The sequence below is a fragment of the Leucoraja erinacea genome, chromosome 1 (genome assembly GCF_028641065.1).
Source record: "Leucoraja erinacea ecotype New England chromosome 1, Leri_hhj_1, whole genome shotgun sequence".
Taxonomy (NCBI): domain Eukaryota; kingdom Metazoa; phylum Chordata; class Chondrichthyes; order Rajiformes; family Rajidae; genus Leucoraja; species Leucoraja erinaceus.
The window spans coordinates 142,646,687-142,768,582 of NC_073377.1; the positions used below are offsets into that span (position 1 = coordinate 142,646,687).

Consider the following 121,896-nt stretch of genomic DNA (forward strand, 5'->3'; position numbering starts at 1 on the left):
GGAAAGAAGTCCTCAGTCTTTGGCCGATGACCCCTTCTTATGTCTCCAGTATTTTTCTTCACCACCCCTTGAACTACGCCCTTCTGGTCTTTCACTCTCTCTTGGCCGTATAATTTCCAAATGATGATATGACATCAACTGCCTTGGCTTCTCCATTGCCCTCACCCACTCCAAGCACAACCCCTCTGAAATGCAGCTCTCTACTCACTTCGCAATAATCCCTACCTTGTCATCAAACCTGCGGACAAAGGCATAGCCATTGTGGAATGGCAGACTCAAATCCACCTTGCAGAGGCCATTTTAGAGGTTCTCAGACACCTTCTCATTCCTCCCCGTGGGCCAACACTCCACCCATGAACACCAGGCTACTGTCTCCTGCATTATTACAGCAGATTTCCACAGCCTCCACGATGCTAGACCAATGTACCCCCACAGCAGCCAGGCACAGTCGCCACACTCTCAGATTCAGGCCCACACAATCCACTGTACCATCCATGCTCACAGAATTAAAAATGCAGGCTTGTGCAGATCTCCAATTTCATTCAAGACAAAGCAACTTTTGAGTTCTAAGATTTTCTTTGGAACCTGTTCAATACACGCAATAAAACATTAGACAGCTGGTGATCAATTGTATACAAATGTAAGTAAATAAGGAACATACCAACACCTATGACACTACCAACGCGGCCCCAACCCCACAATGCTTACCTCTATCTCTTACCCAAGGCATAGCAACAGAATACAAACAGGACTGCCCTGGTAGACTCATCGTTTCAGGCCTGTCAATCTTTCCTGAAAATTAGCATATTCTAAATCTCTTCCAGTGCTTCTTTATTATTTTGTGTAGAACACAGATTAAAATAATGCAGACCACCCAGTATGATCTCATCTAAATTTAAAATAATTCATATGATTTTTAATTCTGTTCTTTTGGAAATTAATTCCGATGTTCCATTTATTTACTACACCTGAGTCACTACTTTCAGTGTGGGTAGAAACAGCAGATGCTGGTTTAAACCAAAAATAGACAAAAAATGCTGCAGTAACACTAGTCTGAAGAAGACAAATCTGGAAAGAAGGGTCTCGACCCGAAACATCACGGATTCCTTCTCTCCAGTTGCAGTCTGTCCCGCTGATGGTATGCAGCCCTGTGTGGTATGGCTGCCCAGCCTGCAGCTGCTCGTTTTTCACTCTTTTTAAATTTTTAGTGAGTTTGTGTTTTGTTTTTAGAGCTCTAGTCTTTTTTATATGGGGGGGGGGGTGGGGGGAAGGGGAAGGGGGAAATTACTTTTTAGGGTCCCTACCTGGTCGGAGAGGCAGCTTTTCTCCGGGCTGCACTTTCGACCCGTCCTCGCGGCCTACCAGAGGACCTGGAGCGGCGACCCAGTACTTTGGCTTCGGCGGCGGCGGCACAGCGCTGGAGCGCTATTGCGGAGCGGGCAATGCCTTGCCCGGATCGCCGCGCTGGAGCTCCGGTGAGCTGAAGACCGCCGATGAAACATCGCGGAGCTGCGGGACTGTGGAGCGGTCAGCTGCAGGTGGAGGCGCTGAACTTAAACATCAGGAGCCTGGGATCTCTTGCCGAGATCGCCAGTGGTGGAGTTCCATCCAACGCGGCCTTGTTGGCTTCGGAAGCCGCGGTCTCCGGTAAGGGAAGCGGCCGTTCCAGGGTTCCCATGCCGCTGAGAGGATTCTCCTGACGCCAGAGCACCATCACCAGGCGAGAACGGCCTGGAACATCGGGCCTCCATAAAGGCGACTGTGGAGGCCTCAATAAGCCCGACTATGGGTGGACATGAGATGGGGACTGGACATTGTGCCTTCCCCCACAGTGGGAACCATTGTGGGAGGATGTTTTTTTATGTTTAAATCTCTTATTAATGTTATGTCTGTATTCTTTCTTTATGTGCTGCATTGGCAAGAAGCATTTCACTACACCTAGGTGTATGTGACCAATAAAATAACCTTTGAACTGATCATTTTGTGTCTAACACTACTTTTAGTGATTTCTGAACTCTAATCTATTCCATTTAGACTCTTATTTCTGACCAAAATATAAAACCTCATTCTGATCCTCAGTAACTAAAACTACTTGCTGAGATATTGCTAAATAATAAAATGCAGTGCTTTTAAAAGATAGTGTCATTTCAGGCAAAGTAACCTCGTCTCCGATACTTCGATCCATAAAACGAATAAAATAAAATAATCAACTTTCTTCCAGTTTAAAGCAAAGAAACATGTATTTACCAAGCACATTAGAAACATTTCAAAAGGTTTTGAGTTATGAATTTGTTTTTAACGTGCTGTCGGGTAATAAATAAACAGAAACAAGAAGATGGGCAAGAATATATACCACCAAATATATATCAGTCAGAGTTTACACAGAAAAGCTGGAGAAACTCAGCGGGTGCAGCAGCATCTATGGAGCGAAGGAAATAGGCAACGTTTCGGGCCGAAACCCTTCTTCAGACTGATCAGGGGTGGGGGTGGGTGGGGACAAGAAAGGGAAAAGGAGGAGTAGCCGGAAGGCTGGAGGGTGGGAGGAGACAGCAGGGGAGCTGAGGAAGGGGAGGAGACAGCAAGGACTAACAGAATTGGGAGAAGTCGATGTTCATGCCCCCGGGGTGCAGACTCCCCAAACGGAATATGAGGTGCTGTTCCTCCAATTTCCGGTGCTGCTCGCTGTGGCCATGGAGGAGACCCAGGACAGAGAGGTCAGAGGCGGAGTGGGAGGGGGAGTTGAAGTGCTGAGCCACCGGGAGGTCAGCTAGGTTATTGCGGACCGAGCGGAGGTGTTCGGCGAAACGATCGCCCAACCTCCGCTTGGTCTCACCGATATAGATCTGCTGACATCTAGAGCAGCGGACGCAATAGATGAGGTTGGAAGAGATGCAGGTAAAGATAATGCAGGTAATGCAGAGATTGCGTCCGCTGCTCTAGATGTCAGCAGATCTATATCGGTGAGACCAAGCGGAGGTTGGGCGATCGTTTCGTCGAACACCTCCGCTCGGTCCGCAATAACCTAGCTGACCTCCCGGTGGCTCAGCACTTCAACTCCCCCTCCCACTCCGTCTGCGACCTCTCTGTCCTGGGTCTCTTCCATGGCCACAGCGAGCAGCACCGGAAATTGGAGGAACAGCACCTCATATTCCGTTTGGGGAGTCTGCACCCCGGGGGCATGAACATCGACTTCTCCCAATTCTGTTAGTCCTTGCTGTCTCCTCCCCTTCCTCAGCTCCCCTGCTGTCTCCTCCCACCCTCCAGCCTTCCGGCTACTCCTCCTTTTCCCTTTCTTGTCCCCACCCACCCCCACCCCTGATCAGTCTGAAGAAGGGTTTCGGCCCGAAACGTTGCCTATTTCCTTCGCTCCATAGATGCTGCTGCACCCGCTGAGTTTCTCCAGCTTTTCTGTGTAACCTTCGATTCTCCAGCATCTGCAGTTCCCTCTTTAACACTATATCAGTCAGAGTATTGAGCATAGAAGTTGGGAGGTCATGTTGCAGTTATACAAGGTGTCGGTGAGGGTGAGGTCGCATTTAGAGTATTGTGTTCAGTTCTGAGCATCAGGTTATACGAAAGATGTTGTCAAGTTGGAAAGGGTGTAGAAGAGATTTAAGAGGATGTTGCCAGGACTTGAGGCCCTGAGCTATAGGGAGAAGTTGAGCAGGCTAGGACTATGTTCCTTGGAGCGCAGGAGGATGAGTGGTGATCTTATAGAGGTGTACAAAATCATGAAAGGAATGGATTGAGTAGATGCACAAAGTCATTTGCCCGGAGTAGGGGACTCGAGAACCAGAGGACATAAGTTTAAGGTGAGGGGGGAAAGGTTTAATAGGAACCTGAAGGGTAATATTTTCACACAGTTTGCTTTAGCAGTAGTAAGTCCTGAAGCATCATTTCAAAACCTAACAAGTTTGTATTTATTAAGCTGGACACCAGTAAAACAATTGATTGAAATTTCCAATTTCTTTCTTTGGCAGGTGAAGAAACTACAGAAAACTGCCAGCAAAAGAAGACAAAAGTCACCAAGCCCATGGAGAAAGTAGAGCCATCTGATTCCTGTGCACCCTCAGGCAGTTGACCAAGAAAAAGGATTCCATTATCCATATTAGCCATTCGGAAAGTATTTCTCCAGGGCAGCTGAAGCTAACCCACTTGAAAAAGTGATGGTGCTTTTGTGCCAATGTTGTGAATAATAGCTGCGTGGAAAATCAACCGAGCCTTCAATAGTTAATAGACACAAAAATCTGGAGTAACTCAGTGGGACAGGCAGCATCTCTGGAGAGAAGGGTTGAGAAGGGTTCAACAGCCTGAAGAAGTGTTGAGACCTGAAATGTCATCCATTCCTTCTCTCTAGAAATGCTGCCTGCTGAGTTACTCCAGCTTTTTTGTGTCCATCTTCGGTTCAAACCGACATTTGCACTTCTTTCCTACACAGTTAACGATGTATAGGCCTTATCAATTTTGAATTCCTGCACCAATATCTTATATTTATAAAAATATAGAAGGAATGGACAGCTTTATTTAAAATAGGAAATATAACAGATTCAGATTGTGCAAATAAGACTGTACACTTATTAAATTAACTTTTCAACGTGATTGAACCCATTTATGTTAAATCCGTCATCACCTTTTCCGGTGAACTGTCTGATCCTTCGGATATAATGCTGAAGTCTTTGAGTCGGATATTTCTGCATACATCAGATAACTGATTATGGAACCATCAACGGGTCATTTTTCTGAAATGCCAACGACACTAGATATCAATGTAATCTGACACAGAAAATGTCCTTGTCTTTGGATAGAATTGCACCAGTTGCCCAAAGATAATCAGAACATAAAACTATCAAGCATCAAAGAAGAAAACCTGGAAGTATTTCCTATTCTCTGGATTTCTGGATATGGTAGGTAGTGTGTAACATGATGCCTGTACATGCATCCACTGAAGGACATTGATAACAGAAAAAGGACTTTTTGGAAAATGCTGAAGCAGCAAAATTTGGATTCGAGTTGTGAAGACTTTGGGTCTAAAGGGAACCTGCAAAAGTCATCTGATGCATTATTGCACATCTATGATACGAATTGCACAGGATATCATATTGATCAGAGCGAAGATATACACAAATTGCTGGAGTAACTCAGCGGGACAGGCAGCATCTCCGGAGAGAAGAAATGGGTGACGTTTCGGGTCGAGACCCTTCTTCAGACATTGTTCTTCAGATTTTGATTCTTCAGATATTGATTAGAGCAATGGCAAACATGCAGCCAATGGACACTGGAAGTCAAAAGACAGATTTTAATACCAATCAGCAAGCAATAGTGAACTGACAGCAACACCACCATTTTGGATCCTGACATTCCACTTAATGCCATCTCTTAATCAGACATGGCAGCATGTCGAACCCGCTCATTAGTACTATTGAAATGAATCATGTTTGTCTCTGTTTGATTGTTTTCTGGCCGCTACTGGGGTTCTACAAATGTGTTCTGTTTTTAATTTATTAAAAAGTATGGATTGTAGCATTGTAAGGGCCGAGAGATTGTGCCTTCTGCCTCCTGAACTTGGGGAAGGAACATTGTGATATCTCGTTGCCTCACTAAAGATGTCTTCATTAATTTGTTACCTGATGCAGTCATAAGCTGGCTTTCAGGAAGGCTGGTAATATACATCACCGTCTGTACCTCTCATCTCCCTTTCCCCTGACGCTCCTCTGTAGAAGGATCTTGACCCGAAACATCATCCATTCCTTCTCTCCAGAGATGCTGCCAGAGTTGTTGACCCAAAACGTCATCCATTCCTTGTCTATCTTGTCTCTAAATGGTGGTAGCTTCTCACAACCTTGAGCCTGCTACTGAGGTGAAGGTGCCATTAAACAGTGTACTTACCCTGGCTGTGTTGTATCAGTTAGTATTCACCTTGGTGTTGGAAGGTGCTTACATCAAAAGCATGGGCTCAACTTGGTCCCTTCATCATAATTCCCCTCACCTGTTTTCATGGCTATTCAAGTTTTTCTCATTGTTCTTGAAGTAATTATTCAAAAAACATTTCTGAACTGTTCCCCAAGTATGAATGAAAAACACAATAGACAATATAGACAATAGGTGCAGGAGTAGGCCATTCGGCCCTTCGAGCCAGCACCGCCATTCAATGTGATCATGGTTGATCATCCCTAATCAGTACCTCCGTTCCTGCCTTCTCCCCATATCCCCTGATTCTGCTATCTTTAAGAGCCCTATCTAACTCTCTCTTGAAAGTATACAGAGAACCGGCCTCCACCGCCCTCCGAGGCGGAGAATTCCACAGACTCACAACTCTCTGTGAGGAAAAAGTGTTTACTCGACTCTGTTCTAAATGGCCGACCCTTATTCTTAAACTGTGGCCCCTTATTCTTAAACTGTGGTTCTGAACTCCCCCAACATCGGGAACATGTTTCCTGTCTCTAGCGTGTCCAAACCTTTAATAATATATGTTTAAATAAGATCCCCTCTCATCCTTCTAAACTCCAGAGTGTACAAGCCCAGCCGCTCCATTCTCTCAGTATATGACAGTCACGCCCTCTGGCGAATTAACCTTGTAAACCTTTGCTGCACTCCCTCAATAGCAATAATGTTCTTCCTCAAATTAGCGGACCAAAACTGCATACAATACTCCAGGTGTGGTCTCACCAGGGCCCTATACAAATGCAGAAGGACCTCTTTGCTCCTATACTCAACTCCTCTTGTTATGAAGGCCAACATGCCGTTTGCTTTCTTCACTGCCTGCTGTACCTGCATGCTTACTTTCATTGACTGATGAACAAGGACCCCAGATCCCGCTGTACTTCCCCTTTTCCCAACTTCAGGCACTTGCTCAATAATGTGAATCACATTTCCACCAAAGAGTTATTATATTATTCAAATTCTCGTATAGCACTTACATTTCTTGTCTGATACTTGCTCTAATTGTGATTTTTGCCACGGTTCTCAGGCACTTGACATCAGAGCAAATTGCCATGTCAGTAAAACTCTAATAATGTTACCTGATTGCTCAGATATCCCAGAGATTTGGCATTTGGTTCACTTGGTGCTGATTACTGTGCATGCTTAGGGTCATGTCCAGGTAACACTCCAAGGAGGGTCATGGTTCCTGTATTCCCTTTAACACACTGGAGCTTCAGGTTCCATGAGCCCACTAATTCGCCAGGGCCCACATCCTTTGCTTCCTTTAACATACCGGGATCTGCTCCAGCACTCTATCGAACACTCACCCCGATTCCCATGCTACTTTTAGAGTCACTGCAATCCTGGACCCTTTGAATTCCCCATGCTTCCCCTTTAATGTCACTGCGGCTACATTTCCCATGCTTGCTTTATTTATTATTAAACTCACCTGGTCCTGCACTCCTGTTAAACGTGTAGGAAGAAATGCTGGTTTACACCGAAGATAGACACAATATGCTGTAGTAACTCAGTAGGACAGGTAGCATCTCTGCAAAAGGGACATCAGTCTGAAGAAGGGTCTTAACCCAAAACGTCACCCATTCCTTCTCTCCAGAGATGCTGCCTGTCCCGCTGAGATACTCCAGCATTTTATGTCTATCCCTAATTTCCCTCGTTAGCCATGGTTGGGCCGCCTTCCCTGTTTTATTTTGATGCCAGACAGAGATGAACAATTGTTGTAATTCATCCATGCGATCTTTAAATCTTTGCCATTGCTTATCCACCTTTCAGTTTAATTTGTCAGTCTATCCTAGCCAATTCCCATCTCATATCATCAAAGTTACCTTTCTTTACGTTCAGGACCCTAGTCCCTGAATTAACCGTGTCACTCCCCATCTTAATGCAGAATTCCACCATATTATGGTCACTGTTGCACAATAAGATCGTTAACTAATCCTTCCTCATTACACAATGCCCAATCTAGGATGACCTGCCCTCTAGGCGGCTCCTCTACATATTGGCTTAGAAACCCATCCCGTAGACATTCCAGAAAATCCTCCTCCTCAGTGTCGTTACCAATTTGGTTGGTATATCTATCTATATATAGATTAAAGTCACCCATGCTAACCGCTGTACCTTTGCTACATGCATCCCTAATTTCCTGCTTGATGCTATCCCCAACCTCCCTACTGCTGTTTGGTGGTATGTGCACAACTCCAACAAGTGTTTTCTGCCATTGGCTATTTCACTGTTCTACCCAGAAACATTTTACAGATTCCAAGCTAATGTCTCTCCTTACTATTGTATTAATCTCCTCTTTAACCAGCAATGCCACCCACTTCCTCTTCCTTTCTGTCTTCCTTCCTGAATTTGGAATAACCCTGCATATTGAGCTCTCAGCCTTGGTCACCCTGGAGCCAGACCTCCTTAATCCAAACTATATAATATCCGTTAACAACTAACTGCGCATTCAATTCATCCACCTTATTATGAATGCTCCTCGCATTAAGGCACAAAGCTTTCAGGTTTGTTTTTCTTTTCGCCCTTCCACCTTTTTTCCCTTCTCCCATTAACCTCTGACACCTGTACTAATCAAGAATCTATCTATCTCTGCCTTAAAAATGTCCACTGACTTGGCCTCTCCAGCCCTCTGTGGCAAAGAATTCCACAGATTCACCACCCTCTGACAAAATACTGTATGTTTCAATGAGGTCCTCACTCATCTCTTTCCTATAAGAAAGTCCTTTAATTGTGAGACTATGAGCTCTAATCCTACAGTCTCCCACTAGTGCCCAGAATTATCCTCTCCACATCCACTCTGGGTAAAACTTTTTGGGTATCCTGCCCCAGCACTCCCAAGTCCCTTTGCACCACCGATTTCTGGATTCTCTCCCCATTTAGAAAACAGTCTCCGGCTTTATTCCTACTACTAAAATGCTTGCCTCCACATTTTGCTACACTATATTCCATCTGCCACTTCTCTGCCCGCTCTCCCAAACTGTCCAAGTCCTTCTGCAGTCCCTGCTTTCTCTACACTACCTGCCCCTCCGCCTATTTTCGTATCATCCGCAAACTTTGCCACACAGCCTTCAATCCCCTCATCCAAATCATTAATATACAACGTGAAAATTTGCGGAACTCTGCTAGTCACTGGCAACCAACCAGATAAAGCCCCTTTTATTGCCATTGTTTGTCTTCTGCCATCCAGCCAACCTGCTATCCATGCTCACATCCGCCTTTTGATAAAGTGGGCTCTCATCTTCCTATGCAGCCTAACATGTGGCACTTTATCAAAGGCTTTCAGAAAATCTAAGTAAACAACATCTACTGACTCTCCTTTGACTGTCCTGCTATTTACTTTGGTGCTGCATTGGTGTCCTGGATCACCAACTACCTGACTGTACGACCACAATATGTCAGGCTACAGAACTGTGTCTCAGATATGGTAGTGAGCAACACAGGGCCCCCACAGGGGACAGTCCTCTCTCCCTTCCTGTTCACCTTGGACTTCAGATATAACTCGGACTCCCGCCACTTGCAGAAGTTTACAGATGACTCTGCAATTGGGGCTGTATCAGTGAGGGGAGGGAAGCTGAATACAGAGGTGTAGTCAACAACTTTGTTGAGTGGTGTGGGCTGAATCACCTGTAGCTCAACACCGACAAGACTAAGGAGTTGGTGGTGGACTTTAGGAGGAGAGGAACACCCCTGTCCCCTGTTTCCATCAATGGTGTGGATGTGCAGTTTATCAGGGAGTACAAATAGCTTGTAGTGTACCTGGACAGTAAACTGGACTGGTCCAGGAATGCTGAGGCCCTGTAGAAGAAGGGACAGAGTCGGCTGTACTTTTTGAGAAGACTCCGTTCCTTCAAAGTCTGCAGCAAGGTGCTGCAAATCTTCTACCAAACGGTGGTAGCCAGTGCCATCTTCTCCGCTGCCGTGTGCTGGGGCAGCAGAGCGAAGGCCGCAGACGCCAACAGGATCAACAAACTCCTCAATAAGGCTGGCTCTGTTCTGGGGGCGGAGTTGGATTCATGGGGGGTGGGCTCGGAGGGGAGGATGCTCCTCAAACTGCCATGCGGACTTTGTCCTATTTTATCGTGAACTTCTAAGTACACCGTAATCTCATCCTTTATAATGGACTTACCACCCATCAAAGTCAGACTAACCGGCCTATAGTTCCCACTATTCTGCCTTGCTCTTTTTTTGTGCAGCCGGGTAATATTGGCAATTTTCCAATCATCTGGGACCACTCCTGACTCTAGTGATTCCTGAAATATTACTATCAATGCCACCACAATCTCTAAAGCCACCTCTTTCAGAACCCTAGGGTGCAGTCCATCCGGCCAAGGTGACTTATCCACCTTCAACCCTTGCAGCTTCCTAAGCACCTTCAATATCAATATCAATCAATATCAGTTTTATTCATCACTTGCACATAAAGTGGAAGTGAAATGAAACTGCTAGCAGTGGTCCAATGAAAAAAGAACACAAACATCCACCATAGCATTCATCACTGTGGTGGAAGGCACAAACTTTGGCCAGTCCTCCTCCATTTTCCCCCGTGGTCGGGACCTCAACCCTCCGCAGTCGCCGCTGTGGGCGTCCAGATGTTCAGACAAGGTAAAGTCCAGGTAAGTCCTGAATCGTTGCTTCCCCACCAGAGACCGCGGCTTCAGGTTGGTGTAGGCTGCAGGCCGGCGGTCGAAGATTTAAAGTTCCTGCCGCGCCGCAGCCAGAAGCACCGCAGACCGCAGGGCCGGTGGCCAGAGCTCCTCTCCAGGGGTTCCCGGCGAGGGACCCCGCTCCTGATGGTAAGTCCACGCCGCACCCGTGGGCCGTCGGTCGGAGCTTCTTCTCCTCCCGGGTCCCCAACGAGGGATCCCAGGCTGCGGACGCCGCGCCAACTGGAGCTCTGCAGACCGTGGCTTCAGGCTGCCGTGGGCTATCAAACGGAGCGTCCCCTCCGGCGACCCCCGGCAAGGGCTCGCCCTCCTGCGATGAGAGTCCACACTGCGCACGCTGCTGAAGCCCTGGGCACGTCTCCGCGAAAGGCCGCCCAATCCTCGATGTTAGGCCACGGGGGAGGTGACATGGAAAAAGTCGCCTCTCCGTGCAGGAGGCGACCAAAGCGGTTTCCCCCTTATCCCCCCCCCACACCACCCCCCACACAAAGAAACATTGAAAACATACATTAAAACACACAACAAAAAAAGTTGGAAAAACCAACGTGCTGCAGGCAGGGCTGCCGGCTTGCAGCGCTCCCATCGACCTTCCCCTTAGTAATAGCCACTCCACTAACTTCCACCCCATGACTCTCGTGAATTTCAGGCACGTTGCTGGTGTCTTCCACTGTGAAGACTGATGCAAAAAAGGTTATTCAACTCTTGTTATTTCTTTATTCCCCATTATCACATCTCCAGCATGATTCTCCAACGGTTCAACTCCAGCATTCTGTGTCTATCTTAATTTCATTTGAAAATTCATTATGCTAATGCACTATGTTGCATACAAAAAAGCAAATAAAATGTGTGTTGGAGTATTAACTGGAGTAACATCCAGTAATTTGGAAAATCTGCTCCTTTAACATCAGCAGATGAATGGAGTTTTCTGTATTTGGTTTTGTTGTCAACTATCAAACTGCAATGGCTGGCCCTGATCACCTGGTGACTCTGCAGAGCAAGTTTTACTGAAACGTACTGTTACCTTGTGTCCTTGATAGGGCAGTCATTTCCTGACTGCAAACCTTATAATTAATTATCATGAATTGGGGCGGCATGGTGGCGCAGCGGTAGATTTGCTGCCTTACGGCGCTTGCAGCGTTGGAGACTGCGGGTGCATTCTACACCAAACAGAGTTTGTACGTTCTCGCCAAGACCGCATGAGTTTCCTCCGAGATCTTCAGTTTCCTCCCACACTCCAAAGACGTACAGGTTTGTAGGTAAATTGGCTTGGGTATCAATGTAAAATTGTCCCTAGTGTGTGTAGGATGGTACTAGTGTGGGGATCGCTGTCAGTGCAAACTCGTTTGGCTGAAGCGCCTGTTTCCACGCTGTATCTCTAAACAACACAAAAAAATGAACAGAAACTGCTGGAAAAGATCAGCAGTTTGAGCAGCATCTGTGGAAAGAGAAACAGTCAGCTTTCGAGTCTTTGACTCTTCTTACCAGCATTTGTTTGTTTTTGTTTCAAATACCCAGCATCTGTAGTTTATTTCATTTCCGGTTTAATTTTTAGTTTTAGCTTTGATCAAAAGCATAAATTATAAATTGATATCGCAGATTTGGGTTGCTGTCTGATTTTCCTATCAATTAAAACATAATAGTAGCAGTCTATGGCCGCAATGTAACCCTATGCACTGAGTCTGTGAGTTATCCCAAGTCAAGGCCATAAAGACACAAGAAAATCAGAGCAGTAGGCCACACAGCCTGTCAAACCTGCCTTGCTTTTCAATATGATGATGGCCTCAACTCCTCTTCTGTGTCACTAAAGGGCCTGTCCACTTGCCGATTTTTTTCGGCGACTGCCGGCGTCATATCAGTGTCGCCAAAAGATTTTGAACATTTCAAAATACAGCGGCGACAAAAAAAATGTTGCGACACTTGAAAAAACACATCGCGTCAATACGTCATCACGGCGCGTCACCGCCGCATCACGCCACAAATTGTTCGGTGACCTGATACGTCAGTCAATGATGCCGGCAGTGGGACAAGCCCTTTACCCATAATCTTTAATTCCGTGGATAGACACAAAAAGCTGGGGTAACTCAGTGGAACACGCAGCATCTCTGGAGAGAAGGAATGGGTAACGTTTCGGATTGAGATCCTTCTATTCCTTCTCTCCATAGATGCCTGTCCCACTGAGTTACTTCAGTTTTTTATATCTATCCGGTTTAAACCAGCATCTGCAGTTCCTTTAATTCCTTGATCTTTCAATGACATTTGTTTCCACCTTAGATATATATATAACGATCTGGCTTCCAGCACCCTCAGTAGCAGAGAGCTCCATAAATTCACAATCCTATGAAAGAGAGAAAATTTCTGCAGAACTCAGTTTTAAATGGTTTAAAAAAAAGAGCCAGACTCATCAGGACAATAAGATAGATAGATAGATAGATAGATAGATAGATAGATAGATAGATAGATAGATAGATAGATAGATAGATAGATAGATAGATAGATAGATAGATAGATAGATAGATAGATACACACTAGGGACAATTTTACATTGATACCCAAGCCAATTTACCTACAAACCTGTACGTCTTTGGAGTGTGGGAGGAAACGATAGATAGATAGATAGATAGATAGATAGATAGATAGATAGATAGATAGATAGATAGATAGATAGATAGATAGATAGATAGATAGATAGATAGGTAGATAGATAGATAGATAGATGCTTTATTAATCCCTTCAGGGAAATTCAGATGTCCAGTAGCCAACACAGTCAGAACATAAATCAAACAATACATAAAATACAGACAATACATAAAAGCAATAAATACTTAATAAGAACCCAATAAATAACTATTAACACCTGCAACAGTTTACAAAACATAAGTGCGTTTAAGATTGGATTTTAATTATTAATTTAAAAGACTGCAAACAGCACAAAACGATTATGTGGCCTGAATTTCTGAACTAAAAACAGGTTGAGAATTTTCAATTATTTTCAAATGTCACGAATTGAAGGATGACATCTCTGTTGTGTTCATGTTGTGACTTCAGTTTTTTTCTAAAGGGTGCACTTTTCCAGTATCTACTTTAGAAAATAAGATTAACAAGTATTAACTTCTCAGAAATGCTTTCAACAATGAAATTGTGGAGGTAGGTTAATGGGCAAATCCATTGATTGAGATACCAAGCAATCAATTTAGTGGAAGCGAGGTGAACTTCCATTTCTGGTAAGGTTTCATGCATGTTTGCCAATACTGGGAAGAGAACCTCTGGCAACACCATCCTTCGTTAGATTGCATACATCATGTTTACTTATTGCCACATTATGCATTTCCACAATGATAATATATGGTGCAGCGGTAGAGTTGCTACCTTACAGCGCTTACAGCGCCAGGGACCCGGATTCGATTCCGACCACGGGTGCTGTCTGTACGGAGTTTGTACGTTCTCCCCGTGGCCACATGAGTTTTCTCCGAGATCTTCGGTTTCCTCCCACACTCCAACGATGCACAGGTTTGGAGGTTAATTGGCTTGGTATAAGTGTAAATTCCCCCTAGAGTGTGTAGGATAGTATTAATGTGCGAGGATCGTTGGTCGCTGCAGACTCGGTGGGTTAAAGGGCCTGTTTCTGCACTGTATCTCTAAACTAAACTAATATAAAGTAGGTTAGGTATAATACAATCAGAAGAAGGACCCAAAACGTCATCCATTCCATCTCTCCAGAGATGCTGCCTGCTCTGCTGACTTACTCCAGAATGTTGTATCTGTCTAAGGTATATTACAGGTCAGATTTGAGCATGTGTACATTATTCTGTAATTTTAGTGATACAGCTGTGAAACAGACCCGCCAATTCCATGCTGACCATCAATAACCTGTCACACGTTCCATATTGTCCCACTTTCTCCTCCACTTCCTACACTTTAGGGGCAATTTTACAGAGGCCAACTAATCCACAAAACATGCATGTCCTTGTGATGCGAGAGGTCAGAAATGAACCCGGGTCTGTGCGCCTTGGGGCTGGGGCTTCACCAGCCTCAGCAATGGGGGCAGATGCCTGAAAGAATTCAGAGTGCAATTAATTCTCACAGATGATTTTTATTACAAAAGAGACTGCCTTTTCTGTGGAGGCAGTTGCTGCAATGAGTGAATGCCTACTTAGCCAGTTAATGGTGAGTTTAATTTTAATTACAAACTAATTGTCAGGTAATGCACATTTGGAGCCTGGGCGTATTACCATTATCAGGTAATGAACCTATTCTCAACAACAAATGTGCATTTGAAATCTGCTTCACAAGGCCTCAAAGTTCTCCATGCAATCTTGAATATCCCTCGACTGTGTAACATTTGCAGCATTTTAAGATTAGTAAGATTTTCTCATCTTAACTTACATTTGATTAGGGACGGCATGGTGGCACAGCGGTAGAGTTGCTGTCTTACAGTGCCGGGGACTACGGGTGTTGTCAGTACGGAGTTTGCACATTCTCCCTGTGGCCGCGTGGGTTTTCTCCAGGTGCTCTGGTTTCTTCCCACACTCCAAAGATGTACAGGTTTGTCGGTTAATTGACTTTGGTAAAATTGTAAATTGACACATAGTGTGTAGAATCGCATTGGTGTACTGTACGGGATGATTGCTGGTCAGCACGGACTCGTTGGGCCGAAGGGCCTGTTTCCACACTGTATCTCTGTAGTCTAAAGTAAAGACTATTTGGTAAACTGGTTAACATCGGATATCCTTGTGGCTAAATACTTCACTATTACCAGAATTATTCAGCTTTATGTTCGATATTGCTTTAAAAAAAAATGTTTTGTTGGATTAACAGATCTCAGCTGGAGCAGCAGGTGGACAGCTCTGCTGTGTGGAACAATAAAACTCTAGATGCCCATTCACTGCTACTACAAAGTGGCGGGAAGTAGGCCGTGGGTGAGAACGGGCTTGGCCATGACTTTTTCACAGTCAAGTGATTGCTGACAATTGCTGCTTCATGCAAGAAAAACAGCCATTTCAGTGAGGAACTGGAAGTTAGCCGAGACCCTTAGAAATGTGCCCTAATAAATGTATTGAACTGATTAACAGACTTATTAGTAAGTGCCTGCACCTTCATGCGAGGGGTTCAGCATAAATCTATTTGATTAACCTAGTTGATTCTTAATGTTTATGACCATAAATCTAGAATGCTCAGTCAGCAAGTCATCCGACTGGTGCGGCACAACAGAGCCCTTTGTTTCCAGTGGGGGAATTGCCAGTATTTGGGGTCAGATGTCAGGGGTAGACCCGTGAATCACTGAGTAAGGTCCTGCTGAACATGGCTGCACACAAGAGTGCAGGAGGGGTGGAATGTATCCTGAATAAGGATTGTGTTATAGTTATTTAAAAATGTACCGTCTCAGATAATTTGGTAATTTTGTATTATGGTGGTGGGTGCATTAACAGAATTTTCATTCGTAAATATTATTTTGTCTCGTAATTGAATCAATTATTTTTTATTTAAAAAAAGAGTTCAGGAGTAAAACTAACAGCCAAGAGTTTTTCACTAGGATCGCGGAAAAAGTGAACGCACTGTTAGGAAGTATAAGTGTCATCACTCTGCTAATGCAGAAATGGTGGAGGCAATTTCATCAATCAGATCAGTTTAGTTTAATTTAGTTTCGAGATACAGTGCGGAAACAGGCCCTTCAGCCCACCGAGTCCATGCTGACCAGCGATCGCCGCACACTAACACTATCCTACACACACTAGGGACAATTTATACTTACACCAAACCAGTTAACCTACAAACCTGTACGTCTTTGGAGTGTGGGAGGAAAGCGAAGATCTCGGAGAAAACCCACACAGTCACGGGGAGAACGTGCAAACCCCGTACAGACAGCGCCTGTAGTCAGGATCGAACCCGGGGTCTCTGGCACAATCTATAGTACAATCAATATAGGGGACATTCAAAAAATGTGATCCCCATTTTATAAATATGAATTTCAACATAAAGCCCTAAAGTATTTTGTACAGATTTTGTTCTTCCTCAAGTTTGGGAGCAATTATTTATATTAGATGAGTCCTGACCCAAAATGCCACCTATCAATGTTCTCCAGCAATGCTGCTTGACACATTGAGTTACTCCAGCACTCTGTATCTTATTTTGTAAACCAGCAACTTGTATTTGTATTAGTTGTTTGTTCATCAGCTTATTTTACATTAAGGATGAGATAGGGATTTTTGTTTTGGGCTTTAGCCAAATTGAATGGGATGATAACAATTTAGCAGCTGTTACACAGCTCTCCTGATTTCCAGCTTGGTTGGGTTCAATTGAATAAAATAGCAGCAATCTCACACGTCCTTCAATGTGGAAATTTTCTCAGTCATATAAGGCAACAAAGAGAAGTTGAGTGAGAAAGGCTATATTCATAATTTTAATATAAAATTAACAGATTATTTAAATGAATTCTACAAGATGTGTTCACAATATGATTTAATCGCAGGCAATTGTAAGGAGTTCATTAAAAGCCAACTAAATAAGATTAAGTCTATCTACTTCTTCCTGAATTCATTTAATACTGTTAATATTCATTTAATACTGTTAATATTGATTTAATATTAAGTCTTGAGAGAGGTTATTAATTAATGTGCACACTTCCAGAGAACTTGCATTTTAGATCTGTGTCTGCTGCGGAGCATGGAACTTAATAGACAATAGACAATAGGTACAGGAGTAGGCCATTCGGCCCTTCGAACCAGCACCACCATTCACTGTGATCATGGCTGATTATCCACAATCAGTACCCCGTTCCTGCCTTCTCACCAGATCCGCTGACTCCGCCATCTTTAAAAGCGCTATCTAACTCTCTCTTGAAAGTATCCAGAGAATTGGCCTCCACCGCCGAGAATTCCACAGACTCACAACCCTCTGTGTGAAAAAAGTGTTTCCTAAAGTAGGTGTGAGCCACTAGGCCCCTCACCACTGCCCCATGTCATATGTCTTCTACTGCCCAGCTCCATGTTGCAAGGAAATATATTGGAGACTCAAATTGGTCTAAAAACTAGTCTAGTCTTGATGGCCCCCATCTTTGCTGAAAGGAAACGTTTGAAACAGGAGTCTTCCAAAAAAAACAACAATATCTTACAGGGCAGAATTTAAGAATTTCCTCTTATGATCTGAAAATGGATGCTAGTAAAATTGTTACATGGTCATATTTAGTTTTAAAGGCCAAAAATCCTGCAACATGCTGTAAAATTCTATCCAGATTTCATAAAGCAAACACGTTTTCCAGTTACATTTCCAGTTAACTGAAGAAAACAATTTAAGAGTGAAAATCTTGCAAAGTGTAAAGAGACAACTCCATTTTAAAGTGACACAATTATTTAGCTCAAAACAACAGCGCTGTTAACTAAAGCAATGCAACATTTTTTGACATTAAAGATACAGTCCAAGCTTTTGTGGAAATGAGTTGAACAAGTCAAATTCTGTCCTTCTTTTAGTTCCTCTTGTCTGTGTAACTTATTTGCAAATGCACTTCCCTTACACAACCTTGGCTCTTGAAAATGTTCAAGAAAGGGATGATACTCTTTAGATAAACATTGTTGAGTAAACATTCTTGTGCCTGTCAGTGAAGAATGATGTATCGAAGATGCTGGAGTAACTCAGCGGGATAGGCATCATCTCTGGAGAAAAGGAATGGGTGACGTTTCAGGTCGAGATCCTTCATCAGACTCATGAAGGGTCTTGACCCCTTAACGTGTTCTTGAAACACCTTTTCCTGTGTTGACAAACTGCCTGGATTTTGCTCTTTCCCTGAACATCACCTGTTGGAGGAGATGATGTTCCATCTCGCTGCTGCTCCCCACCAGCCCCCTCCCTTCTGTGTCTGGGTGCACATCTTCCCCCCCCCCCCCCCCCAGTCCATCGAGCTTGTTTCCTGCAGAGTATTCTCCCAGCTGAACCAGGCTATTCACCCAAAATATCGTTGGAGGGAAGAGAGGTAAAGGGAGATGATGAGAGAGACTGCGGGATCTTGGCGCAGTGCCAAAGCACGGGGCAGTCCCAAGCAATGGGCACTCTTACTATGCTGGTCAGCAGGCATCCCCGAACTGCAGGCTAAGCCAAAGCACCAGGCCACCCGTCCACCAGCGCTAAGCAGGGTATCTGCGTTCTTCCATTTATATCAACTCAGCGAGATAGAGTGGAAAATAAATCATATGGTTTGCTTGTCCTCATCAGATTGAGCATTGTGCATAAGAGTCAGGAAGTCAAATGTGTAGGAAGGAACTGCAGATGCTGGTTTAAACCGGAGATAGGCACAAAATGCTGGAGTAACTCAGCGGGACAGGCAGCATCTCTGGGGAGAAGTAATGGGTGACGTTTTGGGTCAAGGCACTTCTTCAGGTCTGAAGAAGGGTCTCCACCAGAAACGTCACCCATTCCTTCCCTCCAGAGACGCTGCCTGTCCCGCTGACTTACTCCAGCATTTTGTGCCACTCTTCAGGAAGTCATACTGCAGCTTAATAGGAATTTGGTTACGTCACACTTGGAGTACTGTGTGCAATTGTGGTCGCCCCCTTAAAAGAAGGATGCGGAAACGTTTGGAGAGGTTGCAGAAGAGGTTTACCTGAATGCTGGCTGGATTTTACTTCGGAGTCACGTGAGGGACTCCATGAAGAAGCCTGCTACTGCGCATGCGTGCCATATCGCATACACGCATTGAACGAGTCAGACGTGGGAGAGGACGTCTCCCTAGAGAGAAATGCAAAGAAGCAGGTAAGAGACTGCAAAAAAAATTTCCACTTACCTTGCAGGTAGGAAATACAAGAAGCTGCAGGAGCTGGAGAGGAGACTGCAGAAATATTGCAGCCAGCGGCTAGCAGCAGCCGTTAGTGCGAATCCTCTGGAGGGGATTCCCAAACGGCTATTTTTAGCACAGAACAGCTGTGCCCGACGTCGCTCCCCGCACCGGCAAGATTGACTGCTGCCGGGCGGGAAACAAAGCTACACGGCCCGGGGAGTTTCTAGACCAAGTCGGGTCTATTTTTTAGATGCAGTCGTTAGGGGCTCCGCAGCTGATTGAAGCAGCTGCACCACCCGGGAGAGAGAGAGAGCCGACATCGGGGACAGCAGCCCATGGACCTGCGCTACGGGGTCCGTGGGGCTGCGGGAGGAAGGACGTTCCTCCGAAAACGGCAGGCTGAAAACCAGTACAGGTAAGAACAAATTTCCCTTACCTTTGTTGGTGCTTTTTTCCAGACGTGCCTGCTGTATTCTGAAGAGACTGGTGTGTTGCTGAACAGCAGGGAGCCAGCTAAGGACGTCAGGACACAGCCACAGGTCGTTACTGGTGTGTTGCTGAACAGCAGGCAACCAGCTACTGATGTCAGTATAGAGCTGAAGGGCTGCCAACACAGAGTTTGCTGTTGTTTAATGACCAGCAGCAGGCAGCAATAAATGTCGGCACCAGCATCTCCCAGATGGGAGCGAGTGCCAAACTTCACCCTAAATGGGTAGAGGTGCCCGTGAGTACCAGGACCATGGGGAACGGTCCAGTGCCCGTAGGCATGGGGACGGGCTGTGGGATATACCGCGTGCGACTAGTGCCCGAGAGCACCAAGGTCGGCAGGAGCGGTCCCATATATCAAGCACCCGCGACGACTAGTGCCCGAGAGCATGTAAGTCGGCTGGAGCGGTTTGCTGGAGTAAATTTCTCCATAGTGGTAGGCTCCGGGATTGGAGGATAGCCACAGTGGGCAAATAATATAAGTCCCACAGCAGTTTCCCATATGGGCTGCATGAAATGTCGGACGCCTCTGAGGAGGGTATGGAAGGTCTGACGGGGTAAAGCCTGAGCAGGTGATGGAGCCACTGTCCCCTATTGAAGGGGGGGAAAACGACCTGCCGAACATGATGAGCAGTACTGCCAGCAGAACTCTCGGAGAATGATTTCGAGAAGGATGGCTGTGAGTATTGAAGGACTGTGAGTCCACCCATTAACTTCAAGCTAATAGTTTGCTGAAGTGTTGGCAAGGGTTCTATACCCCGGAATATTGTGGTGCTCTCAATGTAGCCATTGTTACAGGTGCATTTGCAGACGTGTTGGGAAGGCTGTAATACTCTGAAAGGTCTCATGGCGGGCATACAGCTTTGGCCCGCTTGTTTTTTAAAAAAGGTGTACAAAATTAGTGACCTTAAGGATGCCGTTAGCACTATTTTTGAAATGTGTAGTTGAAGGGCCATTCAGCCAGCTCTAGACCCTAGTTCGCTATACTATGTGAGCAAAGGGCTATAGACCCCGTTATTTGGGGGGGGGGGGGGAGACCTGTCTAAACAGGTAAAGAATTGGCGTGGTGGCTTGACTTTGGGGCTGATTAAAGCATCCAAAGGTTTTCTGGGGAAGACATTAACCTTATGTGCATCCTAAGAGAGGTAGTGTGTTTTTTGTAATTATACTACAAAGAATTGGGCAGAGGTACCCAGCAGCAGCGTCCTGTTTAGGGTTTGGCCGGGACGACCACTGTGGAGATGCAAAGTAACATTAACCTTTAGGCTCTCCACAACCGCATATGAAACCAAGGAAAATAACTTGGTTACCACCAATAACCATGGAGGTAGGTGAATTTGGGGCTCCAGTATTAATAGGGAGCACGGAAGTTGGGGGGGATATTGCAACTTCATGTTGATGCTTAGTGTAATATATCTATGGACAGATATATCCTTAGCAGTTTTAAGGGATATCTGATAGAGTTCTACACGAACAAAACCCTCCAGTACATAACCGGATAGATATACATGCTGGTATGAAATAAACTAAACCTGAACACCAGGATTTGTCTCAAACATCTTTATTAGAAATAAGAAAGATGGGGGATGCCGTATTGTTATGGATTATCAATACTTCACAATGTTGTGCAATATATTCATTTTAAAAATGGATATGTTTAGCAGTGCTAAGATTTAGTGTGCAGCAGGCTAGTCTATGGGAAGTATTAATTTAAGATCCTTGCTATTCAATATCAAACTGGGGGAAAATTTTAAACCAGTGTTGGGACTGCTGCAACACCAAAATCATAGAATTATGGTATAGTTGGATGATATCCTTATTGTGGGAATAATTTAGGAATTGGCATGTTAGGCAGTGGTTGCCACTAATCAATTGTTTGTGCAGCTGGGATGCATTGTCCATCCACTTAAGTCAAAATTGACACCATTAACACATTTAATATGTTAATGACTTACTAATATGGAAAGCCACAGAGGCAACCCGGCTGTGCTATTACAAACAGATGCCAGTGCAATTGGTGATGGTACAACTGATACCATCTCGAGCTATGGGGGAGATGGAATATATAAGAAGCTAACCTACATAACACTAAGGGTTAGAAATGTTAAGTGCATTTCATGGGCTAAAATCTTATTGCTCAGGAATGAAACTGCAGCATGGTAGATGGTAGATAGATAATACCTCGGTGATGGCATATATAAGTCATATGGGTGGAAAGATATCACCAGCTTGTGATGAATTGGCAAATTAAACTTGGGAATGGTGTGTCCAAAGGAATATTTGGTTATTGGCTACGTATCTACCAGGGATACTAATTCAGTGGCAGACACCAGGCCACGAAAAATTATTGGAAGTACTAAATGGGTGTTGGATAGATGGTATTTGCTAAAATCAGTAAAGTAGGTAAGGCCGGATATTAGAATTGCATCCGGGGTTAAATCACCAGTTACCGAGGTATGTATCATTGATACCAGATCCTGAGGCAGAAGCTACAGATGCTGTTTCACTGCACTAGGGGAGGGTTTTTTCATTTATGTATTACCTCCTTGTCTATTTATAAATTTGGGGTACGAAGGGACATTCAACAGGAATCGGCATTGGGGATGTCTTAGTACCTGATTGGCTTACCCAACTATGGTTTTCCGGGGTACAGGACATGGTGCTGGAACTATGTATAACGGTAGATGTAGTCCTAAGTTGCTGGTGCATCCAGTAACTGAGGATAGCTATCCATGTCATAGAAAATATTGATTTAGTAGGTTGTAGACTCTAAAACACCGCTATGGGACATGGGGCTATCAAAAGAACTGTGGACATGATCACAGCAGCACGAAGAAGGTCTTCTCTATAACAGTATTTAGGTCATATTAAAATGGACTAATTACTGCCATGATAACTTTCTGGACCACAGAAATAAGGATGTTCCGGGGGTGCTACAGTTGCTTACCAGCCTGCAATATGGAGGACTGTGTTTCAGCACTGTGAATAGTGCCGAAAGTGCATTGTCAAGTTATTAATGGCAAGAAACAGTAAGATAACTATATTTGGAATGTAAGTGTGGCTTTGATCTTGCTAAGGAATTAGTCGCCGGCTACAGCATTAAATCTGGATAACTAACTAGAAATGGTAATGCTGATAGCGCTAGTCACAGTGCATAAGCTCCAGTTATTGCTAAAAGTAAGACTGGATGGCTTCACTATTGCGGCACGAAGATTGAGGTTTGTGATCCAGGACCGTATTATTAAACAAAATAGGCCAGGATTAGCGGGGCAGGTCATAGAATTGATGGCCTACCCGGAGGACAATGCCTCTGTATAGTAAAGTACGGTTTTGTTATACAGTAAGAAAAAAGGCTATCAGAGGCAAGGAATTGGCGTTTAATCAGCTATAAGATACTGTACCATAGAGTGTAACTCAGACCATTTCGCGGTGGCTGAAATATGGGATATGATAGGCGGGAGTGGACAATAACATATTTAATTCTCACCCCACCAGGGCTGCAGCTACATCTGCAGCAAAACGCCTTGATGTATCCATGGACCAAATCCTCAGGATTGCAGGATGGTTGTCGGAGAAAACGTTTCAGAAATGTTAACAAACCAGTTAGCAGTATGGGAACGTTTTTTCGGGGAACAATTTTAAGTTCTGTATGATAATTTATCCCTGAAGAATACAGGGTTATGAATTGAATTAATTCAATATTATTTATCATTTCCATTAAATAATTGGTATGAATATTTTGAATATAATTAACAATTTCTCTCTAACTACCAAGGCAGTTGTGAAGCATGGACTCGTTTCCACGGCATGAGGTCACAGAGCTTTGAAATCTTCATGGAGTCCCTCACGTGACTCCGAAGTAAAATAGTAAGATTAAACGAGAACTTACCAGTTTGAAGTTTGATCTGTATTTTATGAGGAGGAACGTTGAGGGAATACATGCCCTCCGCTCCCACCCTCATAGGGTCATATCTTAAGCTGGTATCTCTTTGATAATCTTGCTATTTTAGGTCAATATAGGGTATCTGTGACCTCACACCGCTGCTTTGAAGGATGACACGCATGCGCAGTAGCGGGCTTCTTCATGTATTCCCTCAACGTTCCTCCTCATAAAATACAGATCAAACTTCAAACTGGTAAGTTCTCGTTTAATCTTACTATTAGATGGTATTAGCTTTTAGTTGTAAGCTATATAGTTGGGCAAACTTGGATGCATTAGCTTGAAGGGAGACATGAGGAAAGTATATAAAATTATGAGATGCACAGATTTGGTTGACAGTTAGAACCTTATTTCCAGGGTGGAAATGTCAAAGGCAATAGGGCATAGGTTTAAGTAGTGGAGCAAGGTTTAAAGGAGCTGTTTACAGGAGATTTTCTTAAACGCAGAGAGTGGTGGTTGTCTGGGGTGGGAATAGAGGCAGCAATGATAGTGGCATTGAATAGGTTTTTACACAAGCACATGAAAATTCAGGGAATAGGGGGATATGGATCACGTGCAGGAAGAGGAAATGAGTTGAACTTGGCTTCATGTTCAGTGTGGATATTGTGAGCTGAGAGGCCTTTTGCTGTGTTGTTCTCTTTTCTCTATGTTTCACAAGTGTTAACGTGTTATTGATAGGGGACGATCAGCCATGATCACAATGAATGGCGGTGCTGGCTCGAAGGGCCGAATGGCCTCCTCATGTACCTATTTTCCATGTTTCTAGGAGCTAAATGACATTTTAAATTTTTGAATAAAATTCGGGGATGACCCCATCAAAGGAAGACACCAAATCCCAGATACGTAACCGAGTTCACGGTTCAGTTCAGGTGAAGGCAAGCGCAGAAGAAACACATAGCTGAGCACCACTGCAAGGTTGGCTAGCGGTGAAAGAGATGTCTTGCCCTGTCTGACAATAGACAGTGTGTGGAGCACTGTGTTACATCTCAGCAAGCTTCCGCTGCACACATGCTCCTGTGGTTTTAAGGACAAAACTGAAGATAAATGACTGGAATGCTGGTTAAATGATCAGGAATAGGTCTGGTTATTGACGTTACAGTGGGTGATAAAATCTTGTCCAAGGAGGGAACTGCAAATGTTGGTTTACTCCGGAAAATAGACAAAAAATGCTGGAGTAACTCAACGGGACAGGCAGCATCTCTGGAGAGAAGGAATGTGGTGACGTTTTGGGTCAGTAGAAGGGTCTCAACCCAAAATGTCACCCAAAGATGCTGCTTGTCCCGCTGAGTTACTCCAGCTTTTTGTGTCTATCTTCGATGAACACCTTGAATCCACGAGTGTAAAGGGAAAAACTAGATGCCCAGACAGAGTCATTGTAGAACCGAACACAGTTGATGAGTGATCTGGTAACTGCACTGGCTACCCATCAGCAGAACCTTAAAACGCTCTTTCTGAAATGCACTTACTGTGTTCACTAGATGATGTACATTGGGATGAAGGTAACCTGTATTTTTTCCCTGACCCACCTGCAGTATTTTCTAGACTCCACCAAACCACATTAATGCGTGTCCTGAATTCGCCTGACGAGGTGGGAGCACACAATGCTACCTGCATCCATTTCTCTTTCTGCTCCCACACTGAAACCTCTGGACTTCCCAAGGATATATCTCCTCCCTATTTCCCATAGATATATCATTCCGTGACAAACATCATCTGAAAATGCTGCCTCATTTCTCACACACCCAGAAAGCACACCAACGCCTCTACTTCCTTAGACGTCTTAGGAAGTTCGGCATGTTCTCTACAACTCTCACCAACTTCTACAGATGCACCATAGAAAGCATTTTATCAGGATGCATCACAGCTTGGTTTGGGAACAGCTCCATCCAAGACCGCAAGAAATTGCAGAGAATTGTGGACGCAGTCCAGACCATCACACAAACCAACCTCCCTTCTATTGACTCCATTTATACCTCACGCTGCCTCGGCAAGGCCAGCAGCACAATCAATGGAGAGCCGCACCCTGGCCACTCCCTCTTCTTCCCTCTCCCATCAGGCAAAGGGTACAGAAGTGTGACAAAGCACACCTCCAGATTCAGGGACAGTTTCTTCCCAGCTGTTATCAGGCAACTGAACCATCCTACCACAACCAGAGAGCAGTGCTGAACTACTATCTACCTCATTGGAGACCCTCAAACTATCTTTGATCTGACTTTACTGGCTTTATCTTGCACTAAACATTATTCACGTTTTTCCTTTTATCATATATCTGTACACTGTGAATGGCTCGATTGTCATTGTGTATTGTCTTTCCGCTGACTGGTTAGCACGCAACAAAAGCTTTTCACTGTACCTCGGTACACGTGACAATAAACTCAACTCAACATGTATGTGGATGACATCACCAACTCTCTCCATCCTTCATCAGTCTTTACACTCACAGAGTGTCTTCTGACATCCAGTACTGCATAAGGTGGCATTTCCCCCAATTAAACATTAGGAAGCTCAAAGGATTCATGTGTAAGAAGGAACTGAGATGCTGGTTTAAACCGAAGATGGACACAAAAAGCTGGTGTAACTCAGCGGGACAGACAGCATCTCTGGTGACAAGGAATAGGTGATGTTTCGGGTCATGACCCTTCTTCAGACTGGATTCATGTTCGATATCCAGTACAAGCTCATCCCCCCTGCCCTACAAATCAAACTCTCTTCCTTTTGAGACCACAACAGCCTATTTGCAACCTCGGCATCATATTTAGTTTCCAGATCGAATATTTGTTTATTTCACCTTCACCTGGAGTATTGTGTACAGTTTTGGGCTCCTAATCTGTGGAAGGACATTCTTGCCATAGAGGGAGTACAGAGAAGGTTCACCAGACTGATTCCTGGGATGGCAGGACTTTCATATGAAGAAAGACTGGATAGACTCGGCTTGTACTCGCTAGGATTTAGAAGATTAAGGGGGGATCTTATAGAAACTTACAAAATTCTTAAGGGGTTGGACAGGCTAGATGCAGGAAGATTGTTCCCGATGTTGGGGAAGTTCAGAACAAGGGGTCACAGTTTAAAGATATGGGGGAAGTCTTTTAGGACCAAGACGAGAAAAAAAAATTCACACAAGAGAGTGGTGAATCTCTGGAATTCTCTGCCACAGAAGGTAGTTGAGGCCAGTTCATTGGCTATATTTAAGAGGGAGTTAGATGTGGCCCTTGTGGCTAAAGGGATCAGGGGGTATGGAGAGAAGGCAGGTACAGGATACTGAGTTGGATGATCAGCCATGATCATATTGAATTGCAGTGCAGGCTCGAAGGGCCGAATAGCCTACTCCTGCACGTATTTTCTATGTTTCTATGTTTTTATAACATTGTTCGGCCTCTTCCACATTGTTGAAACCATTATCCATTTGTTATGTGTAAGAAGGAACTGCAGTTGCCGGTTTAAACTGAAGATAGGCACAAAAAGCTGGAGTGACTTGGCGGAACAGGCAGCATCTTTGGAGAGAAGGGTCTCGACCCAAAACATCACCCATTCCTTCTCACCAGAGATGCTGCCGGTCCCGCTGAGTTACTCTAGCATTTTGTGTCTATCTTCGGTCTATCCATCTTTATGCTTCCCCATTCTAGTGTACTTCAAGCTGGCATCCTCAGTTCTGCACATGAGGTCACCTAAAACACTTGCTTGTGGCATCGAGAGCCATCATCCCTGTGCTTACTAACTTACAAGGGCCCTCAGTTACCAGTATCTCATGTGGAAGATGTGCATTGCAAATTTCAATTCCCTCCCTATGACTTTGTATTTCCCTGGCTCTCGAACTTTTTCCAACTCTTCAGCAACCTGAGATATTGTTGTGGCTCCAGTTCTGGCTTCTTGATCTGTATTACTTTGGGGAAAAAAACAGACCTGTACATAGAAACATAGAAATAGAAAATAGGTGCAGGAGGAGGCCATTCGGCCCTTCAAGTCAGCACCGCCATTCATTTTTATTATGGCTGATCATCCACAATCAGTAACCCGTGCCTGCAGTCTCCCCATTATCTCCTGATTCCGCTAGCCCCTAGAGTTAATCAATTAACACACAGTTATGGAGTGATCATACTTTTTAGTCGTAATGAAGCAGTAGTCAGATTTAAAAGAAGGAAACATAAGCATGAATCAGTGCTCAGTGCTTTTCAAATGTAAAGGTGACAAGCTATTATGATTAAAATGCTTTGCTATTTATCTCTGTGAAGTCAGTGATAAGGTCAGGGGCTCAGACCACAAACATACAATAACTTTGTTAATGGAATGTGGTTTTAGAATTTTCTCAGTTGAGAGTACACTGCAGTTTTAGATGCTTTCAGATGTGTTTCAGATTGATTCCACATTGATCTCTAATTTTCACACCTTACCCTTCCATATCTCTCCCCTGACTCTCAGTCTGAAGGGTCTCGACCCGAAACGTCATCCATTCCTTCTCTCCAGAGATGCTGCCTGTCCCGCTAAGTTACTCCAGCATTTTGTTATTCCTACCTCAGATTTGAAGGATGTTCCTTCAGGAAGGAGATGAGCAGGAATTTCTTTAGTCAGAGGGTGGAATTCATTGCCACAGAAGACTGTGGAGGCCTAGTCAATGGATATTTCTAAGGCAGAGATATTGTAGATAGATTCTTGATTAGTACGGGTGACAGGGGTTATGGGGAGAAGGCAAGAGAATGGGGTTAGGAGGGAGAGATAGATCAGCCATGATTGAATGGCAGAGTGAAGGACCGAATTGGTCCAATTCTGCACCGAGAACTTATGATGGTAATGGAAGGAGCAGAGACCTGACTCCTTGCCTGGGTGATTTTGCACCTTCACTGCATCTTGCTGTCCCTCTGTACGTTTCAGGCAGGTTCTGCATCCTGTGTTGCACCCTCAGTGTGGCCCATCAAGTGCTAGGCTTCTGGCAAAGGGAGTCTGGAACCTGGTCTCCAGTCGCCAGTGGTAGACACAAAATGCTGGAGTAACTCAGCGGGCCAGGCAGCATCTCTGGAGAGAAGGAATGGGTGACTTTTCGGGTCGAGACCCTTCTTCTGTTTAAACCAGCACCTGCAGTTCCTTCCTACACACTCCTGTACCCAGAGTCAGGTGGCAGGCATTCACCCTTGTGAGAGTGGTCTGATGGCTGGGAGAGGCCAAGCCACAGGCAATGGATGGAGGGAGGTGGGGGGTCTGATGGAGCAGGCGAGGACATATTTGAGACCAGGGCAATCCCACAGTCCTGTACCCTGACCTCCCCATATACAATGCAGCCACTCAACCACCCTGCACCACTCTGCCAGATAAGTAGACTAGCCAATCTTGCATCTACCATGAATGGCAGTAGACTTGATGGGCCGAATGGACTAATGCTCCTCCTATATGATACGTCAGCCCATGTAGAATCAAGGATAGCAGATTATGCAAGAACAGCGGACAGACGGTAAGGGGATGGGGAACGGAAACGCACATGTATATCTTCTCTCCCTCTTCCCGTACAACAGAAGCCAAAAGTAACTGGACAATCTGGGTAAAACGGAACAGGTGGGAATCCTATTCTCAGAACAGCGGATCTGATTTTCTTGTTTACATTGACAGAACCGTTGAATGAATGAAAATCCAAATTGCTATTGAATTCAGAGTCCCTAACTGAAGAAGAAGTTTGGCACGGATGAGAATGTCATTGGCCTTTTGTGTTACTTCCTTTAGAATTGCAAGGGAAGGGAATCTAACAAAGAGGTACGAACTGCTGTTGGAAGGCATGGACTGGAAAAGTGCCCAGGCTGTGGCACAAAGGAGCAGATCGCAAAAGTATTTCATCTTGTTTGAAAATGATTTGTATTTGTGTTTTGTATTTGCTTTGTGGTGCTTCTGTGGAAAATCTGTGTTTATGCGATTGCAACTACAAACTGCATGAAGTTGTACCTACATAATATCTTTAAGACAGGAAACATGCCGGAATGCTTTATAGAGAATCATTTGGGGTGCTTTTGCTGCAAGACCTGGATGGATCCGGAATAGTGTTTGAAAGCTTGGTCAAAGACTCGGGCAGTGGTAAAAGAAAGGAAAAGACGGGCATTTACTGAGCACTTAACATGACCAAGACCTCCCAAAGCCAGTGAAGTACTTTGTAGTTACTGTTGTATAGGCAGGCAGCTGCTAATTTGCATGCAGTACGGACTCATAAATAGCAAGGTGATAATGGCCAGATCATCTGTGTTTCATTGTGTGAGCTGACTGGGATATTGGCCAGGATATATCAAACTTTAATATATATAAAACTTAAAGGCAGTGAAGCAGGTATAGAACGAGAAAAAAATACTGATAGGTGATGCAGGAGAAAGCAACAAGGTCAACGATAGGAACCTGGAAGGAGATACAATTGTCAAATGTGAAGGTGACAGTGTTATGCAAAGATCTTATAGCAGAGCTTCGCTATAAGATCTTTGGTGTTATGTGGAAAGGGCAAAGATACTGACTGAGGTGCTGGTGGAGAGGGGGAGTGCTATGGAACTGAAAGGGCAGCTTTCATAGTGATATTAAGAAGCATTGTTGATGGGGTTTGTCCTAATCATCCATGCTAGACTTCTCAGTAATCCTACGTCTGTTCATTCTTCCATTTCTCTTCTGGGTTCTCAGGGCAACATTGCTGAGATTCAGATTCAGAGACCGTTTCTTATGATTCCGTTATCAGGCACCTACCACAACCAGAGAGCAGTGCTGAAGTACTATCTACCTCTTTGATGACCCTCGCTCGGACTATCCTTGATCGGACTTTGCTGATTTTACCTCGCAGCTAGATGCAGGAATATTGTTCCCGATGTTGGGGAAGTCCAGAACAAGGGGTCATAGTTTAAGGATAAGGGGGAAATCTTTTAGGACCGAGATGAGGAAAACTTTTTTCACACAGAGAATGGTGAATCTCTGGAATTCTCTGCCGCAGAAGGTAGTTGAGGCCAGCTCATTGGCTATATTTAAGAGGGAGTTAGATGTGGCCCTTGTGGCTAAATGGATCAGGGGGTATGGAGAGAAGGCAGGAACAGGATACTGAGTTGGATGATCAGCCATGATCATACTGAATGGCGGTGCAGGCTCGAAGGGCCGAATGACCTACTCCTGCACCTATTTTCTATGTTTCTAAACATCGTGCCCTTACACACTGTAAATGGCTCGATTATAATCATGTATTGTTTTTTTGCTGACTGGATAGCGCGCAACAAAAGCTTTTCACTGTACCTCGGGACACGTGACAATAAACTAAAGTGAAATTGACCAAAAATCCCCTGGAAAGTCAACCGTATTGTATTTATTCCCGAATAGAGGAGACACGGGTGAGAGGGTTTCAGATGGGATTTGCTCTGGAAAAGAAGATTCTAGATTAAAACAAAGGCAGTAAGCTTCTATCAAATGATATCTGTAACTTCCCAACAGGGACATGGTGAATCAGGCATGTGAATCTTTGGTGTTACTCTTGTTGTAAAAGAACCAGGAATCGCGAACTATGTGGAGGCCAAGTCAATGGATATTTTTAAGGCAGAGATAGATTCTTGATTCGTACAGGTGTCAGTGGTTATGGGGAGAAGGCTGGAGAATGGGGTTAGGAGGGAGAGATGGATCAGCCATGATAGAATGCTGGTGTAGACTTGATGGGCCGAATGGCCTAATTCTACTACTATCACTTATGAACATGAACATATTTGCTCTGGTATTATTGAACATTTCTTCACATGATGTGGTGTGTGTGTGATAAATAAAATATTGCAGATGATGCAGTGATGATTGAGAGAGGGGCTGAAGATGCGTGGCAACACTAAATAAGCACAAATTGATTTGTGCTTTCACATTCCTGTGCCCAGAAAGGGCGGGAGAGGGATTCTTCCTGATTCTCTCAGGTTTCTCTCCATAAGGGATGAGTATGTTTGCAATACAAAGTCAAACACTTGCAAATGGTGAAGCGTCACATTTTATTCTTATTCTTCTGTGGCCGGCTGCATTTAAAGAGGGGCCATCCTTTTGTCTCGGAGCCAGCTTACCCATCTATAGACAGACAAACACTGTTTACTTGGCTTTCTTCTCAGTTGTTTGCTTATGGAAAAGAGGGGTGTGAGTTTGTCCCATACAAAGAAAGAGGCCCTCCCGACTAGAGCTAATAACCAATAACCTCGTCTGATGTGATCATTAACCTTGTTAGTAAAAGCAGCAGCTCCGCTCAGTTCGAGGAGCTTGGCACTCGAGTGTGATAACGTTGGCCAAACCTGGGGCTTTTCTCTCAACTGGCGGTGCTGTGAATTTAATCCTGTGTTCTGCCTTCGTCAGCTCAGCCACAACAGTTTTAAAAAAAAATTCAAGATGAGATTCCAGCACCTCTTGCACATTATCCTCATTGTGTGCACAGGTTTCCTGTTGATCAGTGGACAGAAACCAGGTAAGCTGTTCAAATGGTTTTTAATCTAAAGCCACTGAGTCCAGTGCAGTCCTCTATAATGTCATCATTCCTACAGACTTTGTAAGGTGTGCTGTGTTTTGTCTAGGTCAAGTCATTCGAAGTGTAACTGAAGTGAATTGTATGGCAATACAGAGTTTATAAAACTCGCTGGGACTTAAGGGAGTCTATGTGCAATGTTTTTCACAGTTATGCTTTGAGAATACAATGTGTGGAATGGTTTAGTCATTAAAATCTTTGCACATCTGCAGAGCTCAAAAGTTAGAAAATCACCTCTAACGGTACCTTTGAGAAGTTGTGAGAGAAGCTTAATTGGTTGAACAGGTACACTAGTCACCTCTTCAAGCTTCCTCAGAAAGAACTTCAAAAAGTCACAATGTAAATTTAACAGTTCTCGTTACAGAATTCTTGAGTTCCCCGCTTTAGAGAATGTCAAATCAATTTCATATCAGATGACAAACAACCAATTTGATTCAATTCTTACTTTCAGGTAAAAAATGGAAAAGAAAACTGCAAAGGCACAATTGTTTGCAAAGAAGATGCATGCCTCTCCATTCGAGAGTTCCCTTCCCTTGAGGTTTGTAACTGTAAGATCAATTGTATTACTTGCAACGGTAATCAAACATCACTGTTTATTGTATGTATTATGGTATTGAAATATGTAAGAGAGGACTGCAGATGCTGGTTTAAATCAAAGGTAGACACAAAATGCTGGAGTTACAAAATGTTGGAGTTGTGAGTCTGTGGAATTCTCTACCTCAGAGGGCAGTGGAACCGGTTCTCTGGATACTTTCAAAGGAGAGCTAGATAGGGCTCTTAAAGACAGCGGAGTCAGGGGATATGGGCAGAAGGCAGGAATACTGATTGGGGATGATCAGCCATGAACTTTGAATGGCGGTGCTGGCTTGAAGGGCCGAATGGCCTACTCCTGCACCTATTATTTATTGTAACTCAGAGGGTAAGGCAGCATCTCTGGAGAGAAAGGAATAAGCAACGTTTCGGTGCGAGATCTTTCTTCAGACTGATGATGGTATTGGAATAATTAGATGTGTATGTAGAATGCAGAGCAAGTTGCTTGTGAGTTAGTTTGTCGTTTGCAATCTCAGTTTCATGGTTTTGCTTTTTTTCTGTTCTCAATCGGGTCGGGTCAAGACTCTTCTTCAGACTGATGTCAGGAGACGGGGCGGAATGTAGGCAGAGGCAGTAAGACTAGTGGGAGAACTGGGAAGGGGAAGGGGATGGAGAGAGAAAGCAAGGACTCGCCGGAAGAAGGGTCTCGAACCGAAACGTTACCTCTCCAGAGATGCTGCCTGTCTGAGTTGCTCCAGCATTTTTAGTCTATGCTGGAAGAACTCAGTGGGTCAGGCAGAAGGAAATGGACAGATTGGGTTCGGACTCTTCTTCAGACTGATCTATTGCGGCTCAAATAACATCTTAAATAGTTGTGCAATAACTTCCTTACACTTATATTCTGTGGCCTGATTAATGAAGACAGGGCATAGAATTATTAATGGAGTCTTGTATGTCTTCTTACCCATCTTATCAACCCATTTAGGAGCCCCTGGACATGGACACTAAGGCACTGTACTTCCTGAGGGCCGATCATTCAATGCCTTCTTAGTCCTGTCAAAATGCATCATTTCAGGGTTTAATACCATCTAGTATGGTACAGTATGGTACTTTATTTGTGACCTGTTCCGAGGTACAGTGAAATTCATTTTTGTACAGTTCAGTACAAGTATCACTATACATAAGCACTTAGATACATGTTAGACAAGTATCTCAGATACAGTACAAGTGCATAGCAGAAGTGCATTGAGACAGTGCACAGAGTCGCCAGTTTGGCACCATTGTCAAGTCGCAGTTGGTGTAAGTGCAGGGATCTTGATCTGACCATGAAGGTCTGTTGTCCTGGCAGCGTTGCAGGGTCGGCCTGGACAAACGTGGCTGCGGTGTCCTCCGCCGCTGCTCCACCGCTGTAGGCCGCGTCCGGTCCACGTGCTCCGGCTCCATCCGGCGCAAGCCCCTGCCACCACCGATCCCATCCGGTCTCCTCAGTAGTAAATTCAATGACAGCTTTTGTATCAAGAGAACTGGAGTAGAAAAACAGAGATGTAATGCTGAGGCTCTATAAGGCACTGGCCAGGCCGCATTTGGAGTACTGTGAGCAAATGTGGGCCCCATATCTGAGGAAGGATGTGCTGGCTCTGGAGAGGGTCCAGAGGAGTTTTACAAGAAGGATTCCAGGAATGAGTGGGTTAGCATATGATGAGTGTCTGACAGCACTGGACAAAGGAGTTGAGGAGGAACTACTTTAGTCAGAGGGTAGTTAATCTGTGGAACTCATTATCACAGAGGGCCGTGGAGGCCAAGTCAGTGGATATTTTTAAGGCCGAGATAGACATTCTTGATTAGAACGGGTCAAAGGATTATGAGGAGAAGGCAAGAAATTGGGATTAGGTGGCAGAGATCAACCATGATTGAATGGCGTAGTAGACTCAATGGGCCGAATGGCCTAATTCTACTCCTATAACGTGAACTTGTACCTGTCCAGCTTTCGCTGAGACCGAGGCGCCTGGATGAGGCCTCCTCCCGGGTTCCCAGTCCATAGCCGTGGCAGGGCAGGAAGCCTGCTAATCTTACCAATTGGCCAGAATTATTCTATCGCCCCAATATCAAAAAACACAGCTAATTCTAATGCCATTCCCTTCAACCTGCTTTGAACAAAATTAAATGTTTTAATTGTTGGTAAAATGGTGCAAAACAAAGATAACTAACATCTTTTTATATCCAATACATTCAATGTTGCACATTGTACAATCTTATTTATTTTGAAACACCACATACAGATTTTGGCCTCATGTACTTTGTATAAGCAGGAAGTTGGGGAGGGGGTGGTGAGGGGATGGGGAAGGGGAGGGGGTGGTGAGGGAGTCGGTGGTGTCCTGGACAATAAAGATGGGGAGTGAGTGATGTACATGTCCCGAACACAGCCTTGAGGACAGCTCAAAGCAGCATTGAGATTCTGAGTATGGTGTGTGACTGAACATGGAGTCATCTCCTTACCATCAACCAGATCACATGCTCTTGCCCATTGGACAATTCAGGGCAACATCAGCTTGAGAAAATGCCCAGCCTTCACTTCTCTCCTCTCCTTTCCATCCCCTCCCCTTCCCCCTACTCTCCTCTCCTCTCCCACTCTCCTCTCCTCCCCTCCCTCAGCACATCCCAGATGAACTGCAGAATACTACCATGGAGTACAGAACCTTGCAGATCCTCGCCTACTTTCAGGGAATAGAAAACTTTATCCTGAAGGTGGACACAAAATGCTGGCGTAACTCAGCGGGACAGGCAGCATCTCCGGAGAGAAGGAATGGGTGACATTTCGGGTCGAGACCCTTCTTCAGACTGAGAATCAGGAGAGAGGGAGTCTAGAGATATGGACGGGTAAGGTGTGAAAAAAAAGTGTGAAGGGAGATTTGGAGCTTGGGACTGACCATATATTGGTATCACTTACCTGCCGGTGCTTCTGTTTGCTTGTTGGGTTAGTTCAAATCTGGGCTGGCTCAATGCCAGTAAAGTTCTCTTCCATCAGCGAAAGGCAGTCCAAATTAAAGCATTCCAGCCAAGCTAAGATTAAATTAAGACGTGGACACAAGAAACTGTAGATGCTGGTTTCCACAAGAAGACACAATGCTGCCTGTGCTACTACAGCTCTTGGTGTCTTTCTTTAAGATTAAATTAAAATGTTATCTTTATGATTAATACCGTCTGATTCCCTTCAGTTTATTTAAATAGGGAGTGTGATTTAATGTGTTAGATATCCAGCCTTACATACCCCATACCTTTCCCAGTAGGTCCCAATATTACACATTGGATATAACTGATGGATAGACAATTGCTGTTGGCTCCACTGCAATAAACACTATGTGTCTTCACCTTCACTATCAAAAAAGCGCATCTTGTCCACATTCACAGGCTTTTAACGTCATTAGCACCTTATCAGCCGGTCTCATGAGCTGAGTGTGGTCACCATTACTTAATCACATCTACATGACTAATCCTTCAGATTAGTTTTTCATAAGCAAAAAAAATATCATTAAGGCCAGCAGACCTATTTACAGAACTGTTTTAGTTTAGTTTGGAGATACAGCGCGGAAACATGCCCTTTCGGCCAACGAGTCCGCACCAACCAGCGATCCCCGCAAGTTAACACTATCCTACACACTCTAGGGACAATTTACACTTATACCAAACCCATTCACCTACAATCTTGTACGTCTTTGGAGTGTGAGAGGAAACCGAAGATCTTGGAGAAAATCCAAGGGGACCAACGTACAAATTCCATATAGACAGCGCCCGTAATACGCGCCGTAGAGCATCAACTCGACCGCTGCACCACCCTGTTGTAAGCTGAAGACACAAGGAACTGCAGAAGCTGGTCTCTTGAGCAAAATATAACGGTCTGGAGGAAATCAGTGGGTCATCTGAGGATGGAATGACAACTTTAGTGCTTACAAAGATCTTCCTTTACCCCGAGTATGTTATGAGAGTATCAGAGCAGTTCTACATCACACTGTCCTACCATAATCTGCAGCTGTTTTACAGTATATACTGATGCTTATATATTCAGAGATTTACAGTATTTTTAGATAGCAAAACAAAAGCACTGGAGGACTCAGCAAGTCAGGCAACATCTGTGAGGGGGGGGGGGGGGGGGGGAGGCCAGAAGAAGGATCTCAATGCAAAATGTTGTCTGTTCATTCACTGCACAGATGCTGCCTGACCTGCTGATTCCTCCAGCACTTTGTTTTGTATTGTATTGCATGGTCAATGGATATTTTTAAGGCAGAGAGATAGATTCGTGATTAGTATGGGTGTTAGGGGTTAGGCAGGTGAATGGGGTAGAGTGGGAGAGATAGATCAGCCATGATTGAATGGTGGAGTAGGCTTGATGGACTGAATGGCCTAAGTCTGCTCTTATCACTTATGAGTGAAGTGTTAAAGATTGCAGGTGCTTTTTCTGAGTTTGTAGATTGTACAGTAAGTTCAATCCTCCTCCAGAGTCTCAAAAATGTTCAGCGTAACTCTAAAGGGCCTGTCCCACTGTACGAGGTAATTCAAGAGTTCTCCCGAGTTTTCCTGTGATTCGAACTCGGAGAATGTCCTTAGCGGGTCCGTAGGAGTTCGTGGATGTCTCATAGCGGCTCGTACGAGTTAAAAGTAACCATTTTTTTCCATCACAAGCATTTTTTTACTCCTGGACATTTTTCAGTGTTGAAAAAACGTCAGGAGTTTACCGGATTTCCCGAGTGCCTACCCGTTATGCATACGGGCCGCTACGTAACATCCATGAGCTCCTACGGACCCGCTACAGACATTCTCCAAGTTTGAATTAGGGGAAAACTCGGGAGAACTCTTGAATTACCTCGTACAGTGGGACAGGTCCTTAAGTGGTGCTTGTCAAGAGTCAAGTCGAGTCAAGAGTGTTTTATTGTCAAGTGTCCCAGATAGGACAATGAAATTCTTGCTTGCTGTAGCACAACAGAATATGTAAACATAGTACATAACGGGAGAAGAAAAAAAGTTCAGTGTGTGTATATACACATGCACACGTACTCAATAAATAACCAAATATAGTGCAATAATAATAATAGTCCATTGCAGTTCAGAGCTTATTTGTTGTGTTTAATAGCCTGATGGCTGTAGGGAAGAATCTGTTCCTGAACCTGGACGATCTTATAACATAAGATTTAACATAAGATCTTATGTTAAATCTCAAGACATGAGAACCAGTAGGTACTGAGCTGGTCAGGCAGCATCTGTGGAGGGAACAGACAGACGCCGTTTCATGTCGGGAATCTTCTCGTTTATATTAAATCTCTGCTGTTCTGGTAGAATACAAAATATATTGCAAGGTAATTTCACAAAGAAAAGCAGTGTCTTACTGGGAGCGAGCAAGTGTCTTCTTGCTTGGAACAGATGATCTGACCATTTATCAGATTGTTATTGCAAAGTACACTTCATTGACAATGCAAAGAATTCCACAGATTCACCACCCTCTGACAAAAGACCGTTCATGACCAGTCACCACTACCGTTAGATTTTAAACTACTCAAGTGGAATATGAGGTGCTGTTCCTCCAGTTTGTGTGTAACCACACTTTGGCAACGGAGGAGGTCCAGAATAGAACCATCAGCATGGGAAAGGGAAGTGGAGTTAAAATGGTTAGCAACCGTGAGATGCAGCAGGCCTTGGCAGTCCGAGCGAGCGAGCGAGCGCAAGTGTTGGGAGGAACGGTGGCATAGTCCATACTTGGTCTCGCCAATGTAAAGGAGGTCACGTTGGGAACACTGACTGCAGTAACTGAGGTTGGAGGAGTTGCAGGTGAACCTCTGTCTCACTGGAAGGATTGCTCGGGGTCCCTGGATGAATGTGAGGGAGGAGGTATAGGAATAGGTGTCGTAAGTGTCTTGGACCTGGTTAACCAAAGGTGCAGATGGCTCTGTAGCACAGGTCTTCGTTACTGGCAGATGGAGTACAATGTGCGAAAATGTGAAACTGCCCATTTTAGCATAGTCATAGAGTGATACAGTGTGGAAACAGGCCCTTCGGCCCAACCTGCCCACACCGGACAACAATGTCCCAGCTACACTAGTCCCACTAGCCTGCGCTTGGTCCATATCCCTCCAAACCTGTTCTATCCATGTACCTGTCCAACTTTTTCTTAAATGGTGGGATAGTCCCAGCCTCAACGACCTCCTCTTGTTCCATATGCCCACCACCCTTTGTGTGAAAAAGTTACCCCTCAGATTCCTATGCAATCTTTTCCCCTACACCTTGAACCTTTGTCCTCTGGTCCTCAATTCCCCTACTCTGGGCAAGAGACTCTCTGCATCTACTCCTTGCACGAAAACAATATTTAAAAAAAACATATTGGCTAAACAGTGAGGAATTGCAGAACCCAGATACAGAGAGTAGAAACAAGGAACTGCAGAAGCTGGTTTACAAAAAAAAGACACAAAGTGCTGGAGTAACTCAGTGGGTCAGGCAGCATCTCTGGAGAGCATGGATAGAAGACGTTTTAGGTTTGGATCCTTACGATATGATAGAACTTTATTTATCCCAGGAGGGAAATTGATCTGCCAACATTCATAAAACACAAAATACATGAAACATGAAATTAAAGTGACGAGTGGAAAGGACTTCTCCAGATATCGAGGGTTCTGGGTATCCTAGTGCACAAATTGAAAAAGGCCTATATGTAGGTACTGTGAGTAGTTAAGAAAGCAAGCAGAACTAAAATTATTACGAGGGAAATTGAGTAAAGGGCCTGTCCCACTTACGCGATTTTTTAGGGGACTTGCCGGCACCCATCATAGTCGCAGCAGATCGCCGAAAATTTTCAATGTTGAAAATCCACTGGCGACCAGAAAATGGTTCGACTGTTTGGGCGACTACTCACGACCATACAGGCGTCACGTCACGACATGTTGCGACTAATGACGGGTACCGGCAGTCGCCGAAAAAAGTGGGACAGGCTCTTAGGGAGTTTGTTTAATTTTTGTAAGACATTGGTAGGAACATGCTTGAGGCACCGTTGACAGTATTGTTCTCATTACTTAAGTATGTCAATGCGCGGGAGTTTAGACTGAGAAAGTTTACTAGAATATTATCTGGAGTGGATGAGGAAACGTTGGACAGGCTCGGCTTGCTTCCACAGGAACTTGGAGCGGTGATTATTGATGGAGATCCTAAATAATCTTTTCAGGTGGATGTGGAGAATATGTGTCTTCTCAAGGGAGAATCTAGAAATAAGGGACATTTAAAAAATAGTCATCTCATTAAGACAAAGATGAAGCATTTTTTCCCCTCAGATGGTTATGAAGCCTGTTCCTCAATGGGCCGTGGAATCAATCTTTGAATATTTTTTTAAATAGACAGATATTTGAGAAGAGGGTGAAGGGTAACCACATGCAAACAGTAACAGTGCTGAGGTCCTGAACATCGGAGCGGCAACTGCGGAGGGCTTGGGGAGACCCTGACCACGGGGAATAGAGGAGAAGAGACTGACTTTGGTGCCTTCCCACACAGTGGGGAACTTTGATTCTGCTGTGTGGGGATATTTTATGTCAAACTCTATAGTGTGTTGTGTCCTGTTGATTTTTAATGTATGGCTGTATGGAAATTCATTTCACTGTGCCATTAGGCACACGTGACAATTAAAACTATCTTGTATCTTGTATCTTGATTACAATCTGATAAGGTGGAACATGCTTTAGCGGCCGAGTTGCCTGTTCTTGCCCCAAATCGTATGTCAAATCATCTAGGATGTTCCACAGCTGGGATCTAGTCATAGAAACATATAAACAAAAAAAAAGTGCAGGAGTAGGCCTTTCCGCCCTTTGAGCCCGCACCGACATTCAATATGATCATGGCTGATCATCTAAAATCAGTACCCTATTCCTGCTTTTACCCCATATCCCTTGATTCCGTTAGCTCTAAGAGCTATATCTAACTCTCTCTTGAAAACATCTAGTGAATTGGCCTCCACTGCCTTCGGTGGCAGGGAATGCCACAAATTCACAACTCTCTGGATGAAGAAGTTTCTCATCTCAGTCCTAAAGATGCCATTTAGAACGGAGATGAGGAAACACTATTTCACACAGAGAGTTGTGAGTCTGTGGAATTCTTTGCCTCACGGGCAATGGAGGCCGGTTCTCTGGATACTTTCAACAGAGGGCTAGATGGGGCTCTTGAAGATAGTGCAGTCAGGGGATATGGGTAGGAGGCAGGACGGGGTACTGATTGTGGATGATCACATTGAATGGCGGTGCTGGCTTGAAGGGCCGAATTGCCTACTCCTGCATCTATTGTCTATCAACCCATTCGTTTTGGGATGAGACTCTTTTTCAGACTGATGTCATTAGTCTGAAGAAGGGTCTCGACCCGAAACGTCACCCATTCCTTCTCTCCAGAGATGCTGCCTGTCCCGCTGAGTTACTCCAGCATTTTGTGTGTGTATCTTTGGGATGTAGTCATGTTTGTTTCTTTTTATTACACGGAGTGAGTTGAATAGGCTGATGACTTACTTCTGTGATGGTTGGGACCTCAGAGAGGGGTGGCAAGATGAATCATCTATTCTATTCAACTGTGCATGGTTGCAAATACTTTAGCCTGGTCTTTAACACTCACGTGTGAGATCTGCCATCATTGAAGAAAGAGAGGGTCTTAGAACCTCCTCTTCCTGTTAGCTCTTTAATTGTCCATCAATATCAATAAGTGTATTATTCCCTGAAAGTCGCCACACAAGTAGATAAGAGTGGTACAGAAGACATATGGCATGTAGAAACAAAGGACTGGAGATGCTGGATTATACCAAAGATAGACACAAAGTGCTGGAGTAACTCAGCGGAACAGGCAGCATTTGTAGAGAAAAGGGATGGGTGACGTTTCAGGTCAGATTCTGAAGCAGGATCCTCTCCTGAAATGTCACCCATCCTTTTTCACCAGAGGTGCTGCCTGACCCGTTGAGTTACTCCAGCACTTTGCGTCTATCTTAGGCGTATAGCATGCCTGCCTTCACTGCTTGTGGCATTGAGCATAAGAGTCGGGAGGTCATGAGGCAGTTTTACAGGACATTGGTTTGGCAGAATTTGGTCTGTTGCGAAGGGATGCATGGGGGGGGGGGGGGGGGGGGGGGGGGGGGGGGGGGGGGGGGGGGGGGGGGGGGGGGGTTGTGGAGAGAGCTGATGGAAGTATGTTAAATTATAAGCAGCATGGATAAGGTAGTCAGAATCTTTTTCCCAGGATAGAAAAATAAAAAAAGTCGAGGGCGTAGCTTAAAGATGAGAGGGGCAAAGTTTGAAAGAAATGTGTGGGGCAAGTATTTTTACACAGGAGGTGGTGAGTGTCTAGAACGTGTTGCCAAGGGTAGTGGTTGAAGCAGGTAAGTTAGTGGCATTTAAAGGACTTTTGAATAGGCATATGGAAATGCAGGGTATGGGTAGATATGGTTATGTGCAGTAGATAAACAATGGCCATGGCATCATATTTGGCTCAAACATTGGGGGCTGAAGGGTTTGTTCTTGTGCTGTACTGTTCTATGTCCCACGACTGTCAAGCTTTGATTTCATTTGTTGGTTGTGAGATTGCTTAGGACTGTCCGATGCACTCTGTCTTTGTTGTCTAGCATGCATGTAGTCCCAATTGCACAGGGATGGCACCTCATCTTCTCTCAGTTTGCCTCCGAATTGAACATGATTTGATAGAGTTAAGGGGCTGTTTCACAGAGGCAACCTAATTGGCGAGTTTAGAAGAGTTTAGGAGAGTTTGAAAAAATGTCATGTTGAAGACCTCCTTCATTTTTTTTAATTATGGGTTAATAATTGGAAAGAAATTGATACTTAAATTTTGGAAAAATACAACCACACCAACTGTTAAAATGTGGATTAGGAATATGATGGACATAGCACGCCTTGAAGAAATGAGACTCCGACTAATAGATAAATATGACCAATTCTTAAAGAGTTGGTCTCCTTTCATCGACTTTTTGGAATCATGTGATGCAGCGGTGCCGTAAGGATTGCTGATTTCAGTTCATGACGCGGATAGAGCTACATCTCCGAATACAGATTTGAAAAATTCTCTTTTAAGGGGCCTTCTCTTCTATTTCTACTTTCCTCTTTCTCTCTTCCTTTTTTAATTTTTTATATACACACTTCACGTTTTTCTACTCTCTACCATCTTTTTTTCCACTTTTTCCCCTTTCTATTTGCTTTCTTTTTCTTGTTCTGCTTACTTCTTTCTTATAACATAAAACTAGAGGTTGTACATAGAATGGATTACGGTATTACATAGTTGGCACCTAAAATTAGGTGCCACTGTACTGTTTTGTGCTGTATTAACTTCTAATAAAATAAAAAAAAAAAAAAAAAAAAAAAAAAAGAAGACCTCCTTCGACCATGTAGACCTCCTTTGAAGACTATCTACGACTACCTTCGATTACCTTCGACTACCCTCAGTTACCTACGAATAACATGCCAACCTACCACAACCTACTTCGACAAGACCTACGAGTAAAAAAAGTATTGACTTTTTTTTAAACTCACGGGCATTTTGAAAAATATGCCCTGACCTAGCTGAGGCCTCGAGTACGCGGGGACTACTCTCGAGCATGAAGGAGAATTACAAAGACCTCCTAGGACCTCTGCGAGTATGTCGAGGTCAAACTCGCCAGAACTCGCGGATTAGGTCGCCGCAGTGGGACAGCCCCTCTAACAGTAGTGACAGAGTGAGGTATCCAAAATGACATATTATGATGGCATACTTTCCTGTGGCTGCTGATAGTCCAAAAATGATGAATGCCAAATTTCAGCTGCCAGATATGTTCTGATTTACCGTACACTATTCCTTAGAGCGCAGGAGGATGAGGGGTGATCTTATTGACGTGTACAAAATCATGAGGGGAATAGATTGGGTAAACACACAGAGTCTCTTGCCCAGAGTAGGGCAGTCGAGAATCAGAGGACTTAGGTTTAAGGTGATGGGGGAAAGATTTAATAGGAACCTGAGGGGTAACTTACACAGAGGGCAATGAGTGTATGGAATGAACTGCTGGAGGAGGAAGTTGAGGCGGGTACTATCGCTACATTTAAAAAACATTTAGACAGATACATGGATAGGTTAGGTTTAGAGGATATGGACCAAATGTGGCAGGTGGGACTGGTCTAGACAGCACTTTGTTCAGTATGGACAAGTTGGGCCGAAGGGTCTGATTCCATGCAGTATCACTCTATGAGATAGAGACTATACACTCACCACCGTTTGTGTAAAAAAAGTTACCCCTCAGGTTCCTATTAAATCTTTCTCTCTTCACTTTAAACCTATGTCCTCTGATTCTCGACTCCCCTACTCTGAGCAAGAGACTGCGTTTACCCAATCTATTACCCATATGATTTTTTACACCTCTAAGATCACCCCTCGTCTTTCTGCGCTCCAGGGAATAGAGCTCTAGCCTGTTCAACTTTTCCCTATCGCACAGGCCCTCTAGTCCTGGCAACATCCTGGTAAATCTTCTCTGCACCCTTTCCAGCTTGACAACATCATTCCTATAACATGGTGCCCAAAACTGAACACAACGTGGCCTCACCAATGACTTATATAAACGACAATATTGTCTCCGTAAGGACTGTGGAGTGATACCATTGCAATCATGGACTAATGCATCCATCATATATAAATTGTTGATGAAGAACTACTTGCTGTATGGAACCGAAGCTGTAAGCAGGCCCTTCGGCCCAAGATGTCTATACCAACAATGATATCAATTTAAACTAATCCCATCCACCTGCAACTAGAGAGCAGTCCTGAACTACTATCTTCCTCATTAGTGACCCCTGGGCTATCTTCGATCGGACTTCACTAGCTTTACCTTGCAGTAAACATTATTCCCTGTGTAAGGCTCGATTGTAATCATGTATTGTCTTTCCGCTGACTGGTTAGCACACAAACAAAAGCTTTTCACTGTACCTCGATACACGTGACAATAAACTTAAACCGAAAGCTAAAAACAAAAACTGAAAACTGCAATTTGTAAGATCAAGTGAGACAGCTATCCCCTTCAGGACTGTGCCAGCTTGGCCTGTGGTGCTGTTATCAACCCACTCTCAACCCAAGAGTACATTCAGCACCCTTGCTGTTTTCACTGCTATTTCCAAGGGGCAGAAATCAGGAGGTGGATTCCTTGTCTATTTTTATTTACCCAGTGCCATGAGATTGCATGGCATCTGGAGTTGGTGATGAGAACTATACAGTCCATTCTCTCTCTCTCTCACTGTGCCACTGGTGGGTCTGTCCTGTTCGCACCGACCTGCGATCCCCGCACATTAACACTGTCCTACACACACTAGGGACAACTTACATTTATGTCTACCCAATTCACCTACAGACCTGTACATCTTTGGAGTGTGGGAGGTAACTGCAGATCTCGGAGAAAACCCAAGCAGGGAGAAGGTACAAACTCCGTACAGACAGCACCAGTAATCAGGATCGAACCCAGGTCTGTGACGCTGTAATGCAGTAGCTCTACCGCTGCGCCACCGTGCTGCCCAGAGATTGAATGGTCCACTGCTATCTCTATTGGATATGAAACTAATGGACTGGATCAGCGCTCTGTAGGCTACATCCTAGTAGCTTGTTGGCTACTCCTGGTTAGACATCCCACGATCTTGCCTAATAACTTTGCTGCTGCTGCTGTTCTGCCGATTTCAAGCAGCAACTCAAGTTTATTGTACATGTATGAATAAGGTGAGGTACAGATACAACAAACAATCTAGCTTGCGGCAGCATCACAGACACAAACACACACAATACACATAAATTACACAAAATTCTAAAAGACTGTGCAAAAACCACAAATGTTAGTGAAAAATCATAATTAGAGAAAAAAAATCCAAGGTTGTCCAAAAGGTGAGCTGTCGTGTTCTGCCGTTTAGATAGGATTAGAGATGTGTGGGTTGGTTCAAGAACCTGATAGATGTGGAAACATAGCTGCCCTTGAACCTAGTGGTGCGGAAGGAGTCTTCTATACTTCCTCCCCGATGGAGCAGCGAGAAGAGGGTGGATGGTGGGGTTTGTTGATGATAAATGCTGCCTACTTTTATCACTCAGCACCTCATGTAGTTGCTTGTGATGTGTGGAGGGCTACACCTGTAAAGGGCCTGTCCCACTTAGGCTATTTTTAGGCGAATGCCAGCGACTGTAATAGAGTCTCAGGTCGCCGAAAAACTGGCGACTGGACCCCCCTTCGACATAAAATTTGAAATTAGAATCATTACTTTAACAACAAAAACACGAAGTCAGCACCGGCGACAACCTACGTTAATCTGGCGACAAATCCACTGTCGCCGATAGTCTCCAATAATTGTTCAAAATGTTGAAAATCCAGCGGAGACCAGAAAGATGCTACTACTCTTTGGGCGACTGAGGAGACGACTCACGTCCATACAGGCGACACCCCGGCGGAAAATAGCCTAAGTGAAACAGGACCTTCATCTGTATCAAACCCTGTAAACTTCAAATCGCCTTTGCGGATTTGATCGCTGAACCATGCTGGATTTGCAAATCCCAACTGGCGAAAGAGTAAAGGGGGTGTCCCACTTGGTTGAATTTCGCGCGGCATTTACGCGACCTGCTAGCGTGTGGGTAGCGCGGGGACGGGCGCATGGAGTGGTGTGGAGGAGTGTGGACTTAGTCCTGCACAAAATCTTCGCGCGCCACCGGCCTGTCGAGTAACTGACGGCCAAAGTGGGACAAGCCTAAGACCCTGGGGCCTCTCACTTCCAACAGCAGCAGAAGCAGGCAAACGTCGATCGTCGATCTCCTACTCTCAGAGCGGGGCCAAGAAAATTGAAGATAAACACAAAATGCAGGAGTAACTCAGCGGGACCGGCAGCATCTCTGGAGAGAAGGAATGGATGACGTTTCAGGTCGAGACCCTTCTTTCATACTGAATAAGAGTCTCGACCCGAAACATCACCCATTGCTTCTCTCCAGAGATGCTGCCGGTCCCGCTGAGTTACTCCTGCATTTTGTGTCCATCTTCAAATGACGTCACGCACTCCAGACGGCTGTGCGGGCGCATGATGAAGCGCGCGACTCTTGCAGGACCGTCGTGTGACCGTCATTACTGGCCTGTCGGGTAAGTGACGGCCCAAGTGGGACAGGCCCTTAAGGATATCTCACCAACCTCAAAGTATTGGGCTAGTGTTCACATCACTCTCGATTGTTGGTTCCAGCAAAAAATGCTGAAAATGGGGTCTGTGGGTGAGGATAGGTCAGGATTTGAAGAATTCCTGATATTAAATAAGTAACCAAAGCAAAAATATCACAGTCTTAACTAACATGAATTATTATAGATGTCTTAGTTATGTTTTTTTTTCCTAAAATTACAGGACCAGTGAAAACACAAAGGACTTACAGCACCTGCTACTGCCTCACTATCTCAGATTTGCAAGTCGAGGTGAAAACACATAAGTCTATTTCAAAGAATTCAGATTGGAAAAACATGAGTTCTTGATTGGCGAGCACATACTCACTCAAGACTTGGACAGAGAGTTTATGTTCCGAATGGAAACAAGGCAGAAAATCAGAAGCATGACTTTGAAGAAACGTTGGTGAAAATTGTAAAATAATTCTCCCCAGCTAACCACTTCCCGAAGACAAAGGACAACCAAAGGACAACTGTTTACTTTGTTGTAATCTCAATGAATCAAGTGCAGAATTAACATGTGGATAGTTGTAATATTGAAACTGCACGGCTAAGCACTCTACATTCCACTTAAACTAAATCGTGCTATTGTAAAATAAATCTCTTTCTCTCAACTTAAACATTCCACCACTGAGGATTTTTTTCAATCTGGTAGAAATTGATGAGATGTAATTATTCAAACTTATTTAAACCTTACTTAAAACGTAAAAATTGGACCCCGATCAGTTCTGAGACAAGTTAAATACATTGTGCCATGTGCACATTTCCTTTTTGAAAGTGAATTACCATTACGCAAGAAAACAGCACGGAACATTGAAATCTAGGGTAACGGAGTTTATGATCAGTCAAAGAACCTCATGCTGCCTTGGTTTCTGTTTTTTGTTCATGCTCATTTTTCTCCATGTAACCTTCTGCCAGTTTTCCCCAATAATTCAACACACTCAGTGACATTGTTCAGATTAATGTTACGAACTACTCTGGTAGAGCAGATAATTTGGCATTTATCATCTCCGCAACCTTTGAAAATGTGAAGATAGATAGACACAAAGTGCTGGAGCAGCTCAGCGGGACAGGCAGCATCTCCGGATAGAAGGAATAAGTGACGTCAGAAGAAGGGTCTCGACCCACAACGGCACCCATACCTTCTCTCCAGAGATGCTGCCTGTCCCGCTGAGTTACTCCAGCATTTTGTGTCAAACTTAGGTGAAAACCAGCATCTGCAGTTCCTTCCCACATCTTTGAAAATGTAACGGTCTGATATATTGTCATACAGGATAGAAGCTAACCCTTTGGACCCACCACTTGAATGCTGACATTCTTGCCCAGCTAGACATCTCCTGTGCCCATGTCAGTGTCTTTGATGCTTTGCCTAATAAGTGTCTGTATAAATGCCTCTTAAGACTAGTGATTGTTTCTAATTCCACTCCCTCTTCTGGCAACGTGTTCCAGATATAAACTACTCTGTGTTAAAAAAAAATCCTTAAAACTCCCATCTCACTTTAAACCTATTGCTTTTGATAACTTTACCATGAGAAAAATAATTTGACTATCCATTTCATAATTTAGTTCAGTTTAGAGATACAGCGCGGAGAAACAGGCCCATCGGCCAACTAAATCCGTGCCAACCAGCAATCGCCACACGATATAGCACTATCCTACACACAAGGGATAATTTACAATTTTACCGAAGCTAATTAACCTGCAAACTGTACCACTGCGTCACCATGCTCCACAGAAAACAAGGCCTGCCTATCTCGCTCCCATAACTAAAGTCCTCCAATCTAAGCAACATCCTAGAGAATCTGTAGGGAGTAACTGCAGTTGCTGGTTTAAACCAGAGATACGCACAAAATGCTGGAGTAACTCAGCGGGATAGGCAGTATCTCTGGAGAGAAGGAATGGGTGGCGTTTCGGATCGACACCCGTCTTCAGTCTCAACCCGAAACATCATCCATTCCTTCACTCCAGAGATGCTGCCTGTCCCGCTGAATTGTTCTAGCATTTTGTGTCTATCCTAGTGAATCTCCTCTGCACTTTCCCCAGTGGATTACAACCTTCCTAAAGTGGTGACCAGAACTGCACGCAGTACTCAAGTGCAGCCCGACCTGTGTTTTGCAATGTTTAAACATCACATCCCAATTCTTTTCATCTGTGCCTTGACCTGTAAAGGTAAGCATACCGCCGTTCTTGATCACCGCCATCTCAATCTGTGTTGCTACTTTCAGAGAAGCATGGACTTGGAATCCTAGGTCTCTCTGTTCATCAACATTCCTCACTGCCTGACCATTTACTGATTTGACTGTTATTGGACTTCCCAAAATACATTACCTGACCCTTATTAGTATTAAATTCTATCAGTCAATGCTGTGCCTATCTTTCTAAATGATCTATATCCTGCTGTAGCCTTACACAGCTTTCATTGAACACCACAATGTCACCAATGTTTGTTTAATCTGCAAACATACTCCGCATTCCTTCTTCATTCACATCCAAGTCGCTAAGTGTGTTGAATCTGTGGAATTCTTTGCCACAGAAGGCAGTGGGAGCCAAGTCAAAGGATATTTTTAAGGCAGAGATAAATTCTTGATTAGTACGGGTTTCAAGGGTTATGAGGAGAAGGCAGGAGAAGGGGGTTAGGAGGGAGAGATAGATCAGCCATGATTGAATGGCGGAGCAGACTCGATGGGCCAAATGGCATAATTCTGCTCCTATCACTTATTACCTAACATACACTGCAAACAGCAGAGGTTCCTAGCAACAATCCGTACGGAACATCATCAGTCACACAATGCCTGTGGTACAAATGCACAATTACCAAAGTATGTTTTTCAACAATGCTTTCTCCTTGTATTTTGTGGATTGGCAACCCCTTTTTAAAAATGTATACAAAAAACATTTTAAATATATAATACTTCAGTATCCAAGCTTCATTGGCCAGGCAGCATTAAAATGTCAATTTCTCTAATTGCCATTGAATTGAATAGCATTTCAGACACCATTTTTAGGGTTGGAGTTCACCCATTCCTTCTCTCCAGAGATGCTGCCTGACCCCTGAGTTACTCCAGCAGTTTGTGTCTACCTTCAGACTGAAAAAAGGTGCTGACCAAAACGTCACTTATCCATTCCCTCGTCAGATGTTGCCTGACCCATGGAGTTCCTCCAGCATTTTTCTTTTTGCTCAACATTCCAGCACGTGTAGTCTCTTGTCTCACTGCTCCAAAAAACTGTCCATCATCATCACTGTACACCACTATGGAAATTATATGTCATAAATTCTGCTTCTAGAGTTGGCCAAATTAAAGAGACAATAGTGTTGAGAAGAAGCTTAAATAAATGGAAATATTTGATTGTAATTATGTAACTTACAATTTTACAAGAACACGGACAAAGCTTTCCCTTTTTAGGTTATTAACCTGTATAAATGAAAGGACTATAACTGCAGTAGTTTTAACTAATAAGAGTAATTTCAGTTTGCATTATCCCATTGATAGCACAAATAAATCTGCTAAATTGTTTCAAAGACCTCAACCATTGTGATTTACTTTTTTTTTTTAAATACACATCATTTCCAACCAGTGTATAACTTCTTAGGAATAAAGAAATAATATCAGAAGCCTAGGTTTGTATGTTTTATGCACCAGGCTTGATCTCTCTGCCGCCTCAACCCTGGTTGAAAGCAGCAGCTGAACTTTAGGCAAGAGTTTTCAGGCAAGGGTAACCAGTTGGTTTGAAGGCCGGCACACTACCATTGCAGCGTCCCCATTCAAAATGCAGCAGAATGGTTACTTTGATGCACAAATTTAAGTCAAAAGCAAATCCCAACCTCCCTTCATCGAAATGTGTAAGGTGCAAAGGAGTGATATACTTCTTATGGGGGGGGGGGGGGGGGGGTATCATCTAATTTAGTTTAGTTTAGAGATACAGTGCGGAAACAGGGCCTCGGCCCACCGAGTCCGCATCGACTGGCAATCTCTGCACATTAACACTATCCTACACACAAACTGGAGACAATATACATTTATACCAAGCCAATTAACCTACAAACCTGTACGTCTTTGGAGTGTGGGAGGAAACTGAAGATCTCGGAGAAAGCCCACGCGGTCACGGGGAGAATGTACAAACTCCGTACAGATAAGCACCCGTGGTCGGGATCGAACCTGGGTCTCTGGCGCTGCAAGGCAGCAACTCTACCGCTGTGCCACCCTTCTAATTATTTATATTAGTTATAATTAATATTATTATTATCATATTATTTTCATCCTTTTAATTATTTATGTATAAAAGAAACCAAGGGAGGGGGGGTCTTCAAGTTCTTCAATCAGCACCAGTCTATTTTGTATGTGTTTAGGATGAAAGTCAACGAATGCCCAGGAAACAGGCAGAATCTTATTTCACCACTGAATTACAGGAAGTTGAAGAATAAAATGTCAAATTGTACAAAACGATTAGAAAGTAGTCAGTGAGTTTTATGAATAAATTGTATAATTATTATTAACATTAGTCTGTACAAATCATAGAATGCAAACCACAGCCTGGCACAGTGACTTACAGCACAGTCATGTAACGAGAAGTTCATACAGCTTTGTATTGAAGTAACTAACATATCAGTTCAAATTCAACCAGGAATACTTAGCACAATTCACGAGCGTAGCTTAACACCCTTAATATCTTCATAGCTTGTACAACATTTCTTAAAGGAAGTCACTTTTAGCATATACATCTTCAAATCTGTTATAGGTAGCGAATGTCAAGATTACAAAAGCAAGGAGAAAAATCTTTACTGGCTCAGACATGTAATTATTCTAGATTACAGTTCACAACAGACCTTTGACACAGGTTGGGCAAGTTAATTTTGCGGTCTTAATCTTGTCACATGATTGAATGGTACAACAGAAGTTTTAAAAGGAAAACATGTAAGTGCTCGTAGCAAACCTTGATTCTCAAAGCCATTCAACACACCTTCAAGTTGTTATTTTAACAAATTTCCATTCTAATTCCACATTTGAAATTGTCATGCTGGTAGCAACATTCAAAGCACAAACCTCCTTTCTCTCTTTGCCTAGTTTATAAGCTTTCAGAAGCTCAGTCCCGGACTTGTTGAGATATTAAGGCCAGCAGTCTTCTACTTAATTGCACATTGTGCATTTTTAAGTAATCAATGAGGTCCGCTTGCTTTTCTACCAGGTTTTCCAAGTTTGATCCATCCCTTAAGAAAAGTAAACACGTCGTATTTTCATCAGATAATAATAATAATACATTTTATTTGTATAGCGCTTTTCAAGGACTCAAAGTCGCTTTACATGGTGAGTCAAGAACAAAACAAAATAGAGCAGTAAGTCAGAGATGCAAAGTGGAGGGGACATGGGACTAAGGGTATGCAGAGGTGAAGAGATGGGTCTTGAGGCGAGACTGGAAGATGGTGAGGGACTCAGAAGTTCGGATCAATTGTGGGAGGGAGTTCCAGAGCCTGGGAGCTGCCCTGGAGAAGGCTCTGTCTCCAAAAGTGCAGAGGTTGGATTTCAGAATGGAGAGGAGACTGGCTGAAATGGATCTGAGGGACCGTGAGGGTTGGTAGGGGGAGAGGAGGTCAGTGAGATAAGGGGGGGCCAAGTGGTTGAGGGCTTTGTAGGTGAGGACCAGGATTTTGTAGATGATCCGGTGGGAAATGGGAAGCCAGTGAAGTTCTTTGAGGACTGGGGTGATGTGGTGCCAGGATTTGGTGTGTGTAATGAGTCGGGCGGCTGCATTCTGGACCAGTTGGAGTCGGTTGGTGTTGCTGGAATTAATGCCAAAGAGAAGATACACTAGTCCCACCTGCCCGCATTTGGCCCATATCTCTCCAAGCCTGTCCTATCCATGTACCTGTCTAACTGTTTCTTAAACATTGGGATAGTTCCTGCCTCAACTACCTCCTCTGGTAGCTCGTTCTAATACCCCCACCACCCGATGTCTGAAAAAGTTACCCATCAGATTCTTATTAAATCTTTTCTACTTCATGTTAAATGTATGTCCTCTGGTCCTCGAGTCACCTACTTTGGGAAAGAGACTCTATGCATTTACCCGATCTATTCCTCTCATGATTTCATACACCTCAATAAGATCACCCCTCATCCTCCTGCGCTCCAAGGAATAGTCCCAGCCTACTCAATGTCTCCCTATAGCTCAGACCCTCTAGTCCTGGCAATATCCTCGTAAATCTTTGCTGCACCCTTTCCAGCTTGACACCATCTTCCTATAGCATGGTGCCTAGAACTGAACAAAATACTCTAAACACGGCCTTACCAACATCTTATACAATTGTATCATGACCTCCCAACTTCTATACTCATTAGATTAGATCACCCCAATCTTAGTTTATTTTTGTACTACTATCTGAAATATTCCCTGGATCCACTGCCGTCTGGCTAATTTCCTTTACCCAACCAGAAAACAGTTTCAGTGACTGGTCTTGCCTTCCAACACCCCAATCAATTTATGTAGGAAGGAACTGCAGATCCTGTTTTAAACTGAAGATTGACGCAAAAAGCTGGAGTAACAGCGGGACAGGCAGCATCACCGGAGAGAAGGAATAGGCGACGTTTCAGGCTACCCAGTCTGAAGAAGGGTCTCGACCCAAAACGTCACCCAATCCTTCTCTCCAGAGATGCTGCCTGTCCCGCTGAGTTACTTCAGCTTTTTGCGTCTAACCCCAATCAATTTGTTGCACTGTCAAACCTCACGAGGAGAAATTGGGTATTGGTTGGCAGTGCTCAATGTGCGTATACGTGCAAGTGGCCAGCTGCGTTCTACTCTGCACGTTTTGTTCCACAGTTGACGACGCAGACAAATGCACATTGACAAGGTCACTGCAATCAGCAGCCTTGCATTCTGAGCTGGCATTCAGCCATATCGTGTCATTTCTTTTCCACTGGATCTCAAGGGGAACTTAACCTGGACAAAGGGGAGCCAAGACAGGTCTCAGCATTTTTTCATTGCTGAAGTCAGCATAGTTTAACACTGCACAATGGTAATTTAAAACCTGGGATCTCTCATGGTTAGACAACCTCTGGATAAACTTAAGATAACAGAAAACTATTTTTAGAAGCCTTTAAATTAGAGGTCGCTGTTCAGAATTGGTTTTGTGTTTTTTTGAACTACATATAGAGTGTATTTACTATGAGGATAGACACAAAATGCTGGAGTAACTCGGTGGGACGGATAACATCTCTGGAGAGAAGGATTGGGTGACGTTTCGGGTTGAGATCCTTCTTCAGACTCTGATGCCAGTGATAGTGCATGTCGCCTAGCAGTGTGTTAGAATGTTTTCTGTTTTATCCCCGAATTGAATAATTAGTTGCTCTTCCTCTTTAAAACAATAACCATAACAGTCTAGGTTATTTGAGCAGGGGGAAAAAAAATGTTGTCATTGTTGGAAGTGGTAATATTCACAGGCGGTGGTTAAAATGATTGAGACATTCACCTGAACCCAGTCTCTGACAGAATGTTAGTGCGATTAGGATATCGATGTCTTCTCTCTTCCTCTTGGATATCAGGACATGGTTTCATCATATTGAACTTTGCGATCTTCACTGTGGGAGAAAAGCGAGTTATAATTTAGTTTGCTTCATAAAAAGGACATATCATTTATCAATACGACTTGACATTGTACAAAAAAACAGAAAGTGCTGGAATAACTCCCGGCAGCATTTGTGCAAAGAAAATCGACAGGATATTCTGGATTGGGATGGGTGAAAGCTGTAAAAGGAAGGTGGCGGTGGGAGCCTGGTAAATGATAGGTGTAGGAAGGAACTGCAGATGCTGAAGATAGACACAAAATGTTGGAGTAACTCAGCAGGACAGACAGCATCTACAGAGAGAACTAATGGGTGATGTTTCGGGTCGAGAAAATAACCCCCGAGGAAGGGTCTCGACCAAAAACATCACCTAATCCTTCTCACAGCGATGCTGCCTGTCCCACTGAGTTACTCCAGCATCTTGTGTCTATAAATGGTAGGTGAATACAGGTGAGGGAGTGATTAGCAGATGGATGGAAAAGGCTGGAGGCGAGATGGAGAAAAGGATGTCAGATAAAGGAGAGGAGCGGAGGAGCGAAATGTAAAGGTAGAGGAAGGAGAAAGAGAGGGATACAAGGGAAACGTGGGAGTCGGGATGGGAGATGAGCGTAGAAAGTAAGGGAAAGGCTGGGGTATGACTGGGGTAGTCGGAGCTGGTGGAAGAAATGAACGCACGCTGGGTCAGGGACATTACTTGAAATTGGGGAATTTAATGTACATACAGAATAAAATGGAAGTGTTCGGCAAAACGGTCACCTGGTCCATACTTGTTTCACTAACGTAAAATAGTGTTCAATGTCTTTGGTGTCTTTCAAAGCAAACTGGTAAAACAGCATGGATTGCTTACTACCCAATGGCGAATACATTAAACTATCCAATTTCAGTTGATAATGCCCATATTCCCCCTCTCTTTCCCTTGCCTCCACCCCAGTGCACACATTTCTCCCACCATCTTTCTCAATCCTAGTCACCCCGATCCTTTTCCTTCCTTTGTTTGCTCATCTCCTGTCCCAATTTCTTATATTTCCCCCCTTTTCCACCGCCCCCCTTCCACCTACATCCCTTCCTCCGGCTTTACGTTTCCCTCTTCTTGGTTGGCGTAAGTGACAAAGGCTGGGGGTGAAAAGTAAACAATTGGGTGTCACACAAGAAATGAGGAGGAGAGAGAGACGCAATAGACTTAGGAATGTGGGAGAAAATTGAAGCACCTGGAAAAAGCCCACGCAGTCACAGCGAGCACGTGCAAACTCCACACAGACAGCACCCGAGGGAAGGATTGAACCCGGGGCTCTGGCACTGAGAGACAGCAGGTTTACCAACTGCGCCACTGTGCCATGCATTGGCAAATCTTTATTTTGTTTTAAATGCCTCCCGATCCCTCCTTTTTAAATGGCCCATAAACCACACAAGAGGAGAGGGTGGAAAGGAGGGATCCATCAGAATGGGTGTTTACTCTATCACATGGTCCCAGTTCCCCCAAATAAAACCCCCCAATAATTTTAAGATAAAAGTCAATTTAAATGAACTGAAAAATGGGAAAAGTTAGACAAGTTTCACTTAGAACCAAAAATTGATAATTAGTTGGATAAATGAACTGACTATAGCTGGGAGCTGATTTTAGTGCACATACACAGATTTACGCAAGATACAGACAGTTCAATTTACAGTACGATGTTAGAGAGGGTCAGGCAAACATGTTCTTCTGGTAGATTAGTCTTCCCACCAGTGTTGTAACTATTGGTGAAAATAGCACTTTTGAGAAGGCTGTGGACAAAATAGCCAGGGACCACCAGCTTTGGAGGAAAATTGTGTAGCCAATAAATAAACTTAAAATAAGTTCTTGCAGTGAGGTGCAAGATTGGAAATGGCACGTTATAAACTAATTCAGTCCATCATCAATCACCCCTTGACAGTCTGTTTATTCCAACGAAGTCAGACAGGACATGTTAGATGCACAGCAATTAATGTGGAGCCACAGACTCGATATTTTACATAAAATCACTAATCTGTAGATCAATGAAACTATTTGGAATTTAACAGCTCTTGATAACAAGGCAAGCCATTTGTTTTTGCTGGTTTAGTTTCAGAAAAATTCTAAGAAACACAGCAAATTTATTGTTCAAATTGAAACATGGAGCATCAGCTAAAATATGTGGTGACATTAACTAAAATGCTCCTAAAATGAGAAAAAATTCAATCTAAAAAAAATGTAGACGATACCAGGCAGATTTTTAAATTGGATCAATTTGCTGATAAAAGCAAGATCATAAGAAGTAAACTTGGGTGTGTCTTTTGAAGAAAACAAGAACGAGAGATCCACAGAATCCAGAGGGTGAATGTATAGCCAAGGAGTCTTTAGTACAACATTTTTTTTGTACATCCCCTCACCCTAGTTTGTTGGGTTTTAATAGTGACTTACCAAGGCATTGGGTCTTTACATGTTTGTAATAAATCAAACCTTCAGTTCAGCAATCAATGCAATTTTTGGCACAAGGTGCAAATGTATAAACCCAATTTAGTATACCATAGATAGACACAAAATGCTGGAGTAACTCAGCGAGACAGGCAGCATTTCTGGAGAGAAGGAATGGGTTCAAAGGATAATTTATTGTCACATTCACCAACTTGGTGTAGTGAAACTCAAGTTGCCATTGCAGCACATTAATAAGAATACAACATATCATTATAAAGGAATTTAACAATAAACATAAAAGCACCACCTACAATGGTTCCCATTGTGAGGGAAGGCACAAAGTCCAGTCCCTATCCCCTTGTCCACCCATGGTCGGGCCTATTGAGGCCTCCGCAGTCGCCGCTACGGCGGCCCGATGTTTCAGGCTCTTTTCGCCGGGTGATGGTGCTCTGGCGTCGGGAGAACCCTCTCAGCGGCTTGGGACACCTGGAACGGCCGCTTCCTTACCGGAGATTTCTGAAGCCAACAGGCCGCGCTGGATGGAGCTCCACCACTGGTGATTTCGCCGAGAGATCCCAGGCTCCCGATGTTAAAGTTCAGCGTCGCCGCCCGCGGCTGGCCGCACCACAGTCCCGCAGCTCCGCGATGTTCCATTGGCGGTCTCAGCATTCCAGAGGTCCAGTGCAGCAACCCGGGCAAGGCATCGCCCGCTCCTCTCAGGAAATGGCACTCCAGCGCTGTGTCGCCGCCGAAACCATGGTTCTGGTCGATCCCCTCAGGAAACGCCGCTCCAGACCCGTTGGTAGGCCGCGAGGACGGGTTGAAGATGCTGCCCGGAGAAAAGCCGCCTCTCCGACCAGGTAGGGACTAGGAAAAGCAGTTTCCCCTTCCCCCCCCCCCCCCCCCCCACATAAAAAAGAATAGACCTCCAAACAAAACACTTTTTAAACACACTAAAAATAAAAGAAAGTAGTGAAAAGGCAGACAGCTGCAGGCTGGGCAGCCATACCCAATTGGACGGGTGATGTTTCGGGTCGAGATCCTTCTTCAGACCAAAGATCCTGACATTTGAGGTCTGGACCATTCTTCAGATTGAAGAAACATCACCAGTCTGAAAAAGGATCCTGACCTGAAATGTCACCTTGCCGCGTACTCTGGAGATGCTGCCTGATTTGCTGAGGTACTCCAGCATTTTGTGGGGGTTTTTTGTAAATCAGCGTTTGCAGTTTCTAGTATCCATGTTGACACAATATAAGAATGGAGAAAAAAAAATCAAAGTGCTGGAGCAACACAGTGCATCAGGCAGCATATTGGGAGGACATGAATAGGAGACATTTCGGGTTGGGACAGGTCAGAAATGAAACATCTCCTATCCATGTCTCCAGAGATGCTGCCTGACCCGCTGAGTTACACCAGCACTTTGTGATTTTTTTTTTTTGTATACCTGCACCTGCACTTCCCTTGTGCCAGGTATCCATTAGAACAAATAAAACTGCAGAGTATTGCTAATCTTTTGAGTGAGTGGAGAATGATTGGCTGGAAGAAACGGACAAATGAAAAAACAATGTTCCTCCTTCTCTTCAAGTTTGAATCATGTTAAAACAAAACATTCAAACAAATATGGCATTAAACAAGGTTCATGAAATACCCAAATTATTTAGGATGTAAATGTAAATTAATGGACATTAACTTAAGAAGGGTGTCAACCTGAAACGTCACCCATTCCTTCTCTCCAGAGATGCTGCCTGTCCTGCTGAGTTACCCCGGCATTGTAACCCCGGCATTGTGTGTCTACCCACACTAACATAAGATGCCTATGAAAAGGAGAAAGGGGGGGGGGGACAGAGACAGAGACAGAGAAGAGGGGGAGACAGAGAGGGGGAGAGAGACAGAGGGGAGAGAGAGAGAGAGAGACAGAGAGACAATGTCCCTCATCTGATATGCATGTGAATGGAACAAGTATGCAAAATATCCAATCCACACACGTTCGTGGTGAACTTTCAAATGCCAATTCATTACTTTCCATACATTCAGTTAACTGCCTGTCACACTACAATGAGTTTAAAGACAGATGTGAACACTACTGAATATGACTAAAGAATGTACAGATACTGAAAATGTATGAAGAGTTTTTGCATAGTGTTTGTTTTCTATATTTTTCTTATTGTGAATTTGTTATTTTGAAATTTAAAAATCCTAGGATGAGTTTTGTTCTTCACATAGTTACAACTGTTGGACCAACTCTAATTTGATTCCTGGGCAGGTCAGTGGATTTAAGATTTTCCTCATAGCTTTTATACTGGTTAGTGAATGGAATACAGGTGAATGTGAAAAGGGGGGGGGGGGGGGGGGGGTTAAAGAGGCAGAAAGATTAAATGAATGGTTCTTTGGTTTTAATTTAAAAAAACAGGAAAGGGTGAGGTTTAGGAAGTATGAGTACTATTCAATTGTAAACAGACGTGTTAAATCCATTGCAATGCCTATTGTAACTGCTGCTTTGCAAGTACACAGCAGGGAGGTTCTGGCTGTTTTTTTCCCCTCACCTGTGTAAATGAAGAGGCACACTGAAGAAAAGAATAGCTCCACTGTCAGCACTCCAAGAATAAGGTACATCATCAGGCCTTTCAGTTCAAAGGACAGCTGCGTGGCAAATATAAGCAGGATAACTACATTTCCTATATATTAAAAAAAACATACGTTTATTAGTGAACGTTCCTGAGAAGTTATGTATCACAATATTCTAATGCATAAAAAAAACCTTACAGAGTGAACATTGCATTTTGCAGCGTTTGATTTTTTTTAAATTTCTGTCCATGAAAATTTACTGAACTAGCCAGTAAAATAAAACACTTCACCTCAAAGGAGAGGCCTCTTTTTTCCTTTGCCACCCTTCCACCCTTCCAATTATGGAGCATGGATTCCTGAGCACCAATAGTCTCGCTGCACCCTCTGAAGGTGGTTGAGGGAAGTAGGGGGGAGGGGGAAGTGGAGTGAAAGGGGGTAACTATGGAAACTCGTGCATCATTTACAGTTGCATTTATGCCAGTCCAGTTTACTGAATGGCCGTTGATCTCATTGATCCCAATTAATTAATGATCCCTTCCAAGGCTATGAGTGTTGAATTAGGAAGACCAGTTGGACCTTGTCACCCAGTTAATTGTAAGGAGTATGCGTCCATCACCTGCTGGACAAGAAATCAAACAAAATAAAATCAAAATGCTGAACACATTCAGACAGTTTTTTGCAAAATAAAATGAGTGGACAAGAAATCAAACAAAATAAAATCAAAATGCTGAACACATTCAGACAGTTTTTTGCAAAATAAAATGAGTAAGAAGGAACTGCAGATGCTGGTTTACACCGAAGATAGGCCTACAATGCTGGAGTAACTCAATGGGACAGGCAGATAGAGTCTGAAGAAGGGTCTCGTATTCCTTTTCTCCAAGATGCTGTGTAACCAACTGAGTTACTCCAGCAATTTGTGTCTATCTTTGCAAACCAAAATAAAAATGACCTCTTTAAAGTAGATTGGTTAAAAGGAAATTGGCTTTAATAAGTTGAATTAATAATTTATTTAGTTTTAATTATTAGAAACCGAGACCGGCTTAAGTAGGTATGTTACAAAACCTACCTGAATCGTCATTGGGAATCTGCCCAAAGCCATGTCCGCGATTTTGGCGCTGTTTGGAGGGGGCGGGTTTAAAACGCGATTTTTACTAGGCTGTTCCAATCGCAGATGTTCAGCCCAGTAAATCATTAACGAAAAATCGCTGCAAGACCCGGTCGCAAAAGGTATTATTAGTTTTATAGGCCTCGAATAATAGTTATAATAGTTTTAAAATCACTCTCTCACTCCGCAACCTCTCGCAGCCCCAGGGTTTTATAAAGCAAATAATTAAAGGTATGTACCTTATTTTTACATTAAATGGGGCGTGTATATAACCCTGTTGATAAAGTTTTCTATAGCGAGTAGTTCATTTTGGGCTTTTTATATCCCGCAGTATTTTTCTCGGCATTTGAGGGCACCAATCCAGCGCAATGTGAACGTTCTAAACCAGCGCGTTCACAGGAACCCACTAGAAAGCCGATTTAAATGGGCATTTATTTACAGAAATTGAACACTAAATTCCTTCCATTTGGCCTATAAATTAATGTAAATTAGATATAAAAATCATGTTATATTGTGAATTATTTGTGAATAATCTTTGGACACTTAGGCTATTTAAGAAATGGATAGATGTTTATATCTAGTAATTGAATTTTGATTAAACATGATTTTCTTTTTTAGTATTTACTATTTGTTTTAGCGTTTAACTTTATAATCTCTACCTTTTTTTCTAAAATTGAAAAATTGAGGAAAAACAATGTGTACAGAGTTGCTTATTGGTTGCAGTCTGAGGAGTATGATGATGCTACTGATTATGATATGCCAATGTACCAGCTAGCAGCTGATCTTCTCCATAAAGACTTGGTCTTTTGCTAGAAATTGTAATTTATTTACCTATCCATAACTGACTTACAGCATATTATGCAATAATATTAAAGTTCTGATCTTGAGAATATCACATTTTTGAATTTTCAAGGCAGTCTGGTTGTTTATTACCATTTCTGTCACATCGGTCAATTTTGATATTAGCTACAATTAGGTAATTAGCTAATTATATGCTTTAATTTCATGTCATCCAAGTAAGATTGTTTTATATTTTTTCAGAATGCTTCAATCTATGATAGGTGAAAATTTCATTCAGTTCTCTTAATTCTTAAGAAAGTTACGGGCTTTTGACTATCCAAGATCACAGCTTTTTTGTAATGTCCATTGAAAAACAATAGGGAACAAGATGCTAATTTCCGAGTATGAAAATGGCCATAACTTTTTTAATACTTGAGATATGAAAGTGAATTTGGTGTCAAATTAAACTTGTTGTTATGCTTTATCTGATGGGATAAATTGCAGACTTGATTTTTAAAATCTCAAAATTTTGTAACATTGCTAGCTTAAGAGAAGCGAGAACAGGTACTAGGCAAATCAACCCTTTCAGAAAGGAAAAAAAAAAAATAGAAATTAGTCCAAGAGATAAACAGGATAAATGTGAAAAGCTGAGGTGAAAGGGGAAATCAGGACAGAAACACATAGACTGGTATACTATGGCAGGCACTGATAACACAAGCCAAGGAAGCCAAAGTGGTGAGATATGCACTCATGGAAATGAATGAAGGGAAGAGACACAAAATGCTGGAGTAACTCAGTGGGACAGGCAGCATCTCTGGAGAGAAGGAATGGGTGACGTTTCAGGTCAAGACCCATCTTAAGAAGGAGTTACTCCAGCATTTTGTGTCTATCTTCAGTTTTAATCAGCATCTGCAGTTCCTTCCTACAAATAAATGAAAGGGATGAAAACATCGGAAGAAAAGTTGATCTTCTCAGATCCTTCAGTAATAAATAAATCAGATGGTTTGATGGAGAAACCAAAAGACGGAACAAGCTCCTCTGGCAGCTTGTTCCACATACCCACCACCCTCTGTGTGAACAAGTTACCTCTCGGATTCCTGTTAAATCTTTTCTCCTTCACCTTGAACCCATCTCCTCTGGTCCTCGATTCCCCCACTCTGGGTAAAAGACTGTGCATCTACCCGATCTTAAAAGGCGTATAAAATCATGATTGGATAAGTAGATGGATAGGAAAGGTTTAGAGTGATATGGGCGAAACGTGGCAAATGGGACTCGATGAGATGTGTAGGAAAGAACTGCAGTTGCTGGTCTAAATCGAAGGTAGACACAAAAAGGTTGGAGTAACTTAGCGGGACAAGCAGCATCTCTGGCGAGAGGGAATGGGTGACATTTTGGGTCGAGACCTTTCTTCAGACTGATGTCGGAGAGAGGAGAACTTCTTCAAAGTAGGCATACCTCGAGGAGATATCGCAGTGGAGTGGACAAAATTAGCAGCAAAGAACTGCATATGCTGGTTTAAATCGAAGGTAGACACAAAATGCTGGAGTAATTCAGCGGGACAGGCATCATCTCTGGAGAGTAGGAATGGGTGACGTTTCGGGTCGAGACCCTTCTTCAGACTGAACTTTTCGGATCGAGACCGTCAGACTGAACGTTTCGGGTCGAGACCTTTCTTCAGACTAGAGATGCCGCATCTTGACTGGCACGGATGCGTTGAGCTGAGAGGCCAGTTTCCGTGTTGTGTTACTCCATGACATGGGCGGCACAGTGGTGCAGCGGTAGAGTTGCTGCCTTACAGCGCCAGAAACCTGGGTTAGATCCTGACCCCAGGTGCTGACTGTACGGAGTTTCTACATTCTCCCTTTAACGGAGTGAGTTTCCTCCGGGTGCTCCAAAGACATACAGGTTTGTAGCTTAATTGGCTTTGGTAAAACTGTAAATTGTCCCTAGTGTGTAGTACAGTGTAGTACAGGTCGGCACAGACTCGGTGTACCAAAGGGCCTGTTTCCTCATTGTAACTCTAAAGTTGAAAGACTTTTCATCTGGGGGCAGATGCGAGGAAATAGAAGCTTGCCATTGACATGGAGGAGGCAAAAATGGAAATACAAAAGTACAGAGCACATGAAGTTAAAAAACACAAGAAAGAATATAGTGCATCCAGGGGTTCTATTTTTTTTTATGTTAAAATGTTAGCTAAATTAGAACTCGAGTGCAGTTTATTACAACCGAGGTTATGTTTCAGATGTCATTGCTATGAAAAACTAAGAACTAAAATAGATAAAATAAGTTTTTTTAATCTTTTTTATGGATTGTTTTCACAGGCTGATGTATCAGCAAAAAGGAATTTCAGATTAATCACTGCATGGTGGAAATGGGAATGGATGAGATTTTTTCTTACTTAAGAATGATGGATAGTAAATGGACTCAAAGCAGACATAGAAATAGATGCCCAATTTATAATGGAGTGGTTAGATATTTGAAATTTAAAAAAAAGATAGGAACTAAATAGATTAGTAGTCATATGCAGGCAAGCAGGCCAACAGTTATGTGTTGCGATTTCTATGAATCCATGATGGTTATGGCCCTCTTTCTGCTCTAGTAGCTGTTTTCCACAGCATTTCATATTCTGCCAGTCGCAGATTTACTTGATAACCACCAGGTGGTAGCAAATTCATACTGATGGCAGAACAGTAGCTAGGCAATTAACTATTTAATATTAAAAAATGACAACGTCTAATAAACTTAGACATATTATCACACCAAACATTTAAACTTCCAGTTGGAAAAATAAATTAAGCTCTGCAGCTCAACTGTAGAGATACAGAGCGGAAACAGGCCCTTCGACCCACCGAGTCTGCGTCGACCAGCTTTCCTCGCACAGTAACACCATCCTACACACACTAGGGATGATATACACTTATCCAAGCCAATTAACCTACATACGTCTTTGGAGTGTGGGAGGAAACTGAAAATCTCGGCGAAAACCCACGCAGATCGCAGGGAGAATGTACAGACATTACCTGTAGTCGGGATGGAACCCGTGTCTCCGGCGCTGCAAGCGCTGCAAGGCAGCAACTCTAACACTGCGCCACCGTGCCACCCATAGTTGTAGTTGGAAAGCAGTCTATGGTCATTGACATACAATTAAAATGTATCGTTGCTTTGCTTTGATCACAACTATGCTGAGCAGTTGCAAGCAAATAGACAATAGATAATAGGTGCAGGAGTAGTCCATTCGGTCCTTCTAGCCAGCACCGCCATTCAATGTGATCATGGCTGATCATCCACAATCAGTATCCCATTCCTGCCTTCTCCCCATACCCCCTGACTCCGCTATCTTTAAGAGCTCTATCTAGCTCTCTCATGAAAGTATCCAGAGAACCGGTCGTGAATGTGGAATTCATTGCTACAGACGGCTGTGGAGGCCGTAATTGGTCGAGATTGACAAATTCTTGATTAGTATGGGTGGCAAGAGTTATGAGAAACAATCTGTTTGTACAATTAGAAGTAAATTCTGCTCACCCATAGAATGAATGAAAAGTGGCAGGTGTTTCAAATGTCTCACGGATCGGTACAGTGCCAGATAGCCCCTGTTTCTGACTTTGGAGTGCTGAGCTTGCAAGTAAAATTCAAAGACAGCATGCAGGATCCAAAGGACGACTTTTGCGATGATTATAACAGTCAAGGGTTTGAAAGACCACAGGACATTTTTACAAATGTAAGGTGTGACACATAAAAAACCCAAAGTGAACGTTAGAGCCACAAAAGCAACCTAGAACAAAGAAGATGAATCGATTATTATTAATTTTTTTTAAAGGAACTCATCAGCAGTGCCAATTTATCATATCAATTAATCCTTATGTCGCGTTAGGATCGGATCCTCATCATGCATTAGATAGAAACAAGGAACTACAGATGCTGGTTTGTACAAAAGTACATATAGTGCAGGAGTAACTCAGACTGAAGAAGAGTCATAAGATCATAAGTGTAGGAAGGAACTGCAGATGCTGGTTTCAACTGAAGATAGCCCGGTACTCCGCAATTCCGCCCTTGCTCCCCCTCCTCCTAGTCGTAACAGGGACAGTCCTCCTAGTCCTTACCTTTCACCCCATCAGCTGTCGCATACAAAACATAGTCCTCTTACATTTTTGCCACCTCCAACGGGATCCCAACACTTGTCACATCTTCCCATCTCCACCCCTTTCCGTCTACTGCAACTCCCTGGTTAACTCATCCCTTCCCACCCAAACCACCCCCTCCCCAGGTACCTTCCCCTGCATCTGCAGGAGATGCAACACCTGTCCTTATACATTTTCCCTCGACTCTGTCCACAGACCCCGACAGTCCTTTCAGAGTTAGGCCGAGGTTCAATTGCACCTTCTCCAACCTCATCTACTGTATCCATTGCCAAGATCAGCGAGACCAAACATAACTGGGTGATCGTTTTGTTGAACACCTTCGCTCAGTCTGCCTGGACCTACCTGATCTCCTGGTTGCTAAACACTTTAATTGTTTAAACCCTTGCATTCCCTCTCTCTCCATCCCTCCCCCACCCGTTCTCACCTCGCTACAGTTAACAATGACCCGTTCCCTTTGTCAGTTACTTTTTTGCATCTTTCATTCATTTGTTCTCTATCTCTCTATATCATTGTTTATATCTCTCGTTTCTCTTTCCCGTGACTTTCAGTCTGAAGAAGGGTCTCGATCCGAAACGTCACCCATTCCTTCTCTCCAGACATGCTGCCTGTCCCGCTGAGTTACTCCAGCATTATATGTCTATATAAGTGATAGGAACAGAATTGGGCCATTTGGCCCATCAAGTCTGCTCCGCCATTCAATAACGGCTGATCTATCTCTCCCTCCCAACCCATTCTCCTGCCTTCTCCCCATAACCCGACACCCGTACTGATTAAGAATCTATCTATCTCTGCATTAAAATTATCCATTGACTTAGCCTCCACAGCCTTCTGTGGCAAAGAATTCAACATTCACCACCCTCTGACTAAATACATTTATCCTCATCTCCTTTCTAATGGAACGTCCTGTAATTCTGAGGCTATGACCTCTAGTCCTAGACCCTCCCACTAGTGGATACATCCTCTGCACATCCGCTCTATCCAACCCTTTCACTATTCGGTAAATTTCAATGAGGTCCCCCCTCATCCTTCTAAACTACAGCGAGTACAGGCCCAGTGAAGTCAAATGCTCATCATATGTTAACCCACTCATTCCTGGGATCTTTCTTGTAATCCTCCTCTGGACCCTCACTAGAGCCAGCACATCCTTCCTCAGATATGGCACTCAAAATTGCACCCGCTCCAAAATGTCACCTAACCATGTTCCCCGGAGATGCTGGTTGATCCATTGAGTTACTTCAGCACTGTGTGTCCTTTTGTGTTCATGTGTTGAATGATTTTAGATGCAAAAATCACGCATTATGTGGTCTTAAACTTAACATGTTGGAGTGGAATCGTGTCAGTTATTTATTTTTATGGCGTATGGAATTTCAGATTTTGCTTTGAAAATGTTAATGTTTTCATCAAAATTTAAAATGCACGAGTGGGATTGTTTTATTATTCCTGTAACATGCTGCTCAGCAGTGTTTCCTAACTTTAGTCATGATTCAATCCAGGGGTTACCGAGTCATTTCGCACTGCAATTCCCTCTCACCTTACCCCATCTTGCTGATTCACTATCAGCATCATCATTTTGGAAAATACATTATTTCAAATGAGTCAAGTTGAGAAAATAAGGTTGAAAGGCACCATTACAGTGGGACATAATGAGTGCAAGGACAAAGTATCCAACAGTGACCAAACGTAGGCAGGCGATTGTTTCGCTGAACACCTTGACTCAGTCCGCCTGGTACTGCCTACCTGATCTACACTGTAATTCCCCCCCTTCCCACACTGACCTTTCTGTCCTGGGCCTCCTCCACTGCCAGAGTGAGTGCAAATGCAAATTAGAGGAACAGCACCTCATATTTTGGTTAGGCATCTTACAACCCAGCGGTATGAATATTGATTTCTCTAACATCAGGTAACCCTTGCACCCCATCTCTCTCCGTCCCTCCCCCACCCTAATTGTTGTAGTAGTTTCACTGTCCTCCTGGTGAGTTTCATTGTCTGTCACACATTTTCACCTAGTCCACAGCTAACAATGGCCTGTTTCCTTTATAATCATTACCTTTTTGCATATCTTTCATTAATTTGTTCTATATCTCTCTCTATATCACCGTCTATCTCTCGTTTCCCTTTCCACTGACTCGCAGTCTGAAGAAGGGTCTCAACCTGAAACGTCACCTATTCCTTTTGTCCAGAGATGTGTCTGACCCGCGAAGTTACTCCAGGATTTTGTGTCTATCTTCGGTTTAAACCAGCATCTGCAGTTCCTTCCTACGCATTCAAAATATGTACCAGATTATCAAAATATATTTTCAAAATTGAAAAATAGTTCTACAGAACTGAAAGATAATTTCTGTTGCCAACAATTCTATAAATGCTGTTTTCAATGGAAAATAATATTTAACAAAATACTCAATTAAAAAAATTATCATGTGGCCCATTAGCAAATATTATACAAAAAACGGACCCATCCAAAATACAGTGCAAAAAACTGGCCCATCCAATTTAAAACTCAAGTATTATTAGAAATTTAGGAAGCTCATACTAAATAACTTTTAAAATAGTTTTCTAATGCACTTCAAATAATCTCTATTTAGAGATATCCATATAGGAAATCCAACACTCACATGCAGAAATGTTAACAGAATTCCCCACCACATTGTTGGCACACCTTTAAAGTAAGGTCTCACATCGCCAACCAAAGCATCAGCATAGAGAAGGGGATGGTCTAGTGGTACATCTTCTTCAACACTTTGGGTCACATCAATGGACGAATTCTGGGGGGACAGAAACAATGCATGAAGGATCTAAGACTCCCAAAACATATATTTTATCTGACAGCATCCGCAAGGTGTTTGTTTACCTTTGCAAGTCAAGTTAATTAGTGTAGCACTGTTAGTCTGCAATTTTCAGCTTCGTATCCAAAGGCACAAAGGAAGCCTTCAATGAGAAAAAAACTTCACATCCTGCCATTCCACATTAAACCTTTCCACAGCCACACACATCTCACAATGAATCTCACATGTCACAAGGAACGCACAGACACAAAGGAATACAAGTGCATCATGTGTCACAGCTGACCAGGGTATGGGTTCCTTCTGAAGTGATGTTAAGAAACATACAACAAGTAGGTCGACAATAACGCTGCAATTTAAGATCTCAAAACCAAAAAGGTTTTGCCGAGTTCAAGAAAAAGAAAGAATTGACAAGTGAATGAAGCAGTACGATAAGTCGCATGATAAAAATATTTTGATGAACATATTGCTGAAGCAGGACAAACACTCAAAGGGCATCATCACAAATCAAGGCACATAATATGCTCAGAATTCAATTAAACCAATATAAAATGAATGATGTTCCTCAGTGAAATAAATATTTAGTAACATCCATGCAAAACTATTTCAACACAAACTTGGTTTTAAAATGTAGTTGGAAAATAGCAGATTAACATCCGGATGGTAACTGCAGTTTAATTGCTAAGTTTTTTTTATAAACTATTTAAAAATAAATTTCAGCTGAAAACGTAACAGGCATAAATCACATATTCTTTTCAGAATCAAAGCCTTTCTTTCAAAAACTAAGGATTGCCAAGAGCTTTCACACAGGATTCTCAAAACGCTTATGTTTTTAGTTATTTTAAAATCAGTGGCTTTCATACCTTTGTCCTCCCTCCCAAAAGTCCCACTTTAGCCAAATTCTTCACCTTTATGACCCTTGTGTAACTACATGGTAGAACTACAAATATTATGAATGCAGTATTACCAGTATTTCATAGTCATACAGCGTGGAACAAGGACCAGCGGTCCAACTTGCCCACAACGACCATTATGCCCCATCGACACGAGTCCCACCTGCCTGCATTTGGCCCATATCCCTCCAAACCTATCCTATTCATGTACCTGTCCAAAAGTTTTTTTTCTATGTTGTGATAGTACTTGCCTCAACCACCTCCTAGAAACAGACATAGAAAATAGGTGCAGGAGTAGGCCATTCGGCCCTTCGAGCCTGCACTGCCATTCAATATGATCATGGCTGATCATCCAACTCAGTATCCTGTACCTGCCTTCTCTCCATACCCCCTGATCCCTTTAGCCACACGGGCCACATCTAACTCCCTCATGAATATAGCCAATGAACTGGCCTCAACTACCTTATACCTTCTGTGGCAGAGACTGTGGCAACTACCTTCTGTACCTTCTCCTCCCACAGCTCATTCCATATACCCACCGCCCTTTGCGTAAATAAATTGCCCCTCGTTCCTATTAAATCTTTCCCCCTCACCTTAAACTTAGGCCCTCTAGTTCTCAATTTCCCCCAATCTGGGTACAAGAATCTGTGCATTTACCTTATCTGTTCTTCAGATGATCTTGTACATCTATGTAAAAATCACCCCTTATCCTCCTGCACTGTCAAAGCTGCCACAACCAGACATAAAACCAGCTTTTTTCCACGAGTAGTAGCTCTACTCAATAACCAAAAATCTGTAGCCTCTTTTTGCTCTAGTATTTTATTTAATTCACATGTTTAATCGATAACGTTTTATTATTAATGTTTAATGTTTTGTGTCATTCCTAACTGTCATTGTATGTCATGTTGTCACTTGCGGGCGGAGCACCAAGGCAAATTCCTTGTATGCGAATACTTGGCCAATAAACTTATTCATTCACTCATTCATTCCAAGGAATAAAGTCCTTGTTTGCTCAACCTTTCCCTATAGCTCAAGCCCTTGACTCCTGGCAATATCCTCGTCATGGGCCTGTCCCACAGGCGACTGCCACAACATTTTCAACATGTTGAACATTTTTCAGCGACAGTGGCGACATCTTTTGCTGTCGTAGGTGATGTCGTAGGTGAATTCCATTAAAATTAATCCCTGGCAGTCGCCTAAAGAGTCGCCTAAGTGGGACAGGCCCATAAATCTCTGCACCCTTTCCATCTTTCCTACAACAGGGTGACCAAAACTGAACACAAAACACATAATGTGGCTTCACATAAGACTTGTACAACTGTAACATAACCTCCCAACTTCCATACTCAATACTGACTGATGAAGGCCGATGTGCTGGAAGCTTTCTTGGCCACTCTACCTATCTGTGACGCCACTTTCAAGGATCTAAATACCTACAATGCTGGATGACTCTGCTCCAAAACAATCCCAGAGCCCTACCATTCACAGTGTTTGTCCTGCCCTGGTTAAACTTCCAAAAATGCAACACCCTGCACTTCTCAGTATTAAGCTTCATCAAACATTCCTGAGCCAACCTGCCCAACCGATTAAGATCCTGCTGCAATTTTTGGCTACCCTCTTTGCTATCTACAATACCAACCACCTTAGTGTCATCTGCAAACTTAGTAATCATGCCATGTACATTCTCCTCCAAATCATTGATATAGATGACAAACAGCAATGGGCCCAGCACCAAATCTTGAGGCACATCACTAGTCACCATTAGTATGTTGTATTATAAGACTACAGATGATCTGGCAAATAAACAAGTTTATTTTGGCAAATACACCTCACTAGGACATTTGTCCGGTTCTTCACTATAGTACATTAAGAGAATGGGGTGGAAGATTGCAACCTTCACGTGGTCCGCCCTGTTTCGACTAATGCAATCAACTCGACGTGCACAAACGGAAGATCAAATAGAACAAGTTGTCCAACAACTTTAGGCTGTGCACGCCACACGAAAGAAGAAGATTAAGAGAATGACCGAGGGTTCATCCAACGAGGCCATATGGTTTGAACGTAGGCTGGGAAGATGGTTGTGGGAAAAACAACATCTAACAAGTGGGAAGATAGACACAAATAGTTGGAGTAACTCAGCGGGACAGGTAGCATCTCTGGAGAGAAGAGAGACACTTCTTCAGACTGATCAGTCTTCCTCAAGGGTCTAGACCAGACACGTCCCATTCCTTCTCTCCAGAAATGCTGCCTGTCCTGCTGAGTTAGTCCAGCATTTTTTGTCTATCTTCGGTTTAAACCAGCATCTGCAGTTCCTTCCTACACAATGAAAGTTGAGGGACAGCATGTAAAACGAAGAGCAAAAGTAAAAGGTGCCAGGTTTGACAACTTTGTATGATAAAAGTTATTGATGATCTGATCAGGAAGAAAATGGAAGCATGTGAGAGATATAGCCAACAACAATAAGTGAGACCCTCGAGGAACAATAGAGGTTAAGAGGGCAAAACAAGGTCATAAACCATCCTTGGCAAGAAGGCTTAAGGGGATCCCCAGGGTATTCTACACAAATATCAATAATAGGAGAGAGGGCAGCTAGGAATGAAAGGGCCCCTTGAGAGAACATAGCGGCAATAAATCTGTAGAACATCAGTTTAAAGAGATTTGGCACACTACCAAATAGAGTAACAAACTTCTACCGTTTAGTTTTTAGTTTAGAGATACAGCACGGAAACAGGTACTTCGGCCCACCGAGTCCGCACCGATAGGGGAGGAAATCCCGGGGGGCCAGGGGGAAACACCCCCCCCCCCCCCCCCCCCTGTTTTGAGAGGTGGGAGACAACCCCTCCCCCCCATTTTTTGTTATCCGGATTTTAAAACTCGGTGAAATCTCCGCTTTCCGTGAGACAGTGGGGGTGAGACTGCTGATCGAGGGCGATTGGACGAGAGACGTCGGTCAGCAGGCAGTGGGGGAGGAACATGATGATTCAGTACGATGATTGGAGGGAGGAGTTGGTCAGAGGCGGACGTAGGGGGATTGGACGGAGGATAGAGCACGGTGATTGGAGGGATGCGTCCTGGTGGAGCAAAGATCATAGAGCGGAGCTTGAAATGCATGCCCAGGTCTGAGGGTCACAAGCGAAAACCACTCTTGGCAGCCCTGGACACGGACCTGCGCCTCATCCGCAGCCAGGATCGATCCCAGGTCTCCGGCGCTGCAATCGCTGCCGAACCGCCACTGGACCACCCCAGTCCCCACCCGAGTGCCCCCCCTCCCACGCCCGGGGGTGGCCAGAAACGTCGAGAGTCAGACGGTAGCGGCGCCCCCAGACCCACAACCAGCGCAGAGAAGCAGCGCTAATTCCAGCTCAACTCTGCCTATCTCGCCGGGTTAACCTACAGCCCTGCCTGGACTTACGGGAAATATGGCCCAGGCTTACGGTCAGCGCAGAGAAGCAGTGCTAGCTCCACGGCTCCGGGCTGGTGTCCCGTCGGTCCAGGCAGGGCTGTAGGTTAACCCGACGAGACAGGCAGAGTTGAGCTGGAATTAGCACTGCTTCTCTGTGCTGGCTGTGGGCCTGGGGGCACCGCTCCCGTCTGACGTTAGGATTGTTTAAACCTCCAAACACAAAGTGTTGCAGTAACTCAGATGGTCAGGCAGCTTCTCTGGAGTTATAGAATGGGTGACGTTTCGGGTCGGGACCTTTGTTCGAACAGGAGGAAACCTACATGGTCAGAGGGAGAATGGGCAAACTCCACACAGATGGCACCCGAAGTCAGGATTGAACCCGGTCTCTGGCGCTGTGAGGCCGCTCTAGTGGTTGAAGTCTGAAGAAGGGTCCCGACCAGAAACATCACCCATGATTTTTCTCCATATTATTCCACGACACATGCATATAATAATGTAGCAATTCACGCTTTATAAAAGCTGTTCTCGATTGATAGTAATCACATTCAATTTTACAGGTAATTTCTTTGAGTGATCCACAAGACAACACACTTGTGCACAACTAAATCAGAGGACAAACAGGTGATGGGTGCTACTGAAAATTATACCATCAATGATGGTTTCTTCATTGGTTTGTTAGCTTTCTTTTATATGTGCCATTTATAATACTTGCCATTACGTTTTAGCTCTTGAAATAAAATAGCCACCTGGAGTCAATCACGAATAATAGTTTGCTACATTTCAGAAGGAAATCCACCCGAGGAAAAAGCTTCAATGCTTTTATCACAAAGCACCTGCATCTCGACCAGTGGGAGCTGGACTTGATGGGAAATTTAAGGGCCTGTCCCCACGATTTTTTGGCGACTGTCGGCGCCCGTCACTAATTACCGTCCACAGGGCCCACGGCTGAAGCCTCACGTATGTGAGTGTGTTCACGCGCGCGAGGCCACCAAGAAATTGTGTGTCCCCCGGTCCCCCCATGTTTTGATAGCGATTTACGTGCCTGCGCACTGACCAGCGATCCCTGCACACTAACACTATCCTACACACACTAGGAACAATTTACAATTTTACCAAGCCAATTAGCCTACAAACTGCACGTCTTTGGAGTGTGGGAGGCAACAGGAGCACCTGGGGAAAGCCCATGTAGGTCACGGGGAGAATGTACAAACTCTGTCCAGAGAGCACCAATGGTCAGGATCAAACCCGGGTCTCTGGCGCTGTAGGGCAGCAACTCTACCGCTGCAGCACCATGCCGCCCAATCGACTGGTTGCACCAATACCTGGTACTGCAATTCCAATGTACAGGAACGCAAGAAATTGCAGGGTAGTGGTCACAGCCTTGTTTATCACAGGCTCAGTTCTCCCCACCACCAAAAGTACCTGCATGAGGCTCTGCATGGAGATGGTGACCATTATCAATAGGATAATTGCTGGGCCCACTATCTGGACCTTGTTCCCTTCTCATCGTTACCATCGGACAAGAGGTACAGAAGCCTCAAGTCACACACTATCACTCCTGCAGATTCAGGCAGAAGTTCTACAGGGGATATTCACAGAGTAGTTAAATTCAGAGTAGTTGATATCTTTGGGTGGCACGGTGGAGTTATGCCTTACAGCGAATGCAGCGCCGGAGACCCGGGTTCGATCCCGACTACGGATGCTGTCCGTACGGAGTTTGTACGTTCTCCCTTTTGACATGCATGGGTTTTCTCCGAGATCTTCAGTTTCCTCCCACACTCCAAAGCCGTACAGGTTTGTAGATTAATTGGCTTGGTAAAAATTGTCCCTAGTGGGTGTGGGATAGTGTTAATATGTGGGGATCACTGGTCGGCACGGACCCAGTGGGCCGAAGGGCCTGTTTCCACGCTGTATATGAAAACTAAACAATCTGGAACACATTGTCCAGGTAGGTGGTGAAATCAAATACAATTATGATATTTATGGGGTATTTAAACAGGCACTTCCATGGGTAGGGTTAGAAGGATACAGTCCTAATGCAAGCAGCTGGGGTCAGTGTAGATGGTCGGCAAGGATGGTGGACTAAGGAGGTGTAGGAAGGAACTGCAGATGCTGGTTTAAACTGTAGACACAAAAAGCTGGAGTAACTCAGCGAGTCAGACAGCATCTCAAGAGAAAAGAAATAGGTGACATTTCGGGTTGAGACCATTCTTCAGTGTCTATCTTTGGTGGACCTACCAGCTGGTTAATAAGCTGTACGACTTAATGACTACTATATACAGTCAACTGAAACTGCGGGTTTTCTCCAGGTTGCGAATGCTGGACCTGTGGGCAGCCTGTACCTATCGATAGTGCTCGGGAGACCAGCAGGATGGATTTGCCAGCACGGCAAATACAGCACTGAAACAGGCCCTTCGGCCGACCCAGTCCGCACCGACCAGCGATCCCTGCACGTTAACACTATCCTACACTAGGGACAATTTACACATACGCCAATCCAATTAACCTACATAACTATACGTCTTTGGAGTGTGGGAGGAAACCGAAGATCTCGGGGAGAACGTACAAACTCCATACAAACAGCACCCGTAGTCGGGATCGAACCCGGGACTCCGGCGCTGCTAGGCAGCAATTCTACCACTGCGCCACCGTGGAAGCTGTAGGCATCTTGTGCTGTGCACAAACTCAGTTTGTGACTCTGATGGAAGGTTGGGATCAGTCAACCTGTACATGTACATGGGTTTCGGCCCGAAACGTTGCCTATTTCCTTCGCTCCATAGATGCTGCTGCACCCGCTGAGTTTCTCCAGCTTTTTTGTGTACCTGTACATGGTTGTACATGTTTCAACTTCAAGTAGCATAAATAAAACCAAGCAGTCCTTTATACCATAGAGCACCGTCATTGCAGAGTATGGATAAGAATTTTCATGAAACAATATTTTGTGAGGATATCAGATATATTATGGTGAAGGTGTCATTCTGGTTGGAGTCTACCACCAGTGATGTTCAGCAGGGATCTGAACACCAGCAGGGATTACATATACAAAATGTAAATTGTCTGGATACTAGTTTTGGCAGATGACACAGAAATCAGTGGAGTTGCAGACATTGAGGAAGGCTGTCAAAGGATACAACAGGATAAAGATCAGTTATTAATATGGGCAAAAATAAATGGCAGATAGAGTTTAATTCAAGTAAGCGCATGTTGCAATTTGGGAGGTTGAAAGAAAGAGGAAAATATGATGGGGCTGTCCCACTGTACGAGCTCATGCAAGAGCTTTCCCGAGTTTAAAGAAAAATCAAACTCGTGGAAGTACGTAGAATGTACGTAGCGGGTACGTTGGAGCTCGGAACATCTCTTAGCGGCTCGTAACGCTAACGGCAGGTACGCGGGAAACACGGTAAGCTCGGGAAGACTCGTGAAGATTTTTCAACATGTTGAAAAATGTCCACGAGAGCCCCGAATACCTACGAGCGACCATTACGTAAATCTCCGAGTTCGAATCAGGGCAAACTCGGGAGAACTCTTGAATGAACTCATACAATGGGACAGGCCCATAAGGTTAATGCAAGACTCTTAACTGCATTGTTGGAGCCGGATCTGGGTGTCCAAATTATGTAATGCCCTGAAAATAACCACATATTGAGATAGGATGGTATGCTTGTCTTCTGCAGTCGGGGCATCGAGTATAAGGGTCACAAAATCACGTTGCATCTCTGTAAAACCAGTTAGGCCGCATTTGAAACATTGTGTACAGTTCTGCAATCAAAACAAGGAGATTGCAACCTTCACGTGGTCCACCCTGTTTCAACGAATGCAATCAAACTGGCGTGCACAAACAGAAGATCAAACAGAACAAGTTGTCTTACAACTTTAGGCAAGAAGAAGAGGAAGAAAGCAAGGAACCACAAGGAAGACCATATCATCCTAGTCATGATAGGCAATGACAATTAGACTGGTCGCCATCTAAATTGCCCTTTCCTCACGAAACTCAAGTCCAAAAAAAAATAACAGAAATCGTGCAACTACAAAAATCAACGTTGAAGCTCTTAAAATAACAATTTCCACCATCGATAGCTTAGCTTACAGAACATGTCACAGACAACCTGTTAACTCCCACCCAACACCAGTGCCCACAGAGTCCACCACAATAAGCAGCTATAAAGAGACTCAGCTTCCATGTCAGAAAACACCTGGAGCGGTTCGATGGGAATGACTTGGAGAGCCAAGATACAATTAACTGCAAACAGAAACTCTGCCCTGCCGTGAAGAAGAAACATCTCTACAGGCATCATAAGTTTGAAGTTCAACAGAAAACCTGTGGCCTGAATACACAAACAAGAAACTAGGGGCATAAGTAGACTAACTCACCCCTCAAACTGCATGGAAATTGATAAGATCATGGCAGATCCCTTAACAGATCTTAATTCCTCTATTGGGCAAGTGACCCAGAGCTTTGAATGCCCCAATCTTTCAAACATTTATACTCCTTTTTAAATATTTCCTATGACTTTGAAGCCTCACAGCCCTCGGGGGGTACAGATTGGCAGCATTTCAAAGATGGTTGTGTTGTGGGGGGGGGGGGGGGGGGGGGGGGGGGGGGGGGGGGGGGGGGGGAGAGCAGAGCAGAGCTACAGGACTCAGAGGGCGTGAGGTCCTTGAGGTGTCCTTGAGACTTAGGTGTCCTTGAGACTCTTGAAAGGCAGCCATAAATAAAATGTATTACTATTATTATTCATCCAAGACAGATGAGGAAAACCACATTTACTAAATAAAGAGGACATCTTGGGTGTTCATCTTGGGAGCTGATGCAGCAGAGTGAGGAAATGCGAACACGGGATAGTGTATTTGCAAGATGGTTAGGAAAGGTTGAGTGATACGAGTAAAACACTGAGAAATGGGGCTAACTTAGATGGTGCATCTTTGTCAACCTGGATTAGCTGCACCAAAGGACTTGTTTCAATGCTATGACATTAGTTTGGTCACAACTGGACTATAGTGTGCAATATTGGTTACCACACAATTACATTTGCCTATGTGGAAAAATTACGTAAGCACCCAAGTTTCATATAACTGCCCTTTTTTATCTTGTATCTTTTATCATTTAAGACTTCCATTAGTGCAAACCTTGCAACGTCTAACCCATAAGGGCGGCACGGTGACACAGCAGTACAGCTACTGCCTTAAAGCGCAAGAGACCGGGGTTCGATCCTGACTACGTGTGCTTGTCTGTACGGAGTTTGTATGTTCTCCTCGTGACCCGCGTGGGTTTTCTCCGAGATCTTCGGTTTCCTCCCACATTCCATATGTACAGGTTTTCGGGTTAATTGGCTTGATGAAAAATGTACAAATTGACCGGTATAAAATTGTCCAACTTCCAGTATAGTCCCTGGTGGACTCTTCGGAAGGCACAAGGTACTCAAAATAAAACCAACCCATTTCCATGGATCTACCATCCATCTCTGACTCAAACAGGCCTCACTCCCCACCAACATCCTCACGACTTTTTACAGGGGCACGGTGGAGTCTATACTCACGTACTGCATAAACACGTGGTACTCCAACTGCAACTGCTCAGACAGGAAGGCTCTGCAGAGGGTCGAGAGGGGAGCAGAGAGGACCATTGGCGTCTCCCTACCCTCGGTACAAGAACTGTTCCAGAGCCGCTGTCTGAAAAAAGCTCTGAGAATAGCTAAGGACAAACTGCACCCCCTCCACACACACTTGGATCTCCTGCCATCAGGCAAGAGATACCATAGCATCAAAGCCAGGACTACCAGACTGCTAAACAGCTTCCTGCCACAGGCTGTGAGGCTGCTAAACAGTCACTCTGTACTCACAGTCACCTGATTCTGCGGCTTTGCACTGACATTTTAATAACTCTGGCACTGGCCACTCAAATCAGCTGCCCTGGACATTTTAATGATTGGTTTTACTGTATTTTAATGTTGCTGTTTTACCTGCTTTTAACTATTTATACTGTTTCATCAGGGACTGGATTGTTTTTTTATTGTTATTATGTGTGAAATGTTTTAAGTTTCATGTGCGATGCTCCGGTATTCCCTGGGAAACGTCTTCTCATTTTGCACTGTGCAACTGTTGCTTTGCAAGATGACAATAAAGGTTGATTTGATTTGATCACATCGTCACTGTAACCTCCACTCAATTTGCCAAAATGTAGTTCAGTCTAGCTCCTGTCCTTGTCACAGTAAAGGAACAGTTCAATAGGCACAAATGAGACATTTGCAGCTTTTGACATACCATCCTATATCTCACACCCAATAATTAGTGGAGGTGACTGTGTGTCAGTGTTCAATGATGTTCATTGATAAATTCCTGCCAAGCTAGTAAGCCATCATCTCTAACAAATGCGAGCCATGTTTACTGCTAAGCAAAACAGAAAATGTTGGAGGAACTTAACGGGTCAGCCAGCATCTGCGGAGAAAATAGACAGATGGTGTTTCAAAGTAGATCCATCTCATTTCACATTTGAATATAGCCAAAATGCTGGAGTAACTCCACGGGACAGGCAGCATATCTGGAGAGAAGAAATTAGTGACATTTCAGGTCGAGACCATTCTTTAGACTGAGAGCCAGAGGAGAGGGAAACTAGAGACGGAAGGGCTGGGTGTTACTCCAGCATTTTGTGTCTATCTTCGGTGTAAACCAACATCTATAGTTCCTTCCTACACATTTCATATTTTGGACATTATTGGAAATATTTCCACCTAATTACATAAGAAGAGAAATAGTTATCATATCAACAAAAACCCAGGCCACTAAACCTATAGAGATAATATCTCAATGACATTTATCTCGGGCAGTTGGGGTTGCAGGTGGATGCAGAGCATTATTAGCAAGGCTGAGAACATTCCTGAGTTCAATAGTCTGGAGGTTGCACCTGACCAGCGGTGATCTACAGGCGGTGACCATCATCAGCCTGGAAAGTGGCCACGTCTACCTGCCTCCCTCCATCCAGGCCCTTTCCCCCCTCCCTCCCCCATCCCTCCCTCCCTACCACCCCTCCCACCCCCCACCCCCTCCCTCTTAAACCCCCAGTCCCTCCCCTCCCAACCCCCTTCCCTCGTCTACTACCCCCCTCCCTCCTCTACCCCCTTTCCCTCTCTACTACCCCCCTTCCCCTCTACTCCCCTACCCCCCCTTCCTCCTCTACCACCCCCCTTCCTCCTCTACTACCCCCTTCCCTCCTCTACCCCCTTTCCTCCCTACCCTACCCCCCTTTCCTCCTCTACTACCCCCCCTCCCTTCCTCTACTACCCCCTTCCTCCTCTACTACCCCCCCCCCCCCCTCCTCTCTACTACCCCCCTTCCTCCTCTACTACCCCCCCTTCCTCCTCTACTACCCCCCTTCCTCCTCTACTACCCCCTTCCTCCTCTCCTCCCCCCTTCCTCCTCTACTACCCCCCCTTCCTCCTCTCCTACCCCCCCCTTCCTCCTCTACTACCCCCCTTCCTCCTCTACTACCCCTTCCTCCCTCTACTACCCCTTCCTCCTCTACTACCCCCTCCTCCTCTACTACCCCCCCCCCCTTACTCCTCCCCCTTCCCCCCCCTTCCTCCTCTACTACCCCCCCTTCCTCCTCTACTACTACCCCCCCCCTCCTCCTCTACTACCCCCCCCTTCCTCCTCTACTACCCCCCCCTTCCTCCTCTACTACCCCCCCCCCTCTACTACCCCCCCTTCCTCCTCTACTACCCTCTCCCTCCCCTCTACCTCCCTCCAACCCCTCCACTCCCTCCCTCCTCTTTAAACCTTCCCCTCTCTCCCCCCTCTACTCCATACAGCCCCCTCCCTGCTCCCTCCACTCCCTCCGTCTACCCCCCGCCTCTCTCCTTCCACCCGCCGCCGACTCACCTCCTTCTGCTCCTCCTCGTCCTCCTGCTGCTGCCGCCGGCGCTGCTGCCGCTGCCCGACCTCCGCGCTCATCTTCAGCGGGGAGAGGCGGCAAACACAGCCGACACTTGCACGGTTTTTGACCGGCCCGAGGCTGCAGGCCGCTCCCCCCCCTCCTCGCTATCCCGGCCCGAGGCTGCAGGCCGCTCCCCCCCCCCCCTCCTCGCTATCCCGGCCCGGGGCCGCAGGCCGCCCCCCCCCTCCTCGCTATCCCGGCCCGAGGCTGCAGGCCGCCCCCCCCCCTCCTCGCTATCCCGGCCCCGAGGCTGCAGGCCGCCCCCCCCCCCCCTCGCTATCCCGGCCCCCGCCCTGCCCGCGACTCCCTCCCCCCCAGCCTCCTCGCTATCCCCGCCCGAGGCTGGAGGGGGCTCCCCCTCGTCTCGCTATCTTTGCCCGAGGCTGCAGGTAGGGAGACCCCCAAAAACCTCCGGCTATCCCGCACCGAGGCTGGTGGGCGCTCCCCCCCTCCTCGGTTTCCCGTCAGGTTTCCTAGTGGGTCCCCCCATTACTCTCTCTTGAAAGCATCATATCCGTTCGAAATGACCTACCCCCTATTCTTAAACTGGCCCCTGGTCTTGGACTCCCCAACATCGGGAACATGTTTCCTGCCTCTGGCGTGTTCAATCCCTTAAACATAGAAACATAGAAATTAGGTGCAGGCCGCTAGGCCCCCCGGCCCTTCGCTATCCCTGCACCGCCCGCGACTCCCTCATGGCTGAGCATCCGCCTGGAGACTGGAGGGGGTAGGCCTTCTCTCTAGTGTCCCCCTGATCGAGGGAGGGAGAGGGCCACAAAACTCCCTCTTAAATAGCCGCACAGAAACCTTGGGGCCTCGCAAACCCTCAGAGGTTTCCGTCAGAGTTCCAGTGGGTTCACCACTTCTCTCTCTTGAAAGCATCATCTCATCCGTTCGAAATGACCTACCCCCTATTCTTAAACTGGCCCCTGGTTTTGGACTCCCCAACATCGGGAACATCTTTGGTGGTGAATCTCTGTCCAACCCCTTGCCACAGAATTTTGTAAGTTTTAGGCCAGTGCCTTGGCTATTTTAAAGGGAGTTAGATGTAAACTTGTGTCTAAAGGGATCTTTCTTATGGACAGTCCTGGCAGGCAGGTACAGGATACTGAGTTGGATGATCAACCGTGATCATATTGAATGGCGGTGCAGGCTCGAAGGGTCCTTCGAATCAGACTCCTGCACCAAATTTCTATGTTTCTATGTTCCCTGTCTCTGGCGTGTTCGATCCCTTAAAATGTTATATGTTTTAATAAAATGCCCTCTCATCCTAAATTCCAGTGTATACAAGCTGAGCTGCTCCATTCTTGATGTGCAGGAGTCACTGTGGTGGATGTTTATGTTAAAATATATTTTGTACATTGTTATTTTTTATGACTATGGCAAATCAAATTCCTCGTATGTTGCACAATATACTTGGATAATAAAGCAAAGTATGAGTATGATTAAGGGGAAGATGAAGGGCAAAGGAAACTGGATGGGAGAACGGTTCTGTTGGCTGTAATGTGGAGGTTGTGGTGGGTGGAACCAGGCAAGATGGGGTGAAAATGGGAGATGCAACACTGGAGGGGGATATGGGAAAGGCAATAAAAATGAGAGGGCCTGAGGTGGATGGGAAGCAGAGAGAAAGGGGAACACAGGAGACAAGGGTTATCTGAAATCGTAAAAAAATTAAATGGGTTTGGTTGAAGTCTACCCAGCAAAATTTGTGGTATAAATTAAAGTGCTGGAGGAACTCAGCAAGACAGGCGGCATCTATGAAGGGAATGAAGAGACGATGATTTGGGTCGGGACCCTTCTTCACACATGTAGTGGAGAGAGAGTTTGCGAATGGTGCCGGGGTAAGTTTGGAACAAGGAATGATCAACAATACCAACAAAAAGGCAGGCATGGTGGGGCCCATGCCGGTTCAGTTTAGTTTATTGTCACGTGTACCGAGGTACAGTGAAAAACGTTTGTTGCATGCTAACCAGTCAGCAGAAAGACAATACTTGATTACAATCCACAGTGATAAGGAATCACGTTGATAAGGAATCACGTTTAGTGCAAGATAAAGCCAATAAAGCCTGATCAAAGATAGTCCAAGGGTCTCCAATAAGGTAGATAGTAGTTCAGGACTGCTCTCTAGTTGTGGTAGGATGGTTCAGTTGTCTGGTAACAGCTGTCCCTGTATCTGGTGGTGTACATTTTCATACTTCGATACCTTTTGCCCGATGGGAGAAGAGGGAGTGGCCAGGGTGCGACTCTGGTTCCAACAGTGGCCTTGCCAATCAATAACCCAAAAAGTGTAATGATTAATGATTCAATTTATTGTCATTGTCAGTGTACAGTACAGAGACAACGAAATGCATTTTTAGCATCTCCCTTGAAAGGGAGACACAGGGCATCGCGGTGTGCCCGCGCCTGCCGCCATAACATTCCATTACAGGCAAAGGTGGGTGAAGTGTCTTGCCCAAGGACACAACGACAGTATGCACTCCAAGCGGGATTTGAACCGGCTACCTTCCGGTCGCCAGCCGAACTCTTAGCCCATTGTGCTATCTGTAAACAAGTTACCCTTGGTCCTGAGGCCTTGCCTCAGAGAGAAGATGGAAAAAAATATGGAGAATGGGAGCAGGATGAGCATTTGGAGGACAGTGTTGTGAGATGGGAGAGAAACTGGGGAGCGATATATTCAGGGTTAGGATATGAAGAAATCTAATTTCCAGATCCAAAATCCACTCCCTTTTGTGACAGAATCTCAGACCTTATTTGTCATAATGTCATTAGTGATCAGAGTAGAATTAGGCCATTTGGCCCATCAAGTCTACTCCGCCATTCAATCATGGCTATTCTATCTCTCCTTCCTAACCCCATTCTCCTGCCTTCTCCCCATAACCCCTGTCACCCATACTAATCAAAGATCTATCTATCTCTAGCTTAAAAATATCCAGTGACTTGGCCTCCACAGCCTTCTGTGGCAGAGAATTCCACAGAATCACCACCCTCTGACTAACGAAATTCCTCTTCATCTCCTTCCTAAAAGAACGTCCTTTAATTCTGATGCTCTGACCTCTAGTCCTCGACTCTCCCATCAGTGGAAACATTCTCTCCACATCCACTCTATCCAAGCTTTTCACTATTTTGTATGTATCAATGAGGTCCCCCCTCTTTCTTGTAAACTCCAGTGAGTACAGGCCCGGTGTCGACAAATGCTCATCATAGGTTAACCTATGTAATTGTTTTAAAATAAAACATATTTCACAAGCCATGCTATAAAATAATCCTTGCATTACATTATAATGTTTCTATATTACAAGTGGTGTAAATCATGACAAAATATTTGGCAAATGAGGAAAGATTATGTATTTTCAAGCAATGTGTTTCTAATAAGATGGCCACCCAGCTTTTAATATTTTTCCCAGCCCTTCTGGGTTATTGAAATTGTCGCTGGCTCGGTTTTAAAAGAAGTTCAAGTTCACATTTATTGTCACATGCACCAATTGGTACAGTGACATTTGAGTTACCATACAGCCATATGAATAAAACGAACATAATACACAATAGAGTTTAACATAAACATCCACCATGGTGGAATCAACATTTCTCACTGTGATGGAAGGCAATAATACCATGACACAAAGTATAAAAGAATGACGAAATATTTAAACATTTAGGCATTATATCATCAATTAAAATTGTAAATTACTGCAGTATCAAAGATAAATCTAGACACTAAACAAATAAAAATATTAAATATTACCCAGAATATCTGTTCAGGGGGCAGTGTCATTTTGACTGTATCCCTGCTATAATAACCACTCATGCAGCATCAAGTAAGGAGTGCCAAAACCTCATCTTCAGATGAGAACACCTATTTCGTGGATGAGATTGTTCGGGTACCTAGTGTGTAATTTCCCTAAATAACTGAGGCCGTGCCAAATTATTATTTGTTAACATCAGGGATGAGATAACTGAAACTTAAATAGACCTGCTTCATCCTGGTGTAATCTCCAGAATTGCAACAAGCAGTTAGTTTGTAGTAGCTTGATTTGAACTTGTGCGTAGCGTAAACTATGAATATGCATAAATCACCAAAGTTGTAATTGGGTGTACCTTGGGTAAACAAGCAATGAATTTCACTGTGCCTTGTCACATGTGACAGTAAAGTATTCAATTATATTACATAAAGTATCCCATTGCTTTCGAATTCCAGTGTAGGTAGCATCTTCAGGATGATGTGCATTTAACTCCCAATTGACCAACATTGATAAGAACTTTACCTAGATTCTACCCATCATGATACCAGCGACCATGGGGCCATTGCTTAAAAATACTTTAAAAAGGACAATGTGAATTGAAGAAAATGATGAGGTGAAGTCCTCTCCTTTGAAATATGCAATTAACCCACAGACATAATTTATATAAGCCAAACACAAAGTGCTGGAGCAACTCAGTGGGTCAGGCATATCTGTTGAGGAAATTGAGAGGCGACGTTTTGGGTTAAGGGCCTGCCCCACGTAGGCTATTTTTCAGCGGACTGCCGGCGACTGTCAAGTGTACGGCACTCCCCTGAAAAACTAGGAACTGGAATGGTGAAGGTGGAACACACACACACTCATTCACACACACACACTCATTCACACACACAGAGACTCATTCACACACACAGAGACTCATTCACGGGGAGAAGGGGTGGGGGGGAGGGGGGAGATAGAGTGGAGACACTTTTAAGAAGCCAGGCAACTTTTAATAAGCCAGATACACAGCTGTGAAGTTCGGCCGACATTTAACATTACCGGTCGGTTATCCTTGGTTCTGAAAACCTGTGCTTACGTTATTTTTTCCCCAATGAGCCAATGAAAATGACCGGTCAGCAAAGGTGATTAATTAAAACTACCTCAACGACCTATAGCTATGTTACGACCCCACTACAACTGCGCCTAAGACGACAAGATTATTTTTCAACATATTGAAAATTTGCGGTGACCAAACTGAGGCCGCGACGAGTTCCCAGAATGGGGGAACTCCTCACAACCATGAAGGAGACTCACCAGAGGGGAGCGCAGAGTCTCCTGCATGCCTTAAAACAGAACATGAGGCGAGCACAGAGTCTCCTGCATGCCTAAGAAGTCGCATAAGTGGGACTTTAGGATCCTTTTTCAGATTGTAGAAGGGCGGAGAAAGGTGGAATAGAGAGGTGGATGCTTGGCACCCCTCACCAGGTACTTTCCCCTACAACCGCAGGAGATGCAACACCTGTCCAATACCTCCTCCCTCGTCTCCGTCCATGGACCCTGACAGTCCTATCAGGTGAGGCAGAGGTTCACTTGCACCCCCTCCAACCTCATCTACTGTATCCACTGTTCCAGGTGTGGACTCCTGTATATTGGCGACACCAAGCGCAGGCTGGACGATCGTTTCGTTGAACACCTCCGCTCAGTCCGCCTAAACCAACTTGATCTCCCGGTTGCTACACTTTAACTCCCCCTCCCATTCCGACATTGACCTTTCTGTCCTGGGCCTTCTCCACTGTTAGACTGATGCCAAATGCAAATTGGAGGAACAACACCTCATATTTCACTTGGGCAGCTTCCAACGCAGTAGTACGAATATTGATTTCTCTAACTTCAAGTAAACGTTATTTTCCCTCTCAATCCCTTCCCCACCCTAGTTCTCCGACTAGTTTTACTGTCCTCCTGATTAATGTTACTGTTTGTGTGCCTCGTTGTCAACTTCCCCTCAGCAAACAATGAACCATTCTACATTTTCCTTGATCAACGTTTGCTTTAATCTGTCATTTTAACACCTTACATTCTCTTTGTCCCCTTCCATATCTCTAGTTTCCCTCTCCCCTGACAGTCTGAAGAAGGATCTTGACCCGAAACGTCACCCATTCCTTTCCAGAGATGCTGCCTGTCCCGCTGAGTTACTCCAGCACTTTGTGTCTATCTTGGGTGCTTGGCATATGGGTGGAGTTAGTGACAAAAGTTAGAGGTGAAAAGGAGCCAAAATGCTCGCCCTGATCCACTGAGTTCTTCACAAGATTTTGCACAAGATTCCAGCATCTGCAGTTCCATGTGTCAAGAGTCAAGTCAAGAAAATGTATCGTCTTGTGTCCCAGATAGGCCAATGAAAGTCCTGCTTGCTGCAGCACGACAGAATATTGTAGACATAAATACAGATCAGATCAGTGTGACCATATACCATAGACTATATATACACACACACATAAATACACAGATAAAGTGCAATAGGCTGTTATAGTTCAGAGTTTGTTTGAAGTTGTGTTTAATAGTCTGATGGCTGTGGGGAAGATGCTGTTCCTGAACCTGGATGTTGCAGATTTCAGGCTCCTGTACCTTCTACCTGATGGCAGTGGGGAGATGAGTGTGTGGCCAGGATGGTGTGGGTCCTTGATGATGTTGGCAGCCTTTTTGAGGCAGTGCCTCGATGGTGGGGAGGTCAGAGCTGATGATGGACTAGGCAGTGTTTACAACTTTTTGCAGTCTTTTCCGCTCCTGGACGCTCAAGTTGCCGTACCAAATTGTGACCGCACAATTTATAAAATCATTTTTTCCCCCATGTAGCTTCAGAAGTCTGACTTTTTATGGAATGTCTTCAGAGCAGAACAACTTCTTTGTGTCCTAATAAATTCAAAACTCTACCCCACCGCAAATCGATGACAATTGACTTATTAGGTTAATTGGGAAAGGGTGTCTGACCTTATTAGAAATAAAATGAACTGGGAAGGACAATCACAAAGGGAGGGGTTTGTATTAATCTGTTGACCTGGGCATTAAATCAAATCAAAACAAAACAGCAAATACTGGAAATCTAAAACAGGAAATGTTGCAATGTTCGTATGCTTTATCTACAGATGCTGCCGAGTCGGATGAATGTTTCCAGCGCTTTATGTCCTGGGTTTGATTCCCTTGTATTGAAAATGAGGTATTTGGGACCAAACCTGGGCAGGCCTTTGCAGAGCAACAGCAGATAAAACACTGTCTGAAGAAGGGTCTCGACCCGAAACTTCACCCATTCCTTCTGTCCAGAGATGCTGCCTGTCCTGCTGAGTTACTCCAGCTTTTTGTATCTATCTTCAGACAAAACACTGAGGTGAGTTGCATAAAGAATCAATTTGGGATTATTACTTGGTAGTCATAATTATAGTTGGCTAAGAGTTAAAAGCCTTGTGAAATTGTTGGAGGACAAAAAGAATGAGATGTTACACTTATCGCTTTACCTCCCCCCTTGACTCCATTCAAGGACCCAAGCAGTGGTTCCAGGTGCGACTGAGGCTCACCTGCATCTCCTCCAACCTCATCTATTGCATCCGCTGCTCTAGATGTCAGCTGATCTACATTGGTGAGACCAAGCGGAGGCTTGGCGATTCGTTTCGCCGAACACCTCCGCTCGGTCTGCATTAACCAACCTGACCCCCCCCCCCCCCCCATCAGTCTGAAGAAGGGTTTTGGCCCGAAACGTTGCCTATTTGCTGCTGCACCCGCTGAGTTTCTCCAGCATTTTAGTGTACCTTCGATTTTCCAGCATCTGCAGTTCCTTCTTAAACAAAAAGAATGTCCAGCTAGGCATGATGCTTAATAGTAATGTGCAATGTTTTATTATGATCTAATGCAACATTGTATGCACACAGTCTCTTGCCCAGAGTAGGTGAATTAATGACCAGAGGACATAGGTTTAAGGTGAAGGGGAAAGGATTTAATAGGAATCTGCAGGGTAACTTTTTCACACAAAGGGTGGTGGGTGTATGGAACAAGCTGTCAGAGGAGGTAGTTGAAGCTGGGACTATCTCAACGTTTAAGAAACAGTTAGACAAGTACTTGGATAGGACAGGTTTGGAGGGATATGGACCAAATGCTGGTCAGTGGGACTAGTGCAGCTGGGACATGTTGGCCGATGTGGGCAAGTTGGGCCGAAGGGCCTGGTTCCACACCGTACCAGCCTATAACTCCATGTATGTGTTTTTGGTAGTTTCATAGTAATAGTTCTTCTCATACTATTTAGCTGTAATGTTAATTCGTTGCAATTAACTTTAAAATATTCGGAATTGTGCAGCTCTGGGAGTCTCAGCTAGCTTTACCTTTACCCCCACACAGACTGGTTCTGGGCAGAGTACAGATAAAAAAGAATCAGGGCAGAATATTCTGAAGAAAGGTCTCGATCTGAAACGTCACCTGGTCCTTCTCCAGAGATGCTGCCTGACCCGCTGAGTTACTCCAGCTTTTTGTGTCTACCATCGATTTTAAACCAGCATCTGCAGTTCTTTCCTATACAGAGAATATTCACATCATGCATTTGCCATTGCAGCACTCTCCTCTGCTCCAGTGAGAAAGACTAACCTCAGAAATGAATAAGCTGCAATGTTATTCAGGTTCACAATGATGGGGAGGAAGGATTAGTGCCCGTTTCCCCAGTGTGCAATACCTTTTCCCAGAACTATTTTGATCATGAAATGTTCAGAGTTTTCTTTAATTCACATTTGCTTTACTTAGCTTCGCATCAATCTTACTCTGACAAACCCAAGCAAGCTAAATTGAGTCATTTTCTTTCTTTGTCTAAGCACCACCTATTGATGACATCAGCCTCAGATGACTATTTTTGGATCTATCTCCTTGCTTTTATGTTAAAGCCTACGCTCCATCACTTCCTCTGTACTGGATATGTCTTTAAATCATACAATCCTGAAATATCTTTGAGTAATCTTGTGTCAGAAAGAACAGCAACTGCTGGTTTAAATCGAAGATCAACACAAAATGCTGGAGTAACTCAGTGGATCACGCAGCATCTCTGGAGAGAAGGAATGTGTGACGTTTCGGGTCGAGACCCTTCTTCACTGATCTTGTATTTAAGTATAACTGGTCCATTCAGATAGCTTGCTTCCACTCCAGTTATAGAGTGGTACTGCGTGGAAACGGGCCCTTCAGCCCACATTGCCCATGCCGACCATCATAACCCATCTACACTCGTCCCACCTGCCTGAATTTGGCCCATATTTTCTACACTTTACCTATCCATGTACCTGTCCAAATGTTTTTTACATGTTGTGATAGTACCTGGCTCATCCAGCTCCTCTGGCAGCTCGTTCCATATACCCACCACCCTTTGTATATAAAAAAAACCCTCTGGTTCCTTCCTCCTCGCCTTAATCCTATGATCTCTGGTTCTCGATTCCCCTACTCTGGGGACTCAGTACATATACTTTTATCTAATCCTCTCATGATCTTGTACACCTCTATAAAAGTGTACAGTCTTAGCCTGTTCAACTTCTCCCTATAGTTCAGGCCGCCAGGCCCTGTCAACATCCTCGTAAACATCTGGGGATGCTGAAGTGTCTAACAAGTGTCCAATGTCTAACAAGTGTCTAAAAATCAATAACCCCACTCTCACCATCGACGGCACCACTGTCTCCCCATCTCCCCAGGCCCGCAACCTTGGCGTGATCTTTGATTCCACCCTCTCCCTTGAGCCTCACATCCGCCATGTCATTAAAACCCCCTTCTTTCATCTCCGCAACATCGCCAAACTCAGACCCTCTCTCACACCTTCTGCTGCTGAAAGACTCATCCATGCCTTCATCTCCTCCCGACTGGACTATTGCAACTCACTTCTCCTTGGCATCAGCTCCACCTACATCAACCGACTCCAACTGGTCCAGAACGCAGCCGCCCGACTCATCACCCACACCAAATCCTGGCATCACATCACTCCAGTCCTCAAACAACATCACTGGCTTCCCATCTCCCACCGGATCACCTACAAAATCCTGGTCCTAACCTACAAAGCCCTCCACCATCTGCCCCCCCCCCCCATATCTCACTGACCTCCTCTCCCCCTACCAACCTTCACGGTCCCTCAGATCCACATCAGCCGGTCTCCTCTCCATCCACAAGTTCAACCTCCGCAATTTTGGGGACAGAGCCTTCTCCAGGGCAGCTCCCAGGCTCTGGAACTCCCTCCCCCAACTGATCTGCAATTCCGTGTCCCTCACCATCTTCCAGTCCTGCCTCAAGACCCATCTCTTCATCTCTGCCTATCCTTAGCCCCACGTCCCCCCTCCCTTTTCATCTGTGCATTAATTGCCTCATATTGTGTTTTGAATTGAATTCTGTCTTTACTTTGTGTACTAGTCATGTCTCCACTATTTATTTCATTCCCCTTACATGTTTTTACTCTACCTGCTAAATTTTTGTAAGGTGTCCTTGAGACTCTTGAAAGGCGCCCATAAATAAAATTTATTATTATTATTATTAACAAGGCCAAAGTGGGATATGTTGATTTTTACCACAGGTTGGACAAGGTGGTTATTAATGGACAGGGCAAGTGGGTAGTTTTGTGCTCCTTACGCTATCTACCTTCTGAATTCCCACAATGCTTGCTCCTGTGTTTCTGAAAAGATTTTGAACGCTCTTCTACGACTTTGAATAGTCATGGGCTCGGGTTTCCCAGAGATTGATGGGGATTGTAGCATTTTTTCAGCGTGGTCTTGAGAACAACCTTGAATCTTTTCCTCTGGTAATTCCACAGATTCACCACCCTCTGGCTAAAGAAATTCCTCCTCCTCTCATTTCTAATGGGCCGGTCTCACTTAGGCGATTTTTCAGGCGACTGCCGGCGACTGTCAAGTCGTAGCAGGTTGCTGAAAAACCGGCGACTGGAACGGCGACTGTCAGAGTGAGACACACACACACATCGCTTCCTTCACCAGTCAGTTATGCAGGCGGGGGACAGGGCAAGTAGGGGGAGCGCTGTCTGAGTGAAATTCACACGGTGCAAAGCCAAGGTGATACAGACACACACCGCGATGAACAGGAAGGTTGGTTCTGTAATTAACGCGGTGAAAGCATAGTGTACGGGAAGGGTCACTTAATTCCTTTAAAAGAGGGGGGTAGACGGGGTGGGGAGTAGGAGTGGAGACAACTTTTAAGAAGCTAGAGATACACGGCTGTGAAGCTCGGCAGACATTAACACTACCGGTCGGTTATCCTTGGTTCTGAAAATGACTGTTTATGTTTACATTTCCCCAGTGCAATTCACCGGTCAGCACCAGTGACAACCTACGACCTCCTGGCAACCCATTACCACTGCACCTACATCACGAGAATTCTCGCTACTCCATGGCATCAAAATTCTAGTGGCCACTAATTTTGTTGAAAAACTAGCGGCGACCAGAATGAAGCCGCGACTAGTTACAACCGCGGGTTGCGGGAACAACTCACCACCATGCAGGCGACACCCCGGCAACCACTGGCGAACATGTGGCGACCTCACAGTCTCCTGTAGTCGATTAAAAAGCCGCCTATGTAGGACAGGCCCATAAAGGAACGGCCTTTTATTCCGAGGTTATGACCTCTGGTCCTAGACTCCCCCACTAGTGGAAACATCCTCTACATTAGGCCTTTCACTATTCGGTAAGTTTCGAGTAAGTAAGGCACAATCTTTATTGTGACAGAGCTCAGACTAGTGAATATTTCAGGAGTCTGGTGCCTGGCATGCCCAACAGAGTGAACTGCGTAATCAAATTATCAATAGACAATAGGTGCAGGAGTAGGCCATTCGGCCCTTCAAGCCAGCACAGCCATTCAATGTGATCATGGCTGATCATCCCCAATCAGTACCCCGTTTCTGCCTTCTCCCCATATCCCCTAACTGCTATTTTTAAGAGCCCTATCTAACTATCTCTTGAAAGCATCCGGAGAACCTGCCTCCACCACCCTCTGAGGCAGAGAATTCCACAGACAATTGGCTTGGGTGATGTTGCTTTGCTTATCCTGCAAGTAGATTTGAATGATTTTGTAACAATATCATTGAAAGTATCCCTCCAGTGCTTTGCAGTGTCTTCTGCAAGTAATCCAGGTCCCAGAAACATATAAAATATTATAGATATCCAGTACACTGTGTTGCGTTTGAGGTCTTGATCATGAAATATTCTTTCCTCTTAAGCTCAATCTAGAGCAGTTTTGGGCACCATATCCGAGGAAGGGTGTGCTGGTGCTGGAGAGGTTCCAGATGAGGTTTACAGGAAATTATTCCATGAATGAGTGGGTTAACATATGCTGAGCTGGAGTTTAGAAGAATGAGGGTGGGGGTGGGGGGGGGGGGGGGGGGGGACTCATCGAAACGTACAGAATAGTGAAAGGCCTAGATAGAGTGGATGTGCAGAGGATGTTTCCACTAATGGGGGAGTCTAGGACCAGAGGTCATAGCCTCAGAATAAAAGGCCGTTCCTTTATGGGCCTGTCCAACATAGGCGGCTTTTTAATCGACTACAGGAGACTATGAGGTTGCCACATGTTCGCCGGTGGTTGCCGGGATGTCGCCTGCATGGTAGGACATGTAGGAAGGAGATGAGAAAGAGGGTGGTGAATCTGTGGTATTCATTGCCACAGAAGGCTGTGGAGACCATCAATGGATATTTTTAAGGCAGAGATAGATTCTTGATTAGTGTGGGTGTCAGGGGTTATGGGGAGAAGGCAGGAGAATGGGGTTAGGAGGGAGAAATAGATCAGCTATGATTGAATGGCGGAGTTGACTTGATGGGCCGAAAGTCCTAATTCTGCTCCTATCACATGACTTTATGAACTTTTGAAAGCTAGCTGGAAAACTTAAGACATGGATACACTTAAGTTCCCCTCAGATAAGATTCTGAACCTTGGGTGGGACACTCTGTGTTGGAGTTGGAGTTAGTTAGTCTTTAGTTGGAGTATGATCATTTTGCATTCTTGTTGGTGAGATGTAGTGTGAAGCTGTTTTAGATAGTGTGTTGTAGGATGGGGTCCAGGAGCCTTGTGTCATGATCAGAATCATTGTTGAGATCTTTTAAGTGTTCCTTCCCGTCCAGTGCAGACTGTTATTCTGTCTTTGATAAATTTATCTCTGTTTTCATCTCTCAGTGGGGGTAGGGCCAAAAATGGCTCGGACAGTGCAGAAGATTGTTCAAGAGTCAAGAGAGTGTTTTATTATGTACCAAAATGAAACTATGAAATTCCTATTTGCAGCATCACAGCAGTTTTTTAAACATGTCACGCAATAGCTAACATAATAAATAAACCAAAAAAAGTTCACATCATTTAAAAAACCCCAACATAGTGCAAAACAAGACAAAGTCTGAAGAAGGGCCACAACCTGAAACGTCACATGTTCCTTCGCTCCAGAGATGCGACCTGTCCCGCTGAGTTACTCCAGCATTTTGTATCTATCTTTGGTTTAAACCAGCATCTGCAGTTCCTTCCTACACAAGACAAAGTCTTTAGTGCTACCAAGGCAGTTAATAGTTCAGAGTTTAGTTGCTGTTCGTAGTGTTTTATAGCCTGAAGATTGTGGGAATAAGCTGTTCCTGAGCCTGGTCATTACAGTTTTCCAACTTGTATACCTTCTTCCCAATGGCAGGAGTGAAACAAGAGTGTGACAAAGGTGGGATTTGTCATTCATGATGTCGGCTACCCTTTAGAGTCAGCGACTCCTACAGGTCCCTTGAATGGTGGGGAGGTCAGTGCCCTTGATGAATGGGGCCGTGTTCACCATTTGTAATTTCCTTCATTCCTGGGCATTCATGTTGCCATGTCAGGATGTGATGCAATCAGTCAATATGCTGTCAACTGTCCACCTGTATAGGTCCAAAAGGGGCTGTCCCACTTGGGCGACCTAACTGGCGAGTTTAGAAGAGTCTGAAAAAATGACATGTTGAAGACCTCCTTCGTCTATGTAGAAGACCTCCTTCGACTATGTTGAAGACTAGCTTCGACTAGCTATGACTAGCTTCGGGAAAATTGGACACCGAATAGTGGAGAGTGAAGACAACCTCCTTCGACCTCCCTTCGACTATGATGAAGACAATCCACGATTACCTTCGACTACCCTCGATTACCTACGACTGTGGACATCCAGACCAGACCACCCCACACATCGTGAATGTCTGCCCACTGAGGATTGAGAGACTAAACCAGTTGTGGTCTCACTAGGGCTCTGTACAACTGCAGAAGGACCTCTTTATGTAGGTATGTTGCAAAACCTACCTGAATCATCGTTGAGAATCTGCCCCAGGCCGTGTGCGCGATTTTGGCGCTGTTTAGAGGGGGCGGGTTTAAAACGCGATTTTTAGTAGGCTGTTGCAATCGAAGATGTTCAGCCTAGTAAATCATTAACAAAAAATCGCTGAAAGACCCCGTCGCAAAAGGTATTATTAGTTTTTATGGCCTTGTATAATAGTTATAGTAGTTTAAAAATCACTCTCTAAACCCGCGACGTCTCGCAGCCCCAGGGTTTTATAAAGCAAACAATTAAAGGTATGTACCTTATTTTCACATTAAAAGGGGCTTCTTAAGAACCCTGTATATAAAGTTTTCTATAGCGAGTAGCTCATTTTGGGCTCTTTATATCCCGCAGTATTTTTCTGGGCATTTGAGGGCACAAATCCAGCGCAATGTGAACGTTCTAAACCAGCGCGTTCACAGGAACCCACTAGAAAGCCGATTTAAATGGACTTTAATTTACAGCAATTGAACACTAAATTCCTTCCATTTGGCCTATAAATTGATGTAAATGAGATTTAAAAATCATGTTTTATTGTGAATTATTTGTGAATATTTATTTGGACACTTAGGCTATTTAAAAATGTTAATCATTTATTAAGAAATGGATAGATGTTTAGATCTAGTAATTGAAGTTTGAAATTAGCTACAATTGGGTAACTAACTAATTATATGCTTTAATTTCAGGTCATCCAAGTAAGATTATTTTATATTTGTTTCAGAATGGTTCAATCTATGATAACTGAAAATTTCATTCAGTTCTCTTAATTTTTAAGAAGGTTATGGCTTTTGACTGTCCATGATCACAGCTTTTTTGTTATGTCCATAGAAAATCAATAGGGAACAAGATGCTAATTTCCAAGTATCAAAATGGCCATAACTTTTTTATTACTTGAGATATGAAAGTAAATTAGGTGTCAAATTAAACTTATTTTTATGCTTTATCAGATGGGATAAATTGCATACTTGATTTTTTAAATCTCAAAATTTTGTAACATTGCTACTTTATGCTCCTACACTCGACTCCTCTTGTTATAAAGGCCAACATGCCATTTTAAACCTGACTTGGAAATTGTTTCATGTTATTTAATTGGTGTTAAAGGGCACCTGCCAAGCTTCACAGAGAGTACTTCACTCATAGGCTGGTGTGCAAGGCCCCATCGGATGCCAGCCTGCGTGTGTGGAGCAGACCAGCAAACAGCGTAGAACGGCATGTTCGACTGTGCTGTCCTCCACCCCCACCCCCCTCATGGCCCTCGACAGCAGCACATCGAACTGGCTACAGCGCCTGGAGGCCGTTACATAACCTCTGCTGCCTCAAACACAAGAAGAAGGTGTGAAAGGAACACTGGGCATCATCCTCTTACTATTTGTAAAAGTAGTTCTAAAAATAGAACTTCAATTTATAGGTTCGCAGTACCTATGTGTAACACTGTGCTGAAAATTACATCTCACTTTCAATGCAGTATTCCCTGTTCATTTGTCCTCGCATTTCTCACCATGAAGCACAACTGGCTCTATCTCGCAATCATCTCTGAAAAGGGTCTATTGGAAAGAGATGTGGCAATGCCAGCACAGTCTGTGCAGGAACATTGGTCAGGGGGTGGAACATTGGTCGAGCCAGCACCGCCATTCAATGTCATCATGGCTGATCATCCACAATCAGTACCCCGATATCTTTAAGAGCCCTATCTAGCTCTCTCATGAAAGTATCCAGAGAACCAACCTCCACCACCATCTGAGGCAGAGAATTCCACACACTCACAACTGTCTGTGTGAAAAAGTGTTTCCTCATCTCCGTTCTAAATGGCTTACCCCTTATTCTTAAACGGTGGCCCCTGGTTCTGGATACCCCCAACATTGGGAACATGTTTCCTGCCTCTGGCGTGTCAAAACCCTTAATACTCTTATATGTTTCAATAAGATCTCCTCTCATCCTTCTAACTTCCAGAGTGTACAAGCCCAGCCGCTCCATTCTCTCAGCATTCTTTCACCTGACTCTCAGTCTGAAGAAGGGTCTGGAGCCAAAACGTCACCCATGCCTTCTCTCCAGTGATGCTTTCTGACCCGCTGAGCTACTCCAGCTTTTTGGGTCTGTCTTCGGTTTAAACCAGCCTCTGAAGTTCCTTCCGACACACTTCTCGTTTTTGAATGTTCGGTTTCTGATTGATCAGAAGTGAATGAAGACAGCAAGACAGAGTTTGAACTGTCAGATGTCGGATAAATGTTCCCAATGTTGTTGCGAGTCCAGAACCAGGGACCACAGTCTCTGAATAAAGGGGAGGCCATTTAAGACTGAGGTGAGAAAATACTTTTTCACCCAGAGAGTTGTGAATTTGTGAAATTCCCTGCCACAGAGGGCAGTGGAGGCCAAATCACTGGATGGATTTAAGAGAGAGTTAGATAGAGCTCTAGTGGCTAGTGGAATCAAGGGATATGGGTAGAAGGCAGACACGGGTTATTGATTGGGGACGACCAGCCATGATCACAATGAATAGCGGCCAAATGGCCTCCTGCACCTATTTTCTATGTTTCTATGTGTCTAACATTGCTGGAAATCCACTTTCCTGCCACATTTCCCCTGACTTACCTTCATTTAATCAGGAGAACATCCTATTCATGGCTTTAACTCTTATTCTACACAGTATGGACATATTTATCGTTGAAGCTGCTAAACCTTGTGGATCTCTTCTTTCTTCATTCTTAACTGTTTCTTCACAGCATTTGTCATCCGTTATTCTTTTCCGATGAAAGAAACAATCATTGAAATGTCAACCAATAAAAATGCAAATAACATTCTGAACAGAATGCCAATAAAGATAAAACAAGGCAACTGCTTAATTCCCAGTGGTTACCATAGTAATTCATTTTCAGCATTTAAATTGGAAAGGATGTGATATTTTATCATTAAACCACAGAGGTAAATAAGATGATGGTACTTGTTAAGGTTTTTTTTTAATTTTATTAAATGAAAATGATTTCAGTGTAAATAATTGAAGGTAGACACAAGTGCTGAAGAAATTCAGCGGGTGCAGCACCATCTATGGAGCAAAGGAAATAGGCAACATTTCGGGCCAAAACCCTTCTTCAGACTGATGTAGGGTGGGGAGAAGAAAGGAGAAAAGAAGAGGAGGAGCCCGAGAGTTGAGGTAGAGCTGAGAAGGGGAGGAGGTGAGGAGGCAGCAAACACTACTGGAAATTGGAGAAATTTATGCCACTAGGGTGCAAATTGCCCAAGCGGAATATGAGGTGCTGCTCCTCCAATTTCTGGTGGTGCTCACTCTGGCCGTGGAGGAGGCCCAGGACAGAAAGGTCAGATTTGGAATGGGAAGGGGAGTTGAAGTGCTGAGCCACCGGGAGATCAGGGTAGTTATTGCAAACCGAGCGGAGGTGTTGGGCGAAACGATCGCCAAGCCCACGCTTGGTCTCACCGATGTAGATCAGCTGACATCTAGAGCAGCGGATGCAATAGATGAGGTTGGATGAGGTGCAGGTGAACCTCTGTCGCACCTGGAACGACTGCTTGGGTCCTTGAATGGAGTCGAGGGGGAGGTAAAGCGACAAGTGTAGCATCTCTTGCGGTTGCAAGGGAAAGTGCCCGGGGAGAGGGTGGTGCGGGAGGGAAGGGAAGAATTCACAATCAGTTTTATCATGTTTTAAAGTTTGTTTTAATGTTCCTTTGTGTGTTTTGTGTGGGGGGTGGTGTGGGGGGGTAAGGGGAAAACTGCTTCAGTCGCCTCCTCCACAGAGAGGCGACTTTTTCCAGGTCGCCTCCCCCATGGCCTAACAACGAGGATCGGCGCGGCCTTTTCCGGAGACGCGCCCGGGGCTTCAGCGGCGGGCGCAGCGTGGACTCTCGGCGTGGAGCGGGCGAGCCCTCGCTGGGGCTCGCTGGAGGGGAGTGCTCCGTTTCGCTGGCCCGCGGCAGCCGGCAGCCTGAAGCCGCGGTCTGCAGAGCTCCAAATGGTGCAGCGTCCGCAGCCCGGGATCCCTCGTGGGGGACCCGGGGGAAGAAGAAGCCATCACGGCCGGCCCGCGGCCAACTTCTACCGCGGGTGCGGCATGGACTTACCATCACCCCTGGAGGGGAGCTTCGACCATCGGCCCTGAAGTCTGCGGTGCTTCTGTCTGCGGCGCGGCGGGAACCTTAAACCTTCGACCGCCGGCCTGCGGCCTACACCAGCCTGAAGCCGCGGTCTCCGGTGGGGAAGAGCCGATCCTGGACTTACCTTGACTTTGACTTTGTCCCTTACCATCTGGACGCCCACAGCAACGGCTGCGGAGAGTGGAGGTCCCGGCCACGGGGTAAATGGAGGAGGACTGGCCAAGTTCTGTGCCTTCTACCACAGTGATGAATGCTGTGGTGGATGTTTGTGGTACATTTTTATTGTGGTTGTGTGTTCTTTATTATTGTACCGCTGCTGACAACCCAAAATTCCAACAACCCTGGTTATGTGGCAAATAAATTCAAATTCAAATTCAAAATTCAAATTCAAATTGACCAGGGAGTTCGGGAGGGAGCGGTCTTTGCGGAAAGCAGATGGGGGGGAGATGGGAAGATGTGGCGAGTGGTGGGGTCACGTTGGAGGTGGCGAAAAAGACGGGGGACTATTTGTTGTATGTGACGGCTAGTGGGGTGAAAGGTGAGGACTAGGGGACTCTGCCCTTGTTACGAGTGGGGGGATGGGGAGAGAGCAGTGTTATGGGGTAATGAAGAGACCCTCGTGCGAGCCTCGTCTATAGTTGGGGAAGGGAACCCCTGTTCCCCAAAGAATGAGGACATTTCCGATGCACTTTCCCTTGCAACCGCAAGAGGTGCTACACTTGTCGCTTTACATCCCACCTCGACTCCATTCAAGGACTCAAGCAGTCGTTCCAGGTGCGACAGAGGTTCACCTGCATCTCCTCCAACCTCGTCTATTGCATCCGCTGCTCTAGATGTCAGCTGATCTACATCAGTGAGACCAAGTGTAGGCTTGGCGATCGTTTCACCGAACACCTCTGCTCGGTCCGCATTAACCAACCTGATCTTCCTGTGGCTCAGTACTTCAACTCCCCCTCTCATTCCGAATCCGACCTTTCTGTCCTGGGCCTCCTCCATGGCCAGAGTGAGCACCACCAGAAATTGGAGGAGCAGCACCTCATATTCCACTTGGGCTGTCTGCACCCTTGCAGCATAAACATTGACCTCCAATTTCCGGTAGCCCTTGCTGTCTCCTTCCCTTCTCAGCTCTCCCTCAGCTCTTTGGCTCCTCCTCTACCTTACACCTTTCTTCTCCAGACCGCCCCCCCCCCCACCCTACATCTGTCTGAAGAAGTGTTTTGGCCCGAAGCGTTGCCTATTTCCTTCGCTCCATAGATGCTGCTGCACCCGCTGAGTTTCTCCAGCACTTTTGTCTACCTTTGATTTTCCAGCATCTGCAGTTCCTTCTGAACAACTCAGTGTACATAATTCACACTTCTAACTGAAATCTAATCAATATAATTCAATAAATGTTCACAGTTGCAGCAAAATAAATGTAGCATGAAACAAGTAACTGAAGCCACAATACCCCGTACTGCCCTTTGGACCTGGTGTGGCAGCCAGGCAGGACATAATTGAACATTGCTGGAAATCCGCTTCCCTGCCATATTTCTTTAGCCCTGAATGCCCTGTAGTCTAATCCTCCATCTCAAGTCCTGAACATACTTAATGATCATGCTTCTGGAGATTGTAGGGGGGGGGGGGGGGGGGGAGTCAATAGTGGAGAGTTTGGACTATGAGATTGAGTGGGCTACATCTACAATTAGCACGGTGGTGCAGCGGTAGATTTGCTGCCTTACAGTGCGTGCAGTGCGGGAAACCCCGACGATGGGTGCTGCCTGTACAGACCTGCATTTGGTTTTCTCCGAGATCTTCGGTTTCCTCCGAAGGCATACAGGTTTGTAGGTTAATTGGTTTGGTAAATGTAAAAATTGTCCCTAGTGTGTGTAGTGTTAATGTACGGGGATCGCTGGTCGGCTCGGACCAGGAGGGCCGATGGGCCTGTTTCTGTGCTGTATCTCTAAACTAAACTAAACTTAATCTTCAAATTCTTGTCTTGGGCAAAGTTGTTCCCAAACCAAACTGTGGTGTACACGACCGTATCCTTTCCATGGTACTTATGTTGAAGTTTGTAAGAATTCAGATTCAGATTCAATTTTAATTGTCATTGTCAGTGTACAGTACAGAGACAATGAAATGCATTTAGCATCTCCCTTGAAGAGCGACATAGCAAACGATTTGAATTAAAAAAAATAATGTGTCTTATTAAATATTATAATCATTGGAGACCTACCAAATTTTCTCAGCATTGGTGTCCTTCCTTTAATGTCACTTCAATGTGGTTGGACAATGTTAGATCATTAGTAATATTTACGTCAAGGAGCTTGAAGCTCTCAACCATTTCCATTGATGGTGATTAGGGCATGCAATCAACCACCATCCCTGATGTTGATAACTAGGTCCTTTGTCTTGCTGACGTTGAGAGAGTGGTTGTTGGCCTGAAATCATGTTATAAATTCTATATCTCCTTCCTGTGCTCTGTCTCATCATTATTCGTCATCTGGCCCACCACAGTGGTGTCACCTGCCAGCTTCTCAATGGAGATGTAGCTGAATTTGGCTACACATGTGTGAATGTAGCAATGGAATGAGAACATATCCATGTCGGGGCACTGGTTTTTGATAGTTGTGGTAGAGGTGATATTGTCACCTCCTCCCTGATTGTGGTCCATGTGTCAGTAAGTCGAGGATCCAGTGGCAGAGATGGATGCTGTCTCCTCAGTCCAGGATTTTCCAGATGAGTTTGGATGGGATACTGGCGTTGAAGACGGAACTATATTCAAGAAATAGGAGTCTGGAATGGAATGGAATACTTTATTGTCCTATGTGACAGGGCACAGTGAGATTCTTTGCTTGCATACATACCCAATGTATACAAATCGTGGCCACCTACGGCGCTGACAACGTTACAAAGTACACGTGCTCCTCCTTTGTTTTTCTCCCCCACAGCGGTTCCCCCACGGCGGATCCTCCGTTGTTCTTTCCCCCCCCCCCCCCCATGGTGGTTCCCATACACTTTCATCGACCGCTGACCGCAGGTCGACCCGCCACCTCTGTAATCCAACACTGAAATCCTCTCTTGAAAGTATCCAGAGAACCAGCCTCCACCACCCTCTGAGGCAGAGAATTCCACAGACTCACAACTCTGTGTGAAAAAGTGTTTCCTCATCTCTGTTCTAAATGGCTTACGCCTTATTCCTAAACTGGCCCCTGGTTCTGGACTCACCCAACATCGGGAACATGTTTCCTGCCTCTAGCGTGTCCAAACCCTTAATAATCTTATATGTTTCAATAAGATCCCATTTCATCCTTCTAAATTCCAGAGTATACAAGCCCAGCTGCTCCATTCTCTCAGCATATGACAGTCCCCAGGAGTTAACCTGGTGAACCTACGCAGCACTGCCTCAATAGCAAGAATGTCCTTCCTCAAATTTGGAGACCAAAACTGCACACAATAATCCAGATGTGGTCTCACTAGGGCCCTGTACAACTGCAGAAGGACCTCTTTGCTCCTATACTCCACTCCTCTTGTTATGAAGGCTAACATGCCAAAACTACACACAATACTCCAGGTGTGGTCTCACTAGGGCCCTGTACAACTGCAGAAGGACCTCTTTGCCCCGATACTCAACTCCTCTTGTAATGAATGAACACATGTCCGTGGATGGCGGGCTACATCTATCACGTGTACACATGTATCCCGCCCCTTCGAGGATGCCACTCACACTCACTCATCCCTGGCCTATTGACAACCCCGATCCCGACCACAGATGATAGAGTGGATCTTTGATCCCGACAGTCAAGCTCAGACACAGAAGGTGCACGGCCATGCCGGCGACTTTGCGCAGGATGCGGTACAGCCAGAGTTCGGCGCTGCTCGGCGACTCCGCCATTGCGGCCTCCAGCACAGGCCTCCTTGCGTCACCGCGCCTGGGCGCCGCCACCTTAGGCCCGGGAGGTACCGGAGATGACGGAAATCTGCAGGCCGGATAATTCCAGGTTAGGGCCGCATTGGGCCATCGGTTGCCGAGCCCTGAACTAAAGTGACTTCACATCGTACTAGAACTTCTCTGCATGTCTGGCATTTTGAGGACAGTTCAGAGAATTTCATTCGACCAAAAGAAAATCATGATCTTGATCTTTAGAAGTCCCATTAAATCATTTAAATGTTGTCTAAATTATGCTTGAGGAAGTTTTAAAATTTAAATTGCATGTTTCCATTTATTGTTAGATTCACAAAGTCTGAAGAATAGTCTCGACCAGAAACGTCACCCATTCCTTCTGACCCGCTGAGTTACTCCAGCACTTTGTACCTGTCCACATTCTCCAGAGATGCTGCCTGACCCGCTGAGTTAGTCCGCGCCGACCAGCGATCACCCGTTCACACACCAGTTTAGTTTAGAGATACAGTGCGGAAACAGGCCATTCGGCCCACCGAGTCCCTGCTGACCAACGATCCCCGCACACTAACACTATCCTACACACACACAAGGGACAATTTACAATTTTTACCGAAGCTAATTGACCTACAAACCTGTACGTCTTTGTAGTGTGGGAGGAAACAGGAGCACCCGGAGAAAACGCACTTAGGTCACGGGGAGAACGTGCGAACTCCGTACAGACAGCACCCGTATTCAGGATGGAACCTGGGTCTCTGGCGCTGTGAGGCAGCAACTCTACCGCTGCACCACCGTGATCATCCAAGTTGGGAGGGAGCTGGAATGGGCCACAGGGAGAACGTGCAAACTCCACAAAGACACACTGCAGATGTACAAGTGCTCCGAGATACCTCTGGTCTACGCCTCCTTTGGGGAACTGTTTACCTGCGCCTCTTTGCTCTAGAAAACTCCCCAGCAACCTGTCCTCAAACAGACTTCATGTTTTTATTGGGTAGGAACCAAAGTTCAGAACCACGGTTCTCCACTCAGGGGAAGATAGAGGGCGAAGCACAGGTGAGGGCAAAGAAGGTCGAGGAAGTGAATGGGGACTAAAAGAAAATGGCGGCGCCCTGCCGAGGGACATAGATCTCTTAAAAGGTTAAATGCGCAAAAATCTTCATAATAAAGACTTTAAAACGTGGAGGGAGGGTGAAGCACGAAATATGTTTGTTAGTGGGACAGGTTTTTGGGAGCTGGGGCAGAGAATAAGGAATTGAGAGAGAAATATTTGTGAATTCGGTAAAATTTCACTTATTTTGTTATAATTGTCTCATTTTGCTTATTTTAGGTTAATATCAATATAATGCCACGACGTACAACGAGGTACAGTGAAAAGCTTTATTGTTGCGTGCTCTCCAGTCAGCGGGAAGACTGTACATGATTACAATCGATGTACAGTCCACAGTGTTCAGATACTGGATAAAGGGAATAACGTTTAGTGCGAGATAATGTCCAGTAAACTACTGTAAACTAAGGGGTTTCCTGTCGAACTACACCCCTCTCCCTCCCTCCCTCCCCCCCTCTCCCCCTCTCTCTCCTCCCTCTCTCCCTCCCCTCTCCTCCTCCTCTCATTCTCTCTCTTTCTCCCCCCCTCTCCCCCTCTCCCCCTCTCCCCCTCTCCCCCTCTCCCCTCTCCCCCCTCTCTCCCCCCTCTCCCTCTCTCTCTCTCTCTCTCTCTCTCCCTCTCCCTCTCTCTCTCCGATAAGTAATATTTTAGTTGAGTTTATTGTCTCATTTACGCCCGGACAAAACCCACGCAGGTCACGGGGAGAACATGCCAACTCCATACTGATAGCACCCGTAATCAGGATGGAACCCGGGTCAGCAACTCTACTGCTGCACCACCGTGAGCGCCTGAACTTGGCATAGAGTTTGGCACGGACATTGTAGAAAGAGAAACATAGACATTCGCCCCTTCGAGCCAGCACCCGCCATTCAATATGATGATCATCCAAAATCAGTACCCCGTTCCTGCTTTCTCCCCATATCCCTTGATTCCGTTAGCCCTAAGAGCTAAATCTAACTCTCTCTTGAAAACATCCAGTGAATTGGCCTCCACTGCCTTCTGTGGCAGAGAATCCCACAGATACACAACTCTCTGGGTGGAAAAGTTTCTCCTCATCTCAGTCCGAAATGGCCGACCACTTATTCTTAAACTGTGTGTGGCCCCTGGTTCTGGACCCCCCCCACCCCCCAACATCGGGAACATGTTTCCTGCCTCTAGCGTGTCCAAACCCTTAATAATCCTATATGTTTCAATAAGATACCCTCTCACCCTTCTAAATTCCAGAGTATACAAGCCCAGCCGTTCCATTCTCTCAGCATATGACGGTCCCGCCATCCCGGGAATTAACCTGGTGAACCTACGCTGGGCTCCCTCAATAGCAAGAATGTCCTTCCTCAAATTTGGAGACTAAAACTGCACACAATACTCCAGGTGTGGTCTCACTAGGGCCCTGTACAACTGCAGAAGGACTAAAACTGCACTCAATGTGTGTGGAAGGGGCCATTTCCTGTGCTGAACTGATGTAAGTTGGTGGCTTTTCCCGCCCTTCTCTCTCTTCAGAAGCTGCTCGCAGCATGAAAACTTTGCTCTCACATTGTCTTCACCGCTCTGTTTTCGAGATGTTCCACGTCAGGTTCATCCTGACCGTCTCCAGATGTCACAAGACTGCCTCAATGCCGAGGAGATTGTCGTTTATGAGTGCTGGTGTCTTGCAGGTGAGTCTTGTCATCTGCTGGGCCTCAGAGTCAAACAGTCGTAGCCCTGGGAAGATTGTGTGAGCCGGGACCAATGTGTGATTTTGATCCTCACCTTCTCTTCCCTCTTGGTCCCGTATCTGAGGAAGGATGTGCCAGCTCTGGAGAGGGTCCAGAGGAGGTTTACAAGAACCATCCCAGCAATGAGTGGGTTAACGTACGATGAGCGTTTTTCGGCACTGGGCCTGTACTTGCTGGAGTTTAGAAGAACGAGGATGGGGGAACCTCATTGAAACTTCACCAAATAGTGAAAGGCCTGGATAGAGTGGATGTGGAGAGGATGTTTCCACTAGTGGGAGAGTGTAGGACCAGAGGCCACAGCCTCAGAATTAAAGGACGTTCCTTTAGGAAGATGAGGAGGAATTTCTTTAGCCAGAGGGTGGTGAATCTGTGGGAATCGTTGCCACAGACAGCGGTGGAGGCCACAAGTCAGTGGATATATTTAAGGCAGAGATAGATAGATTGTTGATGAGTGCGGGTGTCAGAGGTTATGGGGAGAAGCAGGAGAATGGGGTTAGGAGGGAGAGATAGATCAGCCGTGATTGTTTAAGGTGTTGGTGAGACTGCATTTAGAGTATTGTGTTTAGTTCTGGGTACCGTGTTACAGGAAAGATGTCGTCAAGCTGGAAAGGGCATGGAGAAGATTTACGAGGATGTTGCCGGGACTCGAGGGGCCACAGGGAGAGGTTGGGGCAGGCTGGGACTCTATTCCTTGGAGCGCAGGAGGATGAAGGCTGATCTTATAGAGGTGTACAAAATCACCAGAGGAATAGATCGGGTAGACGCTTAGAGTCTCTTGCCCAGAGTAGGGGAATCGAGGACCAGAGGACACTGGTTTAAGGTGAGATAGGGGGGGAAAGATTTAATAGGAACCTGAGGCACAACGTTTCCACACAGATGGTGGTGGGTGTATGGAACGAGCTGCTGGAGGAGGTAGTTGAGGCAGGGACTATCACAACACTTGGAAAAATTGGTGCAGGAGTAGGCCATTCGGCCCTTGAAGCCAGCACCGCCATTCAATATGATCATGGCTGATCATTCACAATCAGTACCCCATTCCTGCCTTCTCCCCATATCCCTTGATTCCGTTACCCCTAAGAGCTAAATCTAACTCTCTTGAAAACATCCAGTGAATTGGCCTCCACTGCCTTCTGTGGCAGATAATCCCACAGATACACAACCCTCTGGGTGGAAAAGTTTCTCCTCATCTCAGTCCGAAATGGTCGACCACTTATTCTCAAACTGTGACCCCTGGTTCTTGACTCCCCCAACATCGGGAACATTTTTCATGCATCTATCCTGACCAGTCCACTAAGCATTTTAGATGTTTCAATAAGATCCCATCCTTCTAAATTCCAGAGTATACAAGCCCAGCCGCTCCATTCTCTCAGCAGATGACAGTCCCGCCATCCCGGGAATTAACCTGGTGAACCTACGCTGGGCTCCCTCAATAGCAAGAATATCCTTCCTCAAATTTGGGGACCAAAATTGTGCACAATACTCCAGATGTGGTCTCACCAGTGCCCTGTACAACTGCAGAAGGACCTCTGCACCTATACTTAACTCCTCTTGTTATGAAGGCCAACATGCCAAAACTGCACACAATACTCCAGGTGTGGTCTCACTAGGGCCCTGTCCAACTGCAGAAGGACCTCTTTGCTCCTATACTCAACTCCTCTTGTTATGAGGGCCAACATGCCAAAACTGCACACAATACTCCAGGTGTGGTCTCACTAGGGCCCTGTACAACTGCAGAAGGACCTCTTTGCTCCTATACTCAACTCCTCTTGTTATGAATCTTTCTTTATTGCCTGCTGTACCTGCATGATTACTTTCAGGGCAACATACGGACTTTCTCTACCCCTGGGGACCGAGGCAAGGACTCTTCAGAAGTTATGAGGGGTAATGAGGGGAAGGGTCGCGGCCAAGACGTACGTTCTCCCGAGGATTTGTTTGAAGGTGTCGCTGTCCCACGGAGAGACAAGGAAACCTTCCAGAGGGTGTTGTCAACCTACTGCGGCCGTGAGCCCCGGCGCAGGAACCACGTGGACTTCATCTACGCAGCCCTGCGCAAGATGCCGGAGTTTAGCGTGGAGAGGGATGTGTCCGTCTACAACCGGCTGCTGGAAGTCTTCCCCAAGGAAGTCTTCGTGCCCCGGAACTTCATCCAGAGGATGTTCAACCACTTCCCAAGGCAGCAGGAATGTGCCGTGCAGGTCCTGGAGCAGATGGAAGCATACGGTAGGTCCCACCGCCGCCTACCACCCATCCCGACCGTCAGCTGGGAGAGAGGACCTCTGGAACCCAATCCCAACCATCTCCAGTGAGAATGGTTCCACCACAAACTATCTCACATTCTTCAACGAGAATGGTCCCACCAAAACTGTCTCACCTTCTCCAGATAGAATGGGTTCCACCACAAACTATCTCACCTTCTCCAGCGAGAATGGTCCCACCACAAACTATCTCACCTTCTCCAAAGAGAATGGTCCCACCACAAACTATCTCACATTCTCCAACGAGAATGGTCCCACCACAAACTATCCCACCTTCTCCAAAGAGAATGATCCCACCACAAACTATCTCACTGTCTCCAGATAGAATGGTCCCACTGTGAAAGTTCGTTCCTTAAAAAGCAGATAGCAACAACCGTTGAAGGTAGACCACGGCAATCTTTAATTGATTCATCAGACGGGAGTGGCAAGATCTACAATGAGCACAAATGTTGCTCAGTGCTTCTTGGGCTCCCACTCTCAGAACAAAGGAAAGTTAGCGCAATGATACATTTTTCTTATCAGTAAAACACTCCTACCAAGTCTGAATATGGCATGACTGAAAGATTCTGCAGCCTTTCAGAATATAGGAAAAGCTGAGTCCAAATCAAGCTCATCCAATAACAAGCTATTACTTATCTCTGGAGCGTCAGCTATTTTTTTCAATCTTGGCTTCTTTATGGCCTTGAAAGAAGCACATGTTATTACGCAGGTTTCCATCTTAATGTCTTTATTGAAAAGACAACCTGTCCTCCATATTGTGTTCCATATAATTTGCTAAGTCATTCAGACTTGGCACTGAGCCATTCTTTTGTTCTGCTGGACCGTGCTTTTGTAGAAAAACGACTACATTTTAGATTTGACTATTAGATCTTTCAGCACCGCAAACTATCTCACCTCCTCCAGATAGATTGGTTCCTCCACAAACTACCTCACCCATCCCCAAGGAGGAAGGTCCCACTCCACTTCCGCAGAGACCGCTCCCTCCGTAACTCCCTGGTCAATTTATCCCTTCCCATCCAAACCACCCCTTCTCTGGCACTTTCCCTTTCAACCACACAAAATAGTCTGGAATTCTCTGCCTCATAGGCCAGTGGAGGCCGGTTCTCTGGATACTTTCAAAAGAGAGCTAGATAGGGCTCTTAAAGGTAGCGGAGTCAGGGGATATGTAGAGAAGGCTGGAACGGGGTACTGATTGTGGATGATCAGCCATGATCACATTGAAGGGCCGAATGGCCTGCACCTATTGCCTAATGTCTATTGAAATGCTACACTTGTCACTTTACCCACCCCCCTTGACTCCATCCAAGGACCCAAGCAGTCTTTCCAGGTGTGGCAGAGGTTCACCTGCACCTTCTCCAACCTCATCTAATGCATTCGCTGCTCTAGGTGTCAGCTGCTCTACATCGGTGAGACCAAGCGCAGGCTTGGCGATCACTTCGCCCAACACCTCCGCTCGGTTCGCAATAACTAACCTGATCTCCCGGTGGCTCAGCACTTCAACTCCCCCTCCCATTCCCAATCCGACCTTTCTGTCCTGGGCCTCCTCCATTGTCAGAGTGAGTCCCACCGCAAATTGGAGGAGCAGCACCTCATATTTCGCTTGGGCAGTTTGCACCCCAGCGGTATGAACATTGACTTCTCTAATTTCAGGTAGTCCCTACTTTCCCCTCTCCTTTCCAGCCCTCCCACAGCCCACTGTCTCCGCCTCTTCCTTTCTTCTTCCCGGCCCCCCCCCCCCCCTCAGACATCAGCCTGAAGAAGGGTCTTGACCCGAAACGTCACCTATTCCTTTACTCCGTACATGCTGCCTCACCCGCTGAGTTTCTCCAGCATTTTTGTCTACCTTCTAAACCATCTCCAGTAACAATAGTTCCACCATAAACAATCTCACCTTCTCCAGATAGACAATAGACAACTTGGAGATGGGTGAGATACTTTCTGGTGGAATCAATCTCTCTGGAGATGACAATAGACAACAGACAATAGGTGCAGGACTAGGCCATTCGGCCCTTCGAGCCAGCACCACCATTCAATGTGATCATGGCTGATCATCCACAATCAGGACCCCATTCCTGCCTTCTCCCCATATCCCCTGACTCCGCTATCTTTAAGAGATCTATCTAACTCTCTCTTGAAAGTATCCAGAGAACCGGTCTCTGTCGCCCTCTGAGGCAGAGAATTCCACAGACTCACAACTCTCTGGGTGAAAAAGTGTTTCCTCGTCTCCGTTCTAAATGGCTTACCCCTTATTCTTAAACTGTGGCCCCTGGTTCTGGACTCCCCCAACATCAAGAACATGTTTCCTGCCTCTAGCGTGTCCAAACCCTTAATAATCGTGTATGTTTCAATGAGATTCCCTCTCATCCTTCTAAACTGCAGAGTGTACAAGCCCAGCCGCTCTATTCTCTCAGTAAATGACAGTCCCGCCATCCCGGGAATTAACCTGGTGAACTTACGCTGCACTCCCTCAATAGCAAGAATGTCCTTCCTCACATTAGGGGACCAAAACTGCACACAATACTCCAGGTGTGGTCTCACTAGGACCCTGTACAACTGCAGAAGGACCTCTTTGCTCCTATACTCAACTATTCTTGTTATGAAGGCCAGCATGCCATTAGCTTTCTTTACTGCCTGCTGTACCTGCTCATTGACTGATGAACAAGGACCCCAAGATCCCGTTGTACTTCCCCTTGTCCCAACTTGGGAAAATAATCTAAAACTCTCTCTCCCCTAAAACTCTCCCCCTTAAAACTCTCTCCCCCTCTCTCTTCCCCTCTCTCTGCCCCGTCTTTCTCTCCCCCCCCTCTCTCCCTCTGCTCTAACACTCCCCTCTCTCACTGTTTTTCAGGGGTGTTGCCCAGCGTGGACACCAAGGTTTTACTGATCGAGATATTTGGAAATAAAAGCCATCCTCTACGGAAGTATCAGCGGATTCTTTACTGGTTCCCCCGGTTCTCCCACGCCAACCCCTTCCCGTTCCCCCGACCACTCCCAACACAACCTGTGGAGCTGGCGAAGATCGCTCTGCAGCGGACCCTGGGCTATCAGCAGGCAGAGATCACCGTGTATCAGGTACAGGGGAGAGGGGAGAGATAGAGAGGAGGGAGCAGGAGAGAGAGGAGAGGGAGAGGGGAGAGATAGAGAGAGAGCGAGGGAGAGAGAGGGAGAGCGGGGAGAGAAGAGGGAGAGAGAGAGAGGGGAGAGTGGGAGAGAGAAGGGAGGGGAGAGAGAGAGAGAGAGAGAGAGAGGGGAGAGATAGAGTGGTGAGAGATAGAGGGGGGAGAGAGGGGGATAGAGAGAGCGGGGGGAGAGAGGGAGGGGAGAGCGGGGAGAGAGGGGAGGGAGAGAGGGGAGAGAGAGAGAGGTGGGGAGAGAGAGAGGGAGAGAGAGAGGGGAGATAGAGAGTCGGGAGAGAGAGCGGGCAATGAGAGGGGGAAGAGAGAGGGGGGAGAGAGAGAAAAAGGGGGGGAGGGAGGACGGGGAGAGGGAGAGGATGGGAGAGAGGGAGAGAGGGAGAGAGGGAGAGAGGGAGAGGGGAGTTTTGAGTTTGAATTTATCTTAAGACTGTCCCTCTCTCCCCCACTGTCACTCTTCCTCCCCCTCTCTCTCTCCATCCCTAGCACCCAGAGGAAGTTGAGGATGAAAATGGACAGAAGATTCACATTCCCCATCTTGTAGGTGAGTTTAGTTTACAGATACAGCGCGGAAACAGGCCCTTCGGCCGAACGAGTCTGTGCCGACCAGCGATCGCCCATTCACACACTAGTTTAAGTAAGTAAGTAAGTTTATTGGCCAAGTATTCACATACAAGGAATTTGTCTTGGTGCTCCGCCCACAGGTAACCACATGACATACAGTGACAGTTATGAATGACTCAGAAAACACTAAACATTAATAATAATAAAACGATCATGATAAAACACCATTGATCAAGCATGTGAACCAACAAAATACCAGATCAAAGGGAGGCTACAGATTCTTGGCTGTTGAGTAGATCAACTACTCGTGGTTAAAAACTGTTTTTATGTCTGGCTGCGGCAGCTTTGACAGTCCAGAGTCGCCTTCCAGAAGGAAGTGATTCAAAGAGTTTGTGGCCAGGGTGAGAGGGGTCAGAGATGATCTTGCCCGCTCGCTTCCTGACCCTTGCAGTGTACAGTTCATTAATGGAGGGAAGGTTGCAGCCAATAACCTTCTCTGCTGATCGGACGATTCGCTGCAGCCTCCAGGTGTCGTGCTTGGTAGCTGAGCCAAACCAGACCATGATGGAGACTGTGAGAACAGACTCTACGATAGCTGTGTAGAATTGGACCATCATTGCCTGTGGCAGATTGTGCTTCCTCAGCTGCCGTAGGAAGTACATCCTCTGTTGTGCCTTTTTCAAGTCAAGTCAAGTCAAGTTTATTTGTCACATACACATACGAGATGTGCAGTGAAATGAAAGTGGCAATGCTCGCGGACTTTTGTGCAAAAGACAAACAACAAAACAACCAAACAAATTATACACACAATCATAACACACATATTATTTTACATAATAAATAATGGAAGGAAAAACGTTCTGTAGAGTTAGTCCCTGGTGAGATAGGCGTTTACAGTCCGAATTGCCTCTGGGAAGAAACTCCTTCTCAACCTCTCCGTTCTCACCGCATGGCAACGGAGGCGTTTACCTGACCGTAGCAGCTGGAACAGTCCGTTGCAGGGGTGGAAGGGGTCTCTCATGATTTTGTTTGCTCTGGAGTTGCACCTCCTGTTGTATAGTTCCTGCAGGGGGGTCAGTGAAGTTCCCATAGTGCGTTCGGCCGAACGCACTACTCTCTGCAGAGCCTTCTTGTCCTTGGCAGAGCAATTCCCAAAACAGATGGTAATGTTCCCGGACAAGATGCTTTCCACCGCCGCTGCGTAGAAGCACTGGAGGATCCTCGGAGACACTCTGAATTTCCTCAATTGCCTGAGGTGGTAAAGGCGCTGCCTTGCCTTACTCACGAGTGCTGAGGCGTGTGATGCCCATGTCATATCCTCAGAGATGTGGACTCCCAGATATTTAAAACAGTTCACCCTATCCACAAGATCCCCATTTATCCTCAATGGAGTATACGTCCTCGGATGATGTGCCCTCCTAAAGTCCATGATCAGCTCCTTCGTTTTTTTGATGTTCAAGAGGAGGCTGTTATCCTGGCACCAGAGTGCTAGATCAGCCACCTCCTCCCGGTAGGCCTTCTCATCGTTGTCTGACATCAGGCTTTTTGACTGTGGAGTCGATGGTGGCCCCCCATTTAAGGTCCTTGGAGATGATGGTTCCCAGGAACTTAAAAGACTCCACAGATGTGAATGTGGTGTTGTTGATGATGAGTGGGGTGAAGGGAGGGGGAGCTCTCCTAAAGTCTACAATCAATTCCACTGTCTTAAGAGCATTGAGCTCCAGGTTGTTGCTACGGCAACAGGACATCAGCTGTGACACTTCCTGTCTGTAGGCAGATTCCTCCCCATCCTGGATCAGTCCAATCAGGGTTGTGTTAGTTTAGAGATACAGCACGGAAACAGGCCCTTCAGCCCCTGCCTCAACTACCACCTCCGGCAACTCGTTCCATACACCCACCACCCTCCGTGTGGAATAGTCACCCGTCAAATTCCCTTTAAATCTTCCCCCCCTCTCTCTCACCTTAAACCCATGTCCTCTGGTCCTCGATTCCCCTACTCTGGGCAAGAGACTGTGTGTCTACCCGATCTATTCCTCTGGTGATTTTGTACACCTCTATAAGATCACCCCTCATCCTCCTGTGTTCCAAGGAATAGAGTCCTAGCCTGCCCCAACCTCTCCCTGTAGCTCAGGAGACCCGGCAACATCCTCGTAAATCTCCGCGCCCTTTCCAGCTCGACGACATCTTTCCTGTAACACGGCGCCCAGAACTGAACACAATACTCTAAATGCGGCCTCACCGACGTCTTGCACAACTGCAATGTGACCTCCCAACCTCTAGACTCAATACTCTGGCTGATGAAGGCCAAAGTGCCCAAATCCTTGTTGACCACCTTATCAACCTGCGACTCGACCTTCACGGAACCCAGGGCCGGATATACCTATAAGCTAGACAAGCTTAAGCTTAGGACCTCGAGGCCTAGGGGGCCTCCGGCCAAGGCAGGACACCTACCGTTCAACTCTGTGCGGGCCTCCCTCTCTATCTCTCTCTCTCTCCATCTCCTCCCGCTATCCATGTCCGGGCCGCCAGGCTCCGCTCGCTCCTCTTCTGCCGGCACGGCCGGTCGCCTTGCACATGCGCATTGCTGCGGCCTGCACGTCCTCCTCCCTGCACATGCGCACAACCACAGCCAGCACATCATCGGCCGTTCTGCGCATGCGCACTGCAACTGCAACTGGTCGGCGCTGGGCACTTTCTCCCTCGCTTTGAATTTGCCGCCATGGCTGTCCGGTCGCTGCCTCGCCGCCAGCGCTGAAAACCAACGTGGAGGGGGCCTCACAAGTGGAACAGCTTAGGGCCTCTCTTCATCTAAATCCGGCCCTGACAGAACCATACACCTGTACTCCTAGATCCCTCTGCTCTGCAAAACTACCCAGAGGCCTACCATGCACTGCCCTTGTTCGACGTCCCAAAATGCAACACGTCGCACTTCTGAAGGTAAACTTGTCTATGGTTTTTCCTTTCAAGGTATCCAGAACAATGAGCAAAAGACTCTTCTCAGTCACCATCACCCTGGGAAGCCTGTATATGTGGACGGGCCGTTTACCGTTTGGTTGGGACGAGTTTCCCTCGAGTATTTTGTTCTTCGAGGTGACCCGCCGAGCCCAGAGTCGGAGGTGAGAAGTGGGAGGAGAAAGGAGCAATCTTTAGTTGAGTCAGCCCCCAAGATACGGCGCGGAAACAGGCCCTTCGGCCCACTTAGTCCGTGCCGACCAGCGATCGCCCGTTCACACACTAGTTAGAGATACAGCGCGGAAGCAGGCCCTTCCCCACCGAGTCCGCGCCGACCAGCGACCGCCCTGGTCCCATGGTGACCTTTAACCCTTTGCCCCCCCTCTACTGGCCATCTTGGGTTTGGTAACCTTTGCACTCTAGTCGAGCCCTGTCCCGATTGGCTTGCTTTCCAGTGGTGACCTTCAACCTCTAGTCGCCTCTGCCCCCTCCGTGGCGACCTTTTACCTGTAGTTGACCCCCGGACCCCGCCGCCGACCTTCAACTCATTACCGCGCGCGTTCGGAACCCTCTAACCACCCCCCCCTGTGACCTCTGACCCAGGCAACCCGGAAGGTCGACCCAGAACGCAGCCTCTACTACCCGTTGGAGATGACCTTCGACCTGGAGCGCGACCTTGGGGAGGTCAACGAACCGGAGGTTGAGAAAGGTGACCTCTCTCTCTCTCTCTCTCTCTCTCTCTCTCTCTCTCTCTCTCTCCCTCTCTCTCTCTCCGCTGTATCTCATTCTGCTTCAGAATTGCACTTCTGAACAGGGATTTCGACCCCTCTAAAGGGCTAGCAAGAGGTCGTTTGGCCCTTTAACCATCATCTCTGGGAGAGGGTGGGGGGAGAGGGAGGAGAGCGGGGGGGGGGGGGGGGGGCGGTATTATTGTGTAGCTGTTCACTAATTTATATCTCTCTCCCCCCACTCTCTCTCCCCCTCTCTCTCTCTCCCCTCTCTCTCTCTCTCTCTCTCTCTCTCTCTATCTCTCTCTCTCTCCCCTCTCAACCCCCCTCTCTATCCCCCCCCTCTCCCCCTCCCCTCCTCTCTTCCCCTCCCCCCTCTCCCCCCCTTCTCCCCCTCACACCCCTCCCCCCCTTATCCCCCTCTCCCTCTCTCTCTCCTCCCCCTACCCTCTCCCCCCCCTCTCTCTCTCTCCCCCTACCTCTCTCCCCCTCTGTCTCCCCCTCTCTCTCCCCCCCTCTCCCCCCCTCTCTCCCTCCTCTCTCTCTCTCCCTCTCTCCCCCTCTCTTTCTCCCCCTCTCTCCCTCTCTCTCTCCCCTCTATCTCTGCCTCTCTCTCTCTCTCCCCCCTCTAGTTGTGGAGGGTCCCATCTTTGCGCTCTGCCACTCCCCCTCTCCCCTCCCCTCCTCTCTCTCCCCCTGGATCAGCGCCTTGCGGGAATCAAACCGGTCGCTCGAGGGATGCCCCGTTCTCTTCCGCCTCTCCAGGACCTCCAGCGAGCTGGCAGCAGGGGCAGTGGGGCAGGGGGAGGGGACGGGACAGCATCGAATGCACGACTGAAGGAGGGAGGGGAGAGAGGGAGGGGAGAGAGAGAGAGAGAAAGGAAGGAGAGAGAGAGAAAGGAAGGAGAGAGAAGAGGAGGGAGCGAGGGGGAAAGAGAGAGAGAGGGGGAGAATAAATGTACTGAACTTATCTTTAAATTAATAAATGAATAAGTAAATAAATTAATGTACGTAGTTCTGTCCACTGTGTTCATGAAGGTGGGAGAGAAGGAAGGCGCTGAGGGGAGCTTCAAGGTGGAGTGTAGAGGTTCCCTAGAACCGTGCGTTGGAGTTGAGGAAAGGCACGGTGTCATGCGTGCAGTGAGTTTGGACATCTCTGTAGGGAGTGTCATAATCACCCCTACACACTTGCTGATGGTGACTGAGCACCTGCAGTTCCCTGCTCCAGTCCAAAGAAGGCTTCCCACCTGAAACATCGCCTATCCACGCTCACCAGAGATGCTGCCTGACACGCCATGTTACTCAAGCACTTTGCGTCTATTTATGTAAACTAGCAACTGCAGTTCCTTGTTACTACTAACATGCTGTTAGCTGTTCTAATTTTATTCGCTCTACCTACATCTGAGCCTGTTTTGAACCATGTACAAAGTTACCTAATTCAATCCTCCCGACATGTCAGGCTCTGCTATCACTCATCTTTCAGATAATGTGCTGCTTCAATATTTTTCGTGCCAAAATGCACAATTTCATACTTTCCCACTTCATACTCCATCTCTGCCCACTCCTTTCACAACCTCATTTCCTATCTACCGACAGGTATGTGTCATCAGTAAATTTAGTAACCATCTTTTTGGTGCATTCATTCGTCATTTATATAATTGTATAAAGTTGTGACTCCTCGCACTGTTTGCTGTGGCACTTCCCACATCTTGCCAGCCAACAAAGACACATTTAAACGCTGGAGTAGGGACAGGCAGCATCTCTGGAGCGAAGGAACGGGCGATGTTTCAGTTTGGAACCCTTCTTCAGACTGAGAGTCAGTGTTACCTTTATCATCATTACTTTTTTTTGTGTATCTTTCATTCATTGTTCTTTATCTCTCCACATCATCGTGTAATCTCTCGTTTCCTTTTCCCATGACTTTTAGTCTGAAGAAGGGTCTCGACCTGAAACGTCACCCATTCCTTCTCTCCGGAGATGCTGCCTGTCCCGCTGAGTTACTCCAGCATTTTGTGCCCATATTGGTGTAAACCAGCATCTGCAGTTCCTTCCTACACAAAGACACATGTCTACCCTGTTCCCTGTTAACCAGCCAATCCATGCCAGTATGTCTTCTGCTCCTTGAGCTTCTATTTTGCAACAACCCTTGATATTACACCTGATCTAGAAATGCAACTATTGTGCATCCTCTGGTTCACCTTTAGCCATGGGACATGTTACTTCATCATGTACAAAAGTATATTTTGACCTTGATTATTTTTACGTGGCCTGCCAATCTTAGCTTCTAACCTATTCCCTAGGTTAGATGTTAAAGTTGAATAATCCATAATTTTCTGTTTTCTGCATTGATTGGTTTTTGAATATAGGAGTTATGCTGAAGATTTTAAGATGGTCAGTCTGCGCCTCAATGATTTGCTGGATATCACTTCCTTAGGATTGTAATTTTCCTGAGTTCCACATACTACCTTGCTCTCTGATTTACAGCTGGAATGTTACTTATATGTTTTAAAGTGAGGACTGATGTTGTCTCATTGTTTTCCAACATTAATTCTATAGGATTAATGTTCGCTTTGTTAAGTATTTTCTTATATATATAGTCTTGCAATATATTTTTATAGTTTCTAGGAACTTTATTTTGTGCCCAAAGCTTTTCTTCCTTATTAATTTTATTCTTTCATAACCAATGCCTCTACTTCCTTAGAAGGCGTAGTAAGTTTGGCATGTCTCCTACAACTCTCACCAACTTCTACAGATGCGCCACAGAACGCATTTTATCAGGATGCATCACATCTTGGTTTGGGAACAGCTCCATCCAAGACCGCAGGAAATTGCAACGAATTGTGGACGCAGCCCAGACCATCACGCAAACCAACCTCCCTTCCATTGACTCTATTTATACCTCACGCTGCCTCGGCAAGGCCAGCAGCATAACCAAGGACGAGTCACACCCTGGTCATTCCCTCTTCTCCCCTCTCCCATCAGGCAATAGGTATAAAAGTGTGAAAACGCACACCTCCAGATTCAGGGACAGTTTCTTCCCAGCTGTTATAAGGCAACTGAATCATCCTATCACAATTAAAGAGCAGTGCTGAACTACTGTCTACCTCTTTGATGACCCTCAGACTATCCTTGATTGGACTGTGCTGGCTTTACCTTGCACTAAACGTTAATCCCTTATCGTGTATCTATACACTGTAATTTGCTCGATTGCAATCATGTATTGTCTTTCCGCTCACTGGTTAGCACGGAACAAAAGCTTTTCACTCTACCTCATTACACGTGACAATAAACTAAACTGATATTTTAATATTCTGTCCAATCTTCTATCCAACCGTCCATCTTTGCACAATTATATGTTGTATCTCGGAGTCTGATACTACTTTTAACTTTTTTAGTTAACTCTTGACGGCAGGTCCTCACCTTGGAATTTTTTTCCAGTTGGATTGTATCTATTCTATGTATTTGGAAAGATCTCTTTAAATTATCAGCCACTGCCACTTCATTGATGGACCACTTAATCCAATTTGCCAGTTCAGTTTAGCTGGCTCTTCTTTTCTGTCCTCATAGTTAACCTTTTCTAAGTTTAAAATTATACTCATGGACTTATTTAACTCTCCCACAAACTAATTGAAATATTCAATCATGTTACGATCACTGTTGCCTGCAGGGTCATTAATTAATCCAAATTCATTGCAGAGTGTAGCCTACTCTCTGGTTGATTCATAGAAACATAGAAAATAGAAACATAGAAACATAGAAATTAGGTGCAGGAGTAGGCCATTCGGCCCTTCGAGCCCGCACCGCCATTCAATATAATCATGGCTGATCATCCATCTCAGTATCCCGTACCTGCCTTCTCTCCATACCCCCTGATCCCCCTAGCCACAAGGGCCACATCTAACTCCCTCTTAAATATAGCCAATGAACTGGCCTCAACTACCCTCTGTGGCAAGTAGGTGCAGGAGTAGGCTATTCGGCCCATTCAATATGATCATGGCTGATCATCGAAAATCAGTACCCCATTCCTGCTTTTTCCCCCGTATCCCTTGATTCCGTTTGCCCTCAGAGCTAAATTTAACTCTCTCTTGAAAACATCCAGTGAATTGGACTCCACTGCCTTCTGTGGCAGAGAATTCCACAGATTCACAACTCTCTGCGTGACATTCGCAGTCTGAAGAAGGGTCTCGACCCGAAACATCACCTATTCCTTTTCTCCAGAGATGATGCATCATCATCGGGTGGAGCCGCACGCAGCAGCCTCGCCAGCAGTTTGGCAGTCAGTTTTTTTTTGTTTTTTTAGTATGTCTAAATGTATGTATTAATGTTTCTCGGTATGTTTTTTTATGTGGGGGGGGGGGGGAGGAGGGGGGAGAGAAAAGGGGGAACTGTTTCCAGTCACTTACCTCGGTGGAGATGCGACTTTTCTCCTAGTCACATTTTCGCCCTCTCTTGCGGCCTAATAACTTGGATTGATGCGGCCTTTCCCGGAGACCGGCCCAGAGCTTCAGCCGCAGGCGCGGTGCGGACTTCCATCGTGGAGCCAGGAGAAAGGCTCTGACCGCCGGCCTGCTGACTTTAACATCGTGAAGCCACGGTCTGCGGAGTTCTTAGCAGCCGGCGTGGAGCGGACTTTACCATCCCAGAGCCAGGGATCCCTTGCCGGGGATCGCCGGAGAAGAGCTCCGACTGCTGGCCGGCCTATAACATTGAGAAGCCGCGGTCTCCCGTAAGAAAGTGGCCGATTCGGGCATTCCAAGAATCAAGACTCAAGAAACAAAAGTGTGTTCCATCCATCCCAACGTCAGAGCTTCGATCATCCTGATGAGAGGCCTGTACAATCGGGCCGTCCGTAGCGGCACCTGCGGAGGGTCAAGGCCCCAAACACGGGTGAACAAAAGGAGGAAGACTGAACATTATTGCCTTCCATCGCAATGATCACTGTGGTGGATGTTTATGTTAAGATCTATAATTCCTTTTAATTGTGTTGTGTTCATTTAATTGTATGGCTGCATGGTAACTCAAATATCATTCAAATATCCCTGTACCTTAATTGGTGCACGTGACAATAAATGTGAATCTGGATGTGAATCTGAATCTGCCTGTCCCGCTGAATTACACCGCTCCAGCATTTTGTGTCTACTCTCTGGGTGACATGCTGTTCTGAGAAAGTATCACAAAAAGGCTTCATGAACTCCTCTTCTACATGTTCTTTGCCCATCTCATTTGTACTGTGTGTATGCAGTCCCAAAGTCCCTTTCCATTCCTGTTGGTCAAACTCCCATTATTTGCTCACCTTCACACGCTGTTCTACCATGTGTTTTCTTTTAAGAGGCCAGTATACCACACCCACAGGGTCTTCACCCCTTTACTGCTTCTCATTTCCCTGTTTCTACCTCCTGGTTTACTAAACTTATGCCATCCATCTTTTTCATTAACAGAGCCACTTCTGCAACTTCCCTGACCTTCCTTTCCTTCCTAAGTGTCATGTCATTCATCATCGTTGAAAACGTTAGCGACGCAGTGATGCCGGTTTCCAACGGGAACGGTGACGGACGCACCACACATCTCTGTCCTCTAGTTCCTGCGGACTTCCGCCGCTGGAAGTATAGGATATTGGTGTGTGTGCTTTATCATCATTCCTTACAATGCTATGTACGACAGCAATCGCAACTTCTACTGAAGCGTGGATGGCCTTTGGCTCGCTAGGAGCTCATCCGCCCTTTGACAGGTCTTGTTTTTGGTCCACAGACCCCTCCTCACCTGGCAAACCAGGTGGGGGAGACGGTTTAGTCGCCGACTATCTGACCACGGAGCAGGTAGCACGGGATTACATGGTGGGGGGAACTCCCCCCGGACCTGACCTCATGTACCGTTCAATATTCTCATGCTTCCTTAGAAAGGAAAGGATTCTTATTCAGTCTATGCTGTCTCTCAGTTGGTTTAGATTTACTATTGTCATGTACACTGAGGTACAGTGAACAGCTTTGTTTTGCATGCTCTCTATTCAGATCGGATAATACCATACATAAATATAACAAAGTCCAACTCGTGCAATGGGGAGAGCTAATGGGAAGATACAGAGTACAGAATATAATTCTCAGCATTGTAATACATCAGTTCCATAGACAAGAGTGTGGACAATTAATGCTGGAGTAACTCAGCGGAACAGGCAGCATGTCTGGATAGAAGGAATGGGTGCCGTTTTGGGTCGAGACTCTTCTTCGGACAATCCTTTCTCATGGCATTTCTCATCTATCCTATTGTTCCCAATCTCATCCCAACAAGATTAAAGAACCTCAAATTCATTTGATGGCTGGAAAAGCTGATTGATCATTCCCGGTGCTGACACACTCCTGCATCAGAAGACCCCCTCGTTAAAAACTGTGACAACTTCCTGGCACAAAGTATCCAGTAACTTTCCCTTTCCTGATGTTTGCTCTGGTTCACCCAGGTATCCAGCTGTTCCCATACGCCGCAGCTGTGACCCACCACTTGTCCTGTCATCCTTAGTGTGCATTAATTAAACACTTCATTAATTCATTCAATTCGTTTAAAAAAAAACGCACCTGTTCTGTGCTAGTTTATTCCTTCAGAACAGAATTGACTCATAACCTGTTGCCAGATATCGACAGCCAGCTTCTCCCCCCCCCCTCCCCCCCCCCCCCCCCCCCACCGACTTCCAGTTCTCTGTTCAAAGTCACACTTGCCTTAAACTCTGTGAGTCTGTTCTCCTGAGCTGTTTTTAAAAAGAAACAAGTCATACTATGTGTGGAAGTGACTTTGTATTTGAACTAACTTAGAACATAGAACAGTTCTGCACAGGAACAGGCCCTTTGACACGCAATATCTGTGCTGAACATGATGCC

At 45.3% G+C, this 121,896-nt stretch overlaps 3 protein-coding genes and 1 long non-coding RNA gene across 7 annotated transcripts in view; 3 read left to right on the forward strand and 1 right to left on the reverse strand.

The window, feature by feature from the left end:
* LOC129702863 (uncharacterized) overlaps nucleotides 1-5,520 on the forward strand; it is a 41,066-nt gene extending 35,546 nt beyond the window's left edge. For both annotated transcript variants that reach the window (XR_008724460.1, XR_008724459.1), the window contains exon 3: nucleotides 3,981-5,520. This is a non-coding gene — a long non-coding RNA (uncharacterized LOC129702863). The remainder of the gene's footprint in view (nucleotides 1-3,980) is intronic.
* Nucleotides 5,521-31,146: 25,626 nt separating this feature from the next.
* Nucleotides 31,147-50,502, forward strand: apela (apelin receptor early endogenous ligand). Its single transcript, XM_055644931.1, has 3 exons — nucleotides 31,147-32,216; nucleotides 32,725-32,811; nucleotides 47,189-50,502. Exons 1-2 carry the CDS (start codon nucleotides 32,141-32,143, stop codon nucleotides 32,808-32,810), a joined length of 162 nt encoding a protein of 53 aa, XP_055500906.1. The 5' UTR covers nucleotides 31,147-32,140; the 3' UTR covers nucleotide 32,811; nucleotides 47,189-50,502.
* Nucleotides 50,503-51,449: 947 nt separating this feature from the next.
* On the reverse strand, nucleotides 51,450-80,693 carry tmem192 (transmembrane protein 192). Of its 3 annotated transcripts, XM_055644942.1 has the most exons (6): nucleotides 80,511-80,693; nucleotides 68,172-68,321; nucleotides 64,943-65,192; nucleotides 59,514-59,645; nucleotides 54,464-54,572; nucleotides 51,450-52,210 (listed from the first exon to the last, which is right to left on the reverse strand). In XM_055644942.1, exons 1-6 carry the CDS (start codon nucleotides 80,580-80,582, stop codon nucleotides 52,087-52,089), a joined length of 837 nt encoding a protein of 278 aa, XP_055500917.1. In that variant the 5' UTR covers nucleotides 80,583-80,693; the 3' UTR covers nucleotides 51,450-52,086. The 3 variants fall into 3 exon arrangements, with proteins under 3 accessions (XP_055500917.1, XP_055500927.1, XP_055500935.1); XM_055644952.1 differs by lacking the exon at nucleotides 59,514-59,645; XM_055644960.1 differs by lacking the exon at nucleotides 64,943-65,192 and having other exon boundaries at nucleotides 68,216-68,321; nucleotides 80,511-80,690.
* Nucleotides 80,694-103,611: 22,918 nt separating this feature from the next.
* ecsit (ECSIT signaling integrator) lies at nucleotides 103,612-115,890 on the forward strand. Its single transcript, XM_055644973.1, has 8 exons — nucleotides 103,612-103,714; nucleotides 105,183-105,337; nucleotides 107,215-107,617; nucleotides 110,501-110,724; nucleotides 111,273-111,330; nucleotides 114,318-114,466; nucleotides 114,906-115,011; nucleotides 115,663-115,890. The coding sequence occupies exons 2-8, from the start codon at nucleotides 105,197-105,199 to the stop codon at nucleotides 115,866-115,868; spliced, it is 1,287 nt and encodes a 428-aa protein (XP_055500948.1). The 5' UTR covers nucleotides 103,612-103,714; nucleotides 105,183-105,196; the 3' UTR covers nucleotides 115,869-115,890.
* Nucleotides 115,891-121,896: the final 6,006 nt, after the last annotated feature.

Bases quoted from the DNA above. Each gene is read 5' to 3' on its own strand.
- apela (XM_055644931.1), top strand. From the start codon at position 32,141: ATGAGATTCCAGCACCTCTTGCACATTATCCTCATTGTGTGCACAGGT. The intron at 32,217-32,724 runs GTAAGCTGTTCA...TCTTACTTTCAG, and splicing joins GATCAGTGGACAGAAACCAG to GTAAAAAATGGAAAAGAAAA.
- tmem192 (XM_055644942.1), bottom strand. From the start codon at position 80,582: ATGAGCGCGGAGGTCGGGCAGCGGCAGCAGCGCCGGCGGCAGCAGCAG. The intron at 65,193-68,171 runs GTGAGTGTTGGA...TCTTTGTTCTAG, and splicing joins TTCTGTTAACATTTCTGCAT to GTTGCTTTTGTGGCTCTAAC. The intron at 54,573-59,513 runs GTGAGGGGAAAA...TTTCTCCCACAG, and splicing joins GTGCCTCTTCATTTACACAG to TGAAGATCGCAAAGTTCAAT.
- ecsit (XM_055644973.1), top strand. From the start codon at position 105,197: ATGAAAACTTTGCTCTCACATTGTCTTCACCGCTCTGTTTTCGAGATG. The intron at 105,338-107,214 runs GTGAGTCTTGTC...GATTACTTTCAG, and splicing joins TGAGTGCTGGTGTCTTGCAG to GGCAACATACGGACTTTCTC. The intron at 114,467-114,905 runs GTGAGAAGTGGG...CCTCTGACCCAG, and splicing joins CGCCGAGCCCAGAGTCGGAG to GCAACCCGGAAGGTCGACCC.